The sequence below is a fragment of the Cryptomeria japonica genome, chromosome 8, assembly GCF_030272615.1.
Source record: "Cryptomeria japonica chromosome 8, Sugi_1.0, whole genome shotgun sequence".
Classification (NCBI taxonomy): Eukaryota; Viridiplantae; Streptophyta; class Pinopsida; order Cupressales; family Cupressaceae; genus Cryptomeria; species Cryptomeria japonica.
Genome location: NC_081412.1, coordinates 5,210,781 through 5,354,959, shown reverse-complemented (window position 1 = coordinate 5,354,959; position 144,179 = coordinate 5,210,781). Strand labels below are relative to the sequence as shown.

Below are 144,179 nucleotides of genomic sequence, written 5' to 3'. Positions count from 1 at the left end.
CCACCTCTTATGGTGTTGAACTTGTTATTACACTATCATATCCACTTATTGTGGAGTGATAATTCCACCTTCGGTGGGTGATCCACCTCATGTGGAATATTATATTATTTCTCCTACCTACCCACACCTATTTCCTACCTACCCTTGTTTCTTATTGAGCCACATGTCATGTTTGTGTGCTCATACATCCATATGGCCTTGCCTATATAAGCAAGCCTCTATTCATTGTAATAGTGATAATCCAGTTGATTATTGATCATTTTCTATTGATGAGAATACAGTTTATTCTTGTCCCATATTATGTCTCTATCTTGTACATTTCATTGACCTCTTGATCTTGGCAAAATCCAACATGGTATCAGAGCTATTTGGGGCTTCATTGATTCGTCTTGAAGAGGCATTATTGTGACATCAAGAGGCAGATCTGAGGAGCATCATCATTTGGAGGCCTCCTAGACCAGATCCGACCTCACCATTGCGTCCGGAAGGCCATTTCCATGAATTTTGGTTATAAAGTTGGCCTATTTTGGTGAGAAAATTTTTTTCTCCATTTTTGCCTATATCGTACAGATTTCGAAATTTTTTTATTAATATTCAAAAAAAAAAAAATTCATTTTTCTGAAAATTGTTTGAAAAATTCAAAAATAAAAAAAAAATCGAAAAAAAATTTGAAAAGAGCAAAAAAAATTGAAAAGAAATCAAAAAAAAAAAACGATTTTTTGGGGGGTCCGCAGACCCCCCCCGTGCCACTCGTACCGGGTGTTGCAGGTACTTTTTGCAGGCATCGTACCTGGCCACGTACCTATTTGTTCTGTCCTCCGTGCCATGCGCTGTCTGTCAGCGCCTCCGAACCCCGCAGCGCCCACCAGCGCCGCTTCCACCCGCGCCGAAGCCCGCACTCCGCAGCCAAAGTCAGCGCCGCTCCGGCCGCAGCTCCCAGGTTCCCTCCGCTCCTGGTTTCGGCATCTCCTCCTATGAGCAGCCCCCGCGTCGCCCTCTCCGCCGCCTCCCGCGAGCAGCCCCCGCAGCGTGAACACCACCACGGCCTCCTAGCGCCGCCTCCACCCTCGGTCTCCGCCCGGCACCCTCAGTCTCTGCCCGACAACCTCAGTCTCCGCCACCAGCGGCTCCGCCCGTCTGCTCAGCCTCCGGGCACCGCCACGCAGACACCCGGTCTACCGTCCGAGCAGTGCCAACTCGTCCGCCATGCAGATAGTCTAGTCAACGAACCCGGCATCCATATGCCGAGTCATCATCGCCAGTCACCCTGCCACATCAGCATCCGTATAGTACGGATTGAACAGCCAGAAGGCGAGTCATCTGTCCGTACGGTACGGACGCCCAGTCAGTCAGAGAGGCGAAGTTTTTGCGACGGTCATACGGCCGTCAAATTTAACACAGTGTTTTGCTGACATCAGCGCCACATCAGCAGGGTTTGAAAATTTTTGGACCCCCTCTCATTTGCATTTTTTATTTTGCAATTCAACTTCAAATGGCCATAACTTGCTCATTTTTGCTCCTTTTTGGGTGCAATTTTTTTTGAAATGGGCTAGAATTTCGTGCTCTCCACAGTGGTGAAAGAATTTTTTGATTTTGATGCACAGATTTTTCAGAAAATGCAGTTTTTGGTGACTGTCCCTGAGTAATCCCAGTTTTTGCAACTTCAGAGGCTTCGTTTGGGGTCATCCGACCTCCTTTTTAGGTGCCATTTTTTTTGAAAGTGCGTATTTTTTCGTCTAATTTCACATGATGCTATCATATTGATGTCATTGTAAGTACAAATTGTACTTTCAGATTTAGGCCATTTTTTGCTATCTTGGTACTTGTATATTTGCTTGAATCTCATTTAGATTCATTGCACTATTGATTGAAGTCTCTTGTATCTCATTTGAGAAGTTGTAAAATTTGCATCATAAGCCCACTTTGCCTTGTTTTGCAAGTGGCTCATTGTAATCGCACTAAATATAAAGTGCCAAAATCATCACTTTTGGGGGGGTACTTTGATTGATTGAATTTGGGGGGTGTCTCTTGTGATTTTGTGCTCTTGTGTTCTTTCTTTTTTGCTGCTATGGGTTCTTCTAAGTTTCCTCTCTTAACTCCACATAACTATGCTACTTGGAAAATTGATGCATGGAGTAAACTTATGGAAAAAGGACTCACTCATTACATTGATGGAACTATTGTTGCTCCAGCTAATCCTAAGGCTGATCCAGTTGGTCACTTAGATTGGCTCACTAAAAATATCATGGCAATTGGTACCTTAAGAAAGTATGTATCAAAGGATCTCATTTTTCATATTGAGAAATGTACTCTAATCAAGGATGCTTGGCAAAAGTTTCAAGACTTGTATGGTCAAGTTGATGAGATTAGGGGATATCAAATTGATAGTGATCTCACCATGTTAGATCCCAAGAACTTTGATACTATACAAGATTATGTCACTAAGGCAAATGAGTTGAGGGTACAACTCAAAGATTGTGGCATTGATAAGAAGGATACTCAATTGATATTCAACTTGATAGGCAAGCTTCCACAAGAATATGCAGCATTTGTTTCTAGTTTCCAAACTCATAGGATGACAATGGGTTCAAGCTACAAAATGCCTACATTTGATGCTTTCAATGAAATGTTGATGATGGAACAAACTAAGTTGATAAGCATGGGCATTCTTAAGACTTCTTCTAAGTCTCAAGCATTAGTGGCAAATCAAGGAAACAAAGGAAATCAAGGAAAGGACAACTCAAACAAGAAGAAATGGCAATCAAAGCCTAAAGAAAAAGCATCATCTTCTCCACAACAAGGAGATTCATCCTCTTCCAAGAGAGATAATTCACCAAAAAGAGAGAGACCTACTTGTGCTCATTGTAAGAAGATTGGTCATGAGGAACATCGTTGCCATACTAAGAAGATTGATGAGCTCACACATATCATCAAAAAGCATAACATTGATTTGCCTAAAGTCTACAAGAAGGATGATTCATCAACTTCCACTTCCTCACATTCAAAAGGAAAAGGGCAAGCATTCATGGCTTCTACAAGTGGAAAGACTCACTCTTTTGGAACAAGAAAAGGAAAAGCTCTATGTGCTACAACAAATCATACTTCAGAGAGATGGCTTCTAGATTCAGGGGCTTCTCATCATATGGCATCTTCGCAGTCTATGTTCTCTACATTTGAGCCTTGCACCATGCCACAGATTTTGATGGGCAATCATACATACATGGATGTGATTGGGAAAGGATCTATTGACATTGGGGATAACTCCTTCAATGATGTGTTGTGTGTACCCCACTTGACAAACAATCTCCTTTCTATCTATCAAATCACACATGGCGCAACTAAGAGAGTTGTGGAGTTCACACCTGACTCAGTTTTTATTAGAGACATGGAGACTAGAGCTATCATTGCAACTGGGGTGGTTGATCATGCATCTCGGTTATACTCCTTTTCAGATTTTGTTGATGATGATGATTTCACATTTGATGATTCTACACATGATTGTGATGGTTCAGATTTTGAGGAGAACTTTGGACACTTGAACATGGGGATTCTCACATGTAACCCAGTTCTTGAGTCTTGTATTTCATCTTCTCATATTGATATCACATCACCTATTGCACCTGATGATGCAGATAGTGCGACAGTTTTGCCTTCATGTGATTCAGTGCAACAGGATATACATTGTCTTCCAGCTTCAGATTCATGGGATGATTACTTGACAGATATTGCAGGTTTGTTTATGGAATCCTACATTGCAGATTTGGGAGACATCATTGATGACATACATCTTCTCTTTGATGAAGATGATCCTTCTTCGATTGTTGCGAGGGCACACTTTGACCCTCTTGTTCATTCTCTACATGATCATTCTTTTGAGGTTGACATGATTGTGGATACTTATGTACAGCAGTTGGAGGAGGTCTCTTTATTCCTTGAGGAGACACATGAGTCTTTGGACATTGTTCTACATTCATCTTCACTAGATGTTGGAGTTCCTTTTTCAGCAGTGTGGCACAGTTTACCACCTTTGGAAGGGGTATCTTTCAGCATCGACATGGGGACACTTGAGCAGTTTTCAGAGATTCCTTTCATCATGAGTTTTCTTCATACATCTTCCCTTCATGATTGGGGAGACTTCATGGATACACCTTTGGTTTTGTTTCTTCCTAAGGGGAGGAATGTTGTTCGACGTTCGTGGAGCAGTTTCTTCATACATTGAGCTTCTATCATTGGTGCAGATTCTTCATTGAGGGAGGATCACAGTTTGACTTCTCTTCTTCTCTCATATGGGGGGACTTTTTCCTCACATGGGGTTTTGTTCCTCACATACTTCTTTGAGAGTTCTCTTGTATAGCTTTCATCTCTCTTTTGGGGGAGGGTTTTTTCCCATTGGGTTTTTCTCTCTTTCCCCACTTTGTGAGAGATTTCATTGCATTGATTTGCATGCATTTGCATTTGTTCATGGGTACCTAACATGGCCTCGTAGCCAAGACCCATCTTGCATTGCTTAGTTGCATTGTAGACTTAAGTGCATTCCCCTAAGTTGCACTTAAGGGGGGGTGTTGGTGTAAATAATTATTCATCATGGATATTAATACACTTACTTAAGTTTACTTAGGATAATGCATTTCATAGTAGTTTGGATATGAGACACTTGGGTGTTTGTGCCACATTGGGATAGTGTGTGTAGGAGAAATTCCACCTCTTATGGTGTTGATCTTGTTATTACACTATCATATCCACTTATTGTGGAGTGATAATTCCACCTTCGGTGGGTGATCCACCTCGTGTGGAATATTATATTATTTCTCCTACCTACCCACACCTATTTCCTACCTACCCTTGTTTCTTATTGAGCCACATGTCATGTTTGTGTGCTCATACATCCATATGGCCTTGCCTATATAGGCAAGCCTCTATTCATTGTAATAGTGATAATCTAGTTGATTATTGATCATTTTCTATTGATGAGAATACAGTTTATTCTTGTCCCATATTATGTCTCTATCTTGTACATTTCATTGACCTCTTGATCTTGGCAAAATCCAACAAAAATGAACAATAGCATTAGATAATGGGCTAACTACATCAAATGTGGGTACATTATACTTTGATTGACTCATGGAATCTATCTGTTGTTGCAAGGATGACACGGTTTATGCTAGGCTATTAATGGTTGCTTTGATGGGTGGGTTGAAATTGGACATATTTGATTGGGATGGAGGAGTAACATTGTAAAATGTAGGAGGAGGTTGAGAATAAGGAGGTGGGACACTATGATAGGTAAGTATGGGAGATGATTGGGTAACAAATGGAAGACTCGCAGAAGGAGGTATGAAAGAGTTTTGATTAGCAATGTTTCCCCCTTGAATAATATGTGTAGGAATAACATTTTGTGTAGAAGTAGTCATGATATTTGATGTGAAAGTAGGCACGCTAGTCATTAAAGTAGTCATAGGGATAGAATGATTAACTTGACTAAGAGGTTGAGTGTAACCAAGGACTTCAACACAACTTTTCAAGCGCATGATATTAGTGTCAAAAATATGAGCAAGGCCACACAAAAAATCAATGCCAATTTTATCACTTTGAACCATTCTTAATCCTCTAATTAATGAGATGACCTCACTTTTCAAGTATTGTTGACTCATCCATTGTTGAAGATTTTCAAATTTATTATCAATATTCTCTAATTGGTCAACAAAAACCCTAGTTAGTGATTCATCCTCATCATGAGAATTATGTAAAGAATGGGGATAAACAACATCAATTGTTGGAATAGAAGAACCACCCAAGCTATCCAAATTAGGGTTCATATATCCTTAGTAATTAAACATTGGGAATCCTTAATTCTACAACTTCTCATGAGAATATTATGTTGCAGATGAGATGGTGTTGTTGAGTGGTTGTCATTCATGTCAACATATTGGTTGGCATTGATGTCTCCAATTTTCTTAGTATTGGTGATCTAGAATATGTGTTCCCAAAATCTTTGGTGCTCTAGAAGATGTGTTGGTTATCCAAATATTTCAAGTTATCAGATATGGTGTTGATCGATGGTATTCATGTATATCTTTGTCCCATTCTAATCTTTGTTGCTTTGGGCAATGGTGTTTGGGTCCGGATTAAGTCAGAAATTCAAGGATGTACAACAGATTGTGATGTAGCATATCATGGTTTTTGGGTCCAAAATTTGTAATGATTATATCGTGTTGATTTGATTGTTGATGTGTGTTTTGGTAAGGTCTACTACTCATTCCTTCCTACCACTGGAATGTTTAGCATTGACCTCTTTTAGATCTCTGTCTTGGCCAACTTGGAAGATTATGCTTCCCAGAAGACAATATATATATGAGGAAGATCTAGATGAGTTAGATATAGAAAAAGTGTGACATTTTTTTGAAGATATTGAAGATTGGAAAGGAAAGATCTAACAATTGATGTGTCAATGTGTTGGTTTTGAGGCATTGGAAGCAGTTCAATTTTGCAGATTGTATTTTTAGTGGTGGATTCTTTCTTTCTTTCTCTCTTTCTTTGATAGTGAGCCTTCTTATGGGCAGTGAGCCCACCTCTAGTGAGTATTCTGGTAGTGATCCACCCTTTGTAAAAATCACCTTAACTGGTGTATATTGAGAACTAACATTCTTTGTGTTTTCCCCTTCTTGGGTTTTCCACGTCATATATGGTATTCATTATGTGATCTATTGTATGTTCATGTTTTCATACTATATCTGTGTTAATTAATTTTGTTAGTTTGGATCTAGAAGTGAAAAGAATAATGGAAACTATTTTAAGTTATCAACTAATTCACCCCCCACCCCCCTCTCAGTTTCCTGGATATGAACAACAATTGGTATCAGAGCTTTGGTTCCTTGGAGAAGAGCTTAACTACTTGAGGTAGATCCTAATCTGATGGCACATAAATTGACTATTCCCATCTTTGAAGGATTCCACTATAGTTTTTGGAAAGTAAAGATGAGAGGCTACATGATCTCTTTGGGATATAACACTTGAAAAGTAATGGAAACTAAGTATGCTCAATCGACAAATGGTCTTACCACTCCAGATGAGATTCAAGCTTATGAAGAGAATGAAAAGGCAAGGTATGTTGTCTTTAGTGCTTTATCTAAGACTGGATTGACAAAGGTTATTTTATTAAATATTGCTTATGAGGTTTGGGAAAAGTTGATATATATTGATGAAGGAAATGACAAAGTCAAATTATCAAAGAAGCTAATAGCTAAGTCCAGATATGAGAATTTGAAAATGGAAGAAGGAGAAGACATAACTAGCTACTTTCAGAAGGTTGGTAGTGTACTAAATGAAATCAGAGAACTTGGTGGCACCTTGACAAATGAAGATTTAATTGAGAAGATCTTAATGTCCCTGCTGGAAAGTTATAGGGACAAGATCTTGGCTATTGAAGAAACCTATGATCCGAAGAATTTCACTAGAGAGGAGCTATATGGTACTCTATCAACATTTGAGATAAGGAAGTTTGGAAAAGACAAATCTAAGACTAAATCTACATTTAAAGCATCTGAGGAAGATCCGAAAGATGAAAGTTCAGATTAATGGAAGCGAATTTTGTGAGGAAACGGAAGAAAGGCACCAACAAATACAAATGTATGTTACCCCTTAAATATTTTAGATGTGGAAAGATTGGTCATATTGCTACTAGGGTGTCCGCAAAATGATTCAAGACAAAAATCTAGAGAAAATAAAGGAAAATTCAATAAGAGAGCCTATTATGTCAAAGATGATGTTTCCATTTAAGATGATGAATCAGATTATGAAGATGGTGATTGTTTATTCTTGGTAGAAAGAGATGTACCTAAGATTGATATTCCTAAGACCATTGCTACTGCTTTACATGCTAAAAGAGATAGAAATGAATGGCTGGTTGATAGTGGATGTTCAAATCATATGACTGGAGACAAAAGTAAGTTTGTGAAACTTGATAAGTATGATGGTGGTATAGTTAGGTTTAGAGATGATTAGACAACACAAATTATGTAAATTGGTTCTATTTCATTGATGGAAAGCATAATACTGATAATGTTTACTATGTGAAGGGTTTGCATCATAATATTTTAAGTGTTGGACAAATGGGCAAAAACAACTACAATGTCATCTTTCAGGATGATAGTTGTGAGATCCAGAAAGGATCCAGAAGTGTTATTGCAGTGTGGAAAAGGACTGGCAAAAACATGTATCTACTAGAACCTACAAAGCATTGTTTGTTATCTTAGATCAATGATAGCTGGCTCTAGAACCAGAGGATGTGTCTTATCAATTTTGACAACTTAGTGAAGATTAGTTCATCAAGTGCAATGAGAGATTTACTGAGGCTGACCAAATTGGATAACATGTGCATAGAATGTCAAGTTGGAAAGTAGACAAGAGGAACATATAGAGGAAAGGAGCACTCATCCACCAGATTGTTGGACTTAGTGTATATAGACCTATGCAATCTAACCAGGATGAGGAATATACAAGGTGAGATGTATGCCATGTTATTAATTTATGATTATTCTAGAATGTTGTGGGTTGCATTTTTGAGAGAGAAGTCAGAAGCATTAGAGAAATTCAAAATATTCAAGGCTAAAGTTGAAAATGAAGTTGACTGAAAGATTAAGTGTTTGAGGTCTGAAAAAGGAGGAAAATTTACTTATGATGAATTTAACAATTTTTCTGAGAAACATGGTATTAGAAGCCAGTTGTCTACCCCTAGAGCACCTCAGCAAAATGGTGTATTATAAAGGATGAACCAAACAATTCTGGAAGTAGTTAGAACAATTATCAAAGGAGAAAAACTTTGGAAAATCTATTGGAGAGAAGTAATTCATATTGTAATCTACACTCTTAACAGAATATTATACCATAAAAGATATGGAAAGACATCTTATAAAATATGGCATGGTAGAACTCTGACAGTGAAATATTTTAAGGTATTTGGAAGCAAGTGCTACATCTGGAATGATGAGTATAATCTTGGAAAGTTTGACAACAGAGCTGATGAAGGCATATTTCTAGGATATTCTACAAGGAGCAAGGCATACCAGTATTACAACAAAAGGTTGAACAAAATTGTTGAAAGTGAAAATGTGAAGGTTGATGGAGGCACTTCTAAGGAGCTTGACAAATTGGCAGGTTATGAATATGATGAATTGGCTAATAGAAAAAGAGAAGAGAATATCAGAGAAGGAGAAGAAGAAAAGGAAGCTCGGGAAGCTCTGACATCTACATCTAAGACCCTAAGATATGTTTAAAATAATCACTCAGTGGATTAGATTACTGGAGATAAGAACAAAGGTATCATCACAAGAAGCAAAGCTACTCAGAAACAAGTTATGTTATATTTACTTTCAGAGACTAAACTAAAAACAATAGAAAAAGATTGTAATAAGTAGAATTGGATGAAGACAATGAAAGAAGAGTTGGATCGGATTGAGAAGGATTAGACATGAGAATTAGTTAATAGACCAGCAAATAAGAATGTGATTGAAACTAAGTGGGTATTCTAGAACAAGCTGGATGAAGATGGAAAGGTTCTGAGAAATAAAGCAAGGTTGTTTTGAAAAGGTTATACTCAAATTGAAGGTATTGATTTTGATGAGACATATTCCCCGGTTTCTTGGATGGAAGCAAGTGTGATGTTTTTGGGTTTTGTGTCTTTTAAGGATTTCAAAGTTTATTAGATCAATGTGAAATCAACATTTTTGAATGAGGATTTGAAAGAAGAAGTTTATATTGAACAACTAGAAGGATTCAAGTTGAAAGATGATCCAAACATTGTTTACAAATTGAAGAAGGCCCTGTATGGATTGAAACAAGCCCCTAGAGATTGGTATGGAATGCTAGATAAGTACTTGATTGATCAAAGATTTCAGAAGGGTTTGGCTGAAAATAATTTATATTTTAAAACTAAATCAAGTAAAATCCTAATTGTTGTAGTGTATGTTGATGATATAATCTTAGCAGGAAATGAAGGTATGTGTAGAAGATTTGCTAATGAGATGCAAAAGAAATTTGAGATGTCCATGATTGGTGAGTTAAATTTCTTCCTTGGTTTGCAAGTTAATCAGAATGACAAAGGAATTTTTATTTATCAGTCTAAATACATCAAGGAATTATTGAAGAAGTTTGGGTTAGAGAACTCTAAACTGTTGTGTACACCTATGACCACCAGATGCAAATTGACAAAAGATAATGTCCCCTAAAGAAGATGCAAGTTGGTATAAATCAATGATTGGAGGATTGTTATTTTTGACTACTACCAGACTGGATATCATGTATGTAGTTCATTTGGAAGCAATATTTCAACAAGAACCAAAAGAGTCTCATGTTGTGGTAGTGAAAAGGATTTTCAAATACTTAAAAGAAAAAAGAGGAGTTTGGTTTGTGGTACCCTAGAACTTTAGATTTCACTCTGACAACATATATTGATGCAAATTGGGTTGGAAGTATTGATGACAGGAAAAGTACCAACATTGGATCATTCTTTCTTAGCTCCTAGTTACTGGCTTGGTCAAGTAAGAAGTAGGATTCTATCTCTTTATATATAGCTGAAGTAGAATATCTTACAGAATCCTCATGTTGCACACATATTTTATGGATGAAAAAGAATTTGAAGAATATTGGAGTAACATTCAATGAACCTATCTCTATTATGTGTGATAACACTAGTACAATAAACATTTCTAAGAATCTGGTACAACATTCTAGAACAAAACACATATCCATTCAGTATCATTTCTTGAGGGAAAAGGTGTTGGATAATGAGGTAAAGCTTGAGTCTGTACCTACAAAAGAGTATATTGTAGATATCTTCACAAAGGCAAACTGTGTAAAGATACTTTTGAGTATATCTGACAGAAGTTAGGGGTACTAACCCTTCTTAGTTTGAACTAATGTGCATTTGGATATATGCATTGGTCATGTGAGCAACTTGCATATTCCTATATAGACTGATGCTTGGGTGCTTCCTCTTAAGGGGAGGAGTAAGTTTCATAGGGGGAATTATGCTCTCGTTTGTCATTGTTGTCAAAGGGGGAGAGATCTTGAGAGTTTTTCAATTGTTGAGTTATTGCAGAGTTGTGTAGAAAGTGTTTTCTATTTGTGTTTGTTGTTGATGGATGTTATCATCACTGACAAAGGGGGAGATTCTTGAAAATGTAATTATTGCAGATGAGATGGTGTTGTTGAGTGGTTTCCATTGATGTCAACATATTGGTTGGCATTGATGTCTCTGATGTTCTTGGTATTGGTGATTGAGAATATGTGTTCCCAGAATCTTTGGTGCTCTGGAAGATGTGTTGGTGATCTGGATATTTCAAGTTATTGGATATGGTGTTGATCGATGGTATTCATGTGTATATTAGTCTCGTTCTTATCTTTGTTGCTTTGGGCAGTGGTGTTTGGGTCTGGATTAAGTCTAGAATTTGAGGACATGCAACAACTTGTGGTGTAGTGTGTGTATCATGGTTTTTGGGTTTAGAATTTGTAATGATTGTATCATGTTGATCTGATCATTGATGTGTATTGTGGTATGGTCTACTACTCATTCCTTCCCACCACCAGAATGTTGAGTGTTGACCTATTTCAAATCTTTGTCTTGGACAACTTGGAAGATTATGCTTCCTGAAAGATAGTATATATATGAGGAAGATCTGGATGAGTTAGATATTAAAAAAGTGTGACGTTGTTTTGAAGATATGCGAGATCAAAAAGGAAACATCTGACATGATGTGTGTGAGTGTGTTGGGTTTGAGGCACCAAAAGCAGTTTGATTTTGTAGATTGTGCTTTTAGTGGTGGATTCTTTATTTCTTTCTCTCTTTCTTTGGCAGTGAGCCTTCTTCTAGGTAGTGAACCCACATGCAGTGAGCCACCCTTTGTAATAATCACCCTAACTGGTGTTTCATATTAAGAACTAACATTCTTTGTGGTTTTTTCCTTCTTGGGTTTTTCACGTCATATCTAGTGTTCATTATGAGATCTGTTGTATGTTCATGTTTTCATGCTACATTTATGTTAATTAATTATGTTAGTTTGGATCTAGAACTGAAAAGAATAAAGGAAACTATTTTAAGTTATCAACTGATTCACCCACCCCCTCTCAGTTGCCTAGATATTCAACATATTATAGATAGGACTAATAGTAGTAAAACTCATGCACAAAGGAGGGAAATATGAATGAATTTGAAAAATATGATTAAGCAATACGAAATTTTGTGAAAATGATTGGTTAACCAATTAGTTAAGTTATTTGATTTATAAATTTGAAAGATAAATGCTCTATATCACAACATAAAATTCATAAAAATCAAATCTGAAAATTAAATTAAAAATTTGTGTAAATTTTATAACTATAAATTAGGGTTTTTATAAATTCAACCACTAAATTTATGTAATTTAAATTGAAAATGAGATCTAGGAGGGAAAATTTGAATTTTAAATAAAATGAATAATGAGATCTGAAATTATAAATCCAAATTAGACAACCTACAAGTTCAATTTAGAATTAAAAATTAGGGTTTTTGTGAATTCAACAACTAAATTTTTAAAATTTAATAATAAATTAAACTTCCAAATGAAATTTGAAATTTGAAATTTCATAAACACTCAGATCGTAGAACATAAATCAGAATTACTTGTGTAAGGAGTCAGGTTCACCAAAATGTAGTGGTGAAAATTTAGTGTTTCCACCATTAGATGGAAGAAACCACTAGTTTATGACTTGGGGACCACCACATTAGGGAAATATAGGAATTAGATAGATCTAAATCTAAGAGTTTTGAATGTTAATCTAATTCTAGGGGGTTGTTAGATGATTCTCTTCTTTCCCTTGATTTGAATTGATTTATTGAATTTGCTGAAATTAGAGTATATGTACAAGAATTGATGTACAAATACGTTTAAATAGTAAGCTACAGTCATCAAATTGAGCCACAAACCTGGATCTGAGGATTGTAAGAGGATTCAAATTTGTTCCCAAAAGGAGCCCCTGATTTGTCGGGACCAGTGTGATGATCACTCTAGTCCTTCAAACTTTTTGTGCTCCAATGGGGGATTGATTCATCTCTGCAAAAAAATCTTACCCTGAAGATCACAACTCCATACTTGTTCTTGCACACACTAGGGAAGGGAAATATGTTGTAGGGGTTTCCCTTAGGAAAAACCCTAGTTTTGGAATTAACGATGAAATAGAAATGAAATCTGATTGAATTGTAGCAATGGAAATGTTCTCCTTTTGAGGGAGATGTTGAATAATGACTAAAACACAAATGATATACTTCCTTGTGAATTTTTGTTTGTCTCCACATGGAATTAGGGTTTCATGAAGTCTTGAATAACATAGAACATAAATGTCAACTCCAATGCTTGAATCTTGACTCTATTTCTGCTCTAATGCTTGAAAGAAGACTGATTGCTTGCTTTCTTGAACTTGAATGCTTGATTGCTTGATGTCGAAATGAATTTCATGTGTGTGGATCATGAAATGAGAGGGGAAGACCTCCTTTTATACTTTCTCATTGAAAAATAAACTAATTTTCCAACATGAGCTGACACAAAGCTAGAAAACCTACTCAAACTTTATGACCGTTAAGGGGCACAATTTTGGGTCCCAATTGGGAGGACAAGGGTGTGGCGCCCTGGTCCTGCCCAATCAAGAACCAAAAGGGGAAATATGATGTGCATAGTGAAAATGATGATAAATTTGCATAGAAAGAGAAAAAATAGGTCTTATTAATGCCTTGGAGCATGAGCACTAAGGTGAGGGCCCAAATGTGATGAAAATTGTAAGGGAGTATAACTTAGGATGTGCTACAAACAAAAAAATCATTGCCCTAAGAAAATCACTTTGAATCTTGAAAATATGAGACATGCTATTATAGAGGGGCCTCATGTGACAATTAGGTTCAGACAAATCATTCACAAGTGCCACAAATTTTGAGAAACAACTTGTCAAAGTTTGACAATTTTTCACACTTAGGGTGCTCAAGGGACAACGTTGCTAGGGTATGGCACTGAGAGTTAGATCGAGTTGTGAGGAAAAACAGGAGCACACCAAGAGTAAAATCACCTAAGAAGACATGTTGGCATCGACAGTTTATGCCCATGACGAACAAAACAAGAAATTGGCTCTGTTGCAACTCGAATGTCTCTAAGGATTTTTGCATCAATAGAAAAATTGTTGCCCTAGGAAAATTACTCCAATATTAAAAATCTAAGAAAATTTATTGTAGAGGGGGTCACATGACCCTGTAGGTTCAATCAAATCATTTTCAATTGCCACAAATTTTGAGAAACAACCTATCAAAGTTTGACAATTTTTTGCACTTAGGGCACTCAAGGGACAACACTGCTGGGGTTTGGCACTAAGTGTTTGACCGAGTTGGGAGGGAAAACATGAGCATTCCTAGGGTAAAACTACTTAACCAAACATGTTGGCACTATGGTTCGCACCCACAACAAATAAAACAAAAAAATTGGCTTCGTTGCAAATTTTCATTGAATGCCTTTGAAGATTTTTGCGTCAATAGAAAAATCATTGCACTAGGAAAACCACTCTGAATCTTGAAAATCTGAGACATGTTATTAGAGAGGGGTCTCATGTGACCTTGTGGGTTCAAATAGATCATTCACAAGTGCCATGAATTCTGAGAAATAGCCTGTCAAAATTTGACAATCTTTCGCACTTAAGGCACTCAAGGGATGACTCTGCTAGGGTATGGCACTGAGAATTCGACCGAGTTGGGAGGAAAAATAGAAGGATGCCCAGGGTAAAACTGCCTAATTAGTCATATTGGCAGCAATGTTTTGCACCCACGATGACTTTTTAAATTTTGTAATTACTTGTTCTTCGTCATTACTAAGTGTAATTAACCATATTTATTACATCCACATAAACAATTAATTTTTTTGGCTCAAATATGTCATAGTGCATAGGGGGCAAAAAATGAAATCAAATCCAATTTTGTTTACTTGTTATTTTTCATTACTAATTATCCATGTTATGATTAATAAAAATACCAATACGGTCATTAAATTTGGTGTAATTGCCCAACCAAATTTAACACTTTAAGATTTAGATGAAACAAATTATATCAAATCTCAAGATTATACAAATAAACATGTTGTTTATTCTTACATTCAAGATTAAAGTTTCAAAGAATTAAGACATTGCATATGAACAATAAATTATATCAAATCTTAACTTCTACATATCAAATTGATGAATAATAACAAGTGTATGTCTATATACGAAAATGGCATAAACTCCACTCAAACAAAATGTATGTCTATATACAAAATATGCATGCCAAATAGACATGTATGCATCCCTAAATATCTCTATCACATCCTAAACTATTTATGGATCATCAAAATCAATCCTATTCAAAGCACTCTTTCACTCTAAAGGATACTACACAAGAAAAATTCAAACCACAATTGAGATTAGTTATATTATATAATTTACATTCAAAAAGTTAACATAAAAATCAACATACATTGACCTATAATTGAACACTAAAATTAAATTTTTGATTACCTCAAATTCATGCCTCCTCTTAGGACTGTTGAGAGTCCTAGAACATGTCTATGGTAGAGAAGGGATGTTATCAAGATTTTTGTAGACAACCTATATATGTTCACAAACATAGCATTGATACAAGTTAGCATATAATTGTTGGTGATAGGAACATATTTACTAAACAAAAAATAAAATAAACACATACCTAAGACATCTCTTATTTTGCTTCTTAATAGGAACATATTTACTAAACATAAAATAAAATTATTTAACACATACCTAAGGCATCTCTTCTTTTGCTTCTTTAGGTATTATGGAAGCAGCCAACAAGGATGTGAAACCAACAATTCCTTGTACATAAAAATGACAAGTATGTGAAACTATCAATCTATGTAGACATGTATAATCATTATAAGTTCTTTAAGCTCTCGATTCAATCAAATTTGTGTTCAATTACCTTTCCCTTGTCTCTAATTGTGCAACATTGCACTTGCAATAGGTGTCTCCTACAAGAGTAAAATAAGATAAAAATGTAAGCTAATATATAATTTAATTAATGACAGTTTAAATGACAAGCATGTATACAATAAAAAATATAAATGACAAAGCGTAAAAATATATATTGCGTAGCTATCAAGGCCAAATGAAATGGCTGAGAGGGTGGTGTCATGGACCTCTGATAACTCCTTAGACATCAACTGTTAAATAGATCATGTATAAAAACATTAGTACTTAATACTATCTTTGATAGATATTTATTTAAAATAAAATGTACTATGAAATTGCAAGTCTTACCACCACTTTGTCAGTGTACGATGAAGATACCTCCTTGTCTCTAGCATGAGAGGACTCCCTAGGGTGTGCTCCAATCCCTATCATCTTTTATGGTGCACCTGCCATATCATGCACCTCGTAATCAGATGTGTCGATGGGATGATCAATAGATTGTCCAAGATGACCTAAGCACATGTGATGACACATAGTACAAGTATGCAGCACACAAATATGTGGACACGAGGAGGATGTGTCAGTGCCACCTGATCCACTGCTAGTATCACCCTCATGTGGCTGAGCTAGTGTCATAGTTTGAGAAACCAAAAGGCAACTCAAAGAGTGAATAACCGATATAGTCCATGATGCTACATCAACAATAATATTTGGAGGCTATACTAGAGGTGGGTGAGCAATGCGAGGAGGGGGGACATATGGGCCTTGTACTAGTCATTGACCTAGGTCTATCCTGAGGCATGCCTCCCCCCATGCCTTAAAAATGTCTCATGTCAAAGTAGTTGAGATGCTTGCCTAAAAAAAACTCGGCATATAATTTATTGATGAAGTAAAATGGCACATCAAGATTGTTGTTGGGTGGTCTATCAAACACCATCCACCAACGATCCCAAAAGTTATCTCGCATAGCATCATTTGATGGAAAGTTTTGGTTTGATTTTTTCACATCTACGGGTTGTTCGATGCAGGGATTAACAAATAGGGTGATAATTTCAACTCTAGATATCTTGAGGTTCTTCACCTTGTCATAGGACAAGCCATTCACATATTGTTCTCTCATGGCCTTTCGTCATAAAAGAATGACATTGAGCTCAGTGGTGACAATTTCTACATTAGAGATTATTACCTTTAGTGCATCTAACATGGGGGATAGATGAGGGATTATGCTATAGACATCAACAATGCCCCTCAATTGGTCCAAATTTTGACCAATTAACTCATGAATTGAGGGAGGTGGTTGTGGTAGTTGTGGTGGTTGTAGATTTTCATTGTTATTAGCCATTTTACCTTATTGTAGTTGAAACTTTAGATTTAATTAAAAGATTCAAACACCATAGTGTATTTGAAATTAAAAAACCTAATTTATAACTAAAAAATAAAAATAAAATTAAAATTAAAAAATGCAAATGAATGATAAAGAAGACAAGAAAATTGAAAAAAAATCATACTTGATGCTTGGATTTGTTGAAAATTTTCTTGAACAATCAGGTATAGGCTCCAATTAGATATCGGATCATGTTCTAAAATGTCAAACATATGGGTAAAAATGACCCACGAGCGGCCATAGTCTGGAGATTTAAAATACCCACATGTATTGAAAATCCGATAGTAGCAAACATTTGATACCTTTTTTAATGTTTTCCATTGCATATTAATAAGATATATTATTAATATATAATATATTAAATATGAATGATATATTATATAATATATAATATAGTGTTAATATATAATATATCATATAATATATTATATAATATATATGATTGCTAATATCGGGATTTCTGATATTCATTATGCTTTGACCTTTGTCATGGTTACATGTACTGACATCCAAGCCAACTACAATGTCAACACAAATTTTTTGCATTTTTTGGTAAATAGAAAAGGTCTTTTTTTCATATAGCCACTTTTTGACTCCTCATGATCCTGCACATACCCTTATATACTGTTGAATTAAAATATAATAAAAACCAAATTGCTATATTTCACTCATTTCTCTCTACTAATGCTCTGTTTATTGTTGTTATTTTAATTTATAACTATTTTGAAGCTATTTTTTATATTTACAATTTCTCGAGCCTTTAAAGTGCCATTTACAACTTTTTCTATCAAAGTGCTTTATGATTTTCCCTTGATTGGCATTGGGTAGGTGAAGTAGAGTTGATTCAAACCATGAGCAACCAACAAATTGAAGATTAATAGGCATTCCAAAATTGTCATATCCAACCAGTATAGTAATTGCAGGAAACCCAAGAAGAAAATTTCCTGCTATTTGAAACCGTAACATTGCAGCACCATTTTTATAATCCAATTTACCACATTTGTGGGTATCAGACTAAAAATGATATGCATTTACTTTGGTTGTAGGAGTGACAATAACATTTGTGGGTATCAAACTGAAATGTTCAAGTTGATTTAGTGTTTATGCAAAAAATTCATATCGATTTAATGTTTCATAACAATCTAATCTTCAAGCATTTTAGATTATGGAGTGTGATTTGAAATGTTTATGCAAAAAAATTATACACAATCTAATCCCGAAGCACTCTAGATAAATACTTTTGAAATGTCTCGAGTCTGGAACAAGACAATTTCTCTAGCTTCATATATTTTTCTTGTTTGCATTTTTTTTAATGTTTCAAAGTTCTTGATGTTTGACCAAAGGCCTTACAAATTTCTTTTATATAATTACATCACTATTTGGTTTTTTTTAATAAGAACAAGAAAACTATTATCTATCATTTATTAATCAACTCTTACAATTTGTAAGTTCAATCTAAATCATGGATCTTTTAATATGAATTCAATAAGTAGTTTGGGTCATTCATTTTATTATATAGCCTTCATTAATTAGTCATTTGATTGTATATTTTTTGTTGGTATTTTATAATCATATTTATTTAATTTGATTGCTTTTATTTGTTTCTATTTTTTATTATTTTTTCAAAAAAATATATATTTTTTAATTTGGAGAAAGATAATTACACATGCAATTCACATTCAAATGTATATTTGTGTAATTTATTCTTTCTAAAAATAATAGACTGATTATTTTTAGTGACCTCATATAACATTCAAAGATGAGTTGTCAAAATTTTAGACAAAATGAATCATCAATAAATCATAATTTAAGCTATATGTCCCTTAATTTTATGGAATGACTTTATTGGTCTAAAAAAATATGAACAATTGATTATAAGTTTTGATTTAGCTTTGTCATACTCTAGAATCATTTAGATAAATGCTAGCTTACTCAACATCATAATGAGTGGTTTGAAGGGGACATGTGACCAAATGTAAATGAAATAGTCTCTTGAACTTCTGGACTTCTCAATTTCTAGAGCATCTCATACTTTCTAAAGTGGTATGTTAAGAATACTATTTATTTCCAAAGATTGAAGGATTTTTTAAATATTGATTAACACTGTTCTTTTAATTATATGATTCACTTGATTATTGTTTTTGAACTATCACATAGAATTTGGAGTTTAGGCTAACTTATTTAGCCTTCCAATTTTAGTTTTCAAGAATGACTATGTCAAATAGTTAGACAATTCAAGTATTGATACATGTGATGCTTTAGTTGATCTAGCACAAAATAACTTATGACAATAATCTAGGATATTTCCCTCCCATTGTCATGAGATTTCTATGAGGTTTGAACTTAAACAAGTTTCTACTAAAATAAAATAATTTTTTGAAATTCTCTTCCTTCTAGAAACTTATATCGTGAAGGGGGAATGATTATTAACCTAAGATTTCTATGAAGTTTGAACTTAAACAAGTTTCTATTCAAATAAAATAAATTTTAAAATTTTTCTTCCTTCTAAAGACTTGTCTTGAAGAGGGAATAATTGTTAACATAACAAAATCATATGGGATTTGGATTGAAGTTGGTCTTGGGCATAGCTTGAAATAATTATTTTTTTTGTAAGGGAGAGTATAAGTTAACAACATAAATAGTAATAAATAATTAGTAGTTTGAATTATCTAGGCTTGTATTAAAATAACACAACATAATCATGAAAAACTTTTGAAGTATCAAAATAAATTAGACTAGGTTGATAACTCAAAGCCTATGCTCTACCCAAATTTCAAGTCTAGGGACAATAAGGGATGCGAAGATGTGGTTCTAGGAGAATTTTTTGAAGTAGTTTGTGAAGGGATGAAAAAGGATTAATATTTTTAAAATATAGAATATTTTGAAATACATGAACATATTTTAAATATTAATATGATAATACGAATAAGTCATTAATCATAGATATTATAAAATTTAATTACATAAAATTAGAATTGAATTGATATTTTATAGGAGATTTGACAAATAAATTAAAAAATGTTATTATTGTTGTTATCAATGTGCATATATTATATAAAAACTATAAAAATGTATAAAGGCTACAAATTTTAACTATAAATAATAAATATAGAAAATATGTAGTTATCCATAACCAACATTTAGTTAGATTGAATTAAAATTTCAGTTTAATTTTGAGTCACTCCTACTATGAGAAGTTTCTTCTTCCCTTATAACCCTAACCAATCATTTTTTGTGCTTTCTCATCAACCTATATAGTGGTTGAAGAATTAGCATCCGAATGTGTCACTAAGTCTAGAATTACTTGGAACTCATAATTTTGTAGTTGCAAGACATTATAAATGATCACCAACTTTTTGGATCAATCAGAGGTAAAGGTTGTTCCTTTTAATTGATTGAATGAATTTACATGTGGACCAATTCTTCTTTGCAAAAAAATAATTGGCAACTTCAAGAAAAGGAGGCTAAAGGAAAGAACCCTCAGCTCTAGTGCATCCTTACCTTGTGGTATTCACCATTTAATAGTGTTAATTTAAGCTAATGCACAACTTTATCCATCATTACCTTAGTTTGTTTAAGATTAGATTACAAAGAATGAGAAAGGCTAGTCGATGTGTTAAAACAATTGATTCCTCATTAGTATATATTTTTCATAGTGAATTCAAAAGCCTTTATTTCACTTATTCCTCATTAGATGGATGCAATTTCTTAATCCTTCCTACATATTTTTTAGATTAAGAGCATTGGTTTCCATATGAGGTGTGGTGTTCACAATGTTCTATCATTGTATCACAATGGGCCTAATATTCTCCTTATCAAATCTCAAAGTAGGATCACTACTTGTAGACACCTAAAATTGTCATGTCTAATTAAATAAATATTTTATTTATTTAATTACTTTAATCTAATTTTTCTATTAATTAAATAAATCTTTATTTATTTAATTAAATCATTTATCCTCTTCTAGCCTTATTTCTCATTTAAATAAATACATTCATTTATTTAAATCCCCCTTTTCCTAAATTAAATAAATACTTTTATTTATTTTATTGATCCCACTTCTTCTATTAATTAAATAAATAAATTAATTCATTAACCTTTTCTACCTATGACACATGTCATTCATCTCTTAATTAATACACTACCTACCCTCTCATTATTTTCTTATTTTCTCTACCTACCCTCTAATCATAGCTGACCATTTATCTTTTACACCTCTTAATCTTATCTCTCCATTTCATATAGTGTCTTCTATATAAGGAGATGTGTCCTTCATTATCAACCCTATGCATTCAACCCCCTGGACATATATTCTAATCAATTGACTACCCGACTATGCTTTCAAACTTTCATATGCGATCAAGCCTACTTGCAACCACATTTCCGTTCTTTGTTGAGCTCTTGTGCACACAAAATCTGAGAGCAAATATATCAAGCAAGATCAATGGAGATAGGAAGAAGGGAGATACAAACCCTATTGGACATGTGATGGTATAATCTTTGTGATTTCATTTGATTTGCATTGTCTTAGGTAATCTTCATATGTTATGGTGGATCTTTGTTGTTGTTAGGTTAGGGTTTTGTGGTTGAATTCATTTGGTCTTCCAATATTGTTGTTTCCACTTTCACCATAAACACTACTATGAATGCCTTTCTTTTTCTTTTTTGTCCAAGCATGCTACCAAGTGTCTTATAAATATGTCTAAGGCTTGAAGAGTATATCTTAATATATCTTATGATTTGTGTAATAGGTGACATAAAGGAGAAATCCTATTTACAATTGCAAAAAAGTTACAAAAATTATAATTTAAAATAAGGATTAAGATTTAAATGCCAAAGAGTGAATTCTATTACAAATTTAAGAAAAATAATTTTATGAGTTGAAACATTAATAAATTAATTTTTTAAATTATTAACTTCTTAATTCATTATATAAATCTACAATCATCATCAACAATCTTTTGTTTTACACTTATTCCTCCTATTACACAAACCTGTAGCCATCTACCCCAATTTTAATCAGCCACTATAAATTGTAGAGGCTCTTCCACCTCAACTATTCTCTCTAAAAAATGAAGTAGCTAGAATATGTAATATATGTAATCTTGAAGAATTATTTACAGTTTGAAATTATCTTGAACAATAAAAGTGAGATATGATGATTGTAAATGAACATCTATACATCTCTAGAAGAGTTGCAACCCACCATTATCTCCACTCAATATATCTTTCTAATGTTTAAAATGTGCTTTTGGATGCATGATCATAACATGGGGTTTAGAAAATGTGTTTGCAGCCACCTTTCCCTATTAAACCAACTAATTTACATCCATGAGTTGAATTAGTCATGAAGTGTACAATGTTAGAGGCCCCAACCTCTTGTTTAACATATTTCACAATTTAAAATTGGAATTTTGCACCCTTCCTCTTCATTGAACAATCAATAGCTATAATAAAATAAGAGACTATCGAATTTGTGACAAATATATTGATGAGTGGTCAATATTTGATATTGGTCCACCCATCAATAATGATAGAGCAGGCATCCATTATCCAAGTTTGCCTCATGTCTTCCATCAATACAATCTATTTAGAATGTTCACTATGAAGGTGGGTATTGTGAAGATTTCATTCTCAAGAGGGAATGAGTGACCAACAACAATGCCACCTTTGAACATTTGTTAAATGTACAAAGAATGTGTGACACAAAATGGCATGTGATAGACATAGAAAAAAATGGAAATAGAAGAATCAAACACTTGTTATGATTGTGCATTAAATAAGATTTCTATAATAGTGCTAATTTTTTTGCCTTGGTTGAATTAGAACCCTCTTATCTTTGAATTCCAACATTTATGGTTTAGGAGGCAATGAAACAATAGGTTGCATAGTCTCATTTGGAAATTTGTATTTCTTTTGTTACCTTCCATGTGCATCCTAGTCACCTTAGTCTTCTTTGTTAGGGTGATTTTGTCACATCCTTTTACCCAGAAACAACTTATGTGAAAAAGTAAGAATAAACTCATCCGGTTACCACTATTTAATATTTATCATGCATATGTAAAATTGAGTTTTAGTTTGTTGTGTTTTTTGGTAAAAATTTTGGTATACCAATTTCTCTATTTTACATTCTTTGCAAATTTGAATTAGAAGTAAAAAGAATGCCTTCAAACTTGATCTAATATTTTGCAAGGGTTATAACATGTGAAATTGGTTATGGGTAAAAGCACAAAATTGTGTCATGTTTCAAACCAACTTATCAGCACAAATGAATTTAAGTAATTCTACCTAAAAAATATTTTTTGTCAAACATATGGTCTATATAGATTCATTATAGCTAAGTTATATATGGGCCACAACTTTTCCAATTGGAGGTGTCTACTAAATGTATATTTTATACCACTTTGGATCTAATTACCAAAAAAAAATTTAAATTAGAAAAACTCGATGTTTCAACAACTCCTACTCTTATAAATAATATTTTTTTAAAAATATAAAAAATACCCTTTTATAGATTTATAAGTGAATTTTCTAAAATATATATCTTTTAATATTTTTAATTATTTTTTATTTTTATTGAAAGTAGGTCATCAGCACTGAAATATAAGGTTGATTATCTTGTCAAGGAAAAACACTAGAATTTATTTAAAATTTTTGAAAAAAATATGATGCAGTAGAGAAAAGAATCTATATCAAGATGATATAATTATTTTCTAATTTGGATAAATAATTAATAAAAAATTTAGTGGGAATTGGAAAGAGTTATATGTCAGCACACGTAACTTTTTAAACTTATTGAGAAATATATATTTATAAAAAATAGTAAAACATAAATATACACAAAAAAGTGAAGAAATAAAGGTAAAATTTACTAAATGATGTGTGGTGGCTTGTGTAACTTCAATTTCAGCATTTTATCAACAACTTAATTATAGTGTTTACTTTATTAAAAACTACATTCAAATCATTTTTTAAAATTTTGTTAAAATTACAAACATAAAATGAATATAAATTTTATTAGTTTACATCATTTCAAAATTCAAAAACTATATTTCACTTTCTATTGATTTAATTTAAAAAGTTGAATTAGCATTGACCATTTCCTTTACAAAAGTGTGACACGGCTTTGTACGTTTACCCTTATTTCCTAATTTGTTTTCTTCTAGGACCTATTCACACCTTTCTTAAGTTCAATACTTAGGTCTTGTGTAAGGTACACATATTATACATCTCTCTTTGTGTACAATATCATATGATTGTGGCACTTATCATAAATCTATATTGTATTCTAGTCCAACCTTATATTTAAAGGCAGGGCTTCTCTTATACATTTTACATCTTGAGCATCTTTCCCATATTGTATTCATGTTTATAGTTTTGATCTTGCATCCTTATTCGGTAGAATAACACTTTTTGTTGTTTACATTAGATAAGCTTAAGCATCTTTTTTTCTTTATATCTTATCTGTAGAAGGTTATTTGGTATTGCAAATTTCTTGATCTTGGTTGTTTACTTCAATATGATAAAACTATGAAAATTATCCAATGGGATTTTTTTCTATACCTAGAGGTACATGGAAACTTGTAATCATATACAAAATATTTCTAAGGATTAGATATTGGAGACAAATAATCCTCGCTATATATACTAGTCCCTTATATGGTGAATATATATATTAGTAAATAATGATAAGGTATTTGAGGATATTTGAAAATCCACATCAAAAGGTTTCTAACAAAAAATGAATATAAACTACTTGCAAAGATAAATCTATTGGAGAAAAGTAGGTCACATATTTAGTGTGGCTATCATTGTAAACACTTTCTAATCATCAAGATTTCTCTATTGAGTTTATATAGTGAATACTTATTAAAAATCATAATTTAGTAAACTAATTTGGGAAAAATGCTTGAGTGAATGGGCTTTAATACCACTTGCAATGTATTGGAAAGATAAAATAATCTAGATACATATAATTTTATAGAAATAAAAGAAATAGAATCCTTTGTTATATTTGTAGTCCAACTCGAAGGAGACAACATATATAGATCATAAACAATAATTGCAAGCATTCTAAATTTATTTCAATTTGATAAATCATTTAATATATATTTTTTTCAAAGAAGAATACTAACATCTATGCAAGTAGGATAAATTTTTTATTATTAGCAACTAGGAGGATGAACTACAGTGCATATTCATTCGTTTACTAATGATACAAAAGAAAAAATATTAAGAATATGCATTCAACTAGCACTTGCTAACATAAAGTAGAATAGGATACAATATAGTTCATAATATTGATATGCATCTCAAACTAATATTTCTCAAGATCTTTTAAATTGATATATTTAGATATATATGTGAATATTAATTATTAATTATTAATTCTACTTATAAATGGTTTTCCAATTGATGTAAATCGTCTATACATGTAATGAAAAATGAATTTTTTTTTTTGAAAAAATGACATTTATCTCCCATTAATTGTTAGGTTATTAATTTTAGAGTTCTTTCTATTACTGCATTGCATATCACTTTATTTTAATTAAATTATGTAATTACTCTCTTATCAAAATTATTCAAATATTTTTTTATCATATAAAACACTTACTTTAGTTTACATTCTATAAAATAATTATGATAATATATTCATTTTAAATTATGGTATTTAAAAATTAACAAAATATATGTGATAAAAAATAAATGCTCGTTCCTCAAAGTAAAACCTCTAAAATTATGTAGTAGGTAATTCATTCTAGTAGCACATTCAATATCACCATTCCATAAAAGAATTATGTTAATATGATTTTTGAAATAATAACTTCAAATAGCATTAGCATTAATGTAGAACAAATGAAATGTTTTTGATATTAAAAGCAGCCAAAAAACAAGGGGGTTGACCCATAGGAACAATAAGAAGGCCAGTGGCAGGACCACTATCCACAGATAATCAGCAGAGTTACAGCCTTTTGCCTCTATCAAAAACAATTATCATTCTACAAGAGTTTATCAAAGTTAAAGTAGGACTAATCAAAGTTTAAGTCATTTGCCATGCAGGGCAATAAACAGAGAAATATAAACAAAAGCATAAGCTAACGCTATCCGTCCATAGGCTACTAGACGTAGACAAAAAACTAGCATTCCTCCAAATACAAAAATTTATTTCTTTTTCCCATGGCTCCTCTTGGGGAGCAACTTTCTAGCCCATTCCTTGGTGAGGAATTTAAACAGGGCTTTGTAGTCCTCACCCTCCTTGCCTTTACCTTTGGACGTGCTTTCCTGCATGAGGCACAGAGTGGTAGCCAAGCATCACATAACATTCAGAGAAAATTTAGAGACATCATGCATCTTGGACTCCGCTGCCTCTAGTCTGTTGGTGATAACCCGCACATTATCAGAGAGGGCCTCCATCTTTTTCTCCAGCTCCGCTAGGTTGTTTTCCTCCTCCTCTTTTACGCTACTCCCCTCCTCCACAACCATCATTTTTTCCAGCCTGAAAGTTAGGGAGGGGAAATTTGTTGGCTTCAGACTCTTGGAAGAGGTGGGGCTTTCAAAAAACCAAGTGGAGCTAACAGAATGAGGGGTCGGGTTATGGTGGGGCAGAACCATTTTATCAGTCGAGATGGAATTATCAGTGTCATGCGAAGAGGAGGGGTCTCTCAGAGATTTTTCTGAGGGTTTAGAGGCAAGCCCGCTAGAGCGACGAGGGCTATTGGCCTCTTTGGTAAATTCCATATCAGAATCTATCTCTTGAATTTTGACTTTCTTGGGAGTTCTAACCTCCTCAGGGGAGTTTTTTTTGGTTTTCTTGCTGCAAGAGCCAATTTCCAGGAGCCGAGGAGAGCTAGCATCATTATTAGCAGGAGGGTGGGTCGAAGGGCTAGTATTAGTCATGTTCTGGACAGAGATGGAATGGGGTGGGCAGAGGGCGAGGTGAAAGTTGTACAAGCGAAGAATGAGGCCCTAGTGAAGGATGGGGAAATCTTTCCCTTTTTTCTTAGCTTCGGCAATATCCTTAACATTAGTGTCCGTAGAATGCAACAAGAAAAATGAAATGGAAATATAGTCCTTATTCCTCAAATGGTTAAGGAAAGGGAGATGGTAGTAATAGAATATGCCATACCTTCCCTCCAGCGTGAAATACTTCATCACGATATAATAGACTTCATCCCACGGGTGAGGGAGCTCCTCCCTGTTGAAGTTGCCCGCCCTCTTAACAAGGTTTTCATCTTGGTGGAAGAACTGGTTAAGGCTAGTGGAATCCACAATACGACTCTACTTTTTCCATTTCCTTCCCTCCATAGACAGACCCATCACCTGGGCTATAACTTCTTCATTAATTTCGAACAAGATACCCCCCATGGTAACTCTTTTGTCTTCCCAAGAAGTCACAAATTACTTGGATAGTTTTTCCTCATTTCCCTTCATACTTTCCATGAACTTATCAATGCCGCCTTCTGAGAAGACAAACTACACCGCCGGTTTTGCTTTGAACTCGTTCACTTTATTGGGTTCCGGTCTGAGCTTGCCCCCCCCCCCCAATTCTTGGTTCCTCTAGGTTAATAGAGTGAAAGTGATTTCTTCCAGAAAAATCACAGAGTCGAGGCAGGATTAAGGCAGAGTTGATAAAAAAACAATGTCAAACTTGAGCTAAGAGGACGTAATAATCAGAGTGATTATTATCTCTTATGTTCAAGTAGATATCAAAAATAGAAAATCTACTCGGAACGTGTGAACCTTCAATCGAGCCAGTGTGATTTGACCTTTCCCTTTCTTCACCTTTATCATCTCCAGTTGGCTCTGTCTGGGTAATAATTAGGGAATAATCATTCCCAATACCTAAACTGTCATCATAAATCCATCCCTTGTGGTAGTGGTGACTAAGCCTTCCTTTGATATGTGGCCCTTTGAGATAGTAATGGGCGGGATTCTCGCACCAACTTAAAATTTGAAAGTTGGTTTCCTTCATCGTTGGGCGGATAAAATAGTTCCTTCTTGGGTATAGGCCTTTTCCTTTTTCAAGATCACATTGGTGGTGACCAACAGCAGACTGGGGTCTCTCCAACATCGTAAGTCATTTTGCAGCCTTCCCACCACCGCCATGGAATCGACAGCTTTGTTTCCTTCTCTAAAGATATGACGGATGGTGAAGTCATCCAGGTTGACCAGAGGCTCATGACATCCCTCAAAATGGATCCCACTCTACAACCCGTATTAGAACTCCCTTTCACTGATTCCATAATAATATGAGTCTCCTTCAATTTCTAGCTGTTTAATTCCTATGGAGTTGGCCAGCTTCAGACCCCATAGGAGGGCCATTCCTTCAACTTGAGTGATCATATTGTTCTTTAGATTGCCCACATAGGCTGCCACAGTGTTCCCCAAATGATCGCAGATGATTCCACCCCCCACTTGACAAGTACATTGGGCTGAACCATCAAAGTTCAGCTTATACCAGTGCAATTTTGGGGTTGAACATCTAGTCATCCTTCTTTTTTTTTTGGCACTGTTGTTGAAGATTTTAAAACCAGGGGGAGCTTCCATTTTTTAGCAATTTTTTTCTCTATCCCATTAGGAGGATTAGGGGGGTTTTCCATTTTCTCACCTCTATGTTTTCACAGATCATCTTAAAGCAAATGTGAGCAACACTATCAGGAGGGGTTTCAGTGTCTCTGAAATTTTTTTTGTTCCTTTCTCTCCATAAGGCCCAACAAATGTGAGGCAGTATTTGTTTCCATAATTTAATGATGAGGGGATGATGGGAGGGGGAGTTCCAACCAAAGACAAATTATTTAATATCATTCTGGAAGACCCAATAGAGACCACATTTCTAGAGAGTGTTAGTCCATAGATGTTCAGCAAAGGGGAAGAGGACAAACAGGTGGTCAATAATTTCCTCGTTAGCTTTACACAAGCTGCATCTATTGGGGAGATGTAACCCCCTCTTTTTCAGGTTATCCAGAGTGAGGGTTTTACCATGCATGAGGGACCACCAGAAGAAATTAATTTTAGGGATTAGTTGGGGATTCCATATTTTCTTCCAGCACTCAACATCCGCAGGGGGTCTCAGGAGTTGTTTGTAAGCAGATTTGACTAAGAAGGAGCCTAATTGGGTCTCTTTCCAGATAAAGCTATCTTCATGAGAGGACAGGGGGATTCTAGTTTCCGTTATAATGCTCTGCAGGTCCTGAGCAAGAGGGACTGAGTTAGGCCTGTTACTGAAGACATGGACAATGTCCTTCCAACTTTTTCTTCCTGGTTCCAAATAATCAGCTATATAATCCCCCGGGAGTCCCTTTAGGTGGTGCATAATTTGATGGAAATGGGTGTTAGCCAAGGGCTTGTCGTCTGTCCAAAATTCTTCCCAGAATCTCACCTTTCTACCATTTCCCAGTTGTCATTTCAATCCTTCTCTTACAATCAATCTTCTTTTTAGGATGTTGTTCCATAACTTGGAGCCTTGGGGAAGATTGGTCGTATTCAAATGATAATAGAAATGCTCACGGTCCAGGTACTTTGCTTTGATAATGTCACACTAGTCCGCCTCACCTTTAGCCAAGTTCCATCCAATCTTTGCTATTAGCGCCTTGTTCAGGGCATTTATCTCTCTTATACCCAGGCCTCCCATTGATTTGGGTAAGCACACACTATCCCAATTGACCAAAGCAAGGTGTTTTTTCTCTTCCAAGCCTGTCCATAAGAAGGTTCTTTGGATTTTCTCAAGTTTTTCCCCCATGGCACATGATATTTTAAACATGGAAAGGAAGTACACATGAATTCCCTGTAGGGAAGCCGCAAGGAGTTGGAGCTTCCTCGCACTACTAAGGAACTTCCCTTTCCATCCAGCTAGCTTTTTCTGCATCCGTTCAAGGATAGTGTTCCAGAAAGTGGGAGTGACTTCCTTGACCATGAGGGGGAGACCAAGGTAGGTCCCCGGAAGAGCCGCCATCTTGCATCTAAGGATAGAGAGGATTCTGAGTTGAAGGTCATTAGGAGTGTTGAAGAAGAAGAGGTTACTCCTCTCATAGTTAATACATTATCCCGATGCCTTGGCATAATCATCAAGTAAGTTCTTCCACCCTTTAGCCTCCATGATAGAAGACTTGCCAAATAGAAAGGTGTCATCCACGAATTATTGAATATTAGAGGGGGGAGCGTGGAAGCAGCTTTGAACCCTTGGAGCCTACCATTGGTAACCAGGTCGGCCACATTTCTGCTCAAGACTTCAGCTATCATGATAAAAAGATATGGGGACAGAGGGTCACCCTGCCGGATGCCTTTTTCCACTTTGAAGCAGCCCCTAGGAGTTCCATTAATCAAAACCAGGAACTGGACCATAGTAACACTTTCTCGAATCATATCCACCACCTTTTGGTTGAAGCCCAGTTTTAAGAGAGATTTGAAAAGAAAACCCCAATTAACCTTGTCATAAGCTTTAGAAATTTTTGAAAGCCATACCTAGTATTTTGCTCTTGTCCATGGAGTGGATTATCTCATGAGTGGCAATGGTAGCATCCAAAATTTGGCGGCCCGGGATAAAACCTTTCTAAGACGGGCTAATAAATTTCACCAGAAGGGGTTTAATTCTATTCATAAAGACCTTGGAGACTATCTTGTATATGGTATTGCATATACTTATGGGTTGAAACTCCTTCAAGCGGCTAGGATTTGTGGTCTTTGGGATTAGGACAATGTAAGTGTTGTTTATTTTTTTCAGTAATTTTCCTGTCTTAAAGAAATCTTGCATAGCTTTAGTGACATCATATCTCACAATGTCCCAATAATCCTAAAAGAACACCGGGGGGAAACCATCCAGACCCAGGGTCTTATAAGCCCCATAGCAAAGACAGCCAAGTGGACTTCATCAGCAGAGATAGGGGTAGTTAGTTGATGGTTATCATTCTCCTTGATGACAGTCGGAAGCTTACTCACAAGGCAATCCTGAAGAGCAGCATCATTTCCACCATCTTCTGAGTGTAACCTTGTGAAAAAATCAGAAGCACTATGCCCAATTAGGGAGTCTCCGGTGATCTCCTGGTCAGCTTCATCTTTGATTCTTTTGATGTAGTTCCTTCTCCTATGAATACAGGTCGATCTATGGAAGAAGGCATAATTTTTCTCCCCTTCCTTCAGCCACTGGATTTTGGATCTTTGCTTCCAGTGCACCTCCTCCTTAGAGAGGATATCCTTCCAGTTCTTGCGACAGTCTTCTTCCTCCCTCAAAATAGGATCTGGGGGGTTACCGGTAGCCATAATATTCTGAAGTTGCTCCAGTCTGGAGCCCAAGTCCTTTTTTTTGAAGATATCCCTGAAGGTGGTCCTATTCCAACCTTTGACTTCCTTGCTAATGAGCTTTAGTTTCTCCATAATTCTAAACATAGCAGTCCCTTGGACCGGGCTAGCCCACCAAATTCTAACTAGATCTCTAAAGTCAGGGTGAGAGGCCCACATAATCTCATAGCGAAAAGAACAAAAGAAAATGTTCCTAATACTAATTGAGGTACTTCAAATTGACCAATAATTCATCTCTATTATCCCAATAATAAAAATGTTATACAAAGAAGAACAAATGCAAAATATAAATCTCAAAATTTTTAAAATAAAAATTACAATCAATTCTATAAAGCTTTTGTGTGTTTAACTTTTTTATTCTGGAATTAAATAAATCCATTTAAATTTTATTCCTTACTAATATGCTCCATTGTTTTTTTCTAAATTATGAATTATAATTTGTCCAATTAAAAAATTAAATGGAACTAGCTATGCCTCCCCAAAGACAAACAACTTAGTTTACATATTATTCACAACCATACAACCTAGAGCCTTCGCTATAGAAAACATTTCATGGTGCCTTGTCTATGCTTCCACATTTTACGTGAAAATAAGATCTATTTAGGTTTGAAAGCTCCCATTTTGGCATAGGTCGTGTGAAAACTACCAATATGATGTACATTGACATGACACCAAATAAAATGACCACATATTACTGTAAAACATATATAATTAATGAAGGCTAAATTTTATGTTTCATGTAGTGATGTTAGATTGAAAACACAGTGAAAATAAAGCCTCATACTTATTCTTGTCATTGTAGAATGAATTAACATATCAACAAACAAATATTAAATTACACCACCATCCAACCTTAGCTCTAAATAAATTGCTATATGAAAAATTCTAGCACACATCTAATGAATCATGATAATGAAAAAGGTGATTCATAATCATATAGTGACATTTGCATTAATTGTGAGGACATCTTGAAAAAAAGCAAATTTATTGATCAAAAGTCATTGTCAAATAATTGATCTAAAAATGAGGGTACACATTGTTGAAGACTTTGGTGCCCTATTATTGGAAGATTATGAGTTAATCTTGTGTCCCATAGGCTGCCTTGTGGATGGTTTTGAAAAATTTCATTCATTCATTCAGTCTAATAGAAAAAAACTGAAAAAAATTAACATTAGAAAACTAAAAATAGCATGTGAAACACACTCCCTAGTAAAATGGCCATATATTCCTATTAAACATATATAATTAATAAGTCCTAAATTTTATGTTTCATATAGTGATGTTAGGTTGAAACACCTAAAAATAAAGTCACATGTTCATTCTTGTCATTGTAGAATGCCTTTGACATTAATTACCATATATCAACAAATAACATTGAATAAAATTCTAGCACACACATAATGAATCATTATAATGGAAAAGGTGATTCACAGACATATAGCTACATTTGCATTAATTATGAGGACATCTTGAAAAACAACAAACTTATTAATCAAAACTACTAGTTAAATAATTGTTCTAGAAAAAAGGGTACAAATTGTTCAAAACTTTAATACCCATTTTAAAATCAATCTTTCTTCCATTCATTCAATCTAATACATTAGAAAACTAAAAATAACATGTGAAACACACTCCCAAATAAAATGGTCACATATCTTGTAAAATATATCTAACTAGCACTTGTACCTATAGGAGGTTCAAGGCATAGCCCACAAAAGATTAAAGGTAAAATTTAAATGTACTCTAATATTACATTAGATGAAGTATTATATTGCAAATATTTTTGTATTAAGTATCATAGAATCACAAAGCTCATTTTTTCTCATTCGAGCATCCACGTTACAAACCTATTATAAATACCAACTCCTTTCAAGCAAACTTACTACAAATACTAGCTCCTTTGAGCACCAAACTAGAAACAACAATTGGAAGACCAAGGGTCACAACTTAGAAATCCACTTTAAACAATGAGACAAATACAACCAATGGAAGACCAAGAGTCACAACTTAGAATTCTACACAATGGTGTCCCTCATGGAAGTTGAACTTGGGTCTCCACATTGAGAACTCAATGCTTTAACCAATTAAGCTCAACCCCTTGGACATATTGCAAATATTAAAAAAACATAAATGTATATTAAGTGAATTATTATATGATAATGTCAACCATACAAACCAGTTATATATAATAATTATAAGAATAAAAGATCTAGGAAATAAAAAAATATAACTATAAAAATTAATAGTAAAATGATCTTAATATACAATATTATAAACTACTACTACACACAATTATATTTCCAACAATTTGTTAGTGAACGGATTTTGCCTTTCTGAAAAATGATTAATTCAAACTCTGACGCCTTCTTTAAAAGACAAGTGTTCAACTAAACAGTTGGGTAAGTGTTATATAAACCACTTCCCTCTGAATTTTTCATAGGTACAACTCTCTGTCTTAGTTATTCGGGGAATAATCTAATTAATTTTTGATTGGTATGCTTTTAACCTGAAAGCATGTAAGGCTGCCTACTTCATTCTTGGATGAGAGGCCAATATTTCACACATATTTCAGAGAAAAAGAATTAACTTTCCAACCGTTTCAACACAAGAGATGGAAGTAACTGAAACAAAGTTCAGAAAACCATTCTAACAATTCAGATAAGAAAAGAACAGATAAGAGAAAACAAATCTATCTTCAAGCACAAGTTTTTTTTGAAAAACAAAACTCATAGGAAGGAGTCCCAGAAAAATAATAATTTTCTGCACTAGAAAGGTGATTATTGTTGTTTGATTAGATCAACATATGCAAAGATATGCGACTACACAGATTCAAAACCCTCAGATTTCCTTCTCCCAAAAATAGTATGATCTTATATATATATATATATATATATATATATATATATATATATATATATATATATATATATATATATATATATATATATATATATATATATATTATGTGACAAAGGCACATCAATACATCTATAAATCCTTTTCTATTCCAGATTTTAAAGTCTGATCCTTCCTTCCACAAAACAAGACTTTTACAAAACAAAGGAAAATAAAACCAAAAACTAACTAAAAATTCTTCACCAAATCTAACCCCTATTCCATCTATCTTCCTTTAATTTATAGTTTTTAGAATAGGGGAGGTCTCCCTGAAAACTTGACCTCCCCCAAATCAGTTATGAAACTAACAAGATATACTTGGGACAGATGTCCCAAAGTCTTTGCATAAACATGAAAATCATATAAACAAAAATAGGGCCTAGATCAATGCATTATGCCACTTTCCCATCATCATCTTCTTCTTCACTTTCCTGGGCATCGTGGGCGGTTGTGAGTTCCTGGATTATAGATTGATTCAGAACCTTCATCTCATTGAGCTTTGCCTTCGCCACTTCCTTATTCCACCGGTGCTTCACCATCTTTTCTGCATGTTTTGGTAACTGATCATTACTAATAAAGGTCATGGACTCGATCCGAGCAACCTGTGTTATATCCTCAGGAGTGAAATTACCCTTGGCTTTGATTTTCTCCATGTATATTTGGAAAACTTTTATCACATCCTGCGTGTTTAGCACGCAAATTTCCAACTGCCAATCATGGTCAGGGTTAACCACCTTGTTGTCATTAACTATATTGCATTGGAGGTCTTGGAGTTCATACACAAAAGTCTTAGCGTCAGAGATCACAGATTTGAAGGTAAGCACCTGCCACATTATGGTCTTTTTCAACACGAAGAGCTGGCATTCATCTATCACCAATCTGATTGAATGCTCTATCAGGAATCAGGTAACTCCATACTCTTCTATTTTCGTGAACATCGACAAGACGTTCTCCCATTTGTGTTCCTCTTTCTCCCATGGTGAAATCTGATTTTGAACTTTTGCGATGAGGCTTTGTATCTCATCACATAACTTCTGGGAGTCAGTGATATACTTCTCTCCATCCTTGACTATTCCTTTCATCCATCTCTCCACGGCCTCTGCAATGCTTTTGGCCCGTTGAACTTGGCTCATTAATTTTTTATTTTCTGGTGAAGTCAGATCAAAGTTCTCTGTAGCATGAGATATAGGGAGTGCCCCAAAGCAACCAATGTTGTCGATGAATTGGGCAAGAATATTTATGTGTCGCTTTAGCTCTCTCTTTTCCCGTCCATCTTTCTTCGATCTGGTGAGCATTTTCTCTACCGATACCTAGAAGAAATGATTGTCTGAGTCCCTACTCATATTTTCCAGCTCCACCTTAGTGATCTCAAAATCATCTGTACTAAATTCCTTGTTTTCATCCTTGGGCTTGTATGAGGCAATTTTAGCGACCCATTTTTCGGTTCGTTCATCATTATCTAGGCGAGTAGCTATTTTGAACTTTTTCAGCTTGGGGTTCTTCTCTATGTACTTAATGACTATCTCCTGAATTGGAATAGTCATAGGAAGGAAATTCTGCTTTTTGTTTACCGAAGTGGTTAACCACTTAAGAGTTGCACTAGAACTGGTTGTTCCTTCGATCGCTTTAGAAGGTGGTGTCATAGCTACGGTTACCGCATGGGAATCTAGGGCATTAGCAACATTGCTATCCAGGTCTTCAACTTCAAATATTTGGGCATCAAAAATTGTATCCTTCACCTCTGTATCCTTAGCTTGACCCATCCTTCTCTGAGTAGCACTTCGTGACCGGGTATGTTGAGGAGTACAAAAATCCAAAGCTGAATTAGACTTGTGTCTAACCTGAGGCAGATTTTTATCTTTACCTGCATGAACAGGCATAGAAGCATTATTAGAAAAATGCTTTGGTGAATGCAGAGGAACCTTATTACTTCTCGCATAATTAGACTTGACACCTAATTTCACTGTTTTCTTCCTAGCAACCCATGCCACAGTTCTCTCCAAAAATCCTTTGGTTCTTAGTTGTATATCATCTTCCTCTTCCTCATCCTAGTTGATTGAAGGCACCTCAGTTTCTGCATGAGCTAAGTATCCAGGTTCAAACAGTTCTAGATAGTCCTCTTCGAGCCCCTTAATGTCCAGCTTTACCTATAGTGAAATAACTTGCTCTAACACCATCCTCATGTTTCCCCTTTTGAAAACCTCAAGTTCATCAGTACAATCTTCCCAGAAGTCCTCCAATTGTGGCATTGGGAGATACGAAATTAGACCAAGACTTCGGGAAAAACCCTTATTATCAAAACCTTTCCTTTTAGGGTACAGGAAAAAATTGAAGTTCTTGAGATCCGCTCCAATACTCAAGGCATCAGACATTGAACTACAAGACAACACACCTAATTGGATGGGAAAATGACCCTCCCATTTATCCCTGGGTTGCGCCTTTTAATCACAGAGGTCAGCTCCCTACATATCTCCGCTAAAACAAAGCAATATGAACAAAAATGAGGGAGCTTGAAGGGTTCCTCTTCAAAGCCACCTATTCTTATATAGCAGAAACAAGGAAACTGGATAAAGAAACTGCCAAACCTCTTTATCAATGTCTGCGCATCCTCGGAGATTCTTTTGGTTTCCATATTTTTCAATTCATAGCACAAATCGCCCAGAAAAGCATTATGTACCCTTCTGAAATCTTGCAAGGCATTATCCTTTTGCAACATGGGGTAAAAATCATACATGGGAACATCTTCCTCAGTGAGCTATCTTAGTATTCCAACTAACTCCTTAACACACGCCAAACAATATACAAGATATGAAGACATGAAGAAATTTTGCTTAAACTGTGTAGCCATACTCAGTTGCTCCCTCATTGAATCGGCAATCAATTCTGCCCAATCAAGGTATTGCTTCCCCTCTAGTACTAGTTGCACATAGCAATAAATCTAGTCGTCGAAACTGTAGGCCTCTATAGAGCCTCGGACTCGGTGCAACAAAAGCATGACATCGTAAATGTGAGGCAGCATGTGATTCTTATTGGGATTCTTGGGCAATCTGGAACCACCTCTTTGAGGAACCTTCAACTAATATTTTGCTACGTTATTTCAATGTCCGGTTCTGTCCGCGTTGAACTCGGTGATTGACTGAATAGGGGAAAAGTTGGAGAACTGGTAGTCAGGTATCTTAAAGACGGAGGAAATTACTTCACGGTTTATAGCAAGAAGGGTTTCACCATTGTCTCTTCTAATGGTCTCAGAGACTGGATCATACCTAGCGATACATTCCCTAACCAATTCTGGGCAAGGGATAGCTGGGGGAAAGGCTGCCGCCTCTATGAGAACGCTACTTAAAATCTCCACACCAAAAGATCTATCAATTCCCTTGAACACTCTTTCTTTTAAAACTTCAAGATTTTCCCCTTTAAGGTCAGTATCGTTAACTATGGGTTCTATACATGCAAGGCTAAAAACATTTCCAAACAAGTGCAGTGTGGGCTTCATAATTCAAAGTCATAAGCCTTAATTTGTTGCAGCAACTCTACTACAAGAGAAGAAATACAGGTAAAAATTACTGGAGAGAACAAGAAATGGACTCACCTTCACAGTTGAGCAACCAGACGACTACCGGTGATTAAAACTTCTATCTAGGAAAAATAACACCGCAGCAGTGAGGAACAAATTTTCAAAGAATTAATCCTTCATACCTTATAGCGAGGGCAATGATACGGAACTATTAAATGTAATAATTTCAATTGTCAGTTTTAGTGTGTTAAACTTGTGGATTGGACATCGCACGCATGCATTGAAAGCATGGTAGCATTTTTTAAGTAACCGCTAGTTCCCAAAATGATTACTTACTTCGAAATGCCAACAATTAACATCACTTAAGATATGGTTCACCTCCCTCATATTTGGCAATCAATGCACCATCAAATCATTTAACCCGCGGGACCCACCAACTTTGTGTTAGGGTTTCAAGCAGATCTGAAGCAAATATGAACTAACAATTATATGCAGATTTAAATACAAAAGATAAAGAAATAAAACAAGACACAGATAACATAGAGATTTAACATGGTTCACCCAGAATGGGTTACGTCCACCATACACAGCCGTCCAATCTTTCTTATTATCCAGCAAAAACAGTACATCAACCTTACAATGCCTTTTTAGGGAAACAAACAAAGTCGGCCTTTTTAGGGTTTTATTACAATGTCGGTTTTCATCAAAGAAAAATGGCAAAAAAAAATTTCTCGAGGGCTACCGCCCCTGAACCCCTACTTGGGGCCCAACCTGACCCTGGACCCCGATGAGGATACGTGCTAAGTGTACAGTACTTTGTTGATCAGTCACCACATTTCAACAATCTCCCACTTGGAGACTGATCAGGCTCCACACCAAACAATCTCCCACTTGGAGACTGATCAGGCTCCACACCGAACAATCTCCCACTTGGAGACTGATACTACACGACACCACTGTACATGCAACATCCGCTGGATAAAACACTAGGACTTGACTGGTATAAATTCCACAATTATCAATCAAGAAGACCACCAGAAATTGATGAAGAAATCAGCTTCTCCTGTGGAACTGCCTTTGTGAACATATTTGGCAGGATTCTCACTTGTGTGAATCTTCTCAAGCCGTAACTGACCCTCCTCCAAAATAGTCCGGATGAAGTGGTACCTGAGCTGAATGTGCTTTGTCCTTGAATGAAAAGTAGAGTTCTTCGCAAGATGAATGGCACTCTGGCTATCAGTATACAATGGGCTATCCTCTTGTGTCTGACCCAATTCCTTCAAAAAACATTGCAACCAAATCATCTCTTTGCTGGCTTCTGTAGCAGCAACATACTCAGCTTCAATGGTTGAAAGTGCAACAACCTTTTGCAGCCTAGAAATCCAACTGACTGCAGTTCCCCCTATAGTAAAAACATACCCTGTAGTACTCCTCCGTGAATCAGTATCACCCGCCAAATCAAAGTCAACAAATCCACTTAGAGCAGCATTAGATCCTTTGAAACATAATGCCTTCATAGTAGTTCCTTTCAAATACCGAAGAATCCATTTCACAGCATTCCAATGTTCCATACCCGGATTACTCATAAACCTGCTCACAACTCCCACTGCATGTGCAATATCTGGCCTTGTGCATACCATTGCATACATCAGACTGCCAACAGCTGATGAATACGGGATGTTAGACATTTTATTAACCTCTTCCTGTGCCTTTGGGCACATCTCCTTAGTCAATTTGAAATGACTAGCCAAAGGTGTACTAACTGCTTTTGTATCCTGCATGTTAAATCTTTTCAACACCTTCTTTATATACTCACTTTGGGACAAATTCAAGGTTCTATTTTTCCTATTCCGTGTAATCCTCATACCGAGAATTTGCTTAGCTGCACCCAAATCCTTCATAGAAAATGACCTGGCTAATTTCTATTTAAGATCATTTATATGTTGCATGTTAGACCCAGCAACAAGCATGTCATCAACATAAAGCAACAGGATAATATAACTACCATTATCAAATCTCTTAAAATATACACAATGATCAAAATGACATCTATGATAACCATGTTCAGCCATGAAACTATCAAATTTTAAATACCATTGTCAGGGTGCTTGCTTTAGGCCATACAAACTTTTCTTCAACCTGCACACCAAGTTCTCCTTACCTTTGACCTCATATCCCTGTGGTTGCAACATGTAAATTTTCTCCTCCAAATCTCCATGGAGAAAAGCTATTTTGACATCTAATTGTTCAAGATGTAAATCATTTGCAACCACAAGACTAAGTACAGTTCTAATTGAAGTCATTTTTACAACTGGAGAAAATATTTCATCATAATCTATACCCTTTTTCTGTGCAAAACCTTTTACCACAAGTCTGGCCTTATATCTTTTCTGACCTCCTTCCTCCTCCTTCAGCCAATAAACCCATTTGTTAGGCAAGGCTCTTTTTTCTACAGGTAAAGGGACTAAGTCCCAAGTCTTATTTTTCATCAAGGAGTCCATCTCCTCTTTCATGCCTAGCTGCCATTGTTGTTTGGCGTCCACCTGCATTGCTTCTTCATATTCTTCTGGTTCACCAGAATCTGTTAATAAAATAGAATACAAAGAAGGAGAAAATCTTTCAGGGGGTCTACTTGTCCTCGTAAAATGTCTAACACTTGCAGGAGTTTGTGGGACAATCTATTGTTGCTGAGCATCAGGTACCTGTGGCATTTCATTTTCAGGAATCTCATCCAACACCACATATTCTTGTTTGTCCTGTTCATGCTTCTTTTCCTGCATCTGTTCTTTATACATAACCTTCTCATTGAATATAACATCTCTACTTCTAATTATTTTCTTATTTTCAAAATCCCATAACTGATAGCCATATTCATCTATCTCATATCCAATGAAGGCACGTTTCTGAGATTTAGCATCAAGCTTGGTTCTATTTTCTTTATCAACATGGACAAAAGTTTCGCAACCAAAAGTTTTTAGAAAAGAATAATTTACCTTTTTACCAGTCCATGCCTCCTCTAGAATACCACCATCCAAAGGGGTTGAAGGTCCTCTATTTATCAAATAGACAGCAGTATGTATAGCATCTGCCCAAAAATGTAAGGGCAATCCAGCATGCAATCTCATGCTCCTCGCACGTTCCATGATAGTCCTATTCATTCTCTCTGACACACCATTTTCCTGTGGAGTTCCTGGAACTGTCTTCTGCTTCCGAATCCCATTTAAGGAACAGCAATCTTCAAATGTTTTGCTGCAATACTCACCTCCATTATCCGATCTGAGACACTTGAACTTTTTTCCTATCTCATTCTCAACCAAAGCTTTCCATTTCTTAAAAGTTTCAAAAACATCTGATTTTTGTTTTAAGAAATATACCCATGTTTTTCTGGTTGAGTCATCAATAAAAATAACATAATAACAAGAGCCACCAAGAGATGATACCTGAGCCGGTCCCCATACATCTGAATGTACAAGCTCTAACTTCTCACTCTTCTTCTCTTTCCCAACCTTGAGAAATCTAACTCTTTTATGTTTACCATAAACACAGTTTTCACAGAACTCTAAATCATTCCTCTTTAGTCCTGGCAATAGATTTTTGGAGTGAAGGATTTTCATCCCTTTCTCACTCATGTGCCCAAGCCTATGGTGCCACATTATCGAATCTGTTCTTGCAATATTTATTGTTGTTGTCCCTGCAGTAACTTTATCTATAGCAGCTAAGGTAGAGTAAGTGTTACCAATACCCAGATATAATGTGCCTACCTTCACACCTTTAGCTACTACTAATGATCCTTTAGTGACCTTCCACATACTGTCTGAGAAGGTAACTATGCAACCTTCACTACCTAGTTGCCCTGCAGAAATTAAATTTCTTCTTAAATTAGGAACATGTCTTACCTCCTGCAGAAACCAGTCATTACCATTCTGCAACTTGATCTTTATCTTTCCTTTTCCAACAATTTGACAGGGCTCATCATCACCCAAATATACCTATCCAAAATCACCTTGAATATAATCCAAAAAATATTTTCTATGGGGTGTAGCATGAAATGAAGCCCCAGAATCTATTACCCAGGAATCATTAACATTATCCAAACATAAGATTAAAGAATCTTGTAAAGTATTACTTGCAATATCAGCTTCCTTACTATCATTTTCATTTTTGTCTCCTTCTCTGTTTTTCCGAGACCAACAGTCTTTCTTTAGATGACCAGGCTTTCCACAGTACCAGCAATCTTTCTTTCCTCTAGATTGAGAGCGTCCTTTCTTTGACTTCCCTTGTGACTTCTCATTCTCAGGGTCTTTTCCTCTTTCCTTTGATCTTCCTCTATTCTCCACATTCAAAACACTACCCGATGATGTTGAAGTCTCACCTATGCTTTTCCTTCGCATTTCCTCACTTAGGATAACACCAACAATATCATCAAATACCAAAGTATTTTTACTAGAGACAGAGTTACTTATAGCCATAACCAAGCTATTCCAGCTTTCTGGCAAAGAACATAAAATCAAGAGAGCCCTAACCTCTTCTGCAAAGGTAATTTTTACCGAAGACAATTGACTGGTAATTGTATTAAATTCATTTAAGTGCTCCGCTACAGATCCTCCCTCACTCATTTTCAAATTAAACAAACGCTTCATAAGAAATACCTTATTCGAAGCCGAGGGTTTCTCATACAACTTAGCCAATGTTGCCATCAAATCTATAGTCATTTTTGCTTCTATTATATTGAATGCTACAGACGATGCAAGGCACAATCGAATGGATCCCAGTGCCTTTCTATCTAAAATGTCCCACTCTTCATCTGATATTGTGGTCGGTTTCTTTGCCTTTCCTTCCAATGGCCGCCACAAATCCTTTTGATACAGGTAATCCTCCATCTGCATTTCCCATAACTAATAATTTTGGCCGTTAAACTTTTTGACCTTGAATTTAGAATCCTCCATTGCTCCCACTCAAATCTAAAAGTCCTGCCAATTTACAGAAAACCTCGCTCTGATACCAATTGTTCGGGTATCAAGCAGATCCGAAGTAAATATGAACTAACAATTATATGCAGATTTAAATACAAAAGATAAAGAAATAAAATAGGATACAGATAACATAGAGATTTAACGTGGTTCACCCAGAATGGGTTACGTCCACCATACACAACCGTCCAATCTTTCTTATTATCCAGCAAAAACAGTACATCAACCTTACAATGCCTTAAGCATCCCAGCCGCTTATAACATGCATATTTAGGGCAACAAACAAAGTCAGCCTTTTTAGGGTTTTATTACAATGTCGGTTTTCATCAACGAAAAACGACAAAAAAAAAATTCTTGGGGGCTGTCGCCCCTAAACCCTTGCCCGGGGCCCAGCCCGACCCCGAACCCCGGCAAGGATACATGCTGAGTGTATAGTACTTTGCTGATTAGTCACCACATTTCAACACTTTGAACACATATGAACATCCTGAACAGAGTTTATTGGGGTTCAAGTAGTTCAAGGCATACACTGCACTCAAGGGAAATCTTTTCTAAGAGTATTAATTATGTCAAGTGTTGCTAACCATTTGTGCTGTGTTGAACATGTTGAACACGTTTGAACCTTTTGAACTCAATTCAATGAGTTCAACGCCTGGAGAGAGATGACGTAACACGTCACCGAACAAAACCCATAAAGGGCCGCTGTAAAACACTTTAAGAAAATGTTAGTATGAAAAATCCCCTGAACACCTAAGAACCCGTGGAACCTAAATGAACCAGATGAACCCGGTTCAAGATGGTTCAAAGTGTTCACGGAGTTCAACCAATTACTAAAACTCGGCATTTTTTATTGAAAGACGATTTGTAAATGGACTAAGGGCTTGAACTAGGGTATTACAAGAAAAACCAAGGACTCCAAAAGGAATTTAAAAAGGAAATTTGTTCTTATTATGAAGGAAGAATGACGTGGTAACACAATTAAATTACTTTATCTTGGGGTGAAAATCTTAATTGTAACCTTAATCCTAACCCTAACTTCAATTTTAAAAGTTCATAATATTTAAAGCTACAAAAATCACTATATGAATATAAAAAAACCTAACTTCAAGAATGATATTGATTTCATTGATTTGCATCATTTATTTGTGAAGTATGTGAACTAATGAATTTTATCATCTTATATATTTTAAGGTATATGATAATGGTGAATTAGCACAAGTAGGTCTATCTCTTTGCTTCCATCCCTCCCATCCCTCTCATTTCATTTGTATAAAAGAACGGTTATAAATTAATTTAAATAATATATTATAAAAATATTAATTATATATTAATTTAAAGAAAATTATATGTAAAAATATTAAATATATAATATTTTTATTTACTGTTATAAATTAAATTTCATATAATATGAAATAATAAATACACACTCTCTATATATATGAGAAGCAATCCTATTAAAAAATTCAAAACTAAAATGAAAATAAATTAAAAGATAAAAAAATAAAAAACAAAAAATCCACCAAAGAACTTTTCAAATAAACTTTTACAATAAAAGAATTAAAAATTAAATATAAAAATAATGCTATAAAGAAAAAACTCATTATAATTGAGATCAAAGTGAGCCAAAATAAAAACTGAAAACCAATACAATTTAGTAATTGATTTATTTTCTCTCTTGATTCACGGGGAGTGCCATCAAAACGAAGTTAGTGATCCCTTATGGATAAGAATATTCCTGAGACAAAACTAATTTGTTCCATCATACGTGTTTGGCTTTTCAAAAGTCTGGCACACACTTGACATGTGGCTTTATCATATTTTTTCTTCTCTTTTTTTCTTGCTTACAATTTTACCTATAAATTGTATTTGTAAGAATATTATTAACAATTTTATTTATAATTTTTTTAAGAAGATTGTATAAAAATAAACAGTGATTTTCGGACCACTTGCTTCACAAATTGCTCCTAAAAAAGTTGAACAAATGCTAGCTAAGCAACATCACGATGACCTGTCCATATAAATCAAAATTCATTGTCAAATAGTTGTTCTAGAAAAGAAAGTACAAATTATTCAAATCTTGTATCCTAAGAATGAAGCATAGATGGTTTTAAAATCAATCTTTCCTTTGATCTTCCTCTATTCTCCACATTCAAAACACTACCCGATGATGTTGAAGTCTCACCTATGCTTTTCCTTCGCATTTCCTCACTTAGGATAACACCAACAATATCATCAAATACCAAAGTATTTTTACCAGAGACAGAGTTACTTACAGCCATAACCAAGCTATTCTAGCTTTCTGGCAAAGAACATAAAATCAAGAGAGCCCTAACCTGTTCTACAAAGGTAATTTTTACTGAAGACAATTGACTGGTAATTGTATTAAATTCATTTAAGTGCTCCGCTATAGATCCTCCCTCACTCATTTTCAAATTAAACAAATGCTTCATAAGAAATACCTTATTCAAAGTTGAGGGTTTCTCATGCAACTTAGCCAATGTTGCCGTCAAATCTATAGTCATTTTTGCTTCTGTTATATTGAATGCTACAGACGATGCAAGGCACAATCGAATGGATCCCAGTGCCTTTCTATCTAAAATGTCTCACTCTTCATCTGATATTGTGGTCGGTTTCTTTGCCTTTCCTTCCAATGGCCGCCACAAATCCTTTTGATACAGGTAATCCTCCATCTGCATTTTCCATAACTGATAATTTTGGCCATTAAACTTTTCGACCTTGAATTTAGAATCCTCCATTGCTCCCACTCAAATCTAAAAGTCCTGCCAATTTACAGAAAACCTCGCTCTGATACCAATTGTTAGGGTTTCAAGCAGATCCGAAGCAAATATGAACTAACAATTATATGCAGATTTAAATACAAAAGATAAAGAAATAAAATAGGATACAGATAACATAGAGATTTAACGTGGTTCACCCAGAATGGGTTACGTCCACCATACACAATCGTCCAATCTTTCTTATTATCCAGCAAAAATAGTACATCAACCTTACAATGCCTTAAGCATGCCAGCCGCTTATAACATGCATTTTTAGGGCAACAAACAAAGTCGGCCTTTTTAGGGTTTTATTACAATGTCGGTTTTCATCAACGAAAAATGACAAAAAAAAATTTCTCGGGGACTGTCGCCCCTGAACCCTTGCCCGGGGCCCAGTCCGACCTCAGACCCCGGCAAGGATACATGCTGAGTGTACAGTACTTTGCTGATCAGTCGCCACATTTCAACACTTTGAACATATATGAACATCCTGAACAGAGTTCATTGGGGTTCAAGTAGTTCAAGGCATACACTGCACTCAAGGGAAATCTTTTCTGAGAGTATTAATTATGTCAAGTGTTGCTGACCATTTGTGTTGTGTTGAACATGTTGAACACGTTTGAACCTTTTGAACTCAATTCAATGAGTTCAACGCCTGGAGAGAGATGACGTAACACGTCACCGAACAAAATCCATAAAGAGCCGCTGTAAAACACTTTAAGAAAATGTTAGTATGGAAATCCCCTGAACACCTAAGAACCCGTGGAACCTAAATGAACCTGATGAACCCGGTTCAAGATGGTTCAAAGTGTTCACGGAGTTCAACCAATTACTAAAACTCGGCATTTTTTATTGAAAAACGATTTGTAAATGGACTAAGGGCTTGAACCAGGGTATTACAAGAAAAACCAAGGACTCCAAAAGGAATTTAAAAAGGAAATTTGTTCTTATTATGAAGGAAGAATGACGTGGTAACACAATTAAATTACTTTATCTTGGGGTGAAAATCTTAATTGTAACCTTAATCCTAACCCTAACTTCAATTTTAAAAGTTCATAATATTTAAAGCTACAAAAATCACTATATGAATATAAAAAAACCTAACTTCAAGAATGATATTGATTTCATTGATTTGCATCATTTATTTGTGAAGTATGTGAACTAATGAATTTTATCATCTTATATATTTTAAGGTATATGATAATGGTGAATTAGCACAAGTAGGTCTATCTCTTTGCTTCCATCCCTCCCATCCCTCTCATTTCATCTGTATAAAAGAATGGTTATAAATTAATTTAAATAATATATTATAAAAATATTAATTATATATTAATTTAAAGAAAATTATATGTAAAAATATTAATTATATAATATTTTTATTTACTGTTATAAATTAAATTTCATATAATATGAAATAATAAATACACTCTCTCTATATATATGAGAAGCAATCCTATTAAAAAATTCAAAACTAAAATGAAAATAAATTAAAAGATAAAAAAATAAAAAATAAAAAATCCACCAAACAAAAAAACCAAAGAACTTTTCAAATAAACTTTTACAATAAAAGAATTAAAAATTAAATATAAAAATAATGCTATAAAGAAAAAACTCATTATAATTGAGATCAAAGTGAGCCAAAAAAAAAACTGAAAACCAATACAATTTAGTAATTGTTTTATTTTCTCTCTTGATTCACGGGGAGTGCCATCAAAACGAAGTTAGTGATCCCTTATGCATAAGAATATTCCTGAGACAAAACTAATTTGTTCCGTCATACGTGTTTGGCTTTTCAAAAGTCTGGCACACACTTGACATGTGGCTTCATCATATTTTTTCTTCTTTTTTTTCTTGCTTACAATTTTACCTATAAATTGTATTTGTAAGAATATTATTAACAATTTTATTTATAATTTTTTTAAGAAGATTTTTATAAAAATAAACAGTGATTTTCGGACCACTTGCTTCACAAATTGTTCCTAAAAACGTTGAACAGACGCTAGCTAAGCAACATCACGACGACCTGTCCATATAAATCAAAATTCATTGTCAAATAGATGTTCTAGAAAAGAGAGTACAAATTATTCAAATCTTGTATCCTAAGAATGAAGCATAGATGGTTTTAAAATCAATCTTTCTTTTATTCATTGAATCTTTATTTCTTTATATAAATAATAGGAGAAAAACGAAAAAAACCTTTTTGACATTAAAGAATAGAAGAAAGCAAAAAAAATCCCTTTTTGACATTGCAAAAGCTAAAAATAACATGTGAAACATGAAACTCCAATGATAGGACACTTATATTCAGTCAGTCCCGAATAAAGTGGCCCATAGCAATATGAGCTACATTGATATAAATCACACTTACCTACACTACCCGAAAATATCGCTATAATTTCTACCCCGAAAATATCGCTATAATTTTTACCCCGAATTGATATGAATCACAGTTACCTACACTCCCCGAAAATATCGCTATAATTTTTACCCCGAATTGATATGAATCACAGTTACCTACACTCACCGAAAATATCGCTATAATTTTTACCCCGATTGAGTTAAGGCAGGGGAAAATTACAAAAAAACTTGTACGTTTGATTGAATAGAGAATATCGCTACAATTGCTAAGTTTGATTCACAGAAGCTTCCAATATATATAATACGTTCCCTGCTATTTCTTTCCTCGCCATTACAATTTGCACTCACGCTCGTTCAGATCTTTTTTCTTTTCAAAATGTAAGAAGCATCTTCTGATAAGTTCAATTACAGAATGTATGTATTCATTTGAAATATTTTATACAATGTCGTTTTTTTAATCTAGTCTGCAGATCATGAACAGCGAGAATTTATTGGGAGGTGCTAAGATGAATGCAGGCAATGGGTCACTAGGCAATGGGTCAAGCAATGGAAAAAGTAACCAGAGTTATCTTAGGAAGCCATTGGATGTAGAAGAGTTTAGAAAGCATGCTCACACAATGGTGGACTTCATTGCAGACTGTTATCATAACATTGAAAACTTCCCAGTTCTAAGCCAAGTGAAGGCATGTATTGTTAAAGATCTCTGTGTGAATGTTCAAGTTTCAAAGCCAATATGATTTTTACTTATTGTTCTGAGATAACAAGCTTTATTAACATATTGATATGATATTTCTCTGTCAATTTGTATTACGTAACTGTTGAATGCACCTGGTAATTTTCCAAATTAATGGTGTACTATTTATTTGAAATGTTAAAAGGAGATTGTTTTCTATTTTTATATTTTAAAATAATTTTTAAGAAGTCAATAGATTGTGTCAGTTGATGAAGTTGAATAGGTCTAAATAAGTTCAATGGGATTAATTTTTGTTGAGTGAAGGTTTGGGCACTATAAGGAATGAGGTTCCTAGCTAAATTTGATGGATCAAGAATTTTCAGCGATTGACTTTTACTGAAGAAGTTTAAACCTAAGAGACTGCAAAAAAAATTAAAATTTTTTTTTTTAAGAAAATATATTTTTATTTTCTTGTTGCAATTGTATTTCAATTTTTTAAGTTAACATTTAGAATAACACTTTATGATTCATCATAAGAATAATAGAAAATTGAAAGAGTAGAAATATTTATTCTTAATCTTTTATTAATTGTGGAAATGAATCTTACATGCAGCCAAGTTACTTGCAATCACTCATACCTGATTCTGCTCTAGAACATCCAGATTCATTTGAAAGCCTTCTTGCTGGTAAAATATAATTAAATCTAATTGTTATAAGGTTGTTTTAAAAAAAAATTGATTTATCTATATTTTTTAATTGTATAAATATTTCATAGTTAAATGTGAAAATAAATTGCTTATCTTTTTTGTTGAAATTGGTTTATGTATGTTATCAAGTTGTATAAATGTTTCACAATTAAATGTGAAAATAATTTGCTTTGCTTTTCTTTTAATTTAATTTTTTCATGGTATTTATTTATCATATTGACTGTTTTATAAATATTTTAAGAAAATATTTTCTTAATTATTTCAAACACTTAACATTCATTAGATCTAAATAATATAAAAAAATATATCTGGTCTTCCTAGATGCAATGAGAGTTAAGTGGACCATTCATTCTCATGAGAGATGGATTCTTGTGAATCACTACTCATGAAATATGTCTCAATGAGTTTAACTAAGAAGGCTCCCACAATTTCATTCTCATAAGAGATGGATTTCTTTCATTCTGCTTTTTTTATTATTGTAATCTACTTTGTTCACTAAAAAGACACCCACAATTTCTAATGGTTATATATGTTTTCTATTGAAACAATAGAAAAAATGGAATGAATAATAATCGACATAGCAACTCAACAAACCCCAAAGAATCGTGAACAAGTCTGATGACCATATCTATGTATAATAGAAATTTAGATTGATAATGGGCACATATCTATTGATTTTTTTTATATAATTTAACTGTTGCAGATGTGGAAGAGAAGATAATGCCTGGATTGACACATTGGTACAGCCCGAATTTTTATGCATATTTTTCTTCAAGTGGGAGCACAGCATCTTTTCTGGGGGAAATGCTGAGCAGTGGGTTTGCAACGGTGGGTTTAAGCTGGATTACTTCACCTGCTGCAACAGAGCTTGAAACCATTGTACTTGATTGGCTTGCCAAAATGCTCAACTTACCCAAATCTTTTCTGTCTTCAGGTATGTACATATATGTGTTTTTTATTTTCTGTCCTTATCTTTTTTTTAACTCTCTTTAGTTATTATATACATCCTGCCATTCTTTAATTCCGTATAATTTTTTTTTGGGTATAATTACTAATTTTTGTATAATGAATAATTATTATGACTCTTTTAAAATAGTGGAACGTCTATGAGATCTGGCAGTGTAAAAGATCAAGAAAATAGAAATATGTATTTAATAAATATAAAAATAACTCTGACATAATGTTATTTAATGTTCATATTCATGACTTGAGATCATTGTTACATTCAACAAATCTTTTATTAAGATAATAAGTATATACTCTTTTTATAGTATTTATGTTTTCAATAATGTTTATATCTATGTATGTATGTGTGTATCTATATATGTGTGTTGTATTTATAGAGAGAGACATTATGATATACATAATTACCATTATCTATTCATATATCTTTATTTTTTGCCATATAATTTGAATTAGATGTTTAAGAAAAAAAGATATTAATATAATGAAGATCTTTCACAACAACATAAATCATCACTATTATATTAACATTTTTAATTGATTATTATTATATAAAAAGACAGTCACAAACATTACAAAAAAATTATAAAATGATATACAACATCTACCCAACATCAAAATCTGCCACATTTCAATGAATGAAAAGATAGTCAATAGACTATCAAAATCTCAGAGCACTAGGAGCAGTTTACATTGGTACCTAGCAGTTAACACAGGCCTAATATTCACAACTCTTTCTCATAAGATGAGTCACAATACTTAATATAGGGCCTAGCTTGGCATAGATAGATAGTTTAACCTTCATCAAAATCATCACTTCTATTAAGCCCTTGTGCAATTTACCAAGCCCAACCTAGATGCGATGAAACTGATCCAAATAATAGCCATGAAAATCTTCATTTTGATTACTTACAACTGAAACATATTTGTGCAACATGAATGCTCCGATTGCCATTGAGACCATGGTAGCATAGCTAAGTGCCTAAGCCATTTTTCTTGTTAATAGTGAACGTCAGTCAAGAAGCAAATATTCTATTGTCTCCCTTATTCATATATAGTCCATGATACCAGCCATCTAGTAATCCTTGCAAGACGTACATACCTTACCCTCTTGTGAGATTTGAACTTGTGACCTCTCTTTCAAGAACACAAATTCTCCACCACAAATTCTCTACCTCAAATATGACACCCCATCTATACCCTTCATAAAACGCACATTCAGAGCATTCAAATGCACAGGTTGGAATTGAAAATTTCTTTTCCATATACTTGTATTGGTTTTATAACAGCATCCAGTTGCAGAAATGCAACTTTTCTAATGCAGATATTTCATATAAACCAAAACAAATTAAACTATACAACTGTTAATACTTTGTTAAAACAAACAATACAATTGCTGCTACAATCAAGACTGTTTGATTTATAAAACTGTTTGAAAATAAGTGTCAACTTGTACAGAATTTACTTTGCTATTACAGATTTCTACATTAAGCTAATGCTGCTTAGGATGACATTTGTTTCCTAAAAACAAACATACCAGTCCAGGTACGTGTCGGTGTGGAGGAGTAAACTGAGAAAAAATGGATTAGATTTGCATTATATTATGATATATATCCAATCAAATAAACATAGGAGAAACATTGCTCAGCAGTCTAACCAGAGCAGCAGTTTTGAAATGAATAAAATGACACCTGGGAGCTTCTAGAACAGCCTACAGAGCCTCTGAATAAGCAACCTACATAAAGAATAAAAAGATGTGTAGTCCAAAAGAGAGAATGTTTTTTTAACAGTGAATAATAGTTGAGCCATGTAGCAGAGCCATGTACTGCTACATGGAGAAGAGAACTGTATATTTTCAATGCATGTCCCTATAATTTTACAACTATAAAGAATATTAAGAAAAGCAGACAGAAAGAGACAGCAAAACCGACAAATATCAACCGTAAAGGGACGGTGAATCATGCTACATATCATGAACAATCGTTGTCTCCTTTAACAATTAATGCGCAACACCCATCTTTTGTCTTAATCTCTCAATTTCTTTTGAAACTACTTTTGTAAAAATATCTGGTATTTTTTTTTTTTTTTTTTTTTATTTATCAAATTTTTTAAAAAAATATGTGTCAGTTATCTTCGAAGATAATAGACATCAAGTTTCCACAATCCATGAGTAATTGATTTAGAGTATTTCCAGATAAAATTCATACACAATCTTATTGGGAAACACTCTAGATCAGTTATCCAGAGATATTTATAATTGGGCCAATCATGTTGCTTAATGTTTCCTACAAGATTATTGTCAAAGCTTTGGCTCTAAAAGTGTGACATTTGCTTTCTCAAGTAATTTGTACTCAGAAAACTGGATTTATTAATCTAGGTTTAATTTGGAAGTTTGGGAAGACATGGAATGGGCCCAATTCTCAAAGCAACAAGTCTTCTTTCTGAAAATTGACTTTGCCAAGGATTATGATCACATCAAATCGCCCTTCATTTTAGCTATGCTTAATGTTCTAGGATTGACACTCGCTTTATTCAATTTGTAAAAATGCTCTTTGAGGATGCCTCCGCGTGCATCACCCTTAATGACAACTAGTGTCAAGCTTTTGGGCTTCACCATTCTATCTACCAAGGTTGTCCTCTTGCTCCATCTTTGTATATTCTTGTTGCTGAAGGATTGGGGTATTTGTTGGTAAACCCTATTTCCTTGTTATCTTGTCGTTCGTCCCTCATAACAAGAGTAAGTCACCCTACAAAATTTTATTTGAGTCTTTATCTTGTTGAGAATTCCTTGGTTCAATCCTTAATCCGCTTGTAAATCGTCTCTTAATCCATAGCACCAAGTTTTAATGGTTTGTTTGAACCCCATGAACTCATTGAATCATTTTGAAGGGAGTTCATAATGTTCATTTAGGTACTGCAGGTTCTAAGTTGTGTCTAGAATGTTTCAGGCCAACGTTCACTCAAGTGTTTTGCAGCAGTTCTATTTCACAGTCGCGAATGATATTTCATGTCCTCTTTCCCCAAACCGTGAACCGTTTGAACCTAGTTCAAACAGTTCAGCGATGTTCAACATGTTTGATAAAGTTCAAAGGCCAGCGACAGTTAACAAAAGTTGATTTTTTCAAAGTAAAATTTCCTTGGCACAATGTACGCTTTGAACTACCTGAACCCTCATGAAGTTATTTCAAATTGTTCATGCATGTTCAAATCAGGTGGGTCCCATGGACTAAACAACACGATGGCGCATTTATTGCTAAGTATGATGAAGATTGAACCATATCTCGGGTGACGTCAACTGGCTGATTTTTGAAGGCAAGTAATCATTTTTGGGAAATGGTGGTTACCCCAAAAACGCCGCCATGCATTCGATACACACGCGTGATGTTAAATCCCAATGCTCGACACATTTGAGTTGACGGCCGAAACTAATGCACTAAATGAGCTTTTATCACTTCATTTGCTATATTGCTATAAGGTATGAAGTGATTCATTTTTGAAACTTGTTCTTCATTGCTGCAGAGTGTTTCATAGAAGGTTTGTCTACTGGTAATCGTTCGATTGGTTTCAACTGTGAAGGTGAGTTTTGATTCCTATCTTCTCCAGTGATTTTTAGCTATTTTTCTCTCTCGTAATAAAATTTGCTGGGAGAAATAAGGGTTGTTATTTATGAATTATGAAGTCCACTCTGCACCTTTTCATAAATATTTTCAGTCTTGCTTGCACAGAACCCATTGTCAATGATACAGACCTAAAGGGAGAGAATTTAGAGGCCTTGAAGGAAAGGGTGTTTAAAGGAATTGACGGTTCTTTTGGTTTAGAAATTCTAAGTAGTGGCCTCGTAGAGGCGGCAACCTTTCCTACTGCTATCCCTTGCCCAGAATTAGTTAGGGAGTGCATCGCGAGGTATGATCCTATTTCTAAAACTATCAAGAGAGATAATGGTGAAACCCTCCTCGCGATTAACAAGGAAGTTATTTCTTCTGCTTTCAAATTGCCTGATTATAATTTCTCAAATTTTTCTCTTGCCCAATCAGTCACTGAGTTCAACGTAGATAAAACTGGACACCAGAACAATATAGTGAAGCATTGGTTGAAGGTTCCTCAGAGGGGTGGCTCCAGGTTACCTAAATATCCCAACAAAAATCACATGCTTCCCCACATCCATGATGTTATGTTATTGTTACACCGAGTTAGAGGTTCAGCTGAGGCCTACAACTTTGATGACTGGATTTTCTGTTATGTGTAACTAGATTGAAGGAGTGATTAGGGATGGCGAAAAATATATTACAAACTCTAGGAAGCTATGCGATGAAATGCAAAACCTCATTGCAGAGATTCAGAATCAGATTGTGCCATGGGAAAAAGAAGAGCATAAATGGGAAAATGTATTACCCATGCTCACCAAGATAGAAGAATATGGAGCCACAAAGTTTTTAGCAGAAAATTCAATTAAATTGGTAACTTATGAGTGCCATCTCTTCTTATTGAAGAAAACTACAACGTGGTGGGTAATTACATTCAAGTTTATGATTTCTGATGCCAAGGCCTCTGTTTACGAGCTTCAGGAACTTCAGTGTAGCTTGGTCAATGACAATAAAGTGGTTAACCCAGACCATGATTAGCAACTAAGACTTTGTGGGCTGAACACACAGGACGCGGTGAAGGCATTTAGGCTGCACATAAAGAAAGTTAAGGCCAAAGGCAATTTTACTCCCGAAGATATGACACAAATCACCCGAATTGAGTCCATGAAATTTATCGGTAACAATTAGTTACCTAAGCATGCTGAGAAAATGGTGAAGCACAGGTGGGACAAGGAAGCCGCAAAAGCAAAGATCAATGCCATGAAAAATCTAAGTCAGTCTATAATTCAGGAGCTTGCAACTGCTCACGATGCCCAGAAAAGTGGAGGAGAGGATGACGATGGAGAAGAGGCATAACGTGATGATGATGCTTTGTTTTTATTTGATATGCTTTTCATAATCTGGCAATGACTTCGAGACATTTGTCCCTTAAATACTTTGTTGGTTTTTATAACTATTTCAGAGGAGGTCGGGTTTTGAGGGAGACCTCCTCTGTTCTTTAAAGACTACTATAAATTAGACTAAGAGAGATAGAGAAGGGGTTAGAATAAGATACTTAGATTTTTTTTTAAGTTTTGGTTTTTTGGTTGGAAGGAAGTGATCAAATTTTTCAAAATCTGAAATTGGAAAGAACTTATACATGTATGGTTATGTCTTTGTTGCATGAAATACATATATAAAGATCATATGCATTTTGAGGGGAAAAATCTTTGAGTTTTGAATCCGTGGAGTAGTATTTCTTTGCAAATATTAATCTAATTAAAATGACTGTGATTACCTTTCTGATGGCAGATGTTGTCATTGATCTGGGGCTCCTTTCTATGTGGTTTTAAAAGGATATATGTTTGAAAAGAGACTTTATTTCTATTGCTTATTTTTATGAAGTGTTGAATCGGTGTTTTTGAACTTTGTTTCGATTACCTCTGATTTTCATGGTGAAGTGTCTTGAAGAATAGTTTTTCTGAAATATTTGTAAACTATTAGCCTCTCATCTAAGAATGAAGTAGGCAGCCTTACGTGCTTTCAGGTTAAAAGCATACCAGTTTTATTTAATTAGATTATTCCCTGAATAACTAATGGAGGGAGCTGTACCTATCAAAAATTCAGAGGGAAGTGAAGTATGTCACACTTACCCAACTATTTAGTTGAACTTTTGTCTTTCAAAGAGGGAACAGAGCTTCGAATCAATTCAATTAGAAGAAGGACAAAATCTGTTCACTAACATTCCTCTAGGAGGGTTAGAGGAATTGCTCTGTCTGAGTCATCTAGCTAGTGGTTAATAGGCATTTTGTGGACGACTCTTTTCTCACACCCATTAAAGATGAGCAAAATATCAAAGAGGCCTTTCAGTGCTTCGATGCCTTCTGTCTAGCTTCTAGTGGCATAAAACGTAATATTATCGTCAATCCTTCCTTCTTGTGCCTCCATGGCTTCTTAGAAATAGCTGGAAGTGGATTGACCATGGGGAAATTTTTTGATTTTTGGGCATTCCCTTTGTCTTTCAGGCTTCTCTTTGAACCTTTGGAATGTAGTCACTTATGTGTATTATTCTTCTTATCGGGCCCCTTCTAAAGCCTCTTACATAAAACTGGAAAAACTTCTTCATGGATTTTTGTGGGCCTCTTCGAAGATCACAAGGGTTTTCACCATGTTGCCTGAGAGTTTTGTTGCCTCTTGTGTGACTCTAGCGGCCCTGGGCTCTTTTCCGCTCCAAGGCAAGTGCTGACTCTATTTGCTAAATGGATTGTGTGTGCTATATCTGGGACTAAGCTTAGAAAATCCTTCTTCGATTTTGCATCTCTTTTCGTTTCTCAACCAATCAACCTGCTCAGAAGGGGTTTGGTTTCCAAACCCTTATGGCAATGAAAGATGCGGTTCATATCAAGGGCACTTTTGTTGCCAAAGGTATCTAGTGTGCTAAGGAAGTTGTTAAGCCTTGACTTTGGTGGGCTAACTCTGACTTTTAAGATGGGTCATCTTTTACTAACACATTCAAAGTCAAGAACTTATCTTGGCTTGTTTGCTTTAGACCCCTTTTATTTGGACCTTAGAAGTTAATTAAATAATTAAAGATTAAGTTGTCCAAAAATAAATAAAATTAATGACAACTTATTTGAACTTTTATGTCAATAAAGAATTATAAGATAAAAGTTATTTATTATTATTTATCATATATAAAGGTGAAAAATGAACTATTAAAAGAAAGGGAAAATCAAAAGCCAAAAGAAAAGGAAAAGTCAAGAGTATGGTTTAAAAGAGCAGGTTGGACTTCATTTCAGATATGCTTGGTTTTGTTACTTTAGTGGTTTTAAAAGAGTAGCTTTGATTTCATTTAAAATATGCTTGGTTTTGTTATTTACTTTTGAACAATTTGAAAGCGTCTGATTTAGTTAGAAAATATAAGAAATATAACCTTTGGATTTTCTTTCTTAAATTGGATGAAAACCTAATTTACGATATCTTACTTTGTAGTTATAGAGTATTTTAAAATTGTAGTCACATGTGAAGAATAATTTGTACTAGTTGTTTTTAATATAAATATTATTAGAAGAGATTTTTTGTGCCATTTTACTCCTAGCTCGTTAATCTGAAATTGCCAAGAAAAATGACTATTTATTTTGAGTAATCAGATATTGACATTTTGTTATGCTGAAAAATGAACATCCTGCCTTTTGAAATCTACAGTTGCAAATCACTGAGACGGATGCAAGACAATCCAAATAGTGCTTTCACGTTAGCGAAGAAAGTTTATTAGTTTCATAGAAAAAGACAAATCTGCAAGAAATAATAAAAAAGAAAAGCTTATAGTTAAATCTAAGCCACGACTATTTAATTAAATTAATTTAAATAAATAAAATATTTAATAAGTAATGTATTTAATAATTAAAAATTATTATTTGAAGGCATACTCTATATGAAGTTGAATTGATCTCAATTGTATGTTTACATTAATATTAATTTTTTTTTAAATGATAAAAAAATTAAAAAAGCATATTTTAATTTGATTAATTAGAAAAAAAAAAAAAATTTAAAAATGATAAAAAGCTAAAAAATATTTAATATGATTAATTAGAAAAGAATGTTCACAAAAAGAAAAATATTCTATTTTATGCTTTTAATAATATTCTTTGAAGTTTCAAAAGTGGAAAAGACAAAATTATTAAAAAAGAAAGAATTAGCTATTTTTTTACTTTTTAAAATGATTAATTTTTCATTGAGTGAAAATCTTATTTTAATTATTTATGTTTTTAAATAAAATTACAAATAATAATTCAGAATTATTAGAATTCATTTAATTTATAGTTATTCGTATTATTAAAATTTTAATTATTGTAGAATTTTTTTTTTTTGAATTAGAAATCTATTTTTATTTATATCTTCTTTTGATAAGATTATATTTTAATTGAATCTTCTTTTGTTCGGATATTCTATCTTATTTTTTATTAAATTATACTAATCATCATCTTTTTCTTTTAAGGTTTAATAAATACATTAAGTTATAATTTAATTTTAATTATTTTTGTCTTATGAAGTTACAAATAATAATTTTAAAAGATAATAGAATTAATTTAATTTATACATTTGTCTTATTAGATTTTTACTTTATTGTAGAATAATTATCTTTAAATTTTTATTTGTATATCTCTCTCTACTTATTTTCTCTCTCTAGCTCATAAACACACACTCCTTGTTTCTCCCTCCCTCTATCTATATCTCTCCCTCTCTCTATTTCTCCCTCTCTGTCCCTCCCTCATTCCCTATGTATCCCACTATCTATCTCTTTATCACTACCTCTCTCTCTCCCTTTCTCTTTGTGTATATATCTAGATATTTCACTCCTCTTCCAATATATGTCTCTCTTCCTCTATCTCCCCATATTTCTCTCCCTCTCCCTTCATATATATATTTGTTTATCTATAGTTCTCTCTACATATCTATATATCAATATTTGCATGTCTCTCCATCTCTCCCTCTCTCTATGTCTCCTTATATCTCTATCACTCTCTATCTCAACATCTATATATCTCTTTATCTATCCATATTCCTCTATATACCTCTTTTATCTTCGTATCTCTATATCTTCATCTCACTCTACATCTCTTTATCTCTCTATCTATTTTATCATCTTCCTCTCTCACTCTATCTTCCTTTCTACCTCTATCTATCTTTCCCCCCTCTAACTATACACATGTCCCCCTCTATATATCCATCTTTCTCCCTCTTTATCTCTCTCCCTCTTTCTCTCATATCTATTTTTCTCTTTATATCCATCTTTCCATATTTCTTCTTTTCATCTATCCATATATATCTCTATTTGTTTATCGAGAGAGAGAGAGAGAGAGAGAGAGAGAGAGAGAGAGAGAGAGAGAGAGAGAGAGAGAGAGAGAGAGAGAGAGCGCTTCAACATCTATCTAATCCTATCTCTTCTCTCTCTTTTTCCCTCCATATCTCTCTCCTTTTCTCCATCTTTCTCTCCTCTTTCTCCATATTCATATTCATCTCATCTTTGTCTCTATCTATATGTCTATATTTATCTCTTTACCTCTCTCTCTTTCTCTCTTTCTTTTCACCCCTCTATCTCTCCCTTTCACTTGATTGCAAACATAGCATGAGCATTTTGGTTATGAAACTTGATTATATTCCTCATTGAAAAGTTTTGTTTGAGTTATAATTGGAAATTTATAAGAGGATGCAAAAGTGGATTTGAAACTATCACTTCTCCATTGAGACTTTCGTTGCATAAGTAACATTATTTTCTAAATTTGGCCTACCAATTGATCTCAGGTACTATGCAAATTTATGCAAAAAATGGACCGAATTTTTCCCTAATTGACCTTCCACACCTCTTTGGCATTCCCATTGCACACTAAGGAGCAATTTCTAGTTTATTTTTATGCAAACAACTTTTTAATAATTTAATCATTTTATCTTAAATAATAAATTCATATAAATTAATTGTTTGTAATTAATAGTTTTATAATATTTTTCATGTTGAATTTATATTTTATTTACGATTTGATGTAATTTCATTTCTTTATATTTGAATTTTTATTTTTTTAATGCTTTGATATATATATATATATATATATCTTAAAATTATGTATTATAAATTTATTTATATTTATTATTTAATTATATAATTAATATTATAATTATATTTATGGTTGTGTATTATATAATATGCTATTCAATTTAATCTAATATATATTAAATTATGATATTATTTTAAATTAACATATACTTAGAAGCTTTATTTCTATTTATTATTTAATTATATTAATAGTATTATAATTTTATTTATTGTCACATATTATATAATTTTCTATTCAATTTAATCTAATATATACTAAATTATGATATTAGTTTATATTAATCTATACAAAGTTTGAAGAATTAATTATAATTTCTTTTAGAAATAATTTTAAAATTTTAATATAGATGTTTAATAATTAATATATATTATATTTTATATAAAGTATTTTGTTTAAGCAATATTACAATTATATATAACTTATTTATTATTATATTATATAATAGTGAGTGAGTGAAATACAACAGAAGAAGATATTAAAAGGAAATTCATCATGAATCATAAAAGGACATTGTACTTAAGGAAGTAGAAGCACACATAGATGTCCATATAGGTGAAGAGACAACAATGCATTTAGTTAAGTACACGAGCATTTGATAAGAATGCAATATTTTTAATTTAAAAGATAAAAATAAGTTTTATTATTAAAAATAGAATGTATTATATTGATTATTTATTTGTTATTATTATTATTCATTACATTGTATTGTCTATTCACCATGTCATTTGTATCTAATTTGTTTTATTACATCTACACATTATTTATAAATTTAATTATTAGATAAATAAATATTATTTTTATAATTCTATATTAATTTATAAATCACTACATAATGTTAAGAAATCTAAAAAACAAGATCATAAATAGTTACCCTCTTCCATTGACCTAAAAAAATTTTAAAAACAATACTATTTATAAAATCTATTAAATTTTTTTTTTGTAATTTTAAGTTTGGTTTTGACTTGTAACTTTTAATATAAAAATTAAAACCTTAGTTTTATCAATTTCAATATAGTTTATTTTTATTTTTAATGTTTTATCATAAGAACAATTTTATTTTGAAATTTATTTTATATAAAATTCTAAGAATTTTTTAAATTTATTATATTTAAAATTGAAGTATACTTGCCTTCAATTTGATATATATTTTTTATTTGATAATATTGATTTTATCTTTCAAATATCCCAATTTTCTTCCCCTTGTTTTTTTCCCCCTTTCTATCTTCTCTATTGTTGGCTCTCTCTTTCTCTTACCATAGATATCCATCTCTCCATCTCTCTCTCCCTCTCTCTATCACCTCATATATACCTCTATCTCTACTTCTCTCTATTTGTAAGTCTCTTGTCTCTCCCCACTTTCATTGTCTCTCCATATCTACTTATATCTTTCACTCTATCTCATTGTTTATCTCTCTATCTCATCCTCTCTACCTCTCCCTCTCTATCATTATCTCTCCCTTTACCTCTCTCTATCTATTTGTCTCGCTCTTCCTCTCTCATTCTATCTTTATCTCTACCTCAGTCTTCCTCTCTTTTTCTCTATCTCCACACATGTCTTTCTCATCCCCTCTCTATCTCTATCTCTACATATTTTTTCTCCCATTTCTCTGGCATGTACACCATAATTGTATGCAAAAATAGACCATAATTTTTCCTGAACCACCTTCCACACTTTTTGACGTACCCATTGCACACCAAGATGCGATTGCTAGTTTGAATAGTTATTTATGGCGTCCGGAGATATAATTGAGACATTGGACAATGGAATATTAATTGTCGCTTGAGGGTTTGATAATGAGGCGTCTGAAAGTTATAGTTTGTCATGAATTTATATTCGGTATGCCACTTATTTTATTTGCCGATATCACCGAGGTTTGGCGTTTGAAGGTTCTTTGATATTGCCATGGAAATTTGTGATAGCCGATTATCAATTATATCGAGTGTGTTTGGTGCGAATGATATACGCTAGTCCCTTGGCACGGCCTCTGAAGGCACTACATTCTCCTTCCATCTCGAATGAGGGAACTCTTGCTTGGTTCGGCACCTATTCTTCCAGAGCATTACTTCCTAGCCGTGGAACTTCCAGTCATGGCATGGCATTCACTCACATAATATCTCTGCTGTTGCTTTACTGCTGTTATATCTGGTATTGATATATCTGTGGCACAATTTGTATCTAGTATTGATCTTATAAGCACCTGCCGATTGAATGGTAGCTGGAAGTGATATATCAGCCTCTTATTCATCACCTTGCATCTCCACTGGAGTTAGGCACATGGACATACCAACAAAGAAGAGTTTGTGAATTAACAAGGCGGCAAGAAAGGATTCTGAGCAGTTTCTATAGTCTGAAATAATGTATTCCCTGCATCAGCACATTCACATTTTAGCTGGGAGCCTAAATTGCTCTTAGCATTGCTTATAGGTATCAAACTTTATGTTGTAACATGGTCAGGTTCTAATATTGTTCTACATTCCTTATGTTAGTTCCAATAAGGGAATTTTGTGTAAGCACATTTTCAAACCATATAAATTAGCACTGTTTGCTTAAGGCCTGAAAGCTATAAATTCACATGAACATCAAAATTCCAGCATTTAGAGTCATAGTAGCAAATTGAAACCATTTGACTTAATGTCACAAGGAAAAATTGAAAAAACTTAGATAGATACCAGTGGGTTCTTACAGTTCGTGGCTTGTGGTTTCACAAGGCATTTGTATGCCCCGAAATTTGTTTTCCTGAGCTTCCACAAAGATAGTGGGCTCTTACAGTTCGTGGCTTGTGGTTTCACAAGGCATTTGTATGCCCCGAAATTTGTTTTCCTGAGCTTCCACAAATCTTTGCCATTCAGAAGATTTGAAAATCCAGTATCGGCTTTTGCAGCCAAATTGAGAGACATTCGACACTGTTATATCAGATATGCCTCTAAATATGCTACACAAAATTGGCATTCACTTACTCAAACTTTGGTGGAAGTATCGGTGTTGGTCTCCAGACACCACTTTCTGCAATTATAAGCCGCGTTTGAGGTACTGCCAATTCTCTCCGCACCTTCCTATGGTTCCCGTTTAAATTTATAGTGGCATTTGCAGTCACCTCCAAATGTTTAGCAACGACGATTTCACAACATTTGGTGGCTGTCATTGAACTTAAACTTGCTCAATCGCTTGGTGTATTATTTTCCAAGGCTTGCCTATGGGTTCTCGCCTTTGGCATATGGGTATTTTGGACTCTTGTGGTCCTTTTTACGGTCAACCAGAGTCTTTCAAACACCTCTTTTGGTTTTGCTGTCATATTCAACAATTGTGGAGTTGGATTTATGAGTTTTTTCATCCCTTTCGGCCAAAACCTATTTCCTGGCATATGATTCTTCTGAGGGATTATAGACTGGCATTTCCTTCTAGTATACCTAGATCTAGCATGCTTTGAGGGTGTAGATTCATTTTTCTTATGGAGAGGTAAGAATACAATTAATTTTTCTCATAGCTCTTGATAATTTTGTTTTGCTTTTCATTAAAGCTTCTATTTGTAATAATGTTATGTTCCAAACTCAAATTCAAGCAAATAAAGTGGCATTGGAGGTGGCCCACCTCCATGGGTTACTTGATCGTTGGGGTAATTCCCCTTGTATTGTGGCCAAGGTCCCCTTGGATAGCTTTGCTTCCTATGGCCATTCTTTGCCTCACGGTCATAGACGCAGTTGGAGCTTCTCTTCTTGGTGCTCTTAGTCCCCCAAATCTCAAGCTCCTCACCGCCACTCTAGTGGAAGGAGCGGCTCAATTCGGTGATGCTCTGCTCCTCTCTTGTGTGCTGGTATTTCCTTCGGGTGGCCTTCGAGCGAGGCATGATCCTCTACTGGTGGTGGCAATGATTGACCGTTAGCTAGTGGTGGAGGTGGTTGGCTATACTCCTCAAAGTGGCTTTCAGTTGGCTTTGATGATTTAACCTACGAGGAATGAAAACATAGGTAAAGAGGAGGGAGAAACTAATGTTGATGAGGGGTGCTCCATTCTTGACGTCACCCCAGACCCCGCGAATGTATGGAGCGAATTGGACTACTTGGACCCCTCTCCGCGTCCCACTGGTGTTGCTCTCATTGCTTAAGCAACTTTCTTGTTATTTCTATTATCTTGCTTTTTGGGCATTGCCTCTGTGACTTTGAGGAGTGACTTTGTGTCGTATATTTTTCTTATGGATAGGTGTATATATTTTTAAAACAATAGAAATTGATGCACATATTCATCAAAAAAATAAATCCACAAGTTGATTATTAGTTTTGTAAAACTTCATTTCAATTTGTCACCCAAGCACAAGATTTCTAATAAAATGATGCTAGGTATTAATATGTTTGGTTTGATTGAGGAAGATAAGATTTTTTTGCGATGGCCATTACCGAGTTATTATCACATTATATAATTGTTGGCATATTTTACATCTACCATAATTCTCCTCAACCATATTGCTTGATAAAATTTTGAAGTTGTGGCAATATATTCAGCTGATGATTGCTTTTTTGAACACGAAGAAATGGCACCTAAACACAAACTAAATACAACTTGAAGTACTTTTTCTATCATCAATAGATCCAGTCCAACTATTACTTATATATCCAGCTATTCACCAAAATCATTTATAGGTGTATACAAAATGTCAAAACTACTTGCACCACAAAAATACTTCTAAACTCTTTTCATTGCATTAAAATGAACTTTACTTTGATTTTGCATAAACCTTGAAAGCAAACCAGCAACATACATGATATGTAGTCTAGTAGCTACGAGATACATAAGACTGCCAACAAAACTCTTATATAATGTCGCATTTACTTTTTCTAAACCATCATCCTTAACCAATTTGTCATTTAGAATTTATCAAGTAAATCAATAGCATATTTTCCTTGTGAAATAAAAATGTCAATCATTCAGTTGTGTTACCTCTTTCCCAAAGAAATAATGCATTAAACCCAAATTTGTCATTAGAAATTCATTCTCCATGGCATTTCTAAATTCAGCCATTGACACCTTACTATTTCTTTATGTAAATCAAATCATCAAAATACAAATAGATTATGAGTAAAATTACTTACACTTCCTTTTCTTCAGAAAAATGCTCATGTTGTTTATTCTTTTCTCGACACTCTGGTTCATAATGGCAATTTTTTTTTTCAATAGTGGCACTATACACGTGATTTGGCATAGTTTTGATTTCTTCTTTGATTATCTCGCAGCAGGTTTCGTGAGGATTTTTTCGCCATTTCATGGTCTTGCCTTTATCTGGGTTTTCATTAAGCTATATTTGAGTGGTAGTATTGGGTTTCAGAATCGGAGGCCTGAGATACAGATACCATACTAAAGATGCGCTTTATATCTGTATCTTTCAAAAGCGGCTCAAAGCACATCAACTAAAAAACTTCCGGAATCTCATCAAGCTATAGATCCAAAAATTTCTCTTGACATAACTTATGACCATATGTTAGCATAAGTTTTATTATTATTAATTAAGGAATTTATCATAATTAAACTTCAAAACTTTAATATTTAATATAATTATATTTAAAGTTAATAATATTATATACGATTAAAATATTATATGTAAAGTTTCAGATCATTAATTAATAAATACGATACTATATATATTTAGAATTTAAAATTATAGTAAAAAATAAAATTTCTATTTACACTAATTTTATAAATTTTGTATGAACACATAAATCTATTTATCAATGTTAGCTTATTTTGATCATTTTTTCAATATATTGTTATATATTTTTTTTAAATTAAATTTATATAAGATGTATTTAAGGTCGAATTTTTTTTCAAGTTTTTAACTCCATTGAATTTCATCTGAATTTTATTGTTGCCGAACTTGAACTAGAATTTGAGTAATGTAACTTAGCTCTTAACCAACCTCCAAGTGCTATATAGTTTTGGCTTGTATCGGGAACTGGGACTCTCTATTATTGTACACATTACATGTTGATAATAAAGTTATATCTTTGGGCCATATTGATATGTTTCTGAATTACTTTGTTGAATATGATCATTGTTATATTTCTATTTACTCTATAAGTTAAAACATTCACCAAAGGGACTAAAATTTTTGGCACTGTTGTCGATTCAAACCTAGAGATCTAAGAGTACCCGAGAGTGGTGATAGGCATGGCAAAGTAATGGGTCGCTATTTTGAACAAAAAGTACCACTAATAGAAAGTGACAACGAGGAAGAAACACCAAAAGATCGGTTGACACAAGACTTGATAAACTTTTGGGAAGTTTTAGTCGATCAGTACATGCGGAGGGAAGCTTGAGAGAGAGCGGTCCCTAAAAGAATGATATGTGATGAACTCTCAATAAACCATGCAGTCTCCGATCTTCTCGAGAGAATTCCAAGGCGATTAGCATGAAATTTGATTGAACTACAAGACCAATGAGAGGAAAGGGACCAAGAGCAATGTCAGTAGAAAATACTGCAATGATATGAAGAAAGGACTCGTAGGGAGAAAGAAGAGTGGGATATTGGTAGATGTTGTACCCCTGACAATTAATGCCCCTACAACCAATTAAAGACCGACATGCCAAAGACACTCAAGAGGAGGGGGAGGGATTGGTAAGGAGATCTATCCACCTGAGAGAGAAAAGTGAAAGAACACAATGATTACGAGGAATTTTTGAAGGTTCTAAGAGTCCAGGGAGAAGTAGGAGTTGGGGTGCTAGCCGAAGCCGTAGTCAGGAGAGAGAAAGATCGTGTACCTGGAGTGAGTTGGAAGAGGTTGCCAGAAACCTGCCACTCCCAGAGAAAGAAGTAAGTGAAGATCTTTCCGACTAGGCAAGTAACCAAACTGTACACTCTTCTTTAAGTGAAGACTCTGAATCTACACACAGTACCTATACTAGCAGCCTATCCGTACAGTTGGTACACAACAAAGGGGAATAAAGGGACCTCTAGACTAAAGTTGTGGAACTTCTTGAAACAAACTTGCACTATATTAGGAACATGTCCCTCATAGAGGAACCAAGAATAGGGGGTTTGAGCCGAAGACTCCAGGGAGGAGAGAGTAGAGAAACAAAGAAGGTGGCCAAGGTATAGAAGACGCAGAAGGTGAAGGTGTAGAGAGCTCGTGTGTGGTCGAGAGTGCAAGAGAGGCACATGAAGGGACGAGAAGAAGACGGTCCAATTTGGTCCATTACACATGGTACCTTTTGAGTGAAGACAATATTTAACACCTTGGAGAAGCAAAAACTCTCGAAATTCATAAAGGATGGATCAAAGAATCCTGTACGTCATCGCAAGGCTTGTATAACAATATGGGAGGCGAATGGTGAGCATGACTAGGATTACTAGCTAAAGGCATTTCCTACCACCCTATGGGGAATTGCCATTGACTGGTATACAGAGCTAGTGGCTAAGCACAAAGCAGGATGGACTAAACTAAAGAAGGCATTTCAAGAGGAATTCAAACTACTAAGAGATGACAATGAAATTGTTGTTGAAATTTACAACACCAGACAAGGGAAGAATGAGAATGTACGAGAATACAATCATAGGCTCAAAGAATTGTTAAGCAAGATGGAAAATGAACTGGCCGACGGGTTGAAAAAATAGTGTTTTGTCGAAGGGTTGATCCCCTCCCTCAAGAGGAAGATGAAGTGGTACCCCCGTCCTTGTGTACATCGATGCTAACAATCAAGCGATGGAGATAGAAAGTGAGAATAAGACATTGTGGGGAAAGAAGGTTAGTGACAATGATGGTATGGGAGAAAGCAGCAACAAAGAATCAAAAATCATATAGGACCTATGGAGGGATATGTTGTGGATGATGAAGGAGCTAAAGGTGGAGAAAGATGATAGTAAGGATCTTAAAGAGTTGTGGTGCACTGGCTGCAACATGGAGGTCATACAAAGGCTACTTTCCCAAAGAATTCATTCTACGATATTTGTCAGGTATTGGGAAATTCCATCAAGGAATGCCCATACAATCTGAAAATGAGAAGCACGCAAGTGCTCTTTGCCCAAGGGGAGCAAACAACCCCTCCAGCCACACCTCCAAAACCACGTGCCAACTCGAATGCATCTCCTAGAGGGTATCAAAATAATAGGCAAGGGAATAATAATAATAATAATAGAAATAACAACACCCCATGAATGAGAATACAATATGACACAAAGGGTAGACCCATGATCCAAAGCCAAAGTTGCAATGAATAGGGTCACTTCACGCAGGATTGCTAGAGTGGCCAAAGTAGCAATGTGGGGTTGCTATGCACATGGTGTGGACCTAGAAACCACGAAGACATTGACTACCCAAAACAGAAAGTGGTGAACATGCTGGACGTGAAGGAGCCAAATGAGGAAGTAATAGCGATCACTAGACTCCAACTAAGAAGGAAGTATATCCTGACCCTCATACGGAGAAGGAAAGACTTCGAGAAGCTAAGGCTAACATTGAATGGGCGATGGTGGAGGAGAGAAGGATTTTGAATGAGGCCGCCAATACTCTATTGTGGTCGGAGCTAGAGAAAACTATCATGAGATGGATGTTGCAGGCCACAGTACCCATATGGGTATTCGACCTTCTACAAACCATGCCACAACTGAAGACAGTCAATACAAATGTAGTTGGTGACAATGCAGTTGGCCAGGAGCATGGCAAGCCAACTGAGAAGTCAATAGGCAGCCTAACCATTGATCCAATGTTGTTCATGATGGGCATTGGAAGGAAGCTAGCCATCATCGAGATGGAGATAATGGGATGTAAGTTGACAAACACTATCGTTGATGGAGGCTTTGGCATGAACGTACTACTCAAGGAGACATGGAATGGGCTTGGCAAGCCAGCACTCTGGCCACCAATCTTCCATCTAGTAGGGGCCGACCAACACAACATCAAACCACTTGGGACGCTCATGACATGAAAGGTCACCATAGGAACTCAACATTTCTTTCTGGACTTTGTAGTCATCTCGTTGGAGAAGAAGGCATAGGATGCCCTCCTTGGAAGGGGCTAGTTGATCACCACCAAGGCAAACCACAACTTGAAGAAAAATATGCTCTTTATTGAGAGTGATGGGAGGAAATATGTCATCGATCTCTAGAACCGGGCGGTTAGCTAGGAGAAGGATTTATATTCAAGAGCATAATGAAGAAATAACTACTTGTAAGTCATTCCCATAATCCTAATTCATTGTAAATGTGATTGTAGGGTTTATCTAGGGAAAATATAGAAGGGGACATTATATTTTGGGCTTTATGGATAGGCTCGAAGTGCCTTATATGATCTCCCATGGTGCCTCATAATGTGGATAGGTTATTGAGGAAATCTTTAAGGGTATCCCACATGTACATTATGAATATTATTATGATGATTAGAATTCTATTTTTAACATTGTTTAATTATAAGTGTTTTTATCTTTTGATAACTAGGTTGTAGGCTCTAAATCAAGATATTAAGTTTACAATTTACATCTACAAGCATAATGCAAACCCCATTTGCGAATTCTAGAGAAAATTGAGTAAAGTCCCAATAGGGGACATTGTAACATATTTTATAGGCCTTTGTTTCAGAAGCTCTATGTGAAGGACGCATAAAAAAATTCCACATTATCTTGCCATTCTCTTTAGCCAAATTTCTCGTTATTCCCTTTATATAAAACACATAGTTGTTTGGACATTCGTAGCTTGATCGCTAGTACTTAATTTTCTCCATTAGAAATGTGTCCTCATCATAGAGTTCTATATAGGAAAGTCGCTAAATGTCAAGACAATTTGTATCAAGACCCTTTGTGTCTATGTGTTTTGTAGAAGTGTTTGTTGACACATAAAAGATAGGTCAATGTCAATTGAGTCAAAACTATATAGTTGGTTTATTTGTTTATTTATATCAGATATCTATTGTGTCAACTCAAGCTGAGCTCTCATTATAGACATATAAACATAGAGATGGAATAATAAAATCTTAGATGAGTACCTATGCTTGCTTTGCAAGAAAGTAAAATTTGAGGATGAAAGGAATGTGATGTTGCATTGTCACATGTATGAGAAGATAAGGTAGAAGCCCTCGATAGGGCATTAATATCCGAGTTTTCTACATAGCTTGTTGTATTTTCTCATTAAGCTGAAATCAAATTTTAATGAAAATTGTTAGTAGGGTAGTTGTTTGTTAATGAAAAAGTGGCTCTTTATATTAAGGATGTTTTAGAACATCAAAGGATGAGCACGATTTCTTTGAGGTGCAAAAAAGCTCGTGTAATTGTTTTGTATTTTTTCCTAGATATTCTATACGGTCTTCATATTCATATTTATTAAAAGAAATTATTACAAACACACATTAGAAAGACACTAGTTCAAAGCCTAGTCTGTTTTTCTGTAATGTCCTCTTGTTGAAATAGGAATAATAATAAAAATAATAAATTAAAATATAAAAGAACAAAAATAAAATTTAATATATTTAAAATTTAATTAAGTTTAATGAATGGTCAAAAAGCATGAAATGAAAAGTTGCGACTCCTTCAAACATGAGATATAAAAGGGAGAGAAGAGAACTTCATTTGGAATGAAAAAGGAAGGAGGAAGAGACTCCGATATTAAGCTTAGCCTAGCAATCAAATCCAGCGATCAAATATTTTTAATATTAGTTAAGGAGCAAAAGGAAAATTTATGTAGACACCACCCTTCAAAAGGAGGTGACAGTCTAAGGAGACACAACTCTTCAGCAACAAGAGAAGCATATTTAAGGAGGGACGTGATTGGAGGAAAAGGAGTGGCAAGCAAGAATAGGTATTCGGATCTGAAATAGTAAAAGGCATCCAATCAGAATTGAACATCTTCAGAAAATAATAAAAGAGGACATCAATTTAAAGTTAAGTCCTAATAGGGGACATTACATTTTTAAACTGGTTGTAGTGATTGGGATAAGTAGTGGTGCCTTATACAGTTTTTTGTGATGAAACTGAACAAACTTCAATAAAGCTCAAGAAAAATGTGACCTATAAGAACCAAGTCACATGGAATTTTTGGCAAATAGATTGAGATATTTGACATACCAACATGAATTGGATCCTTATTATTGCCCATTATGGCATCTACATTCCTCTCGATTTATTTTTGTTACTATTCTATCCTAAAAAATCTAATTATACATATTTCAAAATTTTAATTGATGCTACATATAAATTTTCAACAAAGGTTAAAACATTTAATGAATATAAACGAACAACAAACATAAAACTGCTATTTGACAGATTGATTGCATTGTTGTAGATGGAAGATCTGACTCTTAATATTCTTTATATTTAATTAGTTAAGCCCTTCATGCATTCATACTAAATAGAAATTACATTTTGCAGGTAAGGGGGTAGGTAAGGGGGGTGGTGTTATTCAAGGCTCATCAAGTGAAGCAGTATTGGTATCACTATTAGCTGCCCGAGGCAAAGTTTTAAAGAGAATTGGTGCAGACTCCCTTAGCAAGCTTGTCGTATATGTATCTGATCAAACACACTGCTCGATCGAAAAGGCTTGTAGAGTGAGAACTTATAAATCCTTTTGAAAACATTTTATTTCAAAAAAATCTTCCAGTACTAATGGATGAACAATTATTCTAATAACATCTGAATAATTGATGAAGATGTAAGTTTGGCATGGTTTGTTTCTTGGAGGGTGTAGTTAGAACACGGTTTGATTGCAAGCGACTTTGGCAAATGGATTCACTTCATTGTGGATTTGCAGTCAAACACAATAAAACAATGTTATAAGAGAAGAATAGCATAGATGGATCCAAGTGAGTGTGACACAAAAAGAGGACCTGTCAAAGTACCCTATGAATAATGAAATGAAAATCCTATAACGTATAATTGAATCCGAATATGGACATAATTTAACATACCCAAACCATATGCATATGCCATAACACTAGGTTCTCAATCTTATCTTTTATAACTTGTACTGATTTATTTCTTCTTTACGTCAAGAGGCATTGTATAGTCACATTGTTATCACACAATCTTGCACCTTGGCTAAGCTATTAACTTAGCCACCTGTTGACACATGGGATACCTTTCGGAGTGTGGGCTTTGATGTTAGAGGTCAACCTCCAGTTATAGAGCTGGTTCTCTATTTGGGTACCTCAACCTCACCTCTTGCTGGGAAAGGGTAAAGAAGAATGCTTTGAAATTGATCTATAACTACTAAGGTGATGCACCAAACTTGATGTTTCAGACCTATACTTTGCCATTTTAGACACACAATCATTCAATGATCTAGCTGTTCATGTACAACTCAAGCTTTAGCATACTCATGTATTAGTGTTTCATAGAAAGGCTAAGTTTTGACAGTCCTAAAAGGAACAAAATAAAATATTCTTCACTGTAAATAGCAGTGTTCCATGGAAACGTGTTTCCCCCCTCCAGGCCAAAGTCCCCCCGTCCCCGAAACCCGTCTCCAAATTTTTTTCCCTTTGTCCCCCCGTCCCCAAAGGCCATCCCCGCATCCCCCCATCGCCAACGGTCGTGGAACACTGGTAAATAGTGTTGAGACATGGATCAGCTGGGACTCGAACCTAGGACCTTCCATACGCTATTGGAGTGCTCTACCACTGAGCTACTGGCCCCTCTTGGACCAGTCCATCGTTGGTCCAGGTGTGGCTTATTTCCAACACCAACACCCCCCCTTAAGCCACACCTCTCGTGTGCTTGGGGCTCCTAACCTAGACCTGGCTCTAATACCATGTTGAGACATGGACCAGCTAGGACTTGAACCTAGGACCTTCCATACGGTGCTGGAGTGCTCTACCACTGAGCTACTGGCCCCTCTTGGACCAGTCCATCATCGGTCCGGATGTGGCTTATTTCCAACACCAACAAATAGAAGTTGTTTACATGCTAAACACAATATGCTTTTCTGTTCAAAGGTGCATGAGATAAAGACATTTAATTGAGGATTCATGAAATGAAATCACCAAAATAACATCAAGTATCAAGTTACACACAATAGATCAACCTGTTGAAGGCCAAAACGCTGGATTTTTTTGATAGAAAGGTGCCACAGTAGCAACACAATAGATCAACCTGTTGAAGGCCAAAACGCTGGATTTTTTTGATAGAAAGGTGCCACAGTAGCAATACAAGCCTGAAAACCTTTGAAAAGTAAAAATACATTGTTGTTTCAGTCACAAAATGACTTCTTTTTTGAGTCCTGAAAACCTTTGAAAAGTAAAAATACATTGTTGTTTCAGTCACAAAATGACTTCTTTTTTGAGTTTCTAAACTACTTTCTGATAAAAGAGCTTTTTGCACCAGCTACAATGTTACAGAAAAACGTGAGAACTGCTTTAAAACTCAACCTGGAAGTCCTTATACCTCCAGATCCAACGTGGGAAAAGAAAAAGGATAGCATCATGACCTTATTATATAGCAGTAAAATATGTATTTAGATTCTAGGCAAAGTTATTTTTCATAAGAGACAAGTGTAATCATGAATCTGATTTTCCAATTCAATTTTTCATGGTATTTTATGTTGCATTGCAGATTGCAGGTATACATCAAAAGAATGTTAAGTGTTATCAACAGATACTTCTACTAATTATGCCATGTCCCTTGAGATTGTTCGCAAATGCATAGTAGCAGACATATGTGATGGTTTGCATCCACTTTTTTTATGTGCAACGGTATGTAACATGCATGGTCTTTTATGTGAGGAGTTATTCTCAGTTTTCTAATTCCACTAGTCCACTTTGAAAGATATATTTCCGTTAGATTAGCATGATGGATGAAGTGCACACTTCCTTATTTATCAAAGTTCAAACAATATAGGGCAACCTTATGCAATCGGCAATGCTAAGAAATACAGCTTCTAGAATGATTGCAGATTAATTTTCTTAAGAATCTAATTTTCAACTACATACTGTTAAGAATCAATGTCTTAGACCATGCGTTGTGGTTCAGGAGGAATGGCGAACAATAATGTGTGGCAAGAAACATTGACTTTTATATAGTTTTGGATATCAATCATTACTTGTTTCTCTAATGGTCTATCTGAAAGTCAATTTATAGAAAATTGGGTGTTCAATTTTTCAGATTGGGACGACATCATCAGCAGCTGTGGATCCTTTGTACGAAATTGCAAAAAAAGCAAGGGTAATTTCTTCTTATCGATAAACACAAACTATGATGCTATAAAATGAAAAAATAATTTTGCATGTTTCCCCTTGAGTATGGTCATAAAAGTCAATTTTCATATATTGACATGTACAATAAATGTATGCAAACTTTATACTCTTTTATATAAAGTTTAGAAAATACCGAAAATTGCAGTGTCTTACAATTCATTACTTGTAAATGTCTTGCCAAGTTCTATCAGTAAAAATCAACATGGCATTTGCCTACAACTTGGGAGAGAGTTCTCATTACACTGCGCATCCCACACGGCACAATATTTTGTATTTTGTGTACAAACAGCTGTAATAGAGGATTCTTACACACATTCAACCCCTCCCTGTTGCCACCCAGTTCTCGCCATCCTCTATCTATATATAGAAGCAGAATTTTCTCCATCCTTGCCCTTAAGTTCCAGCTTGGAGTTCTTTTTCTTTTATAGCTTTTCTGTTTTTGGTTATCTGAGTCCTGTAGACAGCTTTTAAATCCACCTGATTATTGATACTCTCACGCATATCAAAAACATAATAAGCCAAGCCAGCTGACCCCTGGAATCTCGCAGGCTCTACCTGCCTGTTGTGACGTTTTCACACATCGCCCCATTGCAAATGGGGACCCTTGCTTTTTTTGCTTTTTAGGGTTTTTTTTTTGGTCTTTTAGGGTTTTGTTAGTTAGCCTTTGCATTTTCAGTGTCGCCCAAGGGATCACATGGATAAGCAAGTCTGGCTTGAGTGATGTCCTGATCTTGAAATTTGGCTAAGTCTGGAATGTCCTGAAATTTGGCTAAGTCTGAAAGTCCTGATCCTGAAATTTGACTAAGTCTGGAAACTGAAAAAACTCAAAAAACTAGATTTTGCAATATAACTCCTGGAGGTCTGAAACCACTCTCAAACATCTTGAAAGTATATATGGAATATAACTTAAAGTATAAGTGACCTTCTTTCTTATACTTAAATGTTATATTCCATAAAAATTATCCTGATAGAGAGTTCAAAAAGTCAAATTTCGCTCCTATCCTTCACTGAGGATCTAGAGCGAAAAGCGCTCCTGTCCCTCTCCAAGGGTCCAAGGCGAATCGCTCATGTCCCTCACCAAGGGTCCAGAGCGAAAAAGCTTAGTGGAGTCATTCTTGACCTTGTTTGGACAAATTGAGACATCAAAGGCATGAAGGAGGACGTAATCAACCCATTGAAGATAGTTTTGAAAGTTAACAAGGCATAAATGAGCTCATAAAGGCCAGGGCGCTCCTGTCCCTCTCCAAGGGACCAGAGCGATTTTCCCTCAAGGCAAGTTTTGGGCAAAGGAAAAGCGAGTTTCGAGTTTGAGATGAAGGAAGAAAGGCTTGATCACCCCATTGAAGATAATTTTGAAAGTTGGCAAAACACAAGTGGGCTTATAAATGCAAAATCACTCATGTCCCTCTCCAAGGGACCAAGGCAAAATCTAGGTTATCCAGCCTCCCCCTCCGAATTTGAACGGGTCCAAGTCAAGACACAAGGTCAAAATGATATTTGGAATGCCTCTAAGAAGAACGAAGTTGCAAAAAACCACAAAACTTGCTCAAAGTGGCCAAGGCGCTCCTGTCCCTCTCCAAGGGACCAGAGCGAAATCTTCAAGTATGCCTACATTTTGGAGTGCTACTATCGTTTGCAAGACTCAAGATGGAATAAGGAACAATGTTTTACGCCTTGAAGATAATTTGATGTTGATATGATTAAGGATTTGTGCCATGGACTAAGAATCGCTCCTGTCCTTCACTGGAGGACCAGGGCGATTTCTATAGAATCAACCATTCCCTTCAAAAACCACGTCAAGGCAAGGTTATGCAAGGTCAAAAAGGTCTTTCGAAGGACGATGAACAAGGAATTAACCTCAAAGATCGATAATTTTAAGCCCAAAAGCAAAAATCGCTCCTGTCCTTCACTGGAGGACCAGGGCGAAAATGATTTAAGAAGCATCCATTCCAAAGGTTGAATAAATCAAACTTTAAATTCGCAAGGAAAATGCCATTTTGGACGTCCAAGATGAGACTTTGAACGTGAAAAACAAGAAAAACAAGGCCAAAATACATGGGCACTCCTATCCCTCACCCAGGTACTAGAGCAAGGCTATTAACAAGTTGATATTTTTGCCATGCCTAGACGCCAATATCCTTCAAATTGCATTAAATGCTAAATTCGCTAAAAAACTTGAAATATTTAATTAAGTTGGCATTTAATAATAACGCATGGGCATTTAAGAATTAATTTAGGCCTTTAAAAAATTGAAGTTTTAATTGCAAAGGCATTTAAATTAATTATTATTAAATTAAATTTAAAAAGAGAGCGCTTGGGGGTATTATTTTAATGTTTTTTTGCAAGGTTGGCCCCCCTCTTCTATTAAATTTTATTTATTTTTTTGCCTATTTTGTCAAAGTCGGCCTATGGGCAATTATCAAGATGAGCGCCTATATAGTGGAGGTGTGTTGAGCATGTTAATCCATCATTCATCCACTCACACAAGTGCGATTTGGAGAAGAACAACAAGGTGTGAAATCTGGCCTAAGGAGGAGCGAATTTAGTTGAAGACTAAAGAAGGAGCGAATTTTCCTCAAAGCGTTGAAGGCTAGAGGTGGTGAAGTTGATAGAAGAAGCACATTTTGAAGACTTCGATCCACATTTTGCCTAGCAAACTTGCTTAATTTTGCATCTTTTCTTAGATTTAGTTCTCAAGTGGAGGTATGGCAAGATTCTCCTAGTCTCAATTTTGAATTTTCAATTTTCAATTTCAAGTGGCTTAGTTAAATTTAGGAAATGATAATTCAAAGATTTATCATGAGGTTTCCTAATTTAAAACTTAAATCCTCTTTCTAGTCTATATTTCCACGTTGCAAAACATGTTACTAATTTTGAAATGTTGTGTAGGTATCAAGATGGCGACTCCCAAACTCGAAGGATCTACAAGTCGGAAGGTTCTCCTCAAGGAAAATCAAGCCTCCTCAAGGACGATCAAGCAAGGACAAGGGACGACCTCTTCCAATCCAGCGTTCCAAGGCGAGGTACATCATCATCCTGCAAATCAAGGACACAAGAAGTCAAAGCAAAGGGTTCGTTGAAGAAGCAGATAGTTCCAAAAGAATTAATTAAGGCTAACTTCTCAACGTTACCAAATTGAGCATCAACCAAGTGTCAAATGAGGTGGCATCCTAGTCATCACTTCTCCAGTCAGTGTGGTCCACCTCAGCATGTCCAGATTCAATGTACCTAACTCATGGGAGGTGACACATACTTCGATGTACCTACCCCGGCTATTCATTGGTGGAATTTTCCAGAGAAGACATGTGTCCAAGCAATACAATTTTATCATTGGTCAAGCATTAAATGTTATGTAATGGTTGTAACAAACCCTAATTAGGGTTTTCATTGTTGAATCTTGGCCATTGATCTCAAATCGATCTAAGCCATCGAATTGTATTGAGGGCACTATATAAGCCCTGGCATTTCATTTGTAAAGGTAATAGAATAGAGAGAGAGTTGGAAGCAGTTAGTAGATAGAGAGTAGTTAGCTAGTTGATAGAATAGCAATTAGAATAGAATAGGAGGACAAGGCAAGAAATTGTTGCCCTTGATTGTAAGCAAACTCCATTTTCATTGAAGTAATGGTGAAGTGTGTCGTTTCTTGCAATATGCATGGTTTCTTGTTGAATCTTCAATCCTAGATGGTAGATGATTAGATGAATGTAAGAAATGTGCTTGATTAATTGTGAAATTCGTATATCCATACTACTAGCAGTTTGTTGATTGCATACTTGCCTTTTGTAGTCAACTGGAATCATTCAGCTTAAGCTTAACTTCAATTGTCGCTTCTTCATTGATATGCATCAACTTGATGGTGTCTATGCCTGCAGTGATGATTTGAACATCATAAAGCTTTCCTTTGAAGATCGCACTAGCCTTGTGGAGATGGTCCTACGATGTCAAAACAAGACCTAGTTAGAATTTCATCAAAGATCATTCATTGCTCTTACATTCTTAGTGTTAGGATTAGATCCTCTCCTCGCCCTCGTCTTTTTTCCTTTTTTCAAATCAAAGCTAGTAAGAGCCTGTGTTCCAGCAATATTCAAAGCAAATCAGACGTTCAATCATCAAATGTAAGTCCCCTTGTGATTCCAGCAAATCACATCATACCACAGAGAGCTTATCCACACGTAGAGACCCTACATACAAGAACCTTGAAGTTTCTCCAATTGATCCTTTTCGCGATATCTTCAGCATTCGAAAACTTTACTCAAGAGAGGATAAGGTACCTTTGGGTATTTTATTCTGTGTTAGGCAGTGTACAAAATACACGTCAACACTGCCCCAGCTTGACTTGGATCACCCCCTGATGTTCCATCAAAAGGTTCTGGTTGCCCATTTTATATTTTCTTTGACTTGCTTATGCTTTTTTGTGTGAACCAAATCTTTATTATTGTTTATAATAATGCTTGTGTTTTCCTCAGATATAAGGAGCTGTCTCCAGATACCATCCTTGGCACGTCCTCTTTGCCAAAACAGAGAGTAGCTTGTCTCTATCCAAAATCCCTAGGGGTGGACCAAAATACCCTTGAGTTTAGGCAAAGTTATTTTTAGGTCCCAATTACCTAGGGTGCCAATTTATTATATAAGGCCTTCTTTGTTGAAGGGAACATATTCTCTCTCTATATATATCTTCTTATGACAACGTATTGTTACATCAACACTATTAGAATGAATGTATACTCTGACAAAAGTATATTCATATTAGATCAATGCCTATCTAAAGATAGCGATGTTTTCTAAAGATTGAAAACCGTTGCTAGAAAGGTAGAGCTCATGGATGGTGGACTTAGCCAAAGGTGCTTGCAAATAGTAGGAGGTGGATTGATGGTGGTGTCAACTACAGCTAGGGATGAGCAGTTGCTAGGTCAAGCCCTACCATAGAGAGGCATGTTGTCAGGGCAATTATAGTTAGGGATGAGTGCTTGCTAGGTCATGCCCTACTATAGAGAGGCAAGTTGTCAGGGCAATTATAGTTAGGGATGAGTGCTTACTAGGTCATGCCCTACTATAGAGAGGTATGCTAGGGTAATTGCAACTAGAGATGAGTGCTTGCTAAGTTAGATCCCACTATAAGGCATGTTAGAGCAACTGTAGCTAGGGATGATCATATGTCAAAGTCAAGTAGGTAATATTTTAGCACTCTAGACTAGGGTAGGTAAGGTAGTTTAGTATTCAACATTAGGTAGGTTGTCGACTAGAAAAGCTAGATAGGTCCAGATACAAGTCAATTGGCTTTAGGTGAATTAGATCTTGATGAAAGTTCTTTTGTGAATTGATGAATAGATATTATATTGTTAGATCCAGCTAGGTCAACTAGGAAGTTGGAGAATGCAATTAGCTAAGATAAGCCAACTTAAGTTCTTTGCTTAGGTAGTGACGTAATAGTTAGGAACCAACAAAAGATACATTAGGTCAAGGGTACTTGTTGAGAGATCACCCCTCACCCCCACCACCTTTATAGTTCAATTTCAAGGAAATTGAGTACTAGTTTGAAACATTTGATATTATTTATAACAAATCATCTCAAAGAAAGTTTAAAACATACAAAAATTGTTCCTTATAATGAATTCATTTTAAAAATTAATTTAGTTGAGATTTCTGATTCCTAAATGTTATACATATAAATTAAGGTATAAGGATACGTATTTCCATTTATTCTTTTATAATGTTTTGATATTTATCATAATTATTCTTTTGATTTTTTTATTTTTTTCCCATAGGAACATGACATATGGCTCCATGTTGATGCTGCTTATGCTGGCAGTGCTTGTATATGCCCTGAATATCAACGTTATCTTGATGGGTTGGAGGATGCAGACTCTTTTAATATGAATCCCCATAAATGGCTGTTCACCAATTTTGATTGCTCAGCTCTTTGGGTTAAGGTAATGGTTATTAATTTTCATGTGTTCTGAGTAACTTGTTGGATTTTAAGTGTCATAATGTTTCATAGCCTAGTAACTTAAACATGAGATTTTTTTTTTAAATTCTTTTCTCAACTTTTACATTGCTTCTCTTAGCCGATATTTTGAAGATTCTTTATAAGTGTTAACGTATTTTTGTCTATCAATCCAAATAGCCTTTAATAGGTCAATTTATGTGACTTTGTTCTTGATATGGATCCTTTCAAATAATGAAAATGTATAAGGGGAAGTAAGAAGGCATGAATATTGTTTTGTCCATAGGAAAGAATCTGCAAGTAGTGTTTAAAAAAACAAAAATAGATTTGTCAAAGCATCAAATGACCTTGCTGGCCATTATATCCATGTGCATGCTCATCTTATGATGCCTCAGCCTTGTCAAAAGGGGATTCAAGACTTCATTTATCACCAAAAGGCACGTTACAAAATGTCATGCATAAATCATTATTTGCGTTGCAAAAGTTTAGGGAAAAGCATTGTGTAAGAAAAGTTCAAGTTTGAGTGAAAAAAGGAGCAAGTCGACTGAGCAGTTTAGGGTTTTGGCCTATGTTGGAGATCTCCTTTTATGAGCTTGCAGCTGCCATGGCGGCCAAGCATGTTACAGGCCTCATTTGCTGGTTGTAGTGCCTTCACATACAGTTGCTGTCATGAGAAAGGGTGTTGCAACATCCATTCTCATTGTTCTTACCAGTTTTCAGCTTCAAAACACCATCATAGCTCTGTTTAAGGATTTATACGTGGAGTATGCATTCAAAACAAGAGGAAGAAAGTGGAAATGCTTAAGGAGACCTTGGAGATCATCATCTTTTACCCATGCAATCTCACGCATGTCTAGTTTATGAGACACTCATAGAAAGGCTTTCATCAATGGAGGCGTGGAAGCCATGAGAAGTCAGGCAATGTTGTGAGAGTTCTAGAACCTGCAAGGTGAGTCAATGTATTTGAGCTAAAAGATGGCTAGTGAGGGTCCTTAGCATTGATGAATAGAGGTTCTGTTTTTATGAAATCTTTCTTATAAAACCCTCATTGGGCTAGATGTGGCCAAATGAGGAAAAAACCCTCTGAAAAATTATTGTCAATATTGCTGTTAGCATTATCACTATTGCAGTCAACAACAAACTGTGGTTCAATGTCAAACCTATTTTATGGCCAAAAGTGCTTGCAATAATCCTTATGGCAAGCGAATTGACTGTAATGATTGAGGATGAAGATTGACCAGTGATATTCACAGTCATGAAGGCTTATGACAGCGAAAAAAGAAGTGTTATGGACACTGATAATGAAAAATATATGACAGTGGGTATGAAGGGGATTACATGGATAGCAAGGCTTCATACATAGACCAAATAGAGGCCATTAACATGGCATGAAGATTGTGAAACAGAGGTATGCATGGAATATGCGACAAGAAATGATGAGGGTAGCATTGTTATGAAAAGATGAATCATAAGTCTGGCATGTAGACATGATAGAAGCCGGATGATGGTCACCATATTAGGATAACAGTCATATCAAGAATGTGTGCTTGATGAACAAGCCAATCAACAAAAGATATGACAATTATAGTCAAGCCATCCGAAAGAGAAGCTTGTGGGTAGAGTGAAAGAGGAGAAGGGTATTATCCATGAGAAGACATGTCACATTCATGGCATGAATTTTTTCAAGCTTTGTGAGCTCGCTAGACATCTCATGCTATTAAGATAATTCATGGACACCAACTGTAATGTATATTTTTGACAGGTTTGGAAATTAAATATTATTTAATTTTTGAAGGCTAAAATGCTGCAAAAAGGAATTAAAATTAATTATTTAATGTTATTACCTTAAAGTAATTAAAAGGTAATATTTAATAATTAATTAAAGTGACTTTAAGACAATTGATTAATTAAAGTCACTTAACAGATAATTGTGGCCAAAAACTAAAAATAATATTATAAAAGTGACTTTGGAGTTGATATGGGATATGGAATGATTTATGTTTTCTTACATTATTATTTCTAAGGAGTTCCTCAAATTCAGAAACATAGGACAGAAACCTCATAAATAGATAACTGGAATATATAACTCATCTGGTACTAAAGCTGCTACCTGTGCTTCTGTGTTCTATACCGAAGTTACTGATGCTTTCACTCAATCAAGTGCCCTTATAGATAGTAGGGGTTTCTGGTGCATCTTAAACGTGTGCTTCAAGAGGAGAAACAATGACTTATGAAGCTGCCCTTATCCCTATGGCCTTTGTCTTTGACTATGATACCGGTCCCATCCTTGCTACGAGTTGCTCCATCCAATCCATGCGCTAAATGATGCTATTTATATGGGGGGCAGGCATTTTTGTAACAAAGCTTCTTTGAACGCTAGCATATGTTGGAACACATGCAAATCCCCCACATAGGAACAAAAGCTTATGTCGGAACAGCAGGGAGGGATGCTGGTTCAATTGGTGGTAAAACAACTATAGGGACTGGAGAACCAACTGGTTCAACAATTTTATTTGGTTAAGCTCGATCAATTTAATATGGCTCTCAAACTGGGAGGGATGCTTCCCCCTCTTCTGTTGCTCAATCTCGAACTAAAAGAACTTGCTGAATTTTATGAATTACTACTGAAATTGGCGCTTCAACTGGATCCACTCAATCAATGGGCTATGGTTCAATTACAAATGGATCCGAGCGAAAGGAACCTGAGACAGGAAGGTACGCCAAGCGTAGTGGCTTTCTAACAAGCTATCAAATTTTTAGGCGGCTCTGTATCTCCAATGAATTGATCTAAATCTACCGCCCCTGATGCCTTTACCTGTGCTGCTGAGGCAATCTATGCTACGAGAATGACTCGGAGGATCTAAAGCTGGGTATCGATCTGCTGAGATACCACTACCAGCAATGGACCAAAAAGGGAAGCTGACTCTACTACTTTATGGATGGTGCCTATACCATTCTCGCTACCCCGGTGGTGAAACTGCTTGCTTTGTTTCTGCTGGCATGTAAAGTGGGTTGGAGTCCCTTCCTGGCTGGTAAAGATGCATTCTTCTTTATTGGATCTTGACTGGAGTGAGTTTTCAAGTGTAAGTGGAGTATTCCTGATTGCCTGGGGGTAGGTGGATTGGTGTCCTCCTCTACTTGGCCGCTACAGGTGGTGAGTTGAGCAGGTTAGCTCCGGGTCTGTGTTGGTGTAGGTGTTGGTGGCCTGAGGAGGAAATGCGCAGTGAAGAATTGGGTACCAGTACGTAGATCACCCTTCGCGGACAGGCAGGTCGGTAAGCATAGGAGCATCGCTCGTCATGGAGTTGGTTGATCCATCCATTTATATGGCATCTGCATAGAAGATAGAGGGGAATACTCTGGGGAATTCTCTCTCTTGCCTAACTCTTGCCTAACCTATAGATTCTCTCTCTTGCCTAACCTCAAGGTTGGAAGGCGCCTGATGACCTTACCTTCGGACCCCAAAACCCATAGTTTGTAGATAAAAAAGCTCGATCAACACCCCTCGCCCCGGGCGAGCGACTCCGTACCTTGCTCTCCAGTCAAGCCCTTATGGGTTAGTAATAAAGAACCTCCGCAACTAAGAGCAAGCTTCCCCGCCCAATTCTATGGGTGATGGCGGCCCGCTGGTCGAGCCTGCTTGCGCACCCTCTATTTCGGGGCCCCTACCCCTTCATTGAGTGTTCGTCCCTACGCTCCTCACCCGGTTTCCTTCCTTCAAATCAAAAAATATTGATTGTTAAGCCCCTTCAAATTAAAAGACCTTTTCAAAATATCTCTGCTCTCAAACGAAGGCCGGATGCGATGACTATCTTATTAGTGTTATCCATCCGCTGCTTGCCGCCCCATAGAATTATCCCACCCCTCTTAAAATTAATCAGTGCCCTACTGTTCTAAGGATAAACCTGCCTAAATTAATATATCCACCCTGTTACTCTAGCAGGCTAATTAATTGGGGTGGGCCCCTACTATTCTATGGTTGAGGACCCCATTTTCAGTAGTGAGACTTATCTACCGTAGATGGTCTTGGAGGAGTCACTCAGGCTTCTCAGTTGGGATTAACAATTGGATTGCAGAAATCAGTGAAATTTTAGACTAAGGTCATTGGAAAGATAAATGTATTCTGGAGAAATAGGTCCCAGTAGTGCTCAGATATAATATTATTTTGGGTGTTCATTCAATGATTCATGGAGATTATTTGGCATATTTAATCACCAAGTTTCAAAGGCTGGGAAATTGATATTTACCAGTCGAAACAATTGTTGTGAGTTTGGTTTTGGCGTGAAAAGCTATTATCCACCACTTACTCATAGTGGTGTATATTTAGTTCGAAGACAATGCTATTGGAAGTAGCGAATAAATATTGGACAAATATATAATATAGAGAAGATATTTGTATTAATGTTTTTATATTAATATTGTGTTTCTATTTAAATCGTTGGTTTTGAAAGAAGACCCGCCAATCATATTGGGCGCTCGATTTATTATTGCTAGATAATGTGGCAACTAGTAATTAAGTCGTGGCTTCATGCTAAGTTTAATGTATTAGGTTGAAAGATTGTATATTCAAAGAAATGATCTTTTCAAGGCATTATGGGAAGGCATGGACTCCATAGTAAGTGCCAGGAGGAACCATGGGCAGAAAGAAGACCCGTCTAGGGATCGAAGCTGCATGGTTCGAGCCGTGGGTGTAACAGTTGATGCATTGGGCATTGATTCTTCAGCAATATTGTGGTAAATAAGGAGGATAGTGTCACGGGGCTAGGTTTTCTCGTGCGGCACCGATGATCTTTTAGGTACTTGTCTATGAGATCCAAGCACTTCCAAGAACTCGACTACACCTGTAAGCACTCCCAAGCTCCAGAACCTGCACACACACACTTGCACAACACGTACAAACTTGCACAGCGGAATCCTTACACAATAACACAATGTTGGGGCAATAAGATAGCTTTATTGATCTGAAGAATGGCCCCTGGCCTGGTCTACAAACAATTCCCTGGCCTGGTCTACAAACAATTCCAACTATATTGTTGGTCACTACCCCGAGTACTTCTCCAGCACTCGATTACAAGTTCCCGCCCCTAGATCAATGTCCACTCTTGAAACACCGGCACAACTACCACTGCACCTCGCCCCTGGCTGTAGCTTCTCACGTAAACTCCTGATCCACAAAGACCTTGTCTCCTTTGGAACTCAACCTGGTGCACCACTGACTCTCTCGTGAGCCTGCGACGACTTACCCAGTACAAGACCCAGGCCCCCTCCCTAAACAGGGACTCTGAGTCACTCTGCTACTCTGTTGTTGCTCCTACTTCACCTCTGCTTTGCAATCGCTCTAAACACCTTTGCTCGCTGGAATGTTGTTTTGGTCCTCCTTGGATTTCTCCACCATGAACCTTCGCCTGTGGGAAAGTAAAGTACAATGTAGATATGTTCTCTCGTGAACGGTCGGGGTACTCTACTTCCCCCTATATAAGTTTTTTGTCTAGTTCTCACACATCTGTAGCTTGGCAATAAACATATGTCTGTCACCACAACTTCCACCTACTGAGAATAACAAGGGACTCACAACCCCAGAAGCATACTGGTCTCCCCGAGATAGCAACCCCTTACAGATAGCTAGAGGAGTCTTAATCATTAACATGTCATCCATTTTTGTCTTCACATATTGAATATTCCAAGATGAGCGATGAAAATTTGATGGTTTGTATCTACCAGCACTTATATCAATCTTTTATTACAGCTGGTGTGAACATAATATATAAGTCATTCCTTATAGAAATTCCTATTGTTGGGCGATAATATTAATTTCATGTGATTGATGAGAATGTGGGGGTCTTGTCTAGATTGTATTTTCACTGCTGGTGTGATTCCCTGAACATAACAACTTTCCTATGAGCCTATAATCCAAGGCAGTGTTGGGTAATGACATTTCTGGAGATCTAAACAGAGGGTAGCAGCTATGTGAAGGTTGGATGTTATAAGAGGTGACTTATTGAGTTGTAAATGACAGGTCAAAAATTTATATTGTGTCTTTTTGTTTCAAACAGAAAAGTAATAAATGAGTAAATTTTGTTATATGTTTTATTTATTGCACTATTTAATTCAAGGGATGTATAATTTTCAATTTCTTGTATTCACGAAACCTACAATGTGTATGTAAAACCATTGCTAATCTGCAAATATTTAGAAATGAATTGAATATATGAAGATCTTTCAATTTTTGGGAATGCCCTTTTCCTTCCATGCCACTCCTTCAAAGCTTTGGTAGGTAGTTATTGCAAGAATTAAGAACGTACGATATTGGATTATCAAGCCTCTCTCATTGGTTTAAAAATTCCAAATTTTCTCCAAGATCTTGGCAGTCACTCATGTTTGTTACTCATGCTAGATCCCTTCCAAGGCATTTATTACTTGAAGTTTGAGAAGCTCCTTAGAGATTTTCTCTAGGCTTCTAGTGATGGGTATTAAGGCTTCCATTGTGTGGCTTGAGAGTTTTATTGCCTCCCTTGTGATGCCAGAGGCCTAGGATTATTTTCCATTTAGCATCAAGGCATTGCCTTGTGTGCTAAATGGATTATTAGAGCTCTCCAAGGTAATGAAGCTTGGAAAACTCTTGCTTGTCATTGCATTAGCACGAGCACTCATCAAGGTTGTCTGGCCTAGAAAGGCTTGGACTTAGGAACTCTTCTCACCATGAGGCAACCTGTTTCCATTCAAATCACTTTTGTTATCAAAAGTATTTGGAAGGCTTGAGGGAAGCCACCAAACCATAGCTTTGTTGGGTTGGAGATGATTTTCACAATGGTTTACCCATTAATCAATACTCCATTTGGTTGTCCTTGCTTCTCAATTCTAAAGGGAGGCCATTGGCTCTCTTACCTTGGGCTCATGCCTCGAAGTTTCTCAAATGAGGCACAAGAACTTTATTGTATTTCATTCATCAGGCCACCAAGAATTTTCTTTGTGGCTTGCATTTCAAGTTCAAATTTAAGCTCCCTAATCAAGACCAAAAGACTTACTACGCAATGATTGATGCTATTCCTCAAATGCATCAAAAAAAAAATGTGTGATGTCTTAAACCTTGGTAGAAGGATTGAAAGTGGTATCGAAACACTCCCTTTCAGAATTATAGGCCCTCTAAAGGTTCTTCTTGGCTATCTCTGCACTTGCATATGGTGGATCAGCACAATCTTTGACAACAAAAATCTTGTGATGTCCCAATCATTGACCTAGTAAGTTAACAAACAATAAATATTTATTTGGTCAAGTGAATGGAAAACCTTGAGCACCAATAGCTAGTAAGAAGATAGAAGTAATTTACATAGATAGTTAGAGTAATAAAGTATTTGGAAAATCGTGAAGTCTTATGAATAAGACAATTTTCTTTAGTAACACTTTGATAAGTCAAAACCCAAGGTAAATGATTTTTCCATCTCAAGTAAAGATAGTAACATGCTCATCATAACAAGGAAAGCATCTTCAAGAGATTAAGTTAATCATTCTTATATGGAGAAGGTTCAAGGATAACGTGAATACCATCTAAGCATCCTAATCAAATATCATCATACTGGGGAAAGTCGTCAAGTATTGATGTAATGTCCCTTTTCTAGCACACATTATATGATTTTGTGTAATATCCCCAACAATTTTTTTGATTTTTTAACAAGATTACAATCACACCAACACCTGTTAGGGATTAGAATAAGAAAAATAAACCAGCTGAAAGGAACCATACACCTTTTGATCACCGAGAGCTCAAGTTGGGAGGGTAAGAGCATACGGTGGCAGGGGATCGTTAGATGCAAACTTCTGAAAATGCTTATTACAATAATGGGCAGCAAGCCAGACCCTTCTGCTTTCCAGTGGGTAAGACAAGGAAACGTGGTGGTAAACCAGCCAAGTAAACAAAACACACTCAAGGACAAATCACTCTACCGCAATATTTCAGCGGCAGGACTAAACACTTATAACAAAGCTCAACTCAACCACTTATGCAACCGGAGGACCATTACAAACAAAATATCACTCTATTGCTTGTGCAGCGGGAGGACCATTACAAACACAATATCACTCGATCGCTTATTCAGCAAGAGGACAGAATTACAAAGATCAAATGTAGGCGGCAAGCCAGTCTCTTCCACTTTTCAGCGGGGATTTGCTCTACAATCCAAAAATGGTTGTTTATACTACTATAAACAGCCATTACAAACAAAATATCACTCTACCGCTTGTGCAACGGGAGGACCATTACAAACACAATATCACTTGACCGCTTATTTAGCGGGAAGAGAGAATTACAAAGATCAAATGTAGGTGGCAAGCCAGTCTCTTCCACTTTTCATCGAGGATTTGTTCTACAATCCAAAAATGGTTGTTTATACTACTATCCAGCATTACAATAAAGATATGCAATGCATAGAAAAGAGAAATTATGCTGTCCAATCCTGTTGAATTTCTCCAGACTTATCACAATTAACAAACCCAAACCCACCCACAAAGAAATAACACACCACTAATCACTAAACTAGAAATACAATCTGTTGTCTACCAAATTCACTATTATGTTCATAACTCACTCAAAACAACTCGAAACGACACAAAAACTGAAGCAAATGAAAGCTATGACAAAGGCAATGCAACTAGAATCTTAAACCTGCACCGCGAACACCACCAACAACCAGCACGCAACCCAAGGCAGCCAATAAAAGGTACGACCCAGCTGGGAAGTATGATTTGCTACCAAAAATCAGAATGCACACCAAAACAAATGCCAAGGTAGAAGAATGGTCACCCTTTGAATACGCTTCCAATAGGCTAATACCCAGAATGATCGATTGCATAGGCAGGGAGATATGAACCAATCTTCACTTCAGCCACACCAAAAACCAACAACACTGAAAACTACACCACTCACTGAAAAACCACGCCACACTAAAAATCTGAAAATGCACACTAAAAACTTCACCAACAATCCAACACTTAGCTAGGTACTATGTCTCAAGTACGAAACTGGCTAAACTAGGGAGCCACAACTTGGAAGCTCAAGTTCACTCACCATTACAACAACATAACAATATGATTTCTTCAAGATGTTCAAATGAGGCACCCAACCCTATATTTATAGATTTTGAATCTCAAATTCACGTGAAATGGTGCCCAAAATTCATTTAAAATTCACTTCATTTCATCTTCATGTCCCCTTCAAACATAGTGTCCACTTTCCCAAGTAAGCCTAGGCGTACTTTTCCCAAGGTCCACACTTGCAACAATGGAATATTAGATACATAAAACATATTCAATTTGGACGCCCTTTTCTAACTTGAGAAATAAAATATAACTTGGGATAAATGATATTATATTTCCTTTCCTAAGTTGTTCCTCCAGAATAAATAATTGAAATAATTAAATATTAAACTTTAGAATAAAGTAATAATATTTAATTAAAAATTAAAAATCAACCACTGATTGTTGCCAAATCAACCATGTCAATGGAAGTGCAGAAAACACTAATTTGAATTGGATTGGAGCTCTGATCAAGACTGCCAAAAATAGCACTGCCTGAACTGACACTTGCTAAAAACAGTAAGTCATGAAAACATATCCGAAAGACATGCTCGTCGAACCTTGTAAGAGAGTTCCAAAAACCCTGAAAAACCTCAAAGTCCAATCAGCTACCACCAACTTACTAAAAATAGTAAGTTTGAAAATCACTCCAGAACATAATGAATGTTAAACCATCGTGAAGCTCTCGAAAAACCCAGAAGGAATCCTCAATTCTTTTTGCCAAATTTCAATTAGAACATCTCTGAAAACTCTAAAGAATCCTCCTAGAAAATAGGAAACCCTAATTTTTCATTCTAATCAGCCTACGGGTATCTGGAATAGGCCAATGGACCACTGAGTACTCCTTACTGAGCAGGGGTCATTACAGTCCGCCCTCCCCAAGATTGCTTGTCCTCAAGCAATCACAAGCTTGGATGTTGCAGAATCTCTTCATTCTCCCAAGGAGCATCCTCAATAGGTAAGTTCTTCCATTTGATCAAGTATTCCTTGATCACCTTTTTTCTCAAAGAACGCTCCCTGAAGTCAATGATAGCTTCAGGAATCAAAACCAACTCTCCCTCCTCATCAAGTTGAGGCAACTCTGCTAAAGCTACAACATTATTTCCAAGAGCTTTCTTAAGGCGAGACACATGAAATACATTGTGAAGTTTTCTTCTTGTCAAAAGTTCCAACTCATACGCCACTTCCACAATTCTCCTAATGACTCTGAAAGGCCCGTAGAAATGTGGCTTCAATTTCTCAAATCCACTCTTCTTGAGAGTAGATTGTTTGTAAGGCTAGAGCCTCAAGTAAACCATGTCACCCACCTCAAAGGTGCGTTCAATCCACTGCTGATCAGCATACAACTTCTGTTGATTCTGTGCATGTTGGAGATTGTCCCTCAAAGACCTCAAAATATCTTGACTCTTCTGCATCATATCCTTCGCCTGAGGGGATCTACTATCACCAAATATCAAATCAGTGAAGCTAGGAGCTTCATAACTGTATAGTGCCATGAATGGTGACATTCTGATGGACATGTGATATGAAGGGTTGTAACAATACTCTCCCATGTGAAGCCATCTCACCCATGCATTCTGCTGCTCCGAGACATAGTTTCTGAGATAGTCTTCCAACCACTTATTACAATCTCAGTTTTCCCCTCAGTCTATAGGTGATAACTTGTTCTTGGAGTGAGCACAATACCACATAGTCTAAAGATCTCCTACCAAAAAGCACTTAGGAACTTGTCCTTATCACTTACAATGTTCTTCGGCAATCCATGTAACTTGAACACCTCCCAAAAGAACACATCAACAACTTGTGTTGCTGTAAATGAGCTAGTGATGGTGAAAAAGTGACCAAACTTAGTCAATCTATCCACCACAACACATTCACAATCCTTCCCCTGAGCCCGTGGCAACCCAGTGATGAAGTCCATGGATATACTTTCCCATTTTTGATTGGGAATGGGCAAAGGTTGTAACAAACCAGCTGGTAGAGTGTTCTCATCTTTGTTCTTCTAACATGTATTACACTCCTTAATGTATCTCAAGACATCATTTTTCAACCCCTTCCAAGTAAATCTTTCTCGGATCTACCTATAAGTCTTGAAATAACCTTGGTGACTAGCAAGGGGAATGTCATGGAAGGTCTGCAAAATCTTCTCCTTAAGCTTAGATTCAGCCACAATGAAGATCCTTCCCTTGTATAAGATCAGCCCCTCAACCAACTTGCACTTTTCATCATGAAAAATACCCTCAATAATGCTTCTTGCAAACTGATTTTTGGCATAATCAGCAAGCAACAACTCTCTCCAATCTGCAGTAAACTCGCACAAAGAGCTCAAGTAGGGTCTTTTAGATAGAGCATTAGCCACAATGTTATTCCTCCCTTTGACATACTCAATGTCAAAATAGTAAGCCTGTAGTTTACTCACCCATTTCTGCTCTCTCTCATTCAAGTCCCTCTAATGCATGAAGTGCTTAAGACTGTTGTGATCAGTCTTAACAACAAACTTACTTCCCACAAGGTACTACTTAAACTTCACAAGAGCATGCATTATGGCAAACATCTCTTTATCATATATGGATTATAATGTTTCAGCTCCTCTTAATTTTCTACCTTCAAAAACAATAGGATGTTTGTATTGCAAGAGGACCGCACCAAAACCTTGTCCTAATGCATCACATTGTAGTTCGAAAGGCTTGGTGAATTGTGGTAAGGCCAAAATAGTGCACGAGCTCATAATCTCCTTGAACCGATCAAACACTGTTTGTGCCTTTTTTGACCACTCAAAAGCTCCTTTCCTAGTGAGATCTATGAGGGGGGTAGGCAACTGAGAGTATCCCTTCACAAACCTTCTGTAAAAACCACATAGACCCAAGAATCCCTTCAAGTGTGTTATTTTCTTAGGTGGTGGCCTATCAATGACAGCTCTAATCTTTTCAGGATCCACCTTCACACCTTCTGCACTGATGATGTGACCAAGATAGAGCAACTCTCTCATTCCAAATTCACATTTGGACTCCTTAGCAAACAAGGATTCGGACTCCAGTATATTGAGCACTTAATCTAAGTGTTGCAAGTGCTCCTTCCAAGACTTGTTGAAGATGAGGATATCATCAAAAAATATGAGTACAAACTTTCTCAACTGCTTCTGAAAGATCTTGTTCATGCAAGACTAGAATGTGGCAGGAGCGTTAGTCAAGCCAAAGGGCATGACTAGGAATTCAAAATGCCCAAAGTGGCATTTGAATGTGGTCTTCTCAACATTTGATGCTCTCATCCAGATTTGATGGTAGCCCGATCTAAGATCTATCTTTGAGAACAACACTGCACCATGTATCTCATTAATGAGCTCATCAATCCTTGGAATAGGGCACCGATTCTTGATGATTTTTTGATTTAGTGCTCGGTAATCTGCACACATATGCATGGTCCCATCCTTCTTTTTCACCAATACAACAGCCGAAGCAAAAGGGCTCTTGTTTGGGCTAATGTAACCCATGTCCAGCAACTCCTTAATGGCCTTTTCAATCTCACCCTTCAGCTTCTTGGGGTACTGGTAAGGAGTAGTCATGACAGGTTTAGCTCCTTCTTCAATCTCAATGATGTGCTCGGTGCCACGTTTAGGAGGCCTACCAAGAGGTGGATTCTCAAAAACCTTACTCCTTTTGGTGATTAGAGCTTGGATGTTTGTGGGGTAGCTCCTTTTTTCCTCAAGTGGACTTGATGGCATCACTAAGCACTCTACTACCCACTCCACTTGGTTATGGCGGATTAGCCTCTCCATCCTCTTCAATGATACAACTCTAAGACCACCATTGGACATCCCTCTCAATACTATGAATTTCAGCTCCATGGTTTGTAGATTTAATGTGATCTCACCAAGAGATCTCAGCCACTGAATCCCAAGGACTGCATCATCAGTCCCTCCAATGCTAACCACAAAGAAGTCATCTTTAATTTGATGATTTCCCAACTTCAGAGACATGTTGGAAATCATTTGGTTGCATGATATAGTGGAGACATTGGCTACTATGACTTTGAAGCTAGCCCCCTCTTTGCAACAATTCTCTCATCAATGAAGTGAGTCGCTCCTATGTCAATGAGAGAAATGACACGATGTTCTCTTATCACTCCCCGAGCTGTAAAGTACTCATTTTTGTGAATTCTCAAGAGTTGAGGAACCAGTCCTCTATCTTCTAGTTCACTTTCAGGCCCTTCAGGAACCTCTTCATACTTGCTGTCCTCATTTTCAGTCTTCTATTCGGAGATTTCAGAATCTGATCCATCAGCTGAATAGGACTCCATTTGATGTAAATTACCCTTCCCATGACACTTATGTCCTGGGGCCCAAGATTCTCTGCAAGAGTAGCATAGATTCTTCCTCCGGAGCTCTTGACGAAGATCATCATCTTTTCGAGAATGAAATTTCTTGGTCTGATTTGAAAACTTCTTTTTATCCCTTCGGAAAGGAAGAGGCTTGGACTGAAATTTACTCTTTGGGGCAGCCAACTCCATACTTCTAGACTTCTTGATGGCCTCCACCAAGGTAGGCGGATCAAATGCTTTGACCCATCCTTGCAAGGGCGCTTCAAGGCCTTCTATGAATAGAACAACTAGCCTCTTCTCTGAAATGCTACTGACCATAACTAAGAGATTTTGGAACTTAGTTATGTAATTGTCCAAGGAGCCTTTCTGTTTGAGTTGAGCAAGCTCTCTAAATTTAACCTCCAGATCCTTTGAATCAAACCTCTCAATTAGCCGGTTTGTGAATTCAACATACGTGGTGATCAAGTTGTGGCCAAGGGTGACCAACCCATGGTACCACCATTCGTGAGCAACACCATCCAAGTGCAATGTAGCGAATTTGATGGCATCTTCTTCGGGCATAGGCCTCAAGTATAAATAATTGTCCAACTTTTGCACCCACGCTCTAGTTGTACTATTACTGCTTCCATCAAAATGTACTAGAGTAACCTTCCCAAGAGCTTGCTGATAGTCTCTTGGAGTGGAGTATCGATTATCATATCCTCCTTCCCTCCTCTTCTTTTGATTCATGAATTGGTCAAGAGACAAGACATTTCAAATCTCTTGGGGAAGTGATGCATACTCCACGAAACTAGCCTGGATCTTATCAGCCACGGGGACTTCTACTTCAGGAGGCGGTGCTTCCCTTGGAAGGAAAACTGGTTGCAAAGGTCTTGACACCGATCCAACAGACATTCCACCATTGTTGCTACTATGGTTGCTGCCATTCCCATTACCACTAGAATTTACTAGAATTGTTGGAAGTGTTGGCATTATTTCCATTGGTATTTTGATTCTGGTTTTGACTATGACCTCCTCCAGCATTTTGTTTACAAGTGGCCAACAACTGAGACATCATGTCCATCATATTATCAAACTTCTTCCCAACTCTCTCCACAGCCACATTTGCATCTTTTTGACCAAATATTCTCTTTCCCATTGAATCCATTGAATCTGCTAAATCAACTTCCTGGTCTCTGTTTCTCAAAACTTCTGAAAAAGTTTCCTCTACTAGCACTGACGGTATCTAAAGCTGCTTCCTTTTCTGTTCCTGATTGTAGTATCTGATATCTCTGTCACTCATGGAACCCTTTGATCACACAGGCTAGCAGGAAGAGTGGCTCTGATACCACTGTAATATACCCAACAATTTTTTTGATTTTTTAACAAGATTACAATCACACCAACACCCCTTAGGGATTAGAATAAGAAAACTAAACCAGCTGAAAGGAATCCTACACCTTTTGATCACCGAGAGCCTAAGCTAGGAGGGTAAGAGCATACGGTGGCAGGGGATCGTTAGATGCAAACTTCTGAAAATGCTTATTACAATAATGGGCGGCAAGCTAGCCCCTTCCGCTTTCTAGCGGGTAAGACAAGGAAACTTGGCAGTGAACCAGCCAAGTAAACAAAACACACTTAAGCACGAATCACTGTACCGCAATATTTCAGCGGGAGGACTTGTTGATGTGTTTTTTATGCACATGAGAACACAGAATAAAATACCTAAAGGGTACCTTATCCTCTCTTGAATAAAGTCTCCGAATGCTGAAGATGTCGTGAAAAGGATCAATCGGGATGACTTCAAGGTTCTTTGTATGTAGGATCTCTACATGTGGATAAGCTCTTTGTGGTATGATGTGATTTTGCTGGAATCACAAGGGGACTTACACTTGACGACCTAAACGTCTATTTTGCTGGAATCACAGGATTTCACTGGCTTAGATTTTGAAAAAGGAAAAAGGATGAGGGCGAGGAAAGGATCTAATTCTGATACTAAGAAATGTAGGAGCAATGATTGATCTTTGATGAAATTCTAACTAAGTCTTGTTTTGACATCGCAGGACCATCTCCACAAGGTTAGTGCGATCTTTGGAGGAAAGCTTTATGATGTTCAGATCATCGCTATAGGCATAGACACCATCAAGCTGATGCATATCAATGAAGAAGCGACAATTGAAGTTGAGCTTAAGCTGAATGATTCTAGTTGACTACACAAGGCAAGTCTGCAATCAACAAACTGCTAGTAGTATGGAAATACAAATTTCACCATCAATCAAACACATTTCTTCCACTCATCTAATAACATGAAATCAAATCTGAGAAGTATAGAGACCATGCAAATTGTTGAATCGACCCATAGATTTCACCATTTCTTCAATGAAGTTTTACAAGTCTTTTACAACATCTTGGCAACAATCTTTGCCTTCTCTCTCTATTCTATTCTAAGTGCTATTCTATCAACTAACTATCCACTATTAGCTAACTATTCACCTTCTAACTACTGACTAACTATTATTGACTCCTATTCACTCACTATTAGCCTTTACAAATGAAGAGCCAGGGCTTATATAGTGCCCACAATACCATTCAATGGCTTGGATCAATTTGAGATCAATGGCCAAGATTTTACAATGAAACCCTAATTAGGGTTTGTTACAACAAACTTAATTCTGACCAATGAAATAATTGCATTATTTGGACACATGTCTTCTCTAGAATATTTGACCAATAGATAGTTGGGGTAGGTACATCGAAGTTTGTGCCACCTTTAATGAGTCAAGTACATTGAATCTGGACATGCTAAGGTGGACCAACCCGACTGGAGGAATGATGACTAGGATGCCACCTTGTCTAATACTTGGTTTATTCTCAATTTGGTGATGCTTTCCTTCAAATGCTAGACTGGAAGATAGATGGAGAAGGTCGTCCTTAATGAAACTGGACTGGAGGAGATCGTCCTTGTCCTGACTTGATCTTCTTTGATGAGGGTCCGCCAAGTAGTTGATCTTCCAACTCCGGGGGTCGCCATTTGATGCCTACACAAAAGATTAAAGTTAGTCCTTAAGCATTATACCTTAAAGCATAGAAATTAAGACTTTTCAAGGGAAAGATTCAAGATATTAATTTGAAAATGTCATGATAAATCCAAAATTCTTCATTTTTCAATTAATTATGAATGAAATCAAATTCTCAAGACTTAGACCCTTTTTAAAAAAAAATTGCTATGAAAATCAAAACAAGCCTTGAATAAGAACTCCAAAATGATTCTTAATACCTTCCCTTGAATGCTTAACTATAAAACCTTGGAAAATGAAGAAAGAAGACCAGATTTTGCTGGACAAGGGTTGAATTGTGGTCTTCCTTTGGATGAATTACGCCTCCATTAGCCTTCAAAAGAGCTTCACCTTCTTTAACCTCCAACACTTAGCAAAAATTCGCCTCCAATCTGCTAGATTTTGCTCCTCAATCTGCTCCTCAAAATCGCACTTAGAAGGAATGAATGAATGATTTGAAATTTGAAACAACACTCCTCCTTTATATAGGGCGCTCACCCTAATTTCCCTCAAGGCCGACTTGGCAAATAGGGCAAAAAATAAATTAAATACCTCTCAAAAGATGGCCGACTTGTTTGTAAAGGCACAATAATGATTTTGAGCGCTCACTTTGTATTTTTTAAATTTTAAAATTAATTTTGATGCCTTCAAGGTGGATTTTCAATTATTTCAAGGCCTAAAAATTAATTAATTAAATTGCCAATGCCTTAATTAATGCAAATTTAATTCAACCTCCCAAATGTCTTGAATTTGGGTAATTTAGTGCAAATTGGGGAATATCAAGGTTTGATTGAGCCTTAATGAAGCTTCCTGATGATTTTGCCCTAGACCCTCTGGAAGGGTTAGGAGCAATTTTTTCAATTTAGGCCAAAATTCACCTTAGCTTGATCATTAAACTCCTCCAAGGCAATCTCTAGGGTCCATTTCCTTCCATCACTGGGTTAGCTCATCAAAACTTTGAAGGAAAAGTTGCATTTTAGGGAATTTCGCTCTGGACCCTCTGGAAGGGTCAGGAGCGAAATTTACAATTGGGCTCAAAATTCTCACTTTTGAAGGTCCAAAACCTCTTCAAGGCATTTCAAATAGGCTCTTTCACTGAATTCCGGGCTTAGTTTCATTCAAATTAGGAGGAAAAAGGTGATTTTAGGGTTTTTTGCCCTAGACCTTTTGGAAGGATCAGGAGTGATTTTTCCTCCTTAGGCTTACTCCTTCCACAGTTTTTGTTGAATTTTTCACTCATAGCTAGGCAATGTTCTTCCTCATTCACTCCACCCAAGTTTGGCTTGTTCTTGCAAGGTAAAATAGGGGCTTTTTAGATTTTCGCCCTAGACCCTCTTGAAGGGTCAGGAGCGATTTTCCCTCTCTGACCTAGAATCATCAACTTTTGAAACAAACAATTACTCATCAATGGTCTTAAAGGTCATTTCCACCTTGGTGTATCCTTGCCTTAGCACAAACTTAAAAGGAATATGTTGATTTTATGATTTTTGCCCTGGACCCTCTGGAAGGGTCAGGAGCAAATTTTGAGTTTTAGGCCTATTCCTTCATGCTTTTTAACTTCAAATCACTTCTAAGGCATAGAACATCATGCCTCTCACCCACCCAAGTCCTGAAAACCAAAATTTTATCTTGAAATGCAAGGAAAATAGGAGGAATTGGAAATTTCGCTCTGGACCCTTTGGAAGGGTCAGGAGCGATTTTTTGTCTTGGCATCAAAATTCTCATCCTTAGCAATCCAATTCAAATTTAAGGAAATTCAAACGTCTTCTTATACCCATGCCTAAGCTTAGCTTTGCCCAAACTTTGGAAGAAAAGACAAGTTTTAGGATTTTCGCCTTGGACCCTCTGGAAGGGTCAAGAGCGAAAATCATTTTCTAGGCTTGGTTGCTTCCTCTTGACCATCTCAATTATCTTCAAAGGACAAAACATACTTCCTCACATTCATTCAAACCATAAAAAACCAAAAAGATTGTTTTGACCTTGCAAGAAAAAGGTGTTTTTTAGGAATTTCGCTATGGACCCTCTGGAAGGATCAGGAGCAAAATTGCCTTTCTTGGGCAGAATCCTTCATTTTCTTCATTTCCAAACATGCCTAAGGGTTTCAACATGCTCTTTCCACCTTTCATCATGCCTTTGATACTCCAATCTGACCAAACTGAGCAAGAAATGTCTCCCATAAAGATTTTCGCCTTGGACCCTCTGGAAGGGTCAGGAGTGAAAATTAGGTTTTAAGCAAAATCCTTCATTCTTTTAAGTTGAAACTTCTTCAGGAGGCAAATGGGAGTTGTCCTTGTTTCATTCATGCCCAAAACTTGACATTTTTCATTGCAAGATGAGAGCTATTCAAAATTTCGCTCTGGACCCTCTGGAAGGGTCAGGAGCAAAATTGCCTTCCTTGTCCAAAATTCTTCATTTTGCATGCTTCCAAATCTTCAAATGTATCAAATGATGTCCATTCTTCATTCCAAGAGAGCCTGCACATAAAAAGTTAGCCAAAATTAGTGAAAAATAAGCTCAAATAAGATTTTCGCTCTGGACCCTCTCAAAGGGTTAGGAGCGAAATCTTCATTCCAGGCCAAATTGCTTAGTGTTCAAGTTTCAAACCACTTCACAAGGCAAAGTTAGACCATTTTCCAAGTTAGGAACAAGGTTTCAAGCTCAAACAAGGTGGCAAATGAAGTTTATGATGAATTTCTCTCTGGACCCTTTGGAAGGGTCAGGAGCGAAATTCTTCTTCCAGGCTAGAATCCATCATTTTTTCAAGGTTTTCAAACACTTCCAAAATTCAAACATGTCAGCTTTTCCCTTCAAAATGCCTTGCAAATCAAAATTTGGTCAAATAAGGCAATAAATGAGTCCTAGGTTGATTTTTGCTCTGGACCCTTTGGAAGGGTCAGGAGTGAAAATCACTTTTTAAGCAAAATCTTGATCTTTGAAATCATCCAACTCCCTCTCAAGGCAAGAACATTCAAAAACACCTCCACACGTGCCTTGGAAACTAGGAACTTGGTCTTGATAAGTGATAAATTGAGGTGCCTTGGAAACTAGGAACTTGGTCTTGATAAGTGATGAATTGAGGTGTATAAGGATTTTCGCTCTGGACCCTTTGGAAGGGTCAGGAGCGAAATTCCTAATCTTGGCCAAAATCCTGACTTCATTTTCACATTTTTCCATCCAAACAAGTGTTTTTACCATTTTATGGAATATAACATTTAAGTATAAGTTCTTATACTTTAAGTTCTATTCCATATATACTTTCAGGATGTTTGAGAGTGGTTTCGGACCTCCAGGAGTTATATTGCAAAATCTAGTTTTTGGAGGATTCTTCAGTTTTCCAGACTTAGCCAAATTTCAGGATCAGGACATTCCAAACTTAGCCAAATTTCAAGGCATTTGAAGGTCAGGATGACATTTCAGACTTCATCACTCACCAACTCGACTTAGCTCAGACCTTCAAGAATGATACCTACTCACAAAGCAAGACACAATTAGCAACGATAGCAAAACCAGGCCCTAAGGAAGACTCTCAAAGAAACCCTAATTCTGGGGCCCTGTGGACTCACCCTGGCTCAAGCAAAGCCTATAATCCAACGATCCCCTTGACAGTACTCATCCTACAAAGGCTAACAGACAAAACCCTAAAAGACCTAGAAAACAAACCCTAGAAAGCAAAAAGCAGGGGTCCCCATTTGCAATGGGGTGATGTGTGAATACGTCACAATAGGACTGAACACTTACAACAAAGCTCAACTCAACTGCTTATGCAGCAGGAGGACCATTACAAACAAAATATCACTCTACCGCTTGTGAAGCGGGAAGACCATTACAAACAAAATATCACTCGACCGCTTATTCAACGGGTGGACAGAATTACAAAGATCAAATGTAGGCGGCAAGCCAACCTCTTCCACTTTTCAATGGAGATTTTCTCTACAATCCAGAAATGGCTGTTAGTACTACTATCTAGCCTTACAATAAAGAGATACAATGCATAGAAAAGAGAAATTATGTTGTCCAATCCTACTGAATATCTCCAAACTTATCACATTTAACAAACTCAAACCCACCCACAAAGAAATAACACACCACTAATCACTAAACTGGAAATACAATCTGTTGTCCGCATAACACGCAGAAAACAGCCACTACCAAATTCATTGTTATACTCATAACTCACCCAAAACAACTCAAAATGACACAAAAACTGAAGCAAATGAAATCTATAACAAAGGCGATGCAACCAGAATCTCAAACCTGCACTGTGAACACCACCAACAGCCAGCACACAACCCAAGGCAGCCAAGGAATGGTACGGCCCAGCTGGGAAGTATGATTTACTGCCAAAAATCAGAATGCACATCAAAACAAACGCCAAGGTAGAAGAATGGTCGCCCTCCAAATATGCTTCCAACAGGCTAATACCCAAAATGATCGATTGCACAGGTAGGGACATATGAACCAATCTTCGCTTCAGCCACACCAAAAGCCAACAACACTGAAAACCACACCACTCACTGAAAAACCACGCCACACTAAAAATCTAAAAATGCACACTGAAAAATTTAGCAACAATCCAACACTCAGCTAGGTTCTATGTCTCAAGTAGGAAACTGGCTAAACTAGGGAGCCACAACTCAGAAGCTCAAGTTCACTCACCATTCCGACAACATAACAATATGATTTCCTCAAGATGTTCAAATGAGGCGCCCGACCCTATATTTATAGATTTTGAATTTCAAATTTACATGAAATGGCGCCCAAAATTCATTTGAAATTCACTTCATTTCATCTTCATGTACCCTTCAAACATGCCGTCCACTTTCCCAAGTAAGCCTAGGCATACTTTTCCCAAGGTCCACACTTGCAACAATGGAATATTAGATACATAAAACATATTCAATTTGGACGTCCTTTTCTGACTTGAGAAATAAAATATAACTTAGGATAAATGATATTATATTTCCTTTCCTAAGTTGTTCCTCCTGAATAAATCAATGAAATAATTAAATATTAAACTTTAGAATAAAGTAATAATATTTAATTAACAATTAAAAATCAACCACTGATTGCTGCCAAATCAACCATGTGACTGGAAGTGTAGAAAACACTAATCTGAATTGGACTGGAGCTCTGGTCAAGACTGCCAAAAATAGCACTACCTAAATTGACATTTACTAAAAATAGTAAGTCATGAAAACATCTCCAAAAGACATGCTCATCGAACCTTGTAAGAGAGCTCGGAAAACCTAGAAAAACCTCAAAATCTAGTCAACTGCCACCAACTTACTAAAAATAGTAAGTTCAAAAATCACTCCAGAACATGCAAATCACTCCAGAATAGAATGCATGTTAAACTATCGTGAAGCTCTCGAAAAACCCAAAAAGAATCTTCAATTCTTTCTGCCAAATTCCAATCAAAACATCCCTAAAAACTATGAAGAATCCTCCCAGAAAATAGGAAACCCTAATTCCTCATTCCAATCAGCCTATGGGTCTCTAGAATAGGCCAATGGACCACTGATTACTCCTTATTGAGAAGGCGACATTACTTTTTGTTATTAGCCTATTTCTCCATGGTCTTGTAGGCTAACTAAGACATTTAAGGGATCTTGAGGATTTTTGGCCTAGGCAGTTTCAATTGCAAGCGATTTGGATGTGTTTTGATGTGTTTTTGAGATAATATTTATAGTAAGTTAGTTGTGCCATGTCTGGATTGACAATGAGCTCATAAATTATATATTGATGGTCATAGTTGTTTTTTAATGAAATTTTTAATAATCATTTGCGATTATTGATTTATTTATCAATAAAGTTAAATTAAATATTTAACTTTATTAATGTGGGAACTTAAGTAAAGGGAAAAGTTATTTTAAAAACTAAAAGTTCCCTTTCACTAAAAGTACTTGGAGATGTGATTATTAAAAAAAATAATATATCTATTTATCCCACATTGGCTGGTAAGTACTTGGAGATGTGATTATTAAAAAAAATAATATATCTATTTATCCCACATTGGCTGGTAAGTGTGTGAGCTCCCTAGGAAAGTTATAAAAGACTCTTAAGAGTTCTTTTTTAGCAGGTTAGATTGAATAAGAAATTTATGAAATAGATTGGAGAGTTTATCTTCAAGGGCTTGGAGGACGAAATCCCTCTTGGCTATGAATCTCAACGCTGTTGGAAGATATAGTCTGGGGATTTGAATGAGCTTCAAGGTAAAAGTCAAATTGTTTGCAATACTTGCTTGAGATAACTACTTCTGCCATTTGCCAAACTTAGAGAAGCTAGGAAGGGTTCGATTTGGAGTTGTAGTCTGGAATTGAAGTGATAGTTATTGGGTCTGATTTATGAGCTACTAGAGAACCGAATTCTTCATTCATTGAGAAACTGAGGCTTCTGTACCAATCAGTCACTGTTGTGAGTTTTCTATTTGGCCGTACAAGCCTGGGAATGCTGTACAAGTCTGAAACTGCTGTATAGGGAGCCGGACAGATCTAGGAATCATCAAAGACGTGTCTTGCAGGTCAGAGGTCATTTGGGAAAGCATTGAATAGGACTGAGACAAGTAGGAGAGTGTTGTACAAGCCAAAGATACCTAGAGAGTGTTGTACTAGCTTAGAAGAGAGCTGAATATAGTCTGAAACCCTCTGTGGGTGACGTCAAGGGTCTAGGGACCGTGAAATATTACTACTGTTGTTAATGTGTTTAGAATACATTCATGTGATTGGGCAGCGACATGTGGTATGCCATTTCCTTGTAATTTATTGTTTTAGCAAGCATAGGAAGGTCTGAAATCAATATTAGAATATACCACGTCTACAATATATTTAAATCTGATTTGTGACATCTGAAACAAGCTCTGAAACAAGTTCCATAAGTTAGAATAAGTTCATGAGTTATCAGCGTTTGATTATTCATGTTGCAATGCAAGCATTAAGTTATATGTTATGTTTCCAATATTGAATGCAATGTGAAACTTCAACTAGCAAATAAAAAATACACAAAAACAACACATACTGGGCTGCTATTGCAGAAAACCCAAGGAAACTCAGAAAATCAGACTTCAAGAAGAATACATCCCAAGTGTTTGACAAAATGTCAAACTACCAATATTGAAAAAAATTAAGGGCAAAAGTACAAGGGTTCTTAGAGTGGTATTAGAGCAGTGTATCCTGCCATCCTAGAGGATACAATATGAGCAAACAGTAATATGTCTGGATTTGACCAACAACCTTTCACGCACCATTACAACACACAAAGAAATAGAGCAGCATTTAATATAGGTTCAGAAGAACAACGAGTTACAGGAGAACAAAACATTGACAATATGGGTGAGAGCAGGGATCCAAGTGAGCAGAGGTTTATACAATTATCAGACACACTAGTCCAAGGACAGCAGCTAGTAGATGAAAGAGCACTGCAACAGAATCAATGTTTGGGCTTACTGACACAGATGATAGCTTGTTAGATGGGTATGTATGTGAATAACTTGGGTGGCAGAAACAATAGTGGAAATAATGGTGGTAATAATAATCAGAATGGAGGTAATAATGGACAAAATGGAAAAGGGAACAACGGAAGAGGAAATATGGCTGATAACTTTGGACATGTAGCTCAGCCAACTAGAACGGTGAGCTGTAGACCTCTTCTACCTACCTTTCCACCTATGGTGCAAGCACAACCAGAAAATGAGCCCCAAATTACAGACTTGCAGGATCAGTTTAGGAGAGACGGGGAGAGTGGAGGAGAAAAGTTCCAGGCAGCTATATCTTAAGCACCGGAGACAAGAATTAGAATTTTGAATTAAGGAAGAAAGTAGGGAAGCTAACTCTACCATATTTTGATGCTACGGGGAAGACTACAACATGAGCTTGGGTCTAGGAAGTGAACACATAGCTTTAGCTCAACCCTATGCTAGAGGAAGAAGCCATCAAATATGTAATGATTCATCTTGATGGTATTGCACATGAGTGGTGGCCACAAGGAGTGGTTATCATGGGACATGATTAGATTACCTCTTATGTGGAGTTGACCAAGAGATTAATTGAAAGATTTGATAAAAAGGATCCAAAGTTATATTTTAAGGAGCTAGCATAGCTTAAACAGCGGGGTTCGGTGGAAACTTATGTTGCAGATTTCCAAAGACTATCAGCTTTAGTCATTGACATATCTAAGAGGAGGCTTATGGTATTGTTCATGGATGGATTAGCAGATCCGTTGAGTGGATGGATCAAGGGTCTTAACCCTCCCACATTACAAAAAGCCATTAAAAGGGCTAGAGACATGGAGTCCTCTTCTTCTAAGGGAAAATTTTAGTCAAAGGGGTTTCCATCCAAGAAGGATAAGGACAAGAAATTTCCAGAGGGATTCACATCACCTAAGAAATGATTCCAATAGGTTGGACAGTGATTTGTTAAATGAACTCAAAAGGAAGAAATTATGTTTCCATTACAGGGAACCATGGGACTCTTCGCATTACATAAGTGTGATGTTAAAGCGAAGGCAAAATAGATTGAGTATTTTTTTGTTGAAGAATCAGCGTTAGAAAAATCAGACCAGCAATCTAATTCTGAGAGTAGTGAAGAAGCAAACACGTCAGAAGGAGAATCTAAGGATCATAAGACTATTGCAGAACTTACTAGTGCCCAAAAGGCAATCACTTTCAAAGTGAGGGGTATGATACAGGGGCAGCAAGTCATCTCCTTGATAGATACAAGAGCTACACACAACTTCATTGATGAGAGTTTTGTAGCTAAGAGAGGGTTCAGACAGAAGAACATGATGGGCTTGGAGTAATGGTAGCCAGTAGACATAAGCTTCTTTGTACTCGTAAGATTTCCAATCTGCACAAACAATTGGGTGACTATGAGTTGGTAGATGATTTCTTTGTGGTTGACATGGGAGATTATGATGTTATTCTTGGCATGACATGGATGACATCATCAGTAGAATTCACTTTCAATTTGGAAAGGTTGGAGTTGAAGTTCAAACACCAAGGAAGGAATGTGGTGCATAGAGGACTTTTGGATGGGGGACTTAGAGTAGTATCACTCAAGAGGATGGAACGGTTGATTAGGCATGATCAAGTAGAGTGGGCAGTAGAGTGTCTTATAATACCTTTAGTTTTCGAGCAGTAGGTTGAGAGTTACCATCCAGATATATATAAGGTGATATCTAGTCACACCAAGGTGTTTGACAACATACCTCATGGAGTTCCTCTTGAGAGGGAAATAGAGCATGTCATAGAATTGGAAGGAGTCAAGCTAGTGATCACTACGCCTTATCACCATCGTAAGAAACACAAGGATGAGATTGAAAAGGCTATTAAAGAGTTGCTAGGAATGGGACACATTAGACCAAGTAAAATTCCTTTCGCTTCAGCAAAGGTCCTAGTTAAGAAAAAAGATGGAACGATAAGAATGCACATTGATTACAAAGCCCTTAATAAGAAAACAATAAAAAACAGATACCCTATACCACAGATAGATGAATTGATAGATGAGCTACATGGGGTGTGCTATTTCTTGAAAATAGACTTGAGGCCCTGATACCATCAGATTAGAATGAGGGCAGAGGACATTGAAAAAATAGCTTTCAGATGTCATTTCCCACTTTGAGTTCTTCGTTATTCCCTTCGAGACAACTAATGCTCCTACCACATTCTAGAGTTGCGTGAGTCAGGTATTCAAGAGACAGTTGAGAAAATTTGTGTTGATCTTCTTTGATGATATCTTGATCTTCAATAGAACTTGGGGAGAGAATCTACAACATTTGGAAGTCTTAAACATTCTGGAAAGTGAGTATTTATATGCAAAGGAATCAAAATGTGAATTTGGCATGATAGAGCTTTTATATCTTGGTCACATCATTAGTGTAGATGGAGTAAGAGTGGATTCGGAATATATTAGAGCTATCATTGATTGGCCGACTCCTACTAATCTCACTCAACTCAAAGGATTCTTTGGTTTGTGTGGTTTTTACAAGAGGTTTGTGAAGGGGTTTTCATAGACAACAACTGCACTCACATATCTAATGAAGAAAGGGGCCTTTGAATGGTCCAAATCAGCTCAGAAGTGTTTTGAACACTTCAAACAGGTGATGTCTTCTTGTCCAGTTCTAGCACTTCTTGATTCCACCAAACCGTTTGAGTTGCACTGTGATGCATCTAGGGAAGGGATTGGTGTAGTCTTGATGTAGGAGAAACACCCCCATTGCATTTGAAAGCAGGAAATTGAGAGGGGTAGAGAAAAGCTACTCCATTTATGATAGAGAGATGTTGGCCATCATGCATGCATTGGCCAAGTTCAGATCATGTCTGGTGGGAGGTAAATTTGTAATTAAAACAGATTGAAACAACTTAAAATATTTTATGAATCAGAGGGATCTCAATGATAGACAACAGAAGTGGATCACTAAATTGCAGGCATATGATTTTGACATTGAATATGTCAAAGGGAAGAAAAATGTGGTAGTTGATGCACTTTCCAGGAGGCCACACTTATGTTCTTTGGTTGAAATATCAGCTAATTGGAAAGAATTGATTAATGATGAAGAACAACAACTTGGAAGATTGTCTAGTTTATCAATATAAGGAGAGGAGTTAACTACTCTAATGATTAGTCATCAATGATGATTAGTAAAGAAAAGAACTGTTGAGACAATAATTATGTTTTGTGAGCAATATCAATGATGTTTAAAGGAATACACAGATTGGTGATCAGGAAATAGATCAAGGGAGAGTGATGATATCGATTGGGATCCTAAGTATCTTGACAAAATTATACGAACATTGATTAGACAAGATTCGACATCATTATAATATCAATGACTAATAAACGATTGGTTTGACCATTGATAATCAAAGTTATTCATAAGCGATTAAGGATGACATCAATTAACTAATCATTTACTCATCAAACAAATTGATAAACAAGGAATTGTCATTAAATAGCAGCGATTTAGACAAATGACAGCAGTTTGTAATATCAAAGATTACATAAGACACAATTTGATTAAGCAAACTAATAGTTATGAAAAGTGTAGATAGTAGATATGTGGCGAATAAATAAATAATACTTTGTTTTGTTTAAATAATGGCAATATAATGAACTGTAGTTCCCGAAGGGGTAGTTGGTAGTTGCCAGCGGTTGGCACTCTCAACCAACCGCAGAGTGGTATATATATCTCATATTGTATCAGGATCTGGGATGGTATGGTTGTACTCATTACATGTTTGGAATATAAGATATATCATTTTACCATATGTTGTTGTGAATTCTATATTGTTTGTGTTCCTATTACATTTTTTGTTTACTTACAGTAGTTAAAGCACATATCCCGTAGCGAGTAAACATTTTGGTGCCATTTCTGATACGAACTCGGAGATTAGTATGAGAGTAGTAACCAAGTAAAAAAGTAAAAAAACCCAATTTATTTGTCATTTTTTGAAATCAAACAAGAGTATAGAAATACTGGAAACTGATAGAGATTTATATCAAAAAACAGAACAGAAAGCAATCAGCGGAACAAAATCTACCCCCCTCTGCATTTCAGCTTGACCCAGAAGATTTTGCACTTTGGTTTGCTTTTCAAGTTTGTATAAAAATGCTGTACAGAGGCAGAATCTGATTCTTCTGCACAAAGCTAGAAAGATCTACCTTCTGATATATGTTTGGAGGATGGAATTGATTCTCACTTGCTTCTCTAGGTTGGGAGATCAAGGAGAATTCTGAAGTAAATAAATGGTCAAAGAAAATCAAAATTACAAAACAGTAGGCTTGATTGCAAGCTCTGGTAACAATTGTATATCTTCACGAACTGCAGAAAGATAGATCACTTGCAGCAGTTCTGCAATTTTCTTATAGCAGCTATCATAACTCACTGGTAGTAGAATAGGTTGTGAACCCCTGTGGCAAGCACTGTAGCTTCCTATAGCCATGGCTGCAGCTTGCTGCAAACTGTTTTTATAAAAGAGGAATTAGTTGGTATGCAAAAAAGAGATTTGAAGACAAAGTTATTACCAATAAAGATGCTTTCAAAAGTTATTCATTTGTTTCATTTACTTAATTGGATCGTGGCTTTCAATATTCTCCTCCATTATTATTTGACTATAACACTCTTCATAAAAGGTAAAAGCATCTAAGGGGCATAGATAATAGTTGGTAGGTGGAGATTGTCCAAGATATTCCTTGATTCACTTCCACTTTTTCCGGGGGTTGAATAATTATTTTCAGAGGGTAACCTTATATTCTCCTATTTTGAAGATTCTTTTGCATTTGTTATAATTAGAAGATATTGTTGTATCTTCTCCTATTCTTATTATTTTAGAGATTTATTGTTGTAACTTGTAACCATTAGGTATTAGGAGCTAAATAGAATTCTTTCTCTCATCTATAGAAGAAAGAGATGTGGATTTGAATGAATAATCTATAGGAGCAACAGTCCATCGTTTGAATTTGTAATCAAATGTGGAGATGTAATTTGTTCCACTTAACTAAATTGAAATCTCTTTGGTGTAATTTAGTTTTAGCTGAAGGAAGGTATTCGATCGTCAAGCCAACTTAGACAAGGCTCACTCGTGAAGAATTTTAATGAAGACTCACACGTGTTAGTTTATATTTGTTTTCGTATGTGTGTACATTTAATTCTTCTTTGTAGTTAATTTCATTTATGACAATTTAATTATGTATGTTATTTGCATTTGCATTTGTGCTTTTGAATTCCATGTGTGTACCTTTCAATTCCATTGTGTGCGAAGTTGCCAACTTAATATAGTTTTCCAATTCTGTAATTTCCTTTCCAATAAGTGGGCAATTTCCTTTCTGCAAGTGTGATTTCTTATACACAACATTAGGCACCTGAATCCTCAAAGTAATCAGTGCTACCCATACGGTGCTGTTTCCTTGTCTAATCTACACCTCTAGGTTGACAATCAAATGAAAGCACGCCATCAGTAAATCAGATTTCTGCTTCTATGATTGTTCCTTCAGGTTGTAAGCTATCATTTTGCCACTCATCTTTTTTGTTGTTTGATTTTTCTCATCAATCTGCTATTAGGCAGTAAATTTATAGCTGTATTTTTGTTTGTGAAAATTTCATATTTTATCCACTATTAAACTGAATAACCAATAGACTTTGTATATAGCATCTGTTTTGCTTTGCCTCATGTTATCTGTTTCTTAAAATTATCTGAATGAAATTCTTTGTTGTTGAGTTGTATTTTTTGTTTCAGGACTCAAAGGCTTTGGTTGAAGCTTTGTATACAGATTCAGAAGTTTTAAAGAATAAGGTCAGTTTTTATATGCAATTTTCAGGGAAGCAACATAAAAACAATCATCTATCAATTTGAATACAAATGACCTATTATTGACTTCAATTAGTAATGTTAATTTTGTATTTAGTGTTGTAAATTCTGTTTGAAATTGCAATTAATCGGCAAGTTTGTGTGGAATCATGTAATCCAAAGAAAAAAGATTAGTTAACTCTGTTGTTTCCTATTGGTATCTGTATTAGCATCCTCCATAGTACAGTGAATGCAATCAGAAATTAATCAAATAGCAGAAATATTTCAATATATAATTATATGGAATAGAAAACATTTATGTTCCAGAGATAAAAAGAAAGAAAACCAAAAATTCATCTTAATGTCCATAAATGACCACAAGTAGGTCAATGAGGGTACTAAAAGTATGCTCATTACAATTCAGAACTAGTATTAGAGTATATGAAGTGGTCACGCTTGATGTAATGTCCCCCGTAATCTAATAGCTGCAAGCGAAATATTAGCCTATCTAATTCCTGTAGGCTAATAATTAATTAAGGGAATTAAATAATTATTTAATATTATTCTATTAAGCTTACATGATGAATAATATTATAAAATAATAACTTAAATAAGAGACAGAAACTTTCTAAAATAATAAATTAAAGTTGCTTTTAGTAAATTTCCCTCTAAAGATTCAATATCCAAATTTATAAAAGAGAGAATTTCAAATTTCAAATTTATTTTAAGTGACTTAAAGAAACTTTCTAAAATAATAAAGTCATTTTTAGTAAATTTCCCTCTAAAGATTCAAAATTCAAAAGAGAGGGAATTTCAAATTTCAAATTTCTAATTTTAGAGGGATCTTTTCGAGAAGATTATAAAGGGACAATTGTGGAGCCAAAATTATTCATTATGGATTTGATTTTCTCATTGAAGACAATTAAGAGCTTGGGAGCTTGAAGATAGGGGTTTTGGTGGTGAAATGAATCCACCCTAGCCTTGCAAATGCGAATTGTGAAGACACTTGGTAGGGTATGCTTCATGGTACATAAATTACAACCCTTTCAGGGATTTCAGGTTGGGTTTTGATAATGTTTACTTTTGGGGGTTCCAGGATAGGGGAGTCCAATTTGGGCATGATGGTTTGATGGTTATGATTAGAGTGGCACAACGTCAATATGGTGCCTCTTTTCTAAGACTAATGTGGAACCCTGGGATCACGTTTTTTTGTGGTTTTAGCAGTTGTTAAGGATGAGGGAGCTAGTGTTGACTTTCTAGAGTTTATTCTTATGGTGCATCGGTTTGGTTCTCTCAAAGAGCGATTCTTTGAGGAGTTGACTAAGTCTATGCAATATTTGATTGCTCTTCTTACCAATGGTTATTTGGTCTCTTGTGTTAGCATCTTGCAGGATAGTGCTTTGCGAGGGTGGTGCTACAGATCTCGTAAGTTTACTTGTGACCCTAGGACTATTCATGGTTTCTATTTGAGTCAATCTAATGATTGTGTGGTTGTATTGGCATTGCTTCAGGACAAGCAATTTTTGGGAAGGGCGGACTGTAATGTCCTTGTTATCACAAAATCTCGCACCCTTGCTAAGCTATCAACTCAGCAACCTTGTGAAACATAGAAACAACCTCAAAGTGTGGGACCTTGTGCAAGGGGTTTAATCTCCGAAGAAGGCCGGCTTCCTTCTCAATCCAGGTGCAGGTGTTGAACCAACTCAACACTTCAAAACTTACTCCTAAGCCTATCCTAACAATTTGTACAGGAAAAGGGAAGAGAGAAATGTAGAGAGAAACGCTTAAAACAAAAGGAGGTGATGCACCAAGAAGAGATTGTTTCTCTCCCTACCCGAAATGACACAAAGAATCAACTGAAACACCCACGAGATGCACAAACTTCAGTTGTATGAGTGACCACAATGCATATATGAAGGTTAGAATTCACTGAATGCCAAGAGGGTAGAAGGTTTCCCACAAGTCACACTCAAAATAAATTTAACACAGCATATATGAGAGAAGAACCACAAAACATACACCTATGATGAAGGTAAGAAAACATACACGACATACATAAGTTGAAAGAAGGCAAGAATGGTGATTTCAATTAATTATAAGGCCAATGGCCAAACTTACAGTTGCATAAATGCAAGATAAATACAAGAGAAGTGAGAGAGCATAGAATAGCTCAAGCCAGTAGGGAGAGAACCCTTTACAATGAGGCTTAACAGCCTTTATATAGAAAAATGGTTACAAGAATGATCATGACCCCTGCATGTCAGTCTGGGAGTGTCGGGAAGTGCATGTACTTGACTTCTGTACATGCAAGCAACCTAGCGATACCCACAAAAAGCAACCCTGAGAAGGTGGATTGACTGACCTTCCAAAGTTAGAGTATGTAGACATGACATAAGTTACCACAACAAGCATGGCCCCATACCTCCCTTGATGGAAATCCTACCAAAAACATTAAATGTACCCCTGTGGCTCCACAAAAGAAGGTGCACAAGTCACAAAAATCGTCGGAGCATTCAAATCTTTGAGTGTCGATCACGCCATCTGGAAGTGTTGCAAGCTAGAAGGAGTTTGGAAGACTTCGGAGACTTGGGTCACCGAAGTTGGAAAGACTTAGGAACTTGGGAACCTGGGGGTTCCAGAGTTCCGAGGTTGAAGACTAAGGAACTTGGGAACCTGGGGGTCCTAGAGTTCCAGGATAGAAAACTAGGAACTTGGGAACCTGGGGGTTCCGGAGTTGAACAACTAGGAACTTGGGAACCTAGGGGTTCCGGAGTTGAACAACTAGGAACTTGGGAACCTAGGGGGTTTCGGAGTTGAGGAAGAGAAGACTTAGGAACTTCAGAGACTTGAGTCATCGAGGTTGGGGGAACTTCGGAGACCTGAGTCACCGAAGTTGGGCGAACTTTGGAGACCTGGGTCACTAAAGTTGGGCGAAATTCGGAGACCTGGGTCACCGAAGTTGGGAAGACTTAGGAACTTGGGAACCTAGGGGTTCCGGAGTTTTGGAGTTGAGGACTAAGGAACTTGGGAACCTGGGGGTTCCGGAGTTGAAGAGTAAGGAAGTTGGGAACCTGGGGGTTCTGGAGGTTCGAGTAGAAGACTAGGAACTTGGGAACCCGGGAGTTCCAGAGTCCCGGGGTTGAAGAACTAGGAACTTGGGAACCTGGGGAGTTCCGGAGTTGAGGAAGAGAAGACTTAGGAACTTCGGAGACCTGGGTCACCGAAGTTGGGAAGACTTGGGAACTTCGGAACTTTGGGGTTCCGGAGTTCCAGGGCAAGAGAACAAGAGACCAAGGAAGGGAACTTCGAAACCTCAGGGTTCCAGAGTTCCGGGAAAGAGAGAGGAAGAGAAGGCTTGGGAAAGGAACTTCCGACAAGACAACACTTCATACTTCATGATTCCATCGTCTTCTCTTGGATAAACTGAGGCAGTGTTGGTCCATAGAACATATCTCTGATCGGTTCTCACTGATGGACCAAGGGTGCCATAAAATGACAACATTTTTGGCGACCTCTGCGGGATGCTTGCCTGCTAAGCATATAGATCAATAGCCTGTGTAATCCATTGGGCGCAGAGTTACAACTACAAGAAAAAAGAAAACTCTCTCCTCTGTAACTTGCAAAGGATCAAGATCAGCCATTCTGAAGAAGATCAGCCATTCTGAAGGGGAATAGCCTGTGCTCGTGCACTTCTTGGAAAACAAAAAACCTAACTAATATTTACATTGTTACAATAAGAGGCAACTGATGCTTTTTCCTCTGTCAAAGAGGAACCTTTTGAAGGAGCTGATCCCCCTCATACCATTGTTACATTCACCATCTAGCTGCAATGATTGAAATCTCTTGTATGCATGCATTAGATCACACATACTACTCATGTAGTGAAAGAACACTTCGACATTCACCTTGCCACCATAGGGAAGCCATAGAAAATAGCCACCTGAGACATCCGGGGATGCATGAAGCATACACATAGTAGCGAGAGGGGAATTTTTTAGGAGTCAGCTAGCATCAAAAGAACTACTCCTTGCAAACAAGAAGACATCTCTTTTATACAAGAGGGCATCATTTTTTCCACAATAGCCGACCTCCTCTTGGCGTGAGTTGAAACCAAAAGAAAAGGCCTCGAACTCACATGGTGATGGAAAGTATACCATAGCTCTGTCTTGGCCAGCACAAGGGGGCTCTTCAAACACGTCAAATTGGAAACTTTGAAGCTTGGGTATACTGTCAAGTTGAGCAACCAAAAGACTGTCGGCATGATCAACATGTTGTTGCTCAACGTCATCAAACTTGGCATGTTGGTCCCAAGTGAAACATTCAAGCTCGGGCACATCATCCCTAATGCCAAAAGAAACATCTTCACCTTGAATGAAGACCTCATATTCAACATCATCACTTTCAGGGACAGGGGAGAACCAACATACATCATAATCACATGTGCTGATATCCAACTCATCAACACAAATCTCAGGTTTATGAGACACCTCAAAAGAACTAAAATCTTTAGATTGTCTCTTTGTTTTTGTTTCCTCCTCCTGGCAACAGAAAGCAACAACCTCAGTTTCATGGCACGATCCATCCGCCATACAATCTGTAGTAAAAACATTACCCCTTGTGCCCTCCTCAAGACTAGCATGTTGCTCCAGAGCTACCACCAGGGGAGGTGTAGACATATCCTTCTCCTCATGATCAATAAAGAAAGGAAGATTGTCAAATGAGAGGAAAGTGTCCTCTTTACCTTCACACTCATGTTCAATGACCTGCTGCTGCAATTGATTGTTCTCAATATCCTCCTGCAGCATTGCCGATTCCTCTTCCTTTAGAGCATATGAAGACTCACCAATGGCTGATTGAACCCCTTTGTCATGATGAGGATGGGAACCATCCCTCCTCCATACAACAAGTCCGCCCTTAAAAATGGAGATAGCATCAGGAAAGGGCCTAGGTGCTGGGGTGTTTCGTAAAAGGCACTGAGCAGAAGGCTCTTGTATAACAACAGCTAGAGCTCCCTTGAAACCTGGAACTTTAAAACTAGGGGGGGAAGTTGAAGGCTTGGGAGGTCTCCCCTACCTGAAGCTTGGGATTTCAAACTTAGGAACCCTAGGAGCAGAAACCTCCTCCTGTATAAGTCACATCCCTATGGCTGCTAGTTGCTCAATTTCTTTCCTCCTAGCAGAGGCAAGCTGCCTTGCAAGGAACTTCCATATGTTGTCTTTGGGCTCCCATCTGTTGTTGTTGAAGTTGAGCTTGATAAGCAAGTTGATCCTGCTATAAATCCTACTCCTATTGTCTCTTCAACTTCTCCAGCTGCTTGGTGAAATCAAGCAACTTACTTTTGATTTCAGCAATTTGCCTTTTTTCATCATCTTGGGGCTAGTTGGGTTGGCAAGAAGGTTGAGCAGGGGTGGGTGGGTGGCAAGCATTAGGAAAGTACCCGCCTGCTGCTAAAGTGAAGTTGTTTGGGTTGAAACTAGGAGCAGTCCTAGTTCGGTCCTGTTGGTAAGGAGGGAAAAAATGGTTGGCATTCTCATAGTATGGGGGTGAATAGAAGTTACACCCATGATATGAACTCATTTTAAAGCATTTGAAAGAGATGGATCTTTTTAACAAAATGGTTAAAAGAGCAGACGGACCCTCTCAACTAGAGACTAATAACATACCACAGATCCACCAAATGATTGTAGAGTTGCCAAGTGCTTGAAAGATGTTGCCTCCAAAGGCTTGATGAATTGAAGAACACACCGAACCTTCAGTTGGCTTGGGCTTAGGACTACATGACTTCGGAACCTCAGGGTTCCGGAGTTGAGGACTTAAGCACTTCGGAACTTGGGGGTTCCGGGGTTCCGGACTTGCAAACCTCGAAACCTGAGGGTTCTGGAGTTGGTGACTTGGGAACCCAGGGGTTCCGAGGTCCCAGAGTTAGGAACTTCGTATGAACAAGAACTAGACTTGTTGAGCTGAGTAGCCAAGTGCTTGAGAGATGACTGCCTCTAAAGACTAAAACACTAAGAATTAGCACTGAATCCTTAGCATGTATGTTGAACTAAGTCCCATCGGGCGTGCCAAAAAATGTTATCACAAAAGATCGCACCCTTGTTGAGCTATCAACTCTACAAGCTTGTGAAACATGGAAACAACCCCGAAGAGTGGGACCTTGCGCAAGGGGTTGAATCTCCGGAGATGGTCGACTTCCTTCTCAATCCAGGTGTAGGTGTTGAACCAACTCAACACTTCAAAACTTACTTCTAAGCCTTAAAACAACTTGCAGAGGAAAAGGGAAGAGAGAAATGCTTAAAACAAAAGGAGGTGATGCACCAAGAAGAGATTGTTTCTCTCCCTACCCGAAATGACACAAAGAATCAACTGAAACACCCACGAGATGCACAAACTTCAATTGTATGAGTGACCCCAATGCATATATGAAGGTTAGAATTCATTGAATGCCAAGAGGGGAGAAGGTTTCCCACAAGTCACACCCAGAAATAAATTTAACACAACATATATGAGAGAAGAACCACAAAACATACACCTATGATGAAGGTAAGGAAACATACATAGCATACATAAGTTGAAAGAAGGAAAGAATGGTGATTTCAATTAATTATAAGGCCAATGGCCAAACTTACAGTTGCATAAATGCAAGATAAATACAAGAGAAGTGAGAGAGCATAAAATAGCTCAAGCCAGTAGGGAGAGAACCCTTTACAATGAGGCTTAACAGCCTTTATATAGAAAAATGGTTACAAGAATGATCATGACCCCTGCATGTCAGTCTGGGAGTGTCGGGAAGTGCATGTACTTGACTTCTGTACATGCAAGCAACCTAGCGATACCCACAAAAGGCAACCCTGAGAAGGTGGATTGACTGACCTTCCAAAGTTAGAGTATGTAGACATGACATAAGTTACCACAACAAGCATGGCCCCATACCTCCCTTGATGGAAATCCTACCAAAAACATTAAATGTACCCCTGTGGCTCCACAAAAGAAGGTGCACAAGTCACAAAAATCGTCAGAGCATTCAAATCTTTGAGTGTCGATCACGCCATCTGGAAGTGTTGCAAGCTAGAAGGAGTTTGGAAGACTTCGGAGACTTGGGTCACTGAAGTTGGAAAGACTTAGGAACTTGGGAACCTGGGGGTTCCAGAGTTCCGAGGTTGAAGACTAAGGAACTTGGGAACCTGGGGGTCCTAGAGTTTTGGGGTAGAAGACTAGGAACTTGGGAACCTGGAGGTTCCGAAGTTGAACAACTAGGAACTTGGGAACCTGGGGGGTTTCGGAGTTGAGGAAGAGAAGACTTAGGAACTTCAGACACCTGGGTCATCGAGGTTGGGGGAACTTTGGAGACTTGAGTCACTGAAGTTGGGAGAACTTCAGAGACCTGGGTCACCAAAGTTGGGGGAACTTCGGAGATCTGGGTCACCGAAGTTGGGCGATCTTCAGAGACTTGGATCACCGAAGTTGGGAAGACTTAGGAACTTAGGAACTTGGGGGTTCCGAAGTTCCGAGGTTGAAGACTTAGGAACTTGGGAACCTGGGGGTTTCGGAGTTGAAGACTAAGGAACTTGGGAACCTGGGGGTTCTGGAGTTCCAGGGTTGAAGATTAAGGAACTTGGGAACCTGGTGGTTCCGGAGTTCCGGGGTAGAAGACTAGGAACCTGGGGATTCCAGAGTTCTGGGATTGAAGAACTAGGAACTTGGGAACTTGGGGGTTCCAGAGTTCTGGGATTGAAGAACTAGGAACTTGGGAACCTGGGGGGTTCCGGAGTTGAGGAAGAGAAGACTTAGGAACTTCGGAGACCTGGGTCACCGAAGTTGGGAAGACTTAGGAACTTGGGAACTTCGGGGTTCTGGAGTTCCAGGGCAAGAGAACAAGAGACCAAGGAAGGGAACTTCAGAACCTCGAGGTTCCGGAGTTCCGGGAAAGAGAGAGGAAGAGAAGGCTTGGGAAAGGAACTTCCGACAAGACAACACTTCATACTTCATGATTCCATCGTCTTCTCTTGGATCAACTGAGGCAGCGTTGGTCCATAGAACATATCTCTGATCGGTTCTCACTGATGGACCAAGGGTGCCATAAAATGACAACATTCCCCATTTTCAGGTTCTCTAGTAGTGCAATTGTCACTAACACTATGGGTTTTCCATCTTGTTTGAGGGGTAATTTGATGATACTAGTGAGCTTAGATGGTTTAGAGGAGTCATTTGACACTTCCAAATTTCATTTTTTGGCTTTCAGTTTGGGCTCCAGGATTCTTGGTGGGAGCGTCTATTTTGAGTAAGTCACCCAATCCAACCCGTTTATCATCTTTCATCCAGGTCACTCCTACATACTCAGATTTCAATTCCAATGCATTTTGACCATTGTCACTAATTGGGTGTATTATTGACCTATATTTAATTAATTTCACTAAGGTTGCCATTTCAACTAAAATAATTTATCGGTCAGTGTCATAGCTCGTTGGAAAGAGGACATAAAGTTTTAAATGTTTAGATGCTTAAAAGTGACTTTAAGTGCTGGAAATGTTAAAAACTAAGTTATCGGGTTCGACACTGGAAGCCCGAATGTGGGTTCGGGTTCGTGTCGAGTCCAAGTTGAAGTCCTATGTCTCTTTCAATTCGCTATAGATACGTTTCTCTCTATATTGTTTCTATGGTCTGCTCAAGTTTATCACGGAAATATAACAATCAACAAAGAATAAAAATAGCTCTGAACTCCCAAACCCTAGGAGCACACAAAGGCATTAGGACGTTGTGCATTACATAGCTAAGCCTACCATGGCTCCACTAAACATTTCAGAAGCATTGTGAGCCAACAAAACATGATATATCTCGAACCAAGGGCATCTATGAGAAAAGACAGACGCATCACCATCACACCATCACAATCAAAACAAGTAACTCTCTAGCTTGAGATGGTATTGAGCTCCAAGAAAAGACACCCAAACCACTAAGGCCAAAGCTCCGAAACTCCATCAGTTCAACCATATTCGAACATAGCAGAGAGACACCACGATCCTAGACTAACTAAAATGAGGCAGTACATCATATGCCCAAAAACGAAAGAGACCACGTCATCGAAGGCTAAAGAATGATATCTTACTCAGCAGTCATGACTACGTTATATTGTTTTTAATTTTAAATTTAATATAATATTATTTTGTTTTAATAAATGATGCATTTTGACTATTTATGTTGTAATATAATTTAATTTTAAATATATATATTTTTTGTTATCTTAGAGGTGTCCCCGCAACTCGGCCTGCGACCTTGTTGCCAAGTTAGTCTAGGTAAGGCAAGATTAATCCTCTGGGCCACATGATAACCCATAGTGAATCCACCTTGAGCGTGCTTGGTTAAATCAGCTTTTTCATCCGGATGAGGTTTGAACCTATGTCGATCGTCTGTGTCTTTCAATAGCTTGACCAACTGGTCTACACCCCGAGGTCATTTAATTTCATATATATATCGATCGTTCGGATGAGTTTTGAACCTGTGTAGATTGTTTGTCTTTCAACGGCTCGACCAACCAGTTTACACCTTGGGGTCATTTAATTTCAAATATGTTATTATATAATATATGTCATATTATATAATATATATAAATTTATAATTTTATATATATATATATATATATATATATATTATTTTTACATTGTTTTTGTACTTGCGAACCCAAATGAACTCAAAACCCATTTTAAAGTTTTGTCGAACTGGCGAACTAGGTTTGTGTACCCGAACCTGTGCCCAGGCCCGAACTGGCAACTTAGGTTAAAAAATAAATTAAATCACTGGAGTTAAAAGGCTTAATAAATTAATAAAGTGATTTTAAAAGGGATTTTCTAGAAGTTCCCCAAAAAGATTATAAAAAGGGCTATGGAGAGCTCCTTTGGTATGTTGAGTTTATTTTTTTCTCTATTTGAAAACCCTTGTGGCTGTAGAGATTGAACTTGGTTAAGCTCAGCCCTCTTGAGGATGAAAACCCTCTCAGAGAAGATTGGCTTTGTTGGCTAGAGATCTACCTTGGCTAATGATTTGGCAGAGTCGCTCAGATTTTGCATCGGCACTTCAATGAATTTGGTATGAAATTGAGGAAGTCTTTGAAAAGATAAATTTCAGGTATTTTGGTTGTAATTGTAGTTGGTTGTTTGGAGTCTTGGACACCTAGATCTTCTTTTATGAGCAGATTACTATGAGATTCATCTTTGGCGTAGTGTTTGAAGATTATTACTGTGTTATATATTTCTTAACCTTAGTATGGCTTTGAGAATAGAGATTGGTAGAGATTGGCCAAGGTATTAGTGGATTTTGGTGATAGGCGATCGGCAGGTTCTATCAAGAAAGTCATCTATATTATTTGGTGAGAGGTTTGCATTACAAGGCATGTGCACACACTTCTAATTTCTTCGGTAAAATTCATTGTATGCTCTGAGATGAAGTTTTCTGTTGCTGGAGCTGATTATATCATTTTGGAAGTCCATTCTATTGCTTCTCCTTGTTGGGTGCTAGAAGAAGTTGTGCATCTCCAAAACATGGATGTATTGCAGTCCTTATTTGCTGCTGTATTTCAGATTGATCTATGAACTTGCAGAGCAATATTACAGATTTATAAGAGGTCAGCAATATATATATTTGTTTGTATTTTTCTTGAAACCATGCTTGAATGTTAATTCTTTTTAACTGCTGCAATATGTAATAGCAGATTGGACTACGAAATATTTGATTAATGCAAGTGCGGCTGGCTCTCTATCAATAAATTTTGCTTTATATTTCATGAAACTTGTTAAAACTTTTATTCATGATCTATCCGTATATGCAAGCAAACTGTTTGACAAAATAACTCAGAGTAGAAAGGTAAAAAAAATTGGGTTGTATACCTTAGGGTATCTTACATAATTATTACTTATACAAATGAGGACAAATGTTGTTATCATGGCAGCAACTCATATAGGGCAACTTGGTATGACTTGAAAGTGAATTGATTAAATAAAAGCAACTGCTTAAATAATGCCCATGTAATCCTTGAACTACTTAATTAAATACAACAATAATAATAAACCGATCAAGCCATTTTCATTTATTATTTTTTATTGATGGGGTCTGTAACTCGTTTAGTATATTGTAAGATGAGCTATTTTGGAACCATATATTGGTATTAGATGGTTTCTTATTTTTCAAGAAAATTTGAATTCCATGAAATACAATAAAATAAATAGAGGAAGAAATGGTCTTTCCTTAAGTCTCCGCTTTCTTTATTTGTTCTCTTTGCATCTTAGTTTCTTATCTTCTCCATCTTCTATTCAATAATTCCACCTGATACAGATAAAACATTAATATAAAATTCAGAGCACTTATAGTGTGAATGGTGATAAATGACATCAAATTCACATATTGTTTCCAGGCATCGGACTCTAAGCTAGTGATAGATTACAAAGATTGGCAAATACCACTTGGAAGTCGTTTCAGGTGAGTGTTTTTTCCCTTTGAATTTGACTAAATTTTAAAGAAACGAGTTATTTAGACTGCTGTTCTTACGCATTTTTTAAAACTGAAAATGTATCTCATGCATTCAACAAAATTGGAAGTTTCAGGTGAGTACTTTTCTCCTTTGAATGACTAAATTTTAAAGAAACAAGTTATTTAGACTGCTGTTCTTACGCAAATTTCAAAACTGAAAATGTTTCTCATGCATTCGACAAAATTCAAATCGGGGAGTTTTTGGTCCTCTTTCAACCAAGCATTTTGGATATCAATTACAAGGGAAGGTTCCTTGTGAGTAGGCTTCTAGTTCTTGGCGTGGAAAAATAGCAATGCTATTGTGGCTTTTCTTGCTACTGCACTACCGTCCCTCCCTTCTTGCAACTAGACTAGGAACTAAATCTATGTTACTCTGATAGAAGATCAGCAATTGGAGTTTCTATATGATTTGACTACAATTGGTAAAGTTTAATCAGGCTCTCGTGTATTTTGGGTATATTTGTGGATTAGCTACACTGGCATGTTGTTTGGTTTTTTAATGGTACAATATAATTTACAATTATGATGTAGCATACGATATGCATTGCTCTTGTTAGTGAATGGTCTTGCTATGATTGGTATACTTACTCAAAATGATCAAATAAATAGTCAATTCTGTCTACGTTCCCCCACACACTAAATTTGGTAGAGTGGGGTTTTATTTCTTGACAAAAGATTAGGCCCAACTGAAATGTGTGATTTCTATATTTTGGGCAATTATGCTAGTCTTTTTGCCAAGGGCGATGGGTTGGCCTAGTTATTGCCAAAATTTCACATCTGACATAATCTGGTTATTAAAGTGGATCCGTACCCATTTCAGGCAACGATGCAAAAGAACCATGTACAAAGACTAGGTTTCTACTTATATCTCACTAGACAAGGTGTAATAAAATAAGATTTAATTAATTAAACAATGTCTTATTGCCACTTTATATGATTTTAGATTGGTTTGACATTTAAATAGCTCTAGTAGTCATAAAAATTTTGTACATTTGGGTATTCTCCATTTGTGTTAAAATTTTTGCTACCTCATATTTCCTATCTTTTGTAGGTCATTGAAGTTATGGATGGTCTTGCGTCTCTATGGAATTTCAAATTTACAGGCTTATATCAGAAATCACATTGGTCTCGCTGAACATTTTGAAAATCTTGTTGCTCGAGATAACAAGTTTGAGGTAATCTTTTCCAAGTACTAGTTAGATACACATGAATGCAATTTGCCACCTTCTTTTCTTCAATGTTATTTGTGTGGTTAGAAGAACCGATTGTTAGAATGACTAACCAATAATCTATGACATGGTTTATGTTGAGTAGGTCATGGTGCCTCGTACTTTTGCATTAGTTTGTTTTCGAGTTTTACCTCGAGCAAATGATCCAGATGATGGCCGCACTCTAAATTCAAGCTTGTTGGATGCCGTAAATGAAAGTGGGCATATATACTTGTCACATACGGTATATACCACTTAAAGTAACTTTTTCATTTTAACCGACACCTTTTTCTCTATTTTGTTAGTATCTTTATTTGGTATTGTTTGATGTTTGCACATTTCCATTAGACATCAATAGAATCTAGATATTCAATTTCACATTTTCTTTTTTCCTTTTGTCAAATTCTGTCTCATGTATGTTCTGCTATTTTTCATCTATTCTTCGATGAGAGGAAGAAAGGACTACATGTAATTGAAACTTAAGCTAATTAAAAGGGTCCTAAAATAGTGATCATAAAAGAAAAAAAATATTCATAAAGATAATTCTAGCTAATTAAATAGGTCTTCATCTTACAATGTGACCATGCCATATTTCTTGGCAAGTATCTGCGGTCAATTGGAAAGATGGTTTGAATGACGTCTTTAATAAACTGTATGGAGCTCAAGACTTGAGGCAAGACAAATATTTGTGAAGTTAGTTGGAAACTAAATGATCATTTCTATAAAGTTTGTGGTTCAGTATAATTGAATATGGCTGTACAAAAAATATATATAGCTATAGTTTACAAAAGTACACAAAATTGTAAGTCATCAATTTTAAGTTTAGGTATGAGGGTTTGGGTATTTAGATTCTTTAATTTTGTAGAGAGTTGAGTTCATTTTGTGTTGGTTCATACAAAAGCATAAAGAAATCATAAATACATACGTGTGCAGTCTAAAATTAAAAATTAAGTTCAGAATATCACATAGCTTCAGATAATAAACATAACCACCATAAAAATTAAAATACTACTTAAATGTCAATAACAATATGTCATGTTAGACATTCATTCCTCAATATTATAATAATAATATCAAAAATCAAATGTTCTATGGGTCTTCAAAAAGATCATATAGGAATATGTGGCTTCATGGTTCTTATTTGCTTGTTCACATGGAAAAATGCAACTAGTGTGATTGATGCTTCAAAAGCTCTACAATGAGACTCTCAAAGCGTATTGGAATATTGTTTCTTGAGCTAATACATTGAGCATGTTGGTACTTTTGGAACTGAATTTTTTCCCTTGAAAGGGTTTTCCCAAGACATATCTACTATTATCTTGTGGTACGTTTGTTATTCTTTTGCATTGTGGGTCATGATATTTGATTTACATATATTTTCCTAATAAGATTTATGTGGAAATGTTATATTATTGCTGCAAATTTCCTTCCAAATATGTCATTTTGATATATTTTCACAATAGAGAACTTTCATTTGTTTTGAAGTAGTGTCCCACAAACCTAGAATTGATTGCCATTATAATTCCTATGGAAACAAATTTAGAAAACAACACATACAACACATCGTAATTCCTATTCAATTATTTTAATCCTTTCTTTTTGTCATTCGGCCCTTATAACTTTGGCACTGAATAGATCTTAATATTTGTGATAATGTGCTTTTGTACTTTTTCTTCTAACCATGGACGCTAGCTTCAGTTTTGAAATTTATTGAAAAGCTGCACTAAATGATTTTAAATGTAATATCTTATTACAAGCTTTGAAGTGATTTTAATGACATTGTTTTAACAATAGAAATACAAATCTGTATTTGATCTTGATATCTTACAAAATTGTTTTCAATGGATTTCCAGGTATTATCAGGCATATATACTCTGCGTTTTAGCGTGGGTGGAACATTAATAGAATTACGGCACGTGAATGCTGCTTGGAAACTTATTCAAGACCAAGCAACTATTCTTCTCAGGAAGAGTAATCATTTACTGAAGTAATTTGTGCAATCGTATTTTCTTGTCACAACTAGCACTAATCATTTTCAAACATTATTATTGCAAAACATAAAAGTATTATTTTGTGTGTGAAATTGTACGCACTCACTTTAAAGAATTTTAACATATAGCAGTACGATGGAATCCAAAATCTCTTAAGAGGCACCAAAGGTTATCACGGGACCATATCATACTGCATAATGCCCAACACATGTATTTCATAAAATGGAGGTCATGCATTTGGATGTATAAGAGGGTAGGGTTGTAGACCAGAACACAATATAAGGTAAACATATGAGGGTCTCATACTCCAAGTTAATGTCTTGCTTGGTGAAAACCTGAAGTAAAGAACTTAGCTAAGTGTATATAATCACTAGGCTCCTTGAAGATTCAGACTAATAATTGTTAATAGCGTGTATAATCACTAGGCTCCTTGAAAATTTAGACTGATAATTCTCAATTACTTTGAGATGCATAACTAACAATGGATATTAACTACAAAAGTAGACGGTGAAGTTATTTAACATACCAGACCTTGATTCTCCACAATTAATCTACGTATTCAATGTTGATATGTCAGCTACAATACACTGCCATGTATTTTATTTATTCATATACCAATCCAATGCAAATTCAACTGAAACTAACATTCATAAGATGGAAAAAGTGGTGTTAGCTACTGCACTGAGCTGCCGATCGGTCCTTCATTAAACTTGCAATATGTTTGACATCCAAATACATGCTTGCAATGTTATCTATTGCAAGGGACGCCTGTGTTATGAGTAAATGTCATCATATGCCTCTCCCACATGACTTATTTACATTAGTGTAATGAATCATACCCAAAAGAGGTCTTATGACTTAATTTTTGCATTATTTCACTTGCCTTCAATAACTCTTAACTTTGAGAATCTTTTGAATATGCCTTGTGACATGTGATGTTTGATTTGGATCTCGTCAGCCTCATCATACATTTGTTTGATCTAATCAATTCTGTTGTCAATTTTTTGTAGCATAAGTTTGAAGGCGTGAACAACACAAGTTGTCCTAAGATGTGTGAATAATGTTTCTCAACCAATGTTCCAACCAATCTATAATTTTTAAATTATCTCTTATCACTTAGACAATGTTTCAAGGCCTCACTTTCTCAATGGCCAATATGAGGATGTCAACAATAAATTGTGCATCCTTTATCTACTCACAATCAACGACTATCTAAAATATAAACTCTTTAGGGTTATTGCAATTACATTAATTAAGCGCTGATTTTTTAGCATTCTTGCTTCCCCATTGGATATGATGGAAACCGTCCTCTTTGACGAAGTATTTAATGGGTTTCAATGAATTTTCTACAAGTTTCATCTCATATTTCACTCTAGTGCTATGCAACCAATAAGTTGAGCCCTTATACCTTTTTGGAGTCTCATTTATTTTTGTTATTATCAATAATATGGTGAACGAACAACTTGAAAGTCAAACATTTTGTATAGATACATTTTTTAGTGTGTTGATTGGCAATCTTGCAGTATTCATTTTAAAATGTCATTTCTAATAGTCTCGTTGATCTCTTAGGTAAAGAGAGCTCTTCTTGAGGTGTAACTAAAAATGAGTGGCTCTCTACCACAACTTTAGGAATATATTGGGGCTAGAGGGGATTTCAATGTCCAAGATCCTTTCTTTGGCCAAGGGTGACTTGTTGCTTCATCTACTAGCTCCAATCTTTTAATATATTCTATCACTTGAGATGGTGGCATAGGTATACCATTTATTTGCTCATTCCAAGAATGTCACACAAATGGTCTTTTAGTTGAGCGTATGAGCTTGTGTACCTCACATTACACCAGCAACAAATTGACACATATACCCCACTACTTGGAACTTTAAATTATTGGAACATGGATGTTGTACATCTTCAATAATAATAATAATGTTAAAATTTTAAACATAAATGTTATTTGTGATACATCCTAGAGATGTGGGTACCACATTGGGTTAGGCATTCTTGGGCACACTTGTATGTTGTATGAAACATTCCAAGATAAATATTTACTATGAGTGTTACATTGGAAAATATTTATTATTGGAAAACCTTAGTACCAAATTTTTATTTTGGGTTATGGTTTAGTGAGTTTATGGCTTGATTTTATGTGGTTTATATAAGACCACTTTGTGATTTTGTGCAAGTTTGTCTTATAATGGTAAGCACATAATAGCTATTGAGGTTGAGCAATGTAACCATAGACGTGTTCGCTAAGGTTGGATTGAGAATATATTATAGGTTGCATATGTGAGTAGAAGAAGTATGGATTTGAATGTATGGCTTCATGGTTTTTATTTGTTTGTTCACACGGAGTAATGCAACTAGGGTGCTTGATACTTCAAAGGCTTTGCGATGAGACACTACAAATATATTGTAATCTTGTTTATTTAGATTATAAATTGAGCATGTGGGTGCTTTTGGAGGTTAATTTTCTCTCTTGAAAGGGTTTTGCCATTAATATCTAGCGTTATGTTTTGGTATGTTATTCTTTTTTATTGTGGGTTCTAATATTTTTTTTACATATTTTTCTCTAAGGAGTTATATGGAAATGGTATATTGTTGCTGCAAATTTCCTTTAGAAAATATCATTTTGTTATACTACCATAATAGAGAACATTCATTTGTTTTGAAGTAGTGACAACCCACAAAGCTAGAATTGGTCACCATTATAATTCCCATGAAAACAAATTTGAAAATCAACACATTCCACCTCTCTCTCTCTCTCTCTCTCTCTCTCTCTCTCTCTCTCTCTCTCTCTCTCTCCTTATTTAATATTTTAAATGTAGATTCACAAAAGAATGAAAATAAAATAAGAGAGTTTGTTTGTAAAAATAATGAAGAAAAAAAATAAAATACCCATTTTTTGAAATCTTCCTAAACGATCTCCATGGTAGCAAATGTGATTTTGTACACACATAGGAATAACAATTCAACTACTTTAGAACATTAAATATAAATTAATATTCAACTCTATTTGTGCAATGACAAACAACAATGAAATTTAAACAAGAATGAATGAATTTTGTCTTTTACATTCACAAATAAGTTAAAAATTGTTTTAGTGTTCAAGTGGTTTAGATGACCCATTTTTTATAATATTTGAAAATAATTTACATTAGATAACATCTTAGATGTTAAAACTAGAAGTTAAAGAATGGAAGGCCAAGAGTCACCACTTAGAATTCCAAATTAGATGTGGATGTGGTGATTTGAAGTTGGGTCTCAACAATGAAAACCCATTGTTATAACCAATTGAACTCAACTCCTTAGATATTAGATGATACTTAGAGGGGTAGGGTTTAAAAAATATATATTTCTATTCAAAACTTCAAAAAAAGATGAAGTGTAGATCATGAATCATAAATGAGTGTAGATCATGATCTAAACTAAGATAATGAATAGCTAGATGTGGAGATCAAATATGGATCCTTGGGATAAGTGATGATGAGAATAGGATAGCGGATAGAACTATTTGCTAACTTCCATTAAAAAATGGCATCTTACATACCAATGAATTTGCAATAAGGACAACCTATTTCCCATGAATTCAAAAAACGAAAAAAAAAAACATGGGTATGTGATTTTCACCATTGCAATACAATTGGTCTTACTCTAAAATTTTGATTGGTTGACATGGTTCCAAATGAGAGCAACAAACTTGTCAATATGTTGTTATGACAGGCATTCTAAAGAATTTCTTCACTCATTGTGTTCAATCCCTTTTGACCTATTAGCTCATTATCTTTTAGTTGATATTTATTTCTTTGACTAGGTTAACTTGTTAGTAACATTAACCACATACATTACATTGGAAAATGTATTGGTATTCCATGCATCTCAAGCTATATCTAATATCTAGCAATACTAATTGCCAATGGCATTAATCCTTTCTTTTTTCTCAATCAACCCTTATAGTGACCCAAAATCTGTATAGCACATCAAAGAGAGCCACCACATAGGAAGAGGTTCAAATCTTTTTTCCAGAAACACTTTATATAATAAAAATCATCTCTTTAGATCTCCAATGTCCCATTAAATATAAAGGGCCCATACATTTGAAATAAGCCACTTTTACCCGTTAATAGGTCCTTTAGGGTTCATTATAGCACATCTCAAGAAATGATATATATTTGGCGTCCTCCTGACCCTAGATGGATCAAACTCAACTTTGATGGTACAACACGTGGAAACCCAAGCCCTTCTAGTGTGGATTGTGTGGCTAAGGACTATAATGGTTCAGTCATTGCTAGATGCAAATAGCTTATGAGAGCCAAATATGTCCTATTTTACACCTTCCGATGTGCCTTCATATCCATTTCTATACGATTTCATGTTACATATGGTTTAATATATATAAATAGTATTTAATCAAATTTTTAGATAAAATCGTGAATAAATAATATCAGATTGTATTTACTAATATGTCTTTCACTATGTCTAATAAAATAATCTTTTAGCATGCATCTTTTAAGGGTGCAAATCTTCTTGTCATGGAGAACACCTTCCTATCACTTTTTGGTCAGGAACTATCATATATTACTTTGTGACTAACAAGTTATTTTCACAGAAGAATGTAAAAATGATGTTAGCTTCTAAGATTATTGGTCACGCGGGCTCTTATTTCTGCTGCTCTTATTCACGTCATTTTCCAATCTGAGCTACTAGAACTTTGGTTATTGCATGAATGTTTCTAACATCTGCTAGCTCACAGTCTGATATTCCATTGGCTATCCTTGCGTCACCATGTTCTATGGTGATTAGTACATGAGAATGTTACACGTGGTTGAGTGAGGGGAGCTTGTGGTACATATGTCTTGCCAGAAAACTTGCCATAGCAAAGAACCCCTGATGGAAATATGTTACTAAATTATTGTTGGAGAAAACTGTCATAATCTGTTTGTTTCTTATTTTTATCTACAGTTATAACTAAGTTGTTTTCAACTTGTGTTAGCTATTTTATAACATATTGTTATTGTTGCTTGTACACATGACCTCTATATATATGGTCAGATTTAACAACATGGAGGGTAGATTCTATGTATGCAAACCGAAATATAGGCAGATTTTTGTAGCAAAACTCTGTACAAAATTTGTAATATTTTTTGGGTGAATAAAATAATGCTTATTCTGATCAAAGCAGTGTAGAAAGACATTCATTCTCTCCCACCAGATGTATTGAGGAGGCAGGATCCACTTCTCGGGATGTCTAGTGATTTCTTTTAGATTAGATGTTATTTATTTATTGTGTATTATGATTTTAATTGATTACACGCTTAGCATTGTTCATATTGGTTTAGATATTGTAATTTATGTAATTGTACATAATTCTAAATGATTCTAATGTGCTTCAAATTTAATTACGAGTTCAGTAATTAGAGTTAGTTTTCTGTTTCAAAGTGTTGTGTGTGCAGATCCTGTTGCTAGGAAGCTACAGTTCCTATTGCCAGTTTTATTTTGGTTTGTTGTAGGTTTATTTCCATGCCTTCTAGCTGCATTCATCCCCACTTTGCTTTCTATCTTCATCCCTTGAGCAGACAACCACTATACCTTTGTTTGACATTAGGAGCAGGCAAAATTGGCTATAGCTATTAAATCTTATCAATTATTCGTAATATGGGAACCTCAGTTTGTCACTACAATAGCATCTACCTTCGGAAACAAATAATGAAGCGGAAGCAAAAGTGACTTTGATGGTGGTCCAATTGATAAGAAAGATTGGTGTGGAGAAAATTCATCTGGAAGGGGATTCTCAAATCATAACATGCGTTTAGAGAAGGAAACAAGGAAGCTGACATGTGCGTCAACCAGGCCTTTGAATTACAAGTAGGTGAAGTCAAAATCGATACCTATCCACCCAACGATAACAATTTGAAATGAGTATACTTGAATACAAGTTTTTGAACTTGGTGTTGTATCAGCCTGATACTTTGGGGAGGCGTATTAAGGTGAGAAGGGGCAAACAATGGCTTTAATTTCTATTAGTTCCAGTACGATGATGCATCTCATTGGACGCATACTTCTAAGAAATCCTCTCCCATATCTCTCGGGTGGGTTTGATCAAAAAGGAATTTTATGTGGGTTGGGTAAGGTTGTGGCAATTTCCTAAGGCACTGTCCCTTGTGCGTGCGAATTGATGCATATGTTATTAACTGTGCATATTGTTGTCTTCGTATGGCGATGATCATTAATGACTTGCAAGGCATGACGACACTTATGAACGACTGTCATGGCTTACACTACAAGCTAAAGCACAAGGTGAGCCGAGGCAGAATGAGAGTATATTGTGTCTAGAAGCTAAGGTGTGTTTCGCTTCAAACTATTTCGGAGCTTCACAAGAAGCGAACGCTATGGAACCCAATTTTTCTCTGCATGCCTCCAAATCGATGGTGGCATTTTGGGGCCAAATTTCTGACAAAAGGCTCTCTAATGTTTTCAATTTTGAGGAGAAGGATTTCCCCACTTGTGTAAAGACAATTCTGGGGGATGAGTACTTGTGAGCACAGTTTAAGTATCACACAAATGCAGATATGGCATCAATGTTTATGGCCTGGTCTTTCGAACTGGAGAACAAGGAAAATGTTCATTGGATTGTGACTAGTTGTGTCAGAGAAGAATGGTGCAGAGGGTTTGAAGGTTTTATGTAGATGACACGAGATGGGAAAGGTTTCATTTGCCCAGACAGAGCTTGGCTCCATGTGAGCGAATTTCAACAAGGAGGTGCGTCGTGCTTCAGATCAAGTGGGAATGCATGGGATAAAAGAATACCTGAAGGCATGGGAATGGCAAGAAATCAAACTTGAACTAGAGAAATGGTGTCCTCATGATCAGAAAAGAAATCAGAGCCGCGGGTACCGCTTGTTCCTCCAAACGAAAGCGAGGTTGGTCGAGGGGCTCGAAGAAGAGGCAGCAAAAGCATACCCTGTGGATTGGGTTTCCACAGGAGGACAATGATGATCTGGATGACTCTAAGGAACCGCAGGATGATAAATGGGATGATGGTGGGAAAGGCAAGGAAATCATAATTGCAAGTTGAGAATTGCTTGTGTTTTCTGAACTTTCAATCGTTCGTTTATTTTGTATTGAAAATGTAATCTTTGTAAAAACATACTGTTCTCGTAGATGTTAAGGGGGTAGTAAATATCTCTGTTACACGATCAGTTGTAGGGGCGCTTTTTCATTTTTGGGATTTTGTTGCATGGATATTTCGAACTTGGACTCTGATATATTGGATGATATATTGGAGATGTATTTTAGATTTTATTAATAAAATAGTACCATTTACTGATAAAAAAGCCAATGTTCACTTTAACTGCCTCCTTATAGTCTTTTATTAAATAAATTAATATTAATAATAAGTTAAATTATTAATTAATAACTTATCATTATTTTATTTAAAAACCCTAGATTACATAAAATATTGAGATAGCCATCAAAACCGAACCCATTTGACACTTACTAAAATGGTAAGGATTGAAAAAATAACTCTGAAATCGTTCTAGAAAAGACATCATGCTCATAATAATGGATGGTTTCATTTATAATAGGTATAATAATGATTTAAAATTCACAATTGTATAAAAAAAAATTTACTTTTATTTAATATCAAATAAATGAAAAAAAAAAATGAATAGTATTGAGGCACTATGGTTTGATTTATAATTGGTATAGTAATGATTTAAAATTCAGAATTGTTCTTTTTTATCAATCGGCCCTTATAACTTTGGCACTGAATAGATCTTAATATCTGTGATAATGTAGGTTTGTTCTTTTTCTTCTAACCCTAGACACTAGCTTCACTTGAAATTCATTGGAAAGCAACACCAAATGATTTTAAATGTAACATCTTAGTACAAACCATTTTAATGACGTTGTTTTGATCTTTGAGCAATTAATCATAATAGAAATACATGTTTTTATTTGAAATGTTATGAAATTGTTTACATAGGATCTCCAGGTTTTATCAGGAATATTTACTTTGCGTTTTAGCGTGGGTGGAACATTAACAGAACTACGACATGTGAATGCTTAGATTGTCACAAGAATTGGGTCTTCTATTTTTAGCGAGATCTACTTTGTAGATCAGAACTTAGTTATATGAATAATGAGAGCATTTACAATCATTAAGGAAGAACACATTGACACCTTAATATTGTGCAGATTCATACTTTGATAAATATTAAATTTCAGTAGGTCCCTGCTATGTATTTAACAAGTTATTGATTACATATTCAAGGAGGACCATTGCTAGATAAAATTGTATGATTTGCCTTCTATTTATATCATTCTAAACTAGGCTTCAACACAATAATCATACTCGGTCCCCCTTTTTGCTTACAAGTTGACAACATAGCAGACAAAATAGAAGGCAATATCCTTAGAGAGTTTTAAGGGACATTACAATGTGCCAATTTTATCTCTATTATTATAATGTAAGATTTACAAGTCAATAATTTAATTTGAGCCTCCAACAATAATATGGGCTTTTATCATGCAAATGATAAGCAGTTCAAATAAATAACTCACATGCAATTTATTAAGTCATAAAATAAAAGTAAGGGGAGAATAAAGGAGAGTTGAAAAAACATTCTTATTAAATATAACAAATTTATACATCTTGTTGGTGCTCTGAGTTGTAATTGACAAATTTAAGAGTCATAAATTAAAAGTATGAGGGGAGAATAAAGGAGAGTTGAAAAAACATTCTTATTAAATATAACAGATTTATACATCTTGTTGGTGATCTAAGATGTAAGTGACAAATCTACAATGAGTCATAAAATAAAAGTATGAGAGGAGAATAAAGGAGAGTTGAAAAAACTTTCTTATTAAATATAACAGATTTATACATCTTCTTGGTGATCTAAGTTGTAAGTAACAAATCCCTAAAAACGTATAGTCTCCCAAGTGTTAGGGGTGTCAAATATGAAAAAAGTACTACAAAACCCATGTTCAAGTTGGACAATTATAGACCAATTATTGAGGAGGCTTAGACATCATGCAGTTTTGGTCCTACAGGACCAAGTGGGGAATCTCTAAGGTGTTGAGTTATGTGATATTATTAAGACTAAACAATTACCTTGCCATAAACCATACCCATTGCATGGTGTACCCTTATTTTGATTGTCGCAATATATCAATGTGCTAATCTAGAAATGTGAATCTATACACCTTTAAACAACATAAGATGCTTATCTTGTAGAGTGTGTAAAATATAGGTGAGCAACCCTTATTATTGTTATGTACTCATACACAAAAGCATGGACAAACTAATGCAACACAATTGAAAGAAAGTGAGTATGATTGACTTGTTTTAATGTTTTGGAGTGATTAGAAATGAAGTCAATAGCACATTGGTACCAACTCCAATAGAGCAATAGTCATGGATTTATTTAAACATGTAAAGATTGAGATCTTGTTATGACACCTTAATGAAAGTTTGATTAAAGATCATGCCTTTTATAATACACAAGAAAACTAGGTTTATACATGAATTCAAAGAAATAATGATATTTATAGAATATTAAATGTCTACTTAGAAATCTATAAATAGAGTTGATCTTTTCATTTATTATTGTGAAAAGACACTATGCAAATATTTTGCAGGGTTTATATAGTCATCTGGTTGGTCAATTGATCATCAAACATACATAAAAGAATAAATAAAATATCAATAGAAATACTTAGTCGAGGTTGATTCCACACTTCAAACTTATCCTTTAAATATTACAATAAGTTTGTTACAAGTTTGCAATGAATTCAAATCATCAAAATACAAAAATGACATTTTTATTTTACTAGAGTTGAAAGTCTAATTTTGTGGAAGTTTATTATTCTTCTTAGTTTTTCTCCAAACTGTTTTTTCCATCCTCTTTAATAATGAAAATAAAGGTCTTTTATTCTCCATGGCACATTTTGCTAAAGTAAAAAATGCACAAACTTGCAATAAAATCCCCAAAAAACCATTCTCATCAATTGCACAAGGTGCCCATAGCTTCGCATCATGTTTTCATCATCTTGGTACCTTAAAATTGTCATAACCATGTCCTCATGTACCCACAAAGTAGGGGGAGCCACCTTTCTTCCATCTAGAACACTTTTGGTTATTTTTGGAGTCCATGATAAGTAAGAGAGTAGGTGGAACAAATGCAAGTAGTTGGGTCAGCCTTAGCATGAAATTTTGGGCATTTTGGTGCCTTTCAAGTTTGAAGTTCCAAGAGGAACCTAGAATTTTAGATGTTGTAATGGTTAGGTTTAGGTTTTGGGATGGAACAAGGGACTGGAACATGCAAAATACTAGTGAGTATTAGGCTTGAGATGGAATAGGAAATTGGCACTGTATCCAATATATTGGTGGGTGCTAGGTCTCAAGATGGAACAGAGATTTGGAACTTACGATGAACAAGCATCAATCTCAAGATGAAACATGAACTTGGAACCTATAGGATTGATGAGCATCGAGTCTCGAGATGGAAAAAGGACTTGAAACCTATGGTCCTAATCCTACTTCAAATTTGACTTATTATTGTGAAGAATGAGAGTGAGGAGGAAACTGAAACTAGAGCCTAAGGTTCCAAGTTCCAATTGGGGTTCAAAGTTATAAAGGGATGAATGGACAACACTTTTCAAGAAGCAAACTTCAGAAGAACATTTTGACCTGGAACATAAAGTTATAGGTTCATGTTAGGGTCTAGGATCTAACATGGAACTGATATGAAGAGACTTTAGAAGGATTAAGTGGGGCATGAAGGGAACTCAAACCTAAAGCTTTAGTCCAAACTTCCTATTGGGATTTGAGTCCAGAAACAGACTTAGGGAGAGATTTGCAAAGGTAAAGAAGAGGTTGGAATCGAGACCCAAAGAAACTACAAAACTATTTGAAAACTCAGAAATCTTAAAAATATCCAAGGAAAGGTCAAATAATTGAGGAAGGAGCATATAGAAACTCGTTAACACAATTTACAAAGGGATTTTAGATAACACCATTTTGAATGATCACCCTTAAACAACATCTCAACATAGGGGATCCAACTAGAGATTTCTCTTATCAATTATCAAAAATGGGTGAGATATGATCAAACGAACATCATGTGTGTGGAGAAAGGAGAAAAGGAAAACATTAAATTGTGTTGCCGTGATGCAGAAGCATCCACAGTGTAAGAGTAATTTTGCATCAACCAAAAAAATTGTTTCTTTTTCAATAATAGCTAAAAGTGGTAGGGTTACTATTTTTAGCAAGTTGGCATTTATGTATGTATGGACATGAAAAACTTGCATAAACCTCCAAAATGGTGAAATGAAGTTGATGGTGAAGAAATCACTTCCATTTCATTTGTCATTGTGAGATATTAGTAATTTGATTTTTCAAAATCTTTGTAAAAAATGTTCAAAGTCAAAAAATTGAGGCACCTAGAGGCTTTGGATGGGCTTGAAAAGTGAATTTAAGAAAACTTTGAAGGGTGGATTTTAATTTAGATTTATTTGAGTCTAGATAAAATGTAAACTCAATATTAAGCTAGATAAAGGTAGTTTAACTTAAATAAATATATGTAAGTTCTTATTTTGGGAAGATATTGAACTAGAAGATGTTAAATTTATTAGGCGGGCCCTATCTAAGATTATTTATTTGGTAATAAATAACAAAATGATTAAAAGATGTTAATTTATAACACCTAAGAAATATCGAATAATTATTCATAAATGCTAATGTGGTTAGTGTGGTTGATTTTTTTTAGGTTGAACTCGTAATCTTATTTAAATTAAAATAAATAAAGTAGAAAAGAAAAGAAATTATTGTCCCTTGAAGTGTTTTGTAATGTTTTAATCAAAGACTTTGTATGTGAATTTAGATAGCGTCATGTTTCCACATTGTGGATGGTGGGGCATGATAGAAATATAAATATAAAAATATGTTGGACACATAAATGAGTTGTAAAATGGAGTTAAATATGTTTGTGTGTGTTTTAACATATCATAGGACATCTTGGATTGGAGATAAGTTGGACATCACTTTTTGGGTTTGGTTTTAGCCCATGGATTTGTAATACCATTTGATGGACTCATATATTGTATTTTCTATATATTAATTAGGTGTGTGATATGGAGATCATGTGTAAGAGTCTTATAGTTATTAAGTTACCTCTAGATCTCTGGTTGGTGATACTCATGTGAGAAGCTTTCTTAGCAAGTATATTGTATTTTGTTATTGATTTTTGAATAATATACAGTTTTTGGATTATGGGGTTTTCTCCTAAAAAGGTTTTTTTCCACAATATATTTTGTGTTTATTGTTAATCTATTTGCACTTATTTTTATTAAAAAGCATCGCTAAATAGGGCATCGACCCATTAACATAGTTAGAGACTATCAAAAGAAAATCCTGCATGCAGTAAGTAAACAACAATAAATGGGAGCAAGCCCCGAAAAAACAAGGCCAGACAAAAGAAAGAGAAAATTTGTCTAACCTTCAACAACCCAAACCCAGCTCAAGGAGGGGAATGGACACCCGAGCCTTGACAAGGAGGGATTTGGGGGGACGAGGAGGACTTCCCCTTCTATCTATGACAAACTACAGTCTAGGCGATATTGTCATTGGGACCTTCAAGATAATGATCAAGCAGTAAGGATCATGCTTGGATAGCATCAGAAGAGCCAACAAAGTGCTACAACAGGACAGTAACCGACTGCTGAATAACAAGAGGGGGTTGTCTCGGAACAACAATAGGCTATTACAGAGGAGATACATCAGGAGCAGATGCAGTAGGTGTAGATAATAGCTGCAAGTCAGAGGTAACATCCACCAGGGCAAGAGGAGCCAAAACAGTGGAATCGATCGCAGCATCAACAACAGTAAGAGGCACCTCAACCTCCCGAGAGGAGTTATCTGAATCAAGATCAACAACATGGATAGTCAAATGATCAGTAGTAGCATCCTTCCACCAAGTAGTAGCACCTTTGTGGCATGGCATAGAGCAGTTTGAAGCAAGATTACCCATAGAGAAACATTTTTGATAGTGAAAGGGGAGGCCCTCAAATTCCAACGGTTGTGTCCAAGGTCAATCCCCAACCATGAGAACCACATCTCTTAGGAGAGGTGAGGATATGTCAATATCAACTAAGATGCGAGAAAAGTGTAAGGGATATAATATCAACTAAGATGTCCATTGAATACGTAATGTCAATATCAACTAACATAGTTAGGGATATAATAATCATTTAAGAATAAGATGAGATGACCCTATTTTTTTAAAACTACAATGACATTGGACAACAATGTAGATATAACTCATGAAATGCATCCAATTCTAGGGTTCGGATATCTACACAACCCCTATCAACAAATACATCCAAACTCAATCATAATGAGGGTTGAGTTAGAAGACATGATGAGGTACCCCAAGTATCCTCTACCCTAGGCCCAAGAGCAAGACCTTATCCTCTGTGGCCTCATGTGGTCCTTAACCATCATCATGAGGTGGCATACCTTGTGAGGGATTTGCATTGTTCCCCTCCATCATATCAACCTCTCACCTCTTATGATTGATTCACTTCAACAATAAGGTGTCTTTGACCTTCATCTAGTCATCATCCTAATGTCTTAACGATTTTACTTATTGTATTTGTGAGACATGATGGAGAACAGGAGAAAGATTGTGGAGAGTGCCTTAGAAACAATCTCTTCCTCGACCCAAATATTGTACCCTTTGAACTCCTTTGGCCTCTATGGTCTCATCTTGTCCCACTTTGAGGTGGAGTATCAAGAAACATGCTCATACACCATACCCCTCCAACAATGCTCTCACACCCTCCTTCATCATTGTGTATATATTTAATATATAATATAAGTGATGAAGACACCAATGTACAAATTATGATAGTAACTGGTTTTTGCTAAGCCCACTCATCGTTTTGATATTCACATTGTCATTAAGAACGTTATATTGTGTTGTATTGTTAGTCACTATTTTATGTTACTTATATTTTATTATTTGTCATTTTCAATGTTGTATTACATTGATACTATTTAGCAATATTGTATTAGATTCTATTATCATTGTCTTGTATTACATTAACAATATTAATCGTGTATCATATTATATTAGCATCACTTTATTATATTATCAAAGCGGGTCGATAGAACTGAAAATGTGAAAAATAAAGCTCTAGGGAAACTTATCCACACACCCACAGGACTTCTTGGTGCAAGCTATGGAGTCATGAAATATGGCTCAGCTTCCCAAGGTGGGTTCCATGGTTCTCTATCTCACAAGGTCCCTCAAACCAATGTCTTTTCTCTCAGATCACTAAGAAAAGTGGTTTAGGGATGACAAATGCAAGAATGAGGGATGCTTTAGTTGATTTTAAGATGAAATGTATCCTAAGCTATGCATGATCTTAAAAATGCAATAAACTAGTTTATAAGATGACAAGATTAGTAACAATACTATCCTAGCATATTATATTAGTCTATGATTAAGCTAAATGATAAGGAAAATACTCTAAACATGCATATTTAGATAAATTCCTATTCAAAAGAGAGGCTAAATGATGAGCATAAAATGAGATATTAAAGCTTGGATGAATTTTAGTATAAGTATGATGCTAAAGACTTGGATATGAGAATGGAGGATGGAGAGCTCTATTTATAGCAAAAATAGGGCAATGGATGACCAGGATTGAAAGGTTTAATCAAGGGTCAAGTTTGAAAGTTGGGAATCCATGTTTGCAATTTGCACCAATGAAATGGTGACAATTGTCAACATAAGGTTGGTTGAGAAAAGGGGTTGGAGACATTAAATGCTTGAGAAGACCTCATGGTTATCTTAGGGGGTAAGGGTTAAGCTTAAGTTAAGATTACCCATTGGATAAAGCTTTTATCAAAGGATAAACTCTTGTGAAAATAATTAAGGGATAACCATGGTCAAAGCAATGAATGCTCGAGGAGACCCTTGGGTTACATGGAGGTTGAGTTTAGGGAAATTATTTAATCATGCTAGAGGGTTGAGTTAACCATTAATGGTTTAGGAGACTTTCAAAATTAAGTGGTTGAAGCCTTTAAGGGTTTTCAAAGACTTTGAGGGTTTGAGAAGTGACTTCCCCTTGCTTAGGGATGTGACAAAGTTTAGGAGATGGGTTAGGCTAATTGGAAGCGATTGGAAGAGTCTAGAAGGAGGGCTAGGAATAGAGTCTAGGAAGCAAGTGGGAGATGTAGGATTTTAAAAGTGGATGGACGGATAATAGGATTTAATTGAATAAAATAAATTTAATTCAATTTGGTTGTAATTTGGGGAAATCAAATAAATTAGATTTATTCAATTTAGGATAACTATTTAATTAAATTTGAATTTAATTAAAAGTGGATAGAAGGGACTTAATTGAATAAAATGATTTATTCATTAAATGGTAAAAGAGGTCTAGTGAATTTAATTTAAATAAATGGAGTAATTTACTTAATTTAAATAGAGGAATGTGGGTGATTTAATTAAATTAGATTTAATTAAATAGAGAAATGAACATAAAATATTCATTTAGGAATATGGTCATTTTTATACATCTACATTTTGCCCCTCTTTGAAGTGACGTGTGTGTGCATGTTAATTCAAAGAAAATGATGAGTCATCGTGATTTATGATCAAATAAAAAAATTTATGTTGTTTTGAGATATGTCATGCCCCAGTTTTGATAATCGATGTTGATAATGCCCCCTTGGGAGATGAATCAAAATTTGGAAAATTTGATGTGATTTGATAATTGTGTTTGCTTTGCAAAATTTTGGCTATGTGGAATGCTTAAATGGATTCATCTCCCGATAATTGATGTGTGTGAGGGTACGAGGAAGACCACGAGCAAATTACATGCTCAATCCCCTAAACCCTAATTTTATTTTACCTTATAAAAGGGGAAAGGTGCGTTGTTTTGTCTCATTTGTGCTTGTTGACCTTGGAGAGAGAGACTTTTGGAGAGAAGACAAAATGCCTATTCCGTATTCTACACATCGATTCGAGCACGTTCAGAGGTATCGAAGGCCTGCCGCGTATGGACCTGTCGTATTCTACACATCAATTCGAGCACGTTTAGAGGTATCAGAGGCCTGCCGCGCCTGCCACATGTGGACCACCGGTAAGTCAACCTTTTTGACCCCTTTTTGATTTTTTATTTTAACGTTTTTGGTATTGTTTTGGAATTTTTCATGCGGGTTTCACGTTTTAGTGCATCTAGGTCGTCAGTCAGTGCATACGAAAAATTTTGTAGCGCATAAGGTTTTAGATTTGAGGTTGCGTCCAAAAACTTAGGGTAGCGCATAGGTTTGCTAGGTTAGCACTTAGGTTTGCTAGGTTAGCACATAGTTGTAGATTAGCGCATCAAGGACACATGGTAGCACTTGGCGTTAAGAGGGTAGCGCATCGGGTAAACCTAGCACATAGGTTGTACAGGGGGTCACATGGGCAGGGGTAAGTAGCGCGTAGGTTTGACCTAGCGCATAGGGTTAGACAGGTAGCGCAGATGCGGGATAGGTTAGCGCACAGGGTGGGTTTAGCGCTTAGGGTAGATTAGTTGGCGCATGGAGAAAAAAAGGGTAGTGCGTAGAGTTAGGCTAGCGCATAGGGTAGATAGGATAGTGCGTGGGTAAGATTTCAGCATGTAGACAAGTCTGTTTAGCGCATCGGGGAAAATTTTGTGAGAGAGGATGATTTGTGAATGAGGAAAATTTATAGGATAAGATCAGTTTGGCCAGGATAGGTGTAAATTGTTCGTTTCTGTGTCTGTTGTCATGGTGTTGCTAGTTTGTCCAATATGAGTTCCGAGATAACTTGGTTTGATTTGCGATTTTGCAAGTTATGTATAGATATTAATGTGGATTTGATATGAACTTGATTTGATGTGCATTGTTTCAAGTTAATATATGTGGAGCTTGATTTGTGTTACAAGTTGATATGATTGTGGAACTTGAGTTGTTTTACAAGTTGATATGGGTTGGAAACTTGAGTTGTGTTACAAGTTGATGTGATGTGGGGACTTGAGTTGCATTACAACTTTGGTATGGTTTTTGAAAACTTGAGTTGTATTACAAGTTGATATGATTTTTTTGATGTGATTTTGATTTTGATATCTATGTTTTGATGAGGAAATTGATATTGGACTTGTTTTTCTTTTTGACAGAAGCGATTGGGAGTGGTTCAGTCACGCGAGCAGTTCCTGAGACCATGGACATTGATACCACAGTTGGCACAGGCTGATCTAGACATTATTGAGAGATGCGGTCTGTCTTCCCTATTAGATATGCCTCGGTTTACTGTGAACCAGGGTTTACTTACAACGCTTGCAAAGAGATGGCACAGTGACACGAATACCTTCCACTTTGCCACAGGGGAGATCACAGTGACCCCAGAGGATTGTTACTGGATCCTGCGCATACCTGTAGTAGGTGCACTACTACCTTATGAGCAGTCAGAGGAGGGCGGGACAGAGGCACTTCACCGGATTTTTCACGATGATACAATGTGTGGATACGAGATTCCGTGGTAGGAGTTTCTAGATTTGGAGTATGCGCCTCTTCCATTGGTACTGGCAAGGTTTGTAGGTGGTTTTCTATGTCCCGACCGCAAGTCGAAGGGACTATCTATGGGATGGGGACTGGTGTTGGAGAAGATGGTGACACAGGGTCGTAGGTTCGCATGGGGATCGGCTATGCTAGCCCATTTGTACAGGGACTTGCATGAGGTAGTCTACCTAGGTTACAGCAGTTTGTCAGCTGGCATGACACTTCTATAGGTATGGTGCTAGGAGCACATTCCCGCAGCTAGGCCATTAGTGGACAAAGATAGGCCCGTTAAGCGTGCATACGCATATGGATACAGGGGGTTAGTTGTCCAGCGGAAGTTGGGCAAGCTGGAGCATTGGAGGAGGGTATTGGATGACATTGATGCGGTCATCTAGCGACCGTATACAGGTTGCGAGGTATGGGCCGAGGATGGGTTGGAGATGCCATATGTCTTCATGACTCGATTTTTGATAGGTCAGACCCCATTTGTGATCGAGAGATTTTTGGTTACTAGAGTTTTGCGGCAGTATGGTCGTCAGCAGGGGATACCATAGGGGACCTGTTTGTATGCGCGCCGGAGGCAAGACATACCAAATTGGGGTCCGACTATTGACACTGTGGTGGTTGTAGAGGAGTTTGTGCAGTTAGCGGGCCAGATATGGGACTATGCCTTGGAGATACTAGATGTTGGGATGACGGATGAGTTTGCCAGATTATTTGCAACTCGTGATGTGGCGAGGATATTAGATCCAACAAAGATGCGGCCCACTTTTCATGATGATGAGGATGAGGGAGGTGGAGATGGGGATGAGGGAGATGATGGAGGTGGTGGAGGAGGATGAAAAGGGAGAGGAGATCGGGGGAGGAGAGGAGATAGAGGTAGAGATGGGGGTGATAGAGGGGTGGAGAGAGCAGTTTGACAAGTTGTGATGGATAGAGGGAGAGGAGGACTAGCGATTGAAGTAGGGGGTGAGCGGATGGTAGGAGAGGTGATAGCAGCAATGGGAGGGACTGATGAGGTGAGACGGCCAGCTCAGAGGAGGAGGACTGATGTACTACCTCCACGAGCACTGAGGACAGGTAGAGGGTCAAGGGGTACCCCTTCACAGGTACCCCTACGGGTCCGGATTTTGACTCATGTGGAGGACGTCCAGATTAGGACCCTACAGGTGACAGTGCAGCAGTTGCAGGCACAACTATTGGCGCAGCAGCATCAGATGACCCAGCTGACCCTAGAGCATGATACGGAGATAGAGTGGCGGGGTCGCGCAGAGGAGCTGGCAGGGAGCTTGCAAAGAGTGGCAGAAGGTGGCCCTATGAGAGATATCATGAGAGAGTTGTCCTTAAGAGTCAGGGAGGTGGAGTACTATTGGCACCACTATGAGGATGCGGTGCCTAGGGAGCGCAAAGTGTAGAGCTTTACGCAGTCGAGATCAAGTCGATCTCAAGAGACTGGTTCGCGGTCAGAGAGCAAAGGCGTGATGGGGCCTTCGAGACAGGATCCTCCTGGAGATCCAGGGGCTAGGACATCTGCGGCGAGACCATCCCCCTCAGAAGATAGTCATACTTGAGAGACGATGTCTCTATTTGTATTTTGGATCGTTGTTTTTGTTGTATGGGGCACAGACATGACAGATATTGTACATTTTGATCATTTTATATATATATATATATATATATATATATATATATATATATATATATATATGACACCATTTTCTTTGATCATGTGATGTGTTATGGATGCATGCTTTCTATATGCTTGTGCTTATTTTATGATGATGCAATCCTTAGATAGATGAATGTGATATGAATGCAATGATGTAAATGTATGATGTTTATGAGATGTATCTTGAAAATTAAATGTATGATTTGATATGCTGT

General features: G+C 36.1%; 1 pseudogene; it reads left to right on the top strand.

Annotated features, from left to right (window-relative positions):
• Positions 1-48,672: 48,672 nt before the first annotated feature.
• LOC131074236 (tyrosine decarboxylase 2-like) lies at positions 48,673-125,019 on the top strand (annotated as a pseudogene).
• The last annotated feature ends 19,160 nt before the right edge of the window (positions 125,020-144,179 follow it).